This window comes from Ochotona curzoniae, unplaced genomic scaffold (assembly GCF_017591425.1).
Source record: "Ochotona curzoniae isolate NIBS_2020 unplaced genomic scaffold, NIBS_Ocur_1.0 scaffold_4506, whole genome shotgun sequence".
In the NCBI taxonomy this organism is placed as follows: domain Eukaryota; kingdom Metazoa; phylum Chordata; class Mammalia; order Lagomorpha; family Ochotonidae; genus Ochotona; species Ochotona curzoniae.
In genome coordinates this window covers 29,758,260-29,901,126 of record NW_024467119.1, presented here as the reverse complement: position 1 = coordinate 29,901,126, position 142,867 = coordinate 29,758,260, and the positions used below count along the sequence as shown (strand labels likewise).

The window sequence follows — 142,867 nt, the reverse complement described above, 5'->3', positions numbered from 1 at the left end:
TGCAAGGGCTTGAGCCCTTGCACCCACTGGGAGACCTGGAAGAAGGCCGAGCTATTTCTGTTGTAGCCGATGGGGGAGTGAACCAGCACACCAGTGGATAGATCTTCTCTCTGTCTCTCCCTCTCTCACTATAACTCTGTGTTACAAATAAATAAGATAAATAGTTTTTTAAGATTTTTTTTATATTGGAAAATCAGATTCACAGAGAGGAAGTGAGAAAGATCTTTCATCTGCTGGTTCACTCCCCAAATGGCTACAATGGCCAGAGCTGGGCGGATCTTAAGCCAGGAGCCAGGAACTTCTTCCAAGTCTCCCATACCAGTGCAGGGTCCCAAGACTTTGGGCCATCTTTGCTTTCCCAGGCCAAAAGCAAGGAGATAGATGGGAAATGGAGTAGCTGGGATACGAACTGGTGCCCATATGGTATCCTACTGCATGCAAGGTAAGGATTTTAGCCACTAGGCTACTGCACCAGCCCAAAATAAATATTTTTAAAAACTAGGTTTCTGGAAGATCCCCAATAAAACTGCTACTATACCTTAACAAAATACTAGATTCTCTGTCACTGCTTATATCCACAATGTATCATGACACTCGTAAAGAGTAGAATGTCAGAGTGGTGACTACAACTGAAAGACTGTATTATTCTAAAATGCAGGAGACATTGGGGAGGGAGAAGAGGGGAGGAAATGGGACAAACAGGGTAAGCCCTAAACCCTCAAAACTGTATAATCAAAAATAAGAATTTTAAAAAAAGGGTTTTGAAAAAAATGGTTTGATCTATAATTTTCACTCTTCTGAATTAACATTGGGCATATTTAATTGAAGTAAATAGTATCCTACAGATCTTTTCTCCCATCCAAGTACCAACCAGACCTGGCCCAGCTTAGCTTCTGAAATCAGATTGGGAGAATCCAGGGTGGTATGGCCATAGACATATACTATAGATATTTTTCAACACTGCCATGGTGTTCATAAAAATGGATATGCTGGCATTTATTTAATCAATTCCCCTAGTGCATATTTCAGTTATTTTCAGTTTTTCAGCATTGTGAACAATTGTACAAAATAGGAAATGCAATGAGTACAGCTAAATTTTTGCACTCCCTCTTGATTATTTTCTCCTGATAATTTTCTAAGCATGAAATTGCTAGGCTAAGAAATGCAGACTCTTAAGGACTTCCAGTTTGCCAAGCTTCCCTAGCACACACACACACACACACACACACACACACACACACACACGCACACACACACACGCACACACACCTATGCACACCACTGAAGTGACTTATGTTTGGCCCTTACATTAATCCTTCTAATTATTCCTTATTGTATTAATTTTGCAAATCCTCCTTAATTCTTCAACAAAATACATGGGTATAAGAAAAAAATAAAAAACATTCTTCTAGTAAACTAAAAAGCAATGTACACACGCCTATATGTTAACTTAACTAAAATGCTTTTAAATATTCAAATAAAAAATTATATGAATGCTAAAGACTTATTATTGGGATTGTTGGCCCCGTGTCAAAATTCTGCCCGATGTCATGTGTTTCCCTCAGTCCTCCCACTATGTACCAAAAATAAAGGTTCCAGAAAGAAAACTTTGTACAGATTCAAACTGTTGTTCATCATTTCATCCTCAGTACACATGCGCAAGCCAATAACAACGAGCTGATGGTTCTCCCAGTGCCATAGCAAAGTCAAGAGCAAAGTATCAACATTGTGTCATCGCCAACGGGACACTTAGCCAGAGAACGCACCTTGTCTGCCATTTCTCACAAAGCAAGTTTAGTGTCATTCCTCACAACACCTATTGTCCAATCGCTTTTGCCATCAATGCCTTGGTATGTGTCCCAAGGTTGTATGCCTCTTACAGAAAACCAACTTTACTGATCAACTGTGGGCTAGGCACATACTTTGAATTGTTTTATAAGCGTCCATGGTCTGACACTCTAGGTATCTTCCTAATGCACGTGTGAAATCCTAACCCCAGGCCATACTATTAGAAGGTAAGGCCTTTGAGAGGTGGTTAGCTCATAAGAACACCGCCCTCATAAGAGAACCCGGAGATCTAAACACCCCTTTCTATCACCGGAAAACACTGCTACAAGGTATCCTCTACGAGCTAGGAAACAGGTGCTCACGTGTCACCAAAGTTGCTAGCAATTTGAGTTCAGTCTTCCATGCCTCTGCAATGGTGAGAAACACACCATTTCACACCAATGCTGTGTCTGGGGTCTGGCGCGATGGAATTCCTTGCAAGAGCTGGAACTCTCTATGAGCATTGGTTCGTGTCCTGGCTGTTCCACTTCCCATCCAGCTCCTTGCTTGTGGCTTGGGAAAGTAGCAGAGGATAGCCTACAAGCCTTGGGACCCTGAACCCACGTGGGACACTCAGAGGAGGCTCCTGGTTCCTGGCTTTAGATCAGCTCAGCTCCGGTTTTTGTGTCCATTTAGGGATTGAAACAGTTGACAGAAGATCTTTCTCTCTGTCTCTCCTCTCTGTAAATCTGCCTTTCCAATAAAAATAAGTAAATCTTAAAAACAAAATGCCCTAAAAGATTTTGTGATAGGTTGACCCAGCCTTTAGAAGTGGAATTGTAGGGGTCTGGTGCAGTAGCCTAGTGACTAAAGTCCTCACCTTGAACGCGCTGTGATCCCATACTGGTATTGGTTCTAATCCTAGCAGCCCCACTTCCCATCCAGCTCCCTGCTTGTGGCCTGCGAAAGCAGCTGAGGAAGGTCCAAGGCCTTGGGACCCTGCACCTGTGTGGGAGCCCTGGAAGATGCTCCAGACTCCTGGCTTTGGATCAGCTCAGCTCCTGCTGCTGTGGTCGCTTAGGGAGTGAATCAATGGACAGAAGATCTTCCTCTCTATCTCCTCCTTTCTATATGTCTGACTTTGCAATAAAAAAAAATTCTTAAAAAAAAAAAAAAAAACAAAGAAGGGCCCGGCACAGTGGGCTAGTGGCTAAAGAGCTCGCCTTGAATGTGCCTGGATGCCAAATGAGCGCCGGTTCTAGTCCTGGCAGCTGCACTTCCCATCCAGCTCCCTGCTTGTGGCCTGGAAAAGCAGTTGAGGACAGCCCAGAGATTTGGGACCCTGCACCTGCGTAGGAGACCTGGAGGAAGTTCCTGGCTCCTGGCTTCAGATTGGCGCAACACTGCCTTTTGCAGCCACTTGGGGAGTGAATCATTGGACGGAGAATCTTCCTCACTGTCTCTCCTCCTCTCTGTATATCCACCTCTCCAATAAAAATAAAATAAATCTTAAAAAAAAAAGACATGGAACTGTACTATTTCTTTCAAGTCCTTCCCTCTCTTTTGGATTAATTGGGTAAAATTCCAAAGTAATTGCATTTGTCAGTTTTGTGTTACTATAAGAAAATATCATAGGCTGTGTAATTGACAAAGAACAAAAAGGTAGCAGCTCTGAGTTCTGGAGACTGGGATGCCCAGTGTCCAGGTGCCCACATCTGGACCCCCAGGGCCTTCTTGCTGCATCGTGTGAAACAAAGGCAAAGAGAGGAACTCTGCTCACACTGAGCAAGAGCCAAGAGCACAAGGTCTGACCCTGCCCTTTTTAAACAGCTTTAATCCCACTCTTGGTGCAAAACCCTTGGGGCCTTACCTACTCCAGTTAAGGGTCTCACCTCTTACTAGTGTTACAGAGGCAATTAAATTTCAATGCAAGTTTTAGTGGGGATAAACTCTCAAACCACAGCAGTAGGTACACCACTGTTAGCCAGTTCAAATGACTCACCCAGTACCTGGAATGGAACATGCAGCATGTGCCAATTTAGCACTGGGTGCTAATGAATGTTCCTGATGTTTCAGAAAGCAAACAGCTTAGAATGTGCAGTCAATGAAACAGCTGCCTGCCTTCCGATCTGGCTGTGCTAGGACTCTCTCAGTGTGAGCAGGTTTGGAAATGGGGTCCCTGTAATTGTGATCAATTCAGATAGCGGATGCCCCAGTAAGGCACAGGAAGCTAAGCTTCCTCCTTCCCCCAGGAAGCTCGGAGACAGGCAGGGAACACACTCTCCCTCAGAGGCCCCAGGGAATTCAGCGCTGCAGAAACCTTTGTCCCGGGCTCCCAGCCTCAGGTGCTGTGAGATAACGAATGTCCCATGTAAGCCACCAGATTTACAGTCCTCTGCCCAGCAAACCAGCATGGGTGGGAAAGAGGAGGCCCAAGCAGCACCTCCAGTAGCCTTCCCATAGTGCAGCTGTGGCATCTGATACCAGGTCAACTGCCTGAATCCAGAGCTGTCGCCCCACAAGAGCTCCATGTGCACTCTCTCCCACAGGTGTGAACATGATTGAAAAACTGCTCTTTCTGAACTGAGTGAGTCTGCTCTGAGTCAAGTAGATGGGGAGCTCTACTTCCCAGCTAGAGCTGTCCCACCAGCACCGACAGTCCTCTGCCAGCCAGTGAGGTTTGGCAAAGTGCCTCTCTCCACCGGACACTGTGTTATACTAGCAATCAAATCCTAGCTCCACATCAGTTCACTTCAAAAGCAGATGCATTCATGAGGTTAAATTCATGCAGGCCTCAACTCTGGTGAAAGTCTAGTCATGTCAAAGACAGGGTCATTGTGTTTTTTCTGGATTTTATGGCAGGGCATAATACCTGACTTCACTGTTACATTAGAAACATTTACCTTTATTCCACTTGTTGAAATGTCATGTATCCCATAAATCCAGACTCAGACTGTGAAGGAGAAACTTTGCGCTTACAGAGAAGATTCAGCAAAATCGATTACACCCATAAGAAACTCCATGGGGGGGGGGGCAGCGTTGGGGTAGAGCAGATCATCCTCCATGAGTACCAGTTGGTGTCCCGCTTACTCCACTTCCATCCAGCTCCATGCTGATGCTCCTGGGAAAGCGGAAGGCAAAAGGCTGAGGAACCTGGACCCCTGCGACCCACGTGGCACAACTCCCTGAGACTGAGTGACAGGTCCCTGCTTGCTTGAATTTATCTAGTGCTGTCCCCCCTCTGCTCACCACACCGCCCCCTTTCCCCAAGATCCAGCAGCCTTTCTGGGCCTCAGAGCTATCCCACCTGCTAATCCCCCTGTCATGGATGCTCTGTCCCTGCTTGGCAACTTCTCACAACCCAAAGGTTTTAAATTAAAGCTCCCCCTAAAAATGATGGAGACATTTCCCTGTGTGTGTCTGTGTATGTGTGTGTCCCCTCGTAATCTAGGCCTCTCAGAAATTTCTTTTGGTATTAATTTGAAAAAGCTCTTTGTCTAATACAAATATTTTCCCAATTGAATGCTGCCTTTTAATTTTGTTGAAGTTTAGTTTTCTGCTGTTTTAAGTGATAAAGTTCATTAATCTTTTTTCATGTTGTTTTAGTGCACCACACTTACCTTTAAACACACAGAATTTTTTGGAAAAAAAGAAAAATCATGTAGTCTCCTCCCACTTCCCTACCCAAATTACTGGCTCTGGTCATTTCTTCTCTCATCCAAGGAGGAGGAACGAAGTGGATAGGCACAGCTAAGAACACTAACTTGGACGTGCTTTCTCGGGGTACAGTTTTGTGGTAGAAGAGGCGTAAATAAGCTTGTAGTGGGTATCATAGCAGCAAGACCTAGATATGGATTTCAACTGGAGGGCAGAAATAGAGGAAATGGGCCCCTGTTTTGCTCCAAGATCCCTTAAGTTAATGAAGTTTAGGCAAAATATTTTCCCAAAATATAAGGCAGGTCCCCTATAGTCCTTCCTTGGTCCTTCTGTAGCAGTAGGTAGCTCATGTTGATTTCTTTTTCTGTGCATGTATTTCCCCTGTGGGCCTTAAGGGAAGTGGTTACTAACTTAGAACAGGGTGTGTCTGATCAAATGCAATAATAATTACACTTTCCCATTTTCAGCTTTAATTATACAGTTGTCTTTAAAGATTAGTTGAATTATACTATCCTCAATCTAATGGATAGCTAGCTACATAGTCATCATATATATGTGTGTGTGCACATATGCATACACTCACACACATACACACACACATATAGTTGTACTAAAACAAAAGATATTTTTATACTTATGTTTAGGTAAATTAGGATTGCAGTACCAAAGGTAATTCCCAATGATTACCAACCATTAATAGCTGCTGATTTAATTAGAGCTGATAATTTGGGTCCATTAATCCAAATTAGAAGTGGTAGTAGCTTGAGATCCGATGATGACTGCAGAGAGGAAGAGAAGTAGGTGGAGCCAGAGAGCAATTTTGAAGGTGAGAGAATGAAGTACCTAGATTAGTGAACTGGAAGATGGAAAAATCAAATGCCTTGGATTTCAGGCTTGAACGGCTGGTTAGAGTAGTGTGCTTTACTTAGGTGAATAAGACTGAAAGGGAACATGCTTAGAGTGTCCTCTAAACGGGGAGGGTCCTTGAAAGCATGTTTATTTCAATGCTACACCCAGCCTGCCTTACTGAGAGTGACTGTTGAATTAATGGACATAATCTGAACTGGTTTCATGACCATCCAGTCATATCTTGACCATCTAGCTCCTACAAAAAGGGATTCAGCCAATTTAAATGAACCATTTATTTCAGAAATAGGCACAGCATTCACATTTGGAGTTTATGCAGGAAGTGACAGTGAAAAGTTAACGTTTCCTGCATATATAAGCCTTAAGGGGACCACCGATCATATCTACAGAAAGTCTGATGTCAGGATTGCCTAATGCTATAAGCAAGTCCATCCAGAACAAAGAGGTTGTAAGAATTTCACCAGAGAGGAGGGTTTGGGTTGTTGCTTCATTGTGTCGCCAGCTGACTGTAACGGCAGCACAGTGTTGTCCCCCTGGCTTCCAGTAGCTAGGGGAGCGAACAAGAGAGTAAGTGCCATCAGCCCGTGCCAGCTGTTGATGCCCATTAGATTTGACAGGCTGGACAGGAGCTCTTGAATGACACTGAGACCAAAGCAGTAGGCAGCTGAGGGTCACATGAACATTCTATCTCAATGTCCCGATGCTACTAGATTATGTATTATTCACTGTATGAAGAGGAAAAACTCTATTCAAAACATACAAAAATGTGTATTCATTGATGTTCCACCAAACTATCAAAATGTAATGCTTTTTCAACAAATATAGCACCTTTATCAGTGCTATTTGTTATTTAAAAGCCACAAAATCACAATTGTCACTGCCCATCATGGAAAATTTTATTTAATCAGGGAAGCCTCAAACTCAGTTAAATATATTAAGCGCTGAATATTTATACATTGTTTAAATGCGGTTAAAATAATATCAATTCTAGGATAACTAAGTAAGACATTATAAAATATTCAGAAAATATTAAAATTATCATTCCATACAATCCAGCAATTCTACTTCTAGATATATGTGTCAAATAAAACACTGAAAGCAGTGACTGAAACAAGACCTACACCTGGCTTCAGCATTATTCACAAAAGCTAAAAGCTGGGAACAATCCAAGGGTCCTTGAACTTCTGAATGAAATTTCAAAAGTGTGATAACCACATAAATGAGACTGTATTCAGCCTTAATCAGACACAGGCCATCACATGGATGAACCTGGAGGGCATAACCTGAAGTGAAATAAGTCAGTCAGAAAAACAGACTATGATCCCATGTCTGTGAGGTTCTTAGAGTCGTCAAATTCATGGAGACAGAAAGTTGGATGGTGGTTTACAGGGGCTGGGAGAAGAGTGGAACAGAGAGTTGTATAATAAGCATAGTTTCAATTCTGCAAGATTAAAAAGTTCTAGTGGGATTTGGGCAGATATCTGCCTTATATATCATAGTGTCAGTTGAAGTCTCAGACCCACTGCTTCGGATCCAACCTCCTGCTAATGTTCCTAGGAAGCAGGAGATGGAGGCCCAAGCACTCGGGTGTCTGGCATCCACATGGGAGATGCAGCTGGAGTTCCAGGTTCCTGGCTTTGGGCTGGTCCAGGCCTCCCCGCTGTGGCCGTTTGGGAAGTAAATTAGCAGATGGAAGATCTCTCTCTTTTTTTTAGATGAAAGATAATTTATCTCTGTGTCTCCCTGTCCTTCTCTATCTCTGCCTTTCATAAAAAAATAAGTTTTAAAATAATTCTAGAGAATGATGATGGTGATGCCTTCCTAACAATATAAAGGGACTGAACTATATGCTGTAAAATAGTTAAAATGGAAAAAATGGTTAAAATGGTAAATTTTATGTCATGTGCATTTACCATAGCTTTATTAATGATAAAGAACTACTTATTAACTTTAAGTAGCACTTGATCTGTTACATGAAGAATATTATACTAATTCAATAGCACTTGACATTTAAGAATGGAATTGTAGGGACTGGCACAGTGGCATAGCAAACTAATCCTCTGCCCTGTGGTGCTGGCATTCCATATGAGAGCTGGATAGTGTCTCAGCTGCTCCACTTCTGATCTAACTCTCTAAATAAGGCCTGGGAAAGCAGCTGAAGATGGCTCAAGTCCTTAGGATCTTGTGCATAAATGAGAGACCTGAAAGAAAGCTCCTGGCTCCTAGCTTCAGATTATCTCAGCTCTGGGTATTGCAGCCATTTAGGGAGTGAACCATAGGATGGAAAAAAAATATTTTCTCTCTTCTCCCTCTATAAAATCTGTATTTCAAGTAAGAATAAATATATCTTCAGAGTAAATAACTAAATACATCTTTTTTTAAAAAAAAGTTGAATTGTAGAGCTCGGTGCAGTAGCCTAGTGGCTTGAAACCCAGAGGTATGTTCCAGTGCAGAGAGGGGCAGAGGAAGGCTTGGCTCAGTTGGGTATTTCAGATGTAGACTTAAAGCATTAGAATTAAAATCAGGCTCTAAGTAGTGAGTCCAGCACTAAAACCAGAATGCCCGCCTTGGTCAAAATATACTCTATACCTGCCTTAGGTTAAACGTAAAAAGAAGAAACTATCGTGCAATGAGAATGAATCAGAGACACAAACAACCAAACTAAGAAAGTGCCCTGGTAACTTATAACATATAGGGGTACGAGTGCATTTTTATAGTTTATTTAGTAAAACACCACCCATGGAGTTGTGGGACTAGATCATATTTGCCACTTCACTGTGGGCCCTGTGTTATCCTTCTGTGTTTGCATATCCTCAAATGTAAAATAGATGTAGGGACAATACCTCCCTCAGGGGAGGGTCTGAGACTCAATGAGATGGTGTGTTGTGCCACAGACAATGGTATGTGGTCAATAATACGCTCTCCATAAATACCAGCAGTTAACAGATCCATTTTGATCTGACATCGAGGCCATTTTTCCCTCTGCTGAATGATCTGTATTTCAATGATGTTTTTGGTTGTTTTCCTCACCTACCCACAGGGTCTCAGCTAAGAGTTTGGCCCCAAAGGACAATTTACATCCCCTGGAGACACTGCTGCTTGTGGCACTTGGGTGTGGAGGTGTCACCACCATCTAATGAGGACAGGACAGAGATGTGGGCAAACATCACATTACACTAATGCTAACCAACAAAGATTCATCCATCCCAACATTCTATGGTGCTGAGCTGGAGAGATCTTGACCTAGACCCACTTGCAGTAACTAACAGAACTGTATCTACTGCAACTCTGAAGGAAAAAGACAGTGTGTTCTCCTTCCTTCCCTTTCCAGTCCCCAAAAATTCCAAAAAAGATGGGGTGCACACAAAGCTGCCACTGCAGTGTAAACTGCCGCCAGGATTCCACCCACTCCTGTCCCTTCTCCTGTGGCCTGGAGTGCTGGCTGTGGTAGGATGTGTACATGTCACATACATGTACAAACGAGATCATCCTAGGGAGTTGCCATTCTCGGACGATGGTTGATGGATTTCAGGGTGGAGGGAGGTGGGGCTGGGGAAGCCTGTAGTCTGCTTCCGATGGCAGCGCCTGCACAGGCAAGGCATGGCAAAGACAGGCTGCAGGGTGTCCACAGTTACTTGCTATTCAGAAGGTCATTTCATTTCTGGCAGCTTAATTTGGGTAGGACAGTCAGTTATGTTCATTTTTCAAATGTGTTTTTGCTGCTTCATGGATAATGGAAGTGCTTTTCAGATTCTGGCAATAGACTAAAAACGAAAAACGTACCATTTTTGGAGAGGGAATTTGAAGTTTTCATTTTTTCTGGAACATCACAGGTCTTTTACTGACAGCGGGTCAGGGCTGTGAGCCAGATGCCACTTAAATTCATTACTTTCTCTTTACTCCTTCTGCTGATTTGTTTTAGAAAGGGCAGATTAAGGCATCAGAATTTCCTTTGGGACTTCCAGTGAATTGCAAGGAGGATTTCTCTTTCCTCAGACTCCTTCTCAGAGAAGTTTAGAATTCAAATTTAAACCAGGGGAAAGATAAGGGGGCAGCGGGCAGCTCTACACTCTTTGGGTCACCTTCCATCGTGCTACCCCGCAGTCAGAGGAGGCCAATGACCCCTGCTTCAAGGGTCCCTACGTCATTGCCAGCTAGCAGTGTGCATACATGGTTATCTGGTGCAAATTTCTCATGCAGATTTAGAATATTCAGCTAAAATGGCATCTAATCAAGAGACTGAGCTTAATAATGACTGAAAGCACGGCTGGATTCTGAAGCTGATGTGTGTTGTGCTCCATGTTCACATAAAGAATGTTTCCTAATAGCTGATGAGGAAGCTAAATTTTCATTTTCTTCTCCAAATGCCTCTGAATTCTTTTTCTTAGCAAACACTGATCTTGAATACACTCGGATGTTAAAACCCAGCTGTTTCTTTTTCTAAGCAAAGAGCAATCTGAATTAGTGTTTTACAACGTATACATGCCTTTCACTCTAGAAAACTGCAACACTCAACAAAAAAAAATCTTAATTAAAATTCAGTGAATGCTTTTTCCTGTTCTTTTCTCTACATATAGTCTTGTTCCATGATTTTTACATCTGAATCACAAGGGAATAATATTTCTAAAATACATTGCTTCAGGTTATGGAATCAGATGACTAACTTTACAATGAATTAGCAAATTCTGGGTTTAGGATAAAATTTCTCCTGAAATAACTTTAATTATAGGCTTCACAAAGGAAATGACCCAAATACTATCACTTTTTCATATTCATAAATAACATTGATTGGAAGATGACAAAAGACCAAATACATTTCATTAAGTGTCACCAACCAAAGGCTATGATTCTTAGTAATATTATAATGAATATTATCAGCAAAGTTATTTTGTCAAAATGGATTATTTTGCAGGGTTTCTTCTTTGGTACTATATTGTAGTATTTAAAATGAATAGCTCTAATTGGAAATTCATAACTCTTTCAGCACATATTTGGAAGCCAATTGCATTAATTTCCATGGCTTCCATAACAAAGTACCACAGTCCGAGCAGCTCAAATAATAGAAATGTATTTTCTTACAATTCTGGAGGCTGGAAGTCTAAGACCGAGGAGCCGGTAGGTTTTCCTCCTTCTGAGGTCCCTGTCTGGCATACAGACCGCATTGTCTCCTGAGGGTTTGCACAAGCTGCTATGGTTTGGATGTGGCTGAAGAGTTTTCTCCCACAGGTTCACTGGCTGACAATGTTGGGAGATGGGACCTGAACAAGAAGAGATCCTAGTGGGAGATCACTGGGTCACTGAAGAGTCCCTCTCAAGGGATTGTGGGATCTCCACTTCTCTCTGGCTTCCTATTTTTCAGATATGACCTCTTCCTTACACACATACTACTCTTGTTGCCAATTGACATGAGATGATACAGCCAAAGAAAGCCCTACAGCAGCCTGCACAATCCTGTGTATACCTCTGGTACCTCAAACTGCGAGCTAAGGAAATTACTGTGAAAATTAGCCTGCACCTAGTATTTAATTATAGTAATATGAACTGGATTAATACACATGGTCTTCCCCCTGATTGTACCTATATCCTCATTTATTCTTTATATAAGGATATCAGCCATATTGGATTAAGGCCCAAGTCTAATGATATTCTAATTCAAGTACTTCTTTCAAGGTGCCTATCTGCAAATATCACAGTCTGACGCTCCAGGGAGTTAGAATTTCAGCATAAGAATTTTAACAGAGCACAGTTCAGCCCATAAGCCCAACTTACAGATGTCCTATGTTTTTCATTTGGTGAAATAGATATTAATTTATCAAATATCCTGCTTTCTGGGCCTGGCATAGTGGCCTAGTGACAACACTCTCCGCCTTGAACATGCCAGGATCCCATATTGGTGCCAGTTCTAATCCTAGTGGCCCTGTTTCCCACCCGGCTCCCTGCTTGTGGCCTGGGAGGGCAGTCAAGGATAGCTCAAAGCTTTAGGACCCTGCACTCGTGTGGGAAACCTGGAGGAGGCTCTGGTTTCCTGGCTTTGGACTGGCATAGTTTTGACCATTGTGACCACTTGGGGAGTGAATAAATGGGCGGAGGATCTTCCTCTCTGTCTCTCCTCCTCTCTGTATATCTGCCTTTCCAATAAAAATAAAATAAATCTTTAAATAAATAAATCTTAATAGCAAACAAATAAATATCCAGGTTCCTATTGTGCTCCAGGTACTAATGGCACAAGTTACTAATCATCAATACAGGGCAAAAATCAATTAGAAAATGAAGACTTAAAATACCAAGTTCAGTCCTCATCTTAATATTATTATGACTGTAACATAGATTCTCTTAACAAGACCATCAAAATCACAGCAATCCTTCCTCACAGAAGCAGAAAAAGAAAGCCTAAAATTTGGAATCATAGAAGACCTCAAATAGGCAAAGCAATTCTGACATAGAAAAACAAAGTTAAAAAGTCACATATCTTGTTTCACAGTTGTATTACAAAGCTACAATAATCAAAACAAGATTGTACTCTCAAAAAAAAAAAAAGATACATAAGGCCATGGAGAAGAATTAAAAGCCAGAAGTACATCAAGATATGTAGAATCAGCTAATTTTTTTTAACAAGGGCCTCAAGAGAATACAGTGGGAAAAGCTTGTCTCATCAGTAAATGATGCTGGGAAAACTGAATTCCATACTCAAAACAATGAAACCAGACCTTTATTTTACACTCTACAGAGAGAACAACTCAAAATGGACAATGTACCTGAAATAAGGCTTGAATCCATAAACTCCATGAGGGAAACATGGTTGTGTGGGGGGAAGAAAATAACCCCAGATATGAAGACATTTTTGGAGTGCAGCATGAGAGCACAGATAGGATGAGTCATGGTTGATGTCAAGACAAGAAAGGAAGGACTTGTATCCTGAAAGTCCTTGCATGGTTTGTTAAAGAGTTGTGCTTTATTCTGAATATAAAGAATACATACAAAATGATTTTTAAGTCATTCAGTGAAATGACAGTGTGTTCAAAATATGTGTTGGTGGTGACATGTAAAGAATGAATTGCCACTGGAAAGAACTAAAACCAGTTATTGACAGAGATTTAGCAACACAGATGAGCCATGAGGATCTGAACTAACACTGTAACAGAAAGGAATAAAAATGTAGCAATGCATCAAAATTATATTTAGGATGCAGGATTTGACCGTACATATGACTATTTACTTGTGTATGTGATGACATAGTGAGGCATTGTGCTAACTACTCTGGATGTAAAATAGAAAGTAGCTCTTGGTCAGTGTGGTTGTGTATCCTGCTAAGCCTCTGCCTACAGTGCCAGCATTTCATATGGGTGCCAGTTTGAGTCCTGAGTATTTCCCCTCTGATCCGGCATCCTGCTTCCATTCTCCCTGGGAAAGTAACAGAGGGGCTCAAGCCCTTGGGTCCCTGCACCCACATGGGATATCTGAAAGAAGTTTCTGGCTCCTGGCTTCAGATTAGCTTAGCTCTGGCTGTTACAGCCATTTGGAGAGTGAACCCATGGATGGAAGATCTCTCTTTCCTCTCTGTCTCTCTTTCTCAGTCTCAGCTTTTCTCTGTAGATCTGCCTTTTAAATTAAAATAAAAAATTTAAAAAGAAAGTAGCTCTTTAGGTAACTTAATTTATGGATGCAAACAGTGAAATCAATTATAAATAAATGGTAATATTATCAGAAAATGGGTAGAATAGGGTGCCAAGGTTGCCCCAAGAAGAGGTGTTGAACTTAAGATGGGCAGAAACTGGGAAATAAGGAGAATAGTAGGGTAAGGAAGGGAGGGAAGGGCCGACCTTGTGAGGTGCAATCAATCTGCATGGGGATACAGAAAGGGAAGGGGTGAGGTACATTCAATTCTCAGAACTGCAAATGGCTTGCCTTGTGTGAACGTGTGGCAGTGAGAAAAAAGAGTGGAGAAACCAGAAGATCAAGAAAGGCCTTGTTCTAATCAGAAGAGTTTGAAATTTGTTCTAGGTCCTGGCATGTGTCGCAGTGGTTAAAGCACCCTGTGATGCCAGCATCTCTTACTGGTGTCAGTTTGAGTCTTGGCTGCTCCACTTCTGATCCAACTCCCTGTTAAAGGGCCTGAGAGAACAGCAGAGGATGGTCCAAATGCTAGGGCCTCTATACCCATATGGGAGACCCAGAGGAAGCTCCTGGCTCCTGCCTTTGGCCTGGCTCAGCTCTGAGGAGAAATCAGTGGATGGAAGAGCTCTCTCTGTCACTTTCCCCTTGTCTCTCTCTTTCTGTAACTTTTAAAATAAAAATAAATAAATAAATAAATAAATATTTTTAAAATTGGTTATAAAGCCAACAGGGGCCCACTGGAGAACTCTGGCAAGCATACAGCATGACCTAATTGGATCTGAGGCTGCAGTGGTGGGATGGATGAGGGAGAGAGATGACCAAACCAGAATGGTCAAGAGGCTGAATCCAGGCGAGGGAGTGTCTAACTCCATCTGAAGAGGAAGAATTTACAGGACTTGCAACTGATCCAAGGGGGAGAATTGCAAAAAGAATGCCTCTCCTACAGCTTCGCCGCAGTGATTATTTTCCCTAACAGCCACGTGTGAATGTTGGTGGAATGTAATTAGATGGCTTACTTCCTTTGAATTGGGTTTTCTCAACCGACTAATTCTTCCAAAATTAAAGCATTTGTTTCAGCTTATTCCTCCAGGATATGGTGTTAGAGCTAGTAGGGTTCACTACCAGTGCAATCCAGGATTGCAAATGTTTGCACAAAGCTCTTGATAGCTAAAGTGTTGCTAATATTCAAAAGAATGGCTTCTCACAATGACCTTTGCCATTTAGGAGTACCAGTGTAGCTCCCAAGGAATACAGTTGCCTCACTCCCATTACTTCATTTTCATCAAAAGATGTTGGAGACTGTCAAGATGTTGGGTAAGCCTGTCAAGATGTCAGCTGTGATGCCAAGAAGTAGTACGGAAAGCTCACGTCAGCAGAAAGAGATGAACCACAGCTCCTTCCCACTGTATGTGTAGCCTCCAACACCCTAATGTCAAAGCTCCTAGCGTCCAGTTGGGTCTTTTATTTCTTGTTCTGAACTCATCCTCCCAAACCTGACTCAATTATGCATACAGATTAGACTCCTGTTCATATTCACTATCTACTCTCATCTGCATAATCTTTCCAAGCAGTGAGAGTTCTTGTTAGAGCTTAATAAACCACCAATTTCCTGCAGAATGATATGCTCTACAATTCTCTTCTTATCATTCTCATCCAAACAAGCTTAACTAAGAAGTATAAAATCCTGCCCCTTCTCTGGTAATGATAGGATGTACCTGTCTCCTTAAGCAATCACCATCGTTCCTGAACAGTAGATAAATGTTTTTCAGTCTATACAGAAAATTCTTCAGATCTGTTCACAGTGTTTTAGTAAAAGAATAGGGTAACATCACTTTCCACAAACATACAAGATATATTTTTTCAAGAGCCAATTATATCAAACTAACATAATTAACATTAGTTAGTCAAATGAAAGTAAAAACCTGAATTCCAGAGTTCAAATTCCTACTTGTAGCATATCCAACGACCACTTGTGAATAAGATTTCTCCACATCTCAAATTTGCCTCATAATTACTTGTGTCTATATAAATATGAATGTTTAGTGATTTTGAAGAAGAAACCAATATTTAGGACTCAAACCTGTGTAACACAACGCAAAACCTCATGTTCTCACATTCCACTGTATTTAAGTCATTAGTTAATTAAACTGTTGAATCCACACTCCAAAAATATTGACTTGGTGCCCTATTATCTCTGTTGTTTACTTAGTTTCATTATAGATAGAATCCTATGCTTGGCTCTTATATGAGCTTGTAGAATTCCAGAAATTAGCAACTAGTTAAGAATCATCATCTGAGGGCCTGGTGCTGTGGCCTAGTGGCTAAAGTTCTCACCTTGAACGCCCTGTGATTCCATACTGGTGCTGGTTCTAATCCTAGCAGCCCCAGTTCCCATCCAGCTCCCTACTTGTGGCCTGGGAAAACAGCTGAGGACAGCCTAAAGTCTTGGGACCCTATACCCACGTGGGAGACTCAGAAGATGCTCTAGACTCCTGGCTTTGGATCAGCTCAGCTCCTGCCATTGCAGCCACTTGGGGAGTGAATCATTGGAGAGAAGATCTTCCTCCCTGTCTCTCCTCCTCTCTGTATATATGAATTTCTGATAAAAATAAAATAAATCTAAACAAAATCATCATCTGAAGTCAAAAAAGGCAGCAGCACATTTTAGTACCTTTGCTGTAATTAATAACATCTCATTAGTGGTCCAATAAGCAAAATATAAGCCCACATCTCATGATGATTCATTTTCTACTGTGGAGCTAGGCTTTATCTCTTTCCCGGTTTAATACAAATGTGCATTATTTACATCTTCACATACTCCTCCAACATGTTCAAAATTTCTCCCAATTTTGCCCTCAAGTATTTATCCATCTTCAGCATTTCCTGCCCTCCTTGAGTAAAGTCCTTTATTTGGGCAGCTGAGAGGGATGCCGCCAGGACGCCTGAACCACATATTAAAGTGGCTGGGTCAAGTTTCAGGTCCCTCACTTCTAATCCAGCCTCCTGCTGTGATTCTTGGACCACTACCATTACAGAAAACCCAGACTGAGTTCCAGACTCATGGCTTCAGCCTGCATCATGCCTGTTTTTTGTTTTTGTTTTGTTTTTTTATATATAGGCATTTAGGAAATGCAAGGTCTCTTCCTTGCTCTCTGTCTCAGTCTTACTCTATTAATGTCTTACTCTATTAATGTCTCTCCATCTTTCAAATAAAATTTTCAAAAATGAAAAACTATAGCCCAGACCTTAATGGTTCAGAAATATTAAATGGAAAGCATCACAGTTTAAAGACTAACTCTAAATAATTTCCATTATTCATTTCTCTACCTCACACTCACAGATGCTTTATTCTTCACTGGAGATCATGCACCTGTTACTGAGACCCAGCCTCTTGCTGCTGACATGATCTCGACAAGGTTTTATCAACACCCCACTTTAAACCCTTAGGGGAATATTGCCATCCACCAAGTTTCTTCCCAACTTAACTTTTGAGAGTTCATCCAGCACGATATTGTCATTTAAGCAATTCCATCATTACCACCTTACCCCCAAATTTCTTCTAAATAGGAATTAGTCAACACCAACTACACTTCTAACATCATAGGTTCCTTAAAGGCAGAGACCTTAAGGTTTTATTTTCTTGCACCATTATTACTATGATTTTTGTCCTTTACTGCCTCTAAAACAATTTTCATTGTCTTTCTTTTTAGATTTCCAAAAATTTGAAAAAAATTGAGCATCGATTGTGATGAGTGCCTTTGGTTATTTCATTTACTTACTGGCAACAACAACTTTTCAAGTCAGCACATGTGGAAAAGTGAGGAGACTAGGGTTTCATGCAGGTCCAAGAATCAGGGTTACACATTGGATTTGGATAAAGGTCCTTCTAGAAGCCCTTAGAAGCAGGAGGTCAAGAATTTCTTCCCAAAGACTCTGGTTAAATCACTCAGCTCTAGCCTGTGAACACACTTCTCTCTGTCCTGTTCTAATGAGCTGCTTCTGCATGTTTACAATTCCTCTTTCCCTCTAATTTTATCCTCACCCATGGTCTATTACACCTTCCCAGCCCTGACTCTGTCTCATACATTTTCTGCTAAAACTCCCACCAGTAACAGGAAAATTCTTTTTTTTTTTTTTATTGTTGTTCTGTTTTTTTCCAAACAAAAACATTTGTTTTTATTAGAAAGGTAAATCTACAGAGAGGAGAGACAGAAAGATTTTCCATTCACTGGTTCATTCCCCTAATGACCAAAACAGCTGAAGTTGAGCTGATACAAAGCCAGGTGTTAGGATCCTCCTCCAGCTCTCCCATCCGGACACAGGCTTCCAAAGCTTTGGGCCATCCTCTGCTGCTTTCCAAAGCAACAAGCAGAGAGCTGAATGAAATGTCTGGGCATTCAGAGGAACCAAAAGGATGTCTTAGAAAAAAAGAATAAAGATTCATCTTTTTAATTTCAAAACTTACTACACGGCTACACTAATGAAGACAGTGCGAGACAAGCATATATGTATAGATCTTTACCAATGAGACAAAATTGAGAACAAACTCTCACATTTACAGTTAACTGACTTCCAATTAGCATCTCAAAATGCTAGAGTAAACAGTCCTCTCAAAAAATACTGCTGGTACAACTTACATTCATACATAAAGAAATGAAACTGGATTTCCACCTTGCACTATATAAATTTTCACTGAAAACTGTTCCAAGACATAAATACAAGAATTAGAACTATGCAACTCAAAGAAAACATAGGTACAAATCCTTGTGAACTTGGATTATAACTTCTTAGCAATGATACAAAAGCGTAAAAAGCTAAAAAAAATTTTTGTGGTTCAAAGTATATCATCAAAAAAGTACAAAAGACACCCTATAGAGCAAGAGAAAATATTTACAAGTTGATCATTTCCTAGGAAACTTGTGTCCAAAATAAATGTAGTCCACTTATACTTCAATAATTAGATTTCAACATAGTTGAAGATGTGCAGACATTTCTCAAAAGAAGAAAAACAAGTGGCCAATGAACACATTAAAAGATGCTCAAAGCATTAGCTAGCCGAAAAATATGAGCCAAGACTACAAGAAGATTCCACATCACACCCGCTAAGATGATTGTCATCAAAGGCAGGCAATCACAAGCCCAGGAAAAAATGCAGAAAATTTAAGCCCGCATTCATTGCTGGTGGGTAAAATGATACAAGCACTTTGGAATACAAACTGGAAATTCTTTCTTTTTAAAGATTTATCTTTATTTATTTATTGAATAGTCAAGTCAGATTTATAGAGACAAAGAGAGACAGAGAGGAAAACCTTGCATCCAATGATTTACTCCCCAGGTGGCTACAATGGCCAAAGCTGAGGCAATCCAAAGCAAGGAGCCAGGAGCTTCTCTGAGTCTCCCATGCAGGTGCAGGGTCCCAAGGCTTTCGGTCATCCTCTACTGCTTTCCCAGGCCATAAGCAGGGTGCTGGATGGGAAGTGGAGCAGCCAGGATTAGAACCAATGCCATATGGGATCCCAGGTGTGCAAGGAGAGAACTTTAGCCACTAGGCTACTACCCTGGGCTCCACACTAGAAATTCTTAAAAACATCAAACATAGTTACCACTGGGCCCACCAATTAAACCCCAGCCTTAAGCTCCAGCAAGATAAAAGCATATATATGCATGTATAAAGATAAATATCATTCGTAATAGCCCAAAATCAGAAATACAACAAATGTCAGTCAACTGATGAATGGATAAATCAAATGTGGTATATCTGCATTGGAATGTAATTTGGCAATAAAATTTATGCAAAGCCTGGAAAAATATTAACATATATATATATATGTTATATATATATATGCTGTGGCTGCCATTGTGGTGTAGCTCATGTCCTAGCTGCTTCATTTCCAACGCAACTGCCTACAAATAGCCTGAAAAAGCAGAGGAAGATGGCCCACACCCACATGGAAGACCCAGATGAAGCTCCTGGATTCTGGCTTTGGCCTGGCCCCGTCCTGGATGCTGGAGCCATTTTGGGACAAAAACAACAGATTGAACTCTCTCTCTGTTGCTCTAGTCTGTGACTCTGACTTTCAATTACATCAATAATCTTTAATAAAAACTATGCTAAATAAAAGCAGTCAATCACAGCTGATGGTATACTGTATTATTCCATTTATAGTGAATATTCACAATAGGCAAATCTATGGAGCCAGAAAGCAAAAGAGTGATTATCTAGGGCTGGGGTGAGCTAGGATGGAGTTGGGGAAATGGGAAGAACTGATGATGGGTGTGAAATTTTTTTTTTGAGAAGGTGAAAATGTTCTGAAAATGATTTTGTTGATGATTGTGCAATTTAGTGACTATTTTAATAATCATTAAAGTATGTTTTAAGTGGCTGAAGGATATGGCATTTCCCAATAAAGCTGCTGCTAAAAAAAAATCTATAAGTATACATTCTTTTGATGCTTGCTACCATAATTCAATAGCTAGATACTTGTACTTTCTAAATAAACATCTTAAAGACAATTATCCTAGCACCACTCTAGTAAAGAATTAGATTTATATTAAGCTAATAATTGCTTACTGATTAATTAAATAACTAGCTTCACAAAGATGTCAGATTTTACATTATTAACATGAATACTGTACCAAGATGGAAAAAAGTAAAAAAGGAACCACTGAAACACGCTCTTGAGGCAGGTATGTGTCACAGTGGTTAAGACCCTGCTTAGGATGCCCGCAGCCTATTTCAGAGTACCGGCACTCAGGTCCTGGCTCTGCTTCCTCTGGGCTAATGCACACTCTGCAAGGTAGTGGATGACGGTTCAAGTACTCGGTTCCTTCCCAGCCAGGTACGAAAAACTAACAAGTTCTGGGCCTCAGCTTCAATGTGTCCAGTCCAAGGTTTTGTCAGGATTAGGCGAGTGAGACAACGAATCAAAGAACTCTTTCAAATAAGGTGAAAATTTAGAGATTTAAAGCAATTTAAAAATAAATATGAACAAAAAGAAGAAATATGGCTTTTCCATGGACTGAGAAATAGTTTGAAAAGATGGCCCTAGCATAGGAACTACAATACACGTGTTAGGAAAACATGGCACATTACTGAAGTAGTATTCAGGAAGCCTACCTAGCATTTTAATAACAGCAAGGCCGAAAAACTATTCCTGAAACTGCAACAATGCCAGTTGAAATAACATCAGCCTGATTTGCGATGAATACTGCACAGGCTATTTCAACTTAAATAATATACAAAACAATCATCTCCAAAATTTAGTCACATGGTTTATTGAAAACAGCTTAAGTAATGCAAGAAAGAACTATAAAAGCTAAAAAGAGAAAAAATTCATACTATTGAGTGGCACTGACAAAAACATTACTAAATTTGGTAGTTAGTAACATTGCAAGTTCTTTTGCCTGGCCCTGTTGAAATTAGACACAATTTTATCAACTTTTGGTTGGTAAAATTTGAATGCTGATTGACATGCACATAGTTTCTTGGCTTCCCTTCCTTCTGCCAGGGTGACTGGCAACATCCTAGCAGGTGGATTCTGTTAGACTGTACCCCCTCAGGAGAGACAACCTGCAGTGGAGATCCCAGTCAGCCTGTGACTGCATGGCCTACATGACTGGATATGAACTTGCTTTGGTAGTTCAGAAACTGTCAAATTCTAGAGCCTTTTATTGGAACTTAACAGCATGGACACAGAATAAACATGTTATTTTAAGCCACTGAGATTTGATAGTTCCTCCCATCTATCTTAATGAATTCTTTCCTGTAGGACAAGGAATTTCTTCTGAACTCTTTGGTCACGGTTTACACTGGTGTCAATCTTCAGGAAGGAAGCAACCAGAACACATACATGATTATATCTTTGCATTCAGAGAGCTTTATACTGGGTTTGGGCTTAGAATTTTTCTGAGAAAAAAATTTTTTTTAGTTCAAATTGTAAAATTTCTTTTTATTTCAAGCTAATTTCAAGCACATGAAAAGGGAAAACAGATACTTTCCTTAGAACCATCATCACTTTAAAACTGAGTATTTCTCATACATAATTCCCTAGTCACTAAGAACTCTACAAATGACTTACTTCTTTTCAATAATTTAACACATTTAAATATGTATGGCAATGTCTTCTAAGAGACTATAAAATGTGTGATACATCCTTTAAACTCCGTAGAGCTGATGCAATAACACAGAACTTTGTATATCAAGCCAACATTACTAGAAAAGCACAGTTGTGAACCAAACTGTCCATTTAAAATTGATATGTTGAAGTACTAATCCCACATTTTCAAAAAGCTTTTTAAGAAAAAAAATTGTCACCAAAATAAACTTATATTTTAATTCTACTTTCCACAAACTCTCTGGAGAGAGGACCTCTAAAGAGGAAAGCAAAATGAGGTCACATGCACAGACCCTGTTGCAGTAAGGTGGCTGTCTCTCTCCACAATAAGAGATTAGCATAGACACACACACACACACTGCATAGATGGTGTGAAGCAAGTGGAGGAAGATGACCATTGTAAGCCATGGAGAGAGACCTCGGAAGAAACTACACCTACTGACACATGATCTCAACTTCCAAAGCATTGGGAGATAGATATCCATTGTTTAAGCCATCAGATTGTAGCATCTTGTTAGGGCCACCCTGACAAATTGGTCCAAGTGGCCATCTTCATGTTGCAGAGTGTCATCCCAAGAGGCATCGCAACATGAGAAAGTCTAGTAAGGGAAAGATGTGTCGTTCTCTGGGCCACCAATTCCTTTCTGACGTAGAACCCCTTGGGAGAAGAGTTTAAGCACATCCTGCTTGGTGTGCTACATTTATAACTCCAGAAAATGAGTAAAACTGCATCGCCTCACCTGTACACTTTCAATATATTTCCCCCAGAGAGAATATGTGGGCAGAACAAAGAGACTGGAAGCCAGGAATCTTGGTTTTAACAACATCAGCCTGTTCTTTCGGCTGTAAAGTGTGACTAATAACACAGGACATTATCTTCCTGTCACAGACACTTTGCAGAGAGATCCGACAGCACACAGAGCATCAAAGAAACAGTTCTGCTGCTCTTGGGGCTCCCGGAAGAGCTGCTGGCGGCAGAACTCCCATTTACTTAAGCTTTTAATAGTCATCTCCATGGAATTCAGAGCCACATCTTGTTTTTGTAAATAACTTGGCAACTGAAGCACTGAAAATGTCAGAAGATCCCCACTTTAAACAATTTTCATCTCTAATTTTTATGGGTCATCTTTATAAAGGCCAAGTAACAAAGCTATAAACAATCAGATAAAATAAGAATACTTGTTTTCTTATTCACTTAACCTGAAATATAATCTTATCCCCAAATACTTATTAATTGGCAATAATATTCAGTAGAGACAATATGTAAATGCTCCATTCATATAATGATCAGAATTAGCATAACCAGGAATGGATCTTTGGAACATTGCACTGAGAAAGATATAATGTCACTTCTGTTGTATTCACAGCAAAATGCATAACAGGGTCTGAGACCCAGCTGCATTTGTTAAAGACACCAAAGCATCTGGACCAAGAAGTTCATGACCACCAGAGCACCTTAAAAGAATAAAAGTGTCATTGATGTGCTCCACCCTGTGAACAAACAGTACCCGAGCCAACCCTAGTACAAAATGTACAAGAGCACAGTCACCTTCACATTCAGTCTCAGACTCCTTTTTGCTGGTGGCAAGACAAGCAGCAACTGGCTTTGAGATGATTTATGATTTCTTGGATTTTGCAAAGAAAAGTAAATTTCAATGCAGATTTATAAGAAGAGGGATGTTTGAGAAGACAAAGACTCCAAGGAAATAGCAAAAGGAGTGCAAGACCAGAATGAAAAAAGATAGAAGGACTGCAAAGGCCAAGGTTATGCTGGCAGAAAGTGAGCTGGAAACGGGACACAGTAGGAGGAAAATTACTGCAATGACTTTGTCTGCAGTGACTATGCACATTTTTTTCAGGGAAGGATTAATAAACTATGAAAACAAATTTGGGAAAACAAAACACAACAGAGCATAACCTGTTTCTAATGATTAAGAAATAGCAGCTACCTCTAAGTCAAAGAAGAGACAGCTGTGAATTTCATTCAAAATTTCAAGGTCATGAAAGATCAAAAATGGCTTGTAAATTATTTCAGATTAAAAGGGATGAATGGCAAGTGACAATAAAATGTTATGCTGCATCCTGGGTTGGTTTCTGGGGCAAAAAATGTTTTCAATTTTGGTTTAAAATACACAAGTAGAGCAAATGACAAAATAAAATCTATAGATTCTACAATAATTGATATCGACATTGCTGTTTTTATTGTGACAACTGTATGTACTGATGTAAGACAATTTCTTTCGTTTGGGCTTTTGCTTGATTTGGGGGCATTTCAGTATAAAATGGACCTTGTATCTGCAACAGGGTTAAGCTGTTGCTTGGGACACCCACATCTTAAATCAGAATGCCAGTTCAAGACCCAGCTGCTCCCCCTTCAGACCCAGCTTCCTGCTAATCCTCCTGGAAGCAGGAGAAACTGGCCCAAGTGTTTCCTCACCACCCAGATGGGAAATGCAGATAAGTTATTGGCTCCTGATTTTGGTTTGGCCCAACCCTGGCTACCAGAGGCCACTTGGGGAGTGAATCAGCAGATCTCTCTCAATTTCTTCTTCTCTGTCACTTTGCCTTTCAAATAATCAAACTAACAAATCTGTTTTTTGAAGATGAATAATGGTTTGGATGGATAAAGAGAGGAAGCCTTGTGTAGCAAGTGAAATGACACGAGCAAAGGACTAGAGCTATAAAGCAATGTACAGTGTCAGGCGGGACAAACAGTGTAATATGGCTGAACTGAAGATGAGAAGTAGTCACAATAAGGAGGGATACTGACAGAAGGACTCAGGCCAACTCCTTAAGGGCCTCACAAGCCTTTATGCCAGCAACTTTTGCACAATCCTCTGGAAACAGTTTGGAGCCATTTGTCTCATCTGTGAATAACTAAGTTGTAAAGCCATCACATGCAAAACAAGATATATGGTGTTGGGTCATTCCAGTCTAGTGAGATGATCTATGTTGACCATAATAGGGGAATGGAACTCAGAACGAGATGTTCTCGGTTGCTTTTTTTTTTTTTTAAGACTTATTTATTTACTTGAAGGGCAGACTTAGAAAGAGGGAGAGAGACATAGAGACTGATCTTGCTTTCCTTAGTTCATTCCCCAAATGGCCAGGAGTGAGCCAGACCAAAGCCAGGAGCCAAAGGCTTCTTCTAGGTCTCACTTGGCTGTTTTCCACTGTTTTCCCAGCCCCTGTAACAGGGAGCTACATCAGAAAAGGGACAGCTGTGATCCGAACCAATACCTATAAGCGATGCCAGCATTCCAAGTGGAGGCCTACCATGAAATGTCCCCATCTTCACATTTTATACTTTAAGTTATGACATAAGAAATATTTGCAGCCTGACTACATCTTGAAGTCTCTATAAGAGATTGGAGGAAGTTTGAGTCTCAATGTGCCAAATGAGAAGTCCAAGGTGTAATAGAATGCTATTGTTGCCAATTATCTTGCAAATCACTGCAGAGAGAAAAGCAGTGGCCCTGTTAGGAGCACAGGGCTTGACCTCCGGGATGCTTCCAGCTTTGTTAGCTTCTCATAAATCAAGGGAAGCACAGTATAAAGCACCTCTGCTCAGGCCTACCAGGTGGCCAGGAATGAACAAGAGAAACCTTGCCACCAGAGGATGGACAAATGAGTTCAGCAACACTGATTACTTAAGATCATCTTGAGTAACAAAAAAAAGGTCTTTAATGAAAATGTCTCAGTACTCTAAACTGTATTTACATTAAATACAGAGAACGTCTTCCCTTGTTCAAGCTTTCACTCGCATGGCTTCAATTACCCACAATGTGGTCTGAAAGCATTAAATAAAAATTTTTATGGGCTTGGCACAGTAGCCTAGTGGCTAAAGCACTCTCCCTGCACATGCTGGAATCCTATATGGGCGCCAGTTCTAATCCCAACAAACCCACTTCCCATCCAGCTCCCTGCTTATAGCCTGGGAGAGCAGTAGAGGATGACCCAAAGTCCTGAGACCCTGCACCTGCGTGGGAGACCTAGAAGAAGCGCCAGGCTCCTGGTTTCAGATCAGCGCAACTCCAGCTGTTGCAGCTGCTTGGGGAGTGAATCACTGGGTGGAAGATCTTCCTCTCTGTCTCTCCTCCTCTCTGTATATCTGACATTTTAATAAGAATAAAAGAAATCTTGAAAAATTTTATAAATAGTGCAAAGTTTTAAATAGCTCTTATTGTCACATATTGTTATGACTGTTCTGTTTTATTATTTATTGCTACTGATATCTTACTATGCCTAATTTATAAATTAAATTTTATCATAGGTATGTGTACTTAGGAAAGAAAAATCTAGTATCCTTTTATAAAGAATTTAGTGCAGGAAGGTACATCCAGGGCTAGCATTCACAGAGAGCTAAGCTGCCACCTCGCTGCGGCTGCATCCCATATGGGTGTGGGTTTGTGTCCTGGCTGCTCTACTTCCAGCCCAGCTCCCTGCTAATGCGTGGGAAAAGCAGCAGAAGATGGCCCAAGAGCTTGTGCCCTAGCCACCCAAACGGGAGACTAGGTCACCCTGGTGATTGGGGCTATCTGGAAAGTGAACCAATGGATGGAAGATCTCTCTCTCTCCTTCCTTCTCTATCAGTAACTTTGCCTTTCAAATAATAAATAAATCTTTTAAAAAATAACAAAACGGAAAACAATTGAAGGAACTAGAATGGCAGAAGACTGGGTCTCTGGTGAAGTTACCTGTAAGATGTTAATGGTGTTTCTAAAAATAGGGTTTTGCCCTATTCTCATACTCTTCTGGAGGGGAATCAACATATCAATCCCCATCCCTTAGCCAGGAGACTGGTCCACTTTGGTCACTGTGGAGGAATGGCACTGCCTCAGTTTATCTTCAGGATGTCAGTTTCAGGATAGGGGCAGGAAGCTTCGGGTCTCATCTTTTGTTTCGGGGCAAGGTGGTAGAAATGACTGCCCATCACAAATCAGTTTTTTTCTTTCTGCCTTTGGGTTGATTCATGTGAACCGCCCCCGCCCCCGAGATGGTGCAGAAAAGACCCCATTTCCTCAAGTCTTTACTGCCTTGGAGCCCTCTCTTGTTACTAAGACAGGAACTCTTTCTCTCTTTCCTAAATAAATCATACTTGGTAAACTTAAGTGTGTCCGCATGAAAATTCTTCTTTTGTGTGAGATAAGAAACCAGGTTGCTGCTGTGTTCATGCTGAATACCATACAACAACATCCTACAACACAATGAGATACCACCACATTTCTACTAGAATAGTATGTGAATACCACAATGAGCAAAAGCAAGAGGGATCTAATATAGAAAGATCCAAAAATCTGATCCAAATGGAGTTTGCGAAGCACAATTTTGGGTAAAAACAAAACAACAAAACAAAACAAAAAAACCAACAAAACAAAACAGCAGTAGCTAACAATCAATGAGAAGGCAGAGACACAAAACTCAAGGGCCGGAATTCTGATCCTGTCTAGTTTGCTCAAAACCAAAAACCTCCAGAGGGTATGATTGGAAACTTCTTGCTTTCTCATGATAAGCAGAAAGCATACACTGCTTTATACCTGTGCTTTCTCATGGTAAAACTGAAAACTCAAAGAAATGGGGATTGAAATTTTGGTCTGGCTGATGGCAGCTTTTTGGGAGACAGGTACTTTGTATTTCCTTAAAAAAAGACGTCCTTGCTTCCTCGTTATTTTTGTGATAAAACCGGCAACCTAGGGGAGTGGGATTCATCTTCCAAAAAACTACCCATCAGCTGTTATCTGTGTAGTAAAACCAGCAACTCAGGGTGGCACTTTGATTTTACTAAATGCAGCATTTGGGGAGAAACAAGCATCTTGTACACTTTAAAAGAGACTCACCCATGTCTCACTTCAATAGTGACTTGATTCTAGCTAAACTATTCACCCATCGAACTCCTTCCAATATCTATTTTCCATAAACACTTTGAAGATCTGATAAAGATTCCTCTCGTACATTTCGTTTTTCACTCTTGACCATTTCTCTAATACAATCTGGAGAGTCACTGAAGGCACACACAAGGGTAACACCATCTTTGGACAATCATTTTGAAAATCACTTCTGTTGCATCCAGGACCCCACAAGGTACTAACCTAATCAAGCATAAAACAAGTTATCTGGGATTATACATTTCAAGGCTGTCAACTTGCTGCCTTAATTCTGTGTCCATTTCCCAAAACACAAGCTTTTAAAATCATGTTAATGCCATGGAAAATTCCATTCACAACTTTGCTTTAATTAATTGAGAAAGGATCTAATTCAAGGTTGGTAGACTTTTGAATAGAAAAAGTCATGCTGGTACAACAGAAAAATCCTTTCAGTCACAAGAACTGGCTAAGTAGAGGAAAAAGGACTGGAAGCAATTTCCTAGGAAGTATTTTCCAGGAAAAGCACTCTGTCATACTAATAGAAGACCCCACTGAGCACTGATGGAGTTCATGGTCATTCCAGACCAGAAAAGTTTCTCCTGCTTGCCATTATTGACCTTTTGAGTCAGATATTTGTTCCCCACGAGGGCCCATCTCAGGCCTAGTAAAATGCTTTCAGCGACCCTGGTCTCTACCAAGGAGCACCAGCTCATTGTATATATCAAAATCTCCCCCAGGGATCAGTGTTGTGGCATAGTGCAATATTGGGATTCTATTTGGGTGTTGGTTTAGTTCATGTCCCAGCCATTCCACATCTGATCCAGCCTCCTGTTAATATCCTGGGAAAAGCAGTGGAAAATGGTGCAAGTACTTGGGGTCCTGCTACCTACATGAAAGACCTGGAAGAAGCTCCAGGTTGCTGGCTTCCGCCTGGCTAGCCCTGACATTGCTTAGGGAGTGAACCAGTGGAAAATCTCTCTCTCTCTCCTTGCATCTCTTCCTCTCCTGTAACTCTTTCAAATAAACAAATATTTAAACAAAAGTCTCCACACTTTGCCAAATATGCCAGAGGGCAAAATCATCCTAGTTCATCCTGCTGCTAAAAACACAGAATTACACAAAAGCCTTTAAGAAAAAAGAATTTCAAGCCTCATACTGAGCCAGTGTGAATGTGAACCCAATCATATAAAATCACTAGTTGCATTTTAACAAGAATTTCAGGCGAGTCATTTGCACACACAAATTGGGGAAGTACTGCTCTAATCTGGATCTGTTCATCCATTAGCAGGAAGATAGTGGGAGAAGAAAGAAGTAAGAGAGTTAGAAAGGAAGTACATGAGAGAGAAACAAGAAACAGGTTTAACCTGAAGGCATGTAGAACTGAAACTAAAGACTAAGTAATTTTTCCTTTTGAGAAATTTTTGACAAAGTTGACAAAAATCACTGATGATTTCTGAAAAGTTTATGAGAGACAAGGGCCCAAAGAAACTCAGTAATTTATAAATTGAAACTCATTTTAACAAGGAATAACATGTTATTGACAATGATGTCCATAGCAACAGGCCATCAACATTAAATTTTTTTTAATTTATATTTATTTTTATTGGAAAGTCAGATTTATAGAGAGTAGGAGAGACATTGAGAAAGATCTTCCACCTGTTGTTTAACTCCCCAAGTAGCCACAACAGCCGGAGCTGAGCCATTCCAAAGCCAGGAGCCTGGAGACTCTTCCAGGTCTCCTACACGGGTGCAGGGTCCCAAAGATTTGCGCTGTCCTCAACTGCCTTCCCAAACCACGGGCAGGGAGCAGGATGGGAAGTAGAGCAGCCAGGACACAAAACCCATATGGGATCCCAACATATGCAAGGCAAGGATTTTAGGCACTAGGCTACCACGATGGACCCATCCACATCAATTATCAAAGAAAAAAAGTATTCTTGCTTATTTCCTAATTGAACAGGACCAGTAGTTATCAGCACAAGCAACAGCCAACACTGCAGACATCCCAGCTGGTTTAGCTCAACTCTGAGAAAATTAAAGCAAACTTTCTGCTTGAAGACAAACTACTGTATCCAGCTCAGCCACAGATGAGAACAGAGCTTTAAATGGAAATTTTGAAATCCTGAGGCATTTCTTGAAATACTTGGAACAGGAGATGAAACGTGACCTTAGCCAGTATGGATCTGAAGATAAAGCACAATCAAAACAGTGACTATGGAAAGAGCTGAAAGTGGCCCTGCCAGGCAGGCTGGTCAACAGCACAGGGTAGAGGCTTCAGAACTTTGGGATACTCAAAGCATTTTGCTCGTTGACTTTCTGGAGGGCCAAAGAATGAAAACATCTGTTCATCAAGGAAGTGTTTTGGGAAAGTGAGCCAAAGCTTTAGCAGAAGAAACTTGGATGCCCTTCCCTGCAAGACCATGGCTCTGCCCAGTCCTCCCATCAAACAGTGGCACTTCTGTGAGAATTTCAAGGGGATGCCATTTGCTTTCCACCTTGCAATCCTGGTTTGATTCCTTCTGAGTTCTTTTTGTTTCCTACCTAGTCTTAAAAAGTCTTTAAATGAAACCCATTTTTCTTCAGTAAATATGTGGGAAATAACAACAGCAAGAACCCATTACATCGATCTGTTAAATTCTTAGGATCTTCAGTTCCTTATGGATGGAATAACTGGGCAATTTTTTAAAATTTGGGTTTCATTCTGAATGGCAACAATTACAGCTAAGATTTAGGAGCTCTTACCATTAAAACTAGAAGGAAAAATAGATTCTGGGGGACAACTATCAATCTGGCAGACAGTTGTTTTGAAAGACAGGTCTATTCTCTGTAGTGAAAGCAACGATGGTAGAAGAAATGCACTAAAATGCAAACAAGAAAATGCTCCATAATCCCAGCTGAGAGGAATTCACAGCAGTTCACTCTGATGTCAACATTTGTGACAGACATTATGGTTGGCTTTAAAAAAAATTTTTTTATGACACTGTTTAATAAGCATTAGGGTCTTCCCTCCCCCTCTTAAGTTCCTTCCCCTCCCCACTCTCCTCCCCTCCAGTTTTACAACGGGTGTCTTTGTGAATTTTCACAAGTCCATCGTGCTGCCACTGAGGTGTCACCCAACAATGTAGGAGAGTATTAGCCGTATCACGTAAGTCCATCCTTGTACTGCATGCATGAGCTCACACTTTTCTCTGTTTCCACCGATGAACATAATTTCAGCTACACTTCCATTATGCACCCCCTTGAGGACAGTGCACCATGGGGAGAAAGACAACAACAACAAAAACTTAACAGAAAGAAACAGTGAACCTTCATTCACATGAGGTTGTTGAACATATAACAAAGGTGTCAATGTGACATGAGGGTGGTGAAAAAGAGTGCCCAGCATCTTCATGTAGGAATAAATGTCAGCGTGTGTCCTGTGTGGCACTGATGAGAGCAGACTAAGGACTAGCTCATCATTACTTATGGCAGTAACAGTGATAAAAGGGACAATGACAATCTCAGGTGATTTCAAGCAATCAGTCTCTTATGGATGATTGATTAATAGATTACATCACAAGGTCTTATTACAAAAGGCTCAAATAATTAGGAAGTGCAATAAGGTAGAATTCACAGGAAAAATTCTTAGTTTTGACATCATGTTATCCTATATTAGAGCAAACATGGTATCTGACCTTTTGGGATTGGCTCATTTCTCTTAGCATAATAGTCTCCAGTTCAGTCCATTTGGCTATAAACAATTGTATTTTTTAAAAAATAGCTGAGTAGTATTCCTTAGAGTAGATGAACTACAGTTTCTTTATCCAGTCCTTTGTTGATAAGCATCTAGGTTGCTTTCACGTTTTTGTGATTACTGATTGTGCTGCAATGAACATAGGGGTGCATGTTGCTTTCTCGTGTAACAGGTCTTTTGGACATATTCCTAGAAGTGGTATTGCTGGGTCATATGGTAGGTAGATTTTCAGTCGCCTAAGTATTCTCCATACTGATTTCCATAATAGTTGCACCAGCCTGCAATTCCACCAGCAGAGAAGTAGGGTTCCTTTCCCCAACCCCTCACCCCTCGGCAACCTCGCCAGCAAGTGTTGTTGATAGTTTTCTGTATGTGCACCATTCTTACTGGAGTTCAGTGAAACCTCAGTGTTGTCTTTATTTGAATTTCTCTTATTGCCAGGGAATTTGAACACTTTTCATATGCTTGTTAGCCATTTGGGTTTGTTATCTTTTAATTTCATTTTCCATGAACTTTTTGAAGTGGCTAATATTCATGCAGCTCCGCAAAAGTCACTCAAGTCTTATTCTACCCTGAGTTGCCATAGACTGCTGAAGATTCATTACATTCATATATACATTCACATATGTCCTGCAAACTTTCATGTCTATCTTGCAAAATTCACCTTTTGTTTTCATGGATTTAAAAAAATACATTAAAAGAGGCCTAGCACAGTAGCATAGTGGCTAAAGTCCTTGCCTTGCACAAGCAAGGATCCCATATGGGTGCTGGTTCTAATCCTGGCAGCACCAGCTCCCATCCAGCTCCCTGCCTGTGGCTTGGGAAAGCAGTCGAGTATGGCCCAAAGCTTGGGACCCTGCACCCGTGTGGGAGATCTGGAGGAAGTTCCTGGCTCCTGGCTTTGGATTGGCTTAGCTCTGGCTGTTGCAGCCACTTGGGATGTAAATCAATGGACATAAAATCTTCCTCTCTGTCTCTCTTCCTCTTTGTATATCTGACTTTCCAATAAAAATAAAATAAATTTTTTAAAAATACATTTAAAAAAAGATAAAATGGCTATCTCTTGGGGTTTCAATAAATAATTCCATGGTGCTATATGACCCATGCTAACACTTTTTAAACTACAAAATGGTGCATGCCTGCCACATAGTGGGCATTCAATATATAAATAAACAACTGACCAATTTTAAGAAAACTTTAAAAAATGTTACTGTTTTGATAGGTAAGGAATGAAGACATCTTTGATATTTGAAACCTGTAATACTTTACTATTGAAGATGAATATATTTGATTTTAACTGATTTTCCCTTACCAAATTTTTCCTACCAAATCTTTTGTCAATTGACTACTGGAACCTTAATTTTATCAAATTATTATAATTGCAGTTTATTAGTGATACTTTTGTTCCTAAAATAAATATTATTAAATGTAGGAAATAATTCTCAAAATGACTTGTAATGACAAAAAGGAAGAGATCAAATATTAAAGGATGCCACCTAGTGGGAAAATTTGCTTTGACTTATCTCTGCAGATTAAAGGTTCCCAAATTTTAGCACCCCAAACTGCTACTTGCATAATCAAGTCCCTCTTCTGCCCGGTGCCTGGGGACGAGCTGTGTGTGCATGTGACAGTCCATGAAGTATACCCTTACTGGAAACTACGAAAATTCCGTTCCAGTTCATTGTCAATTTAACAACCCAGAGGTACATTGTGTTTTCCGTTTTCCTCAGATTTTCATCATGTTTACCAACTTTGTTGCTGACAGCGTTCTTTAAATATAGGCTCACCATTTCATTTGTATTGTTGGATTTAATTTGCTCAGAACTATAACGTAGACACTATTACTATCCCCTTTTGCAGGTGAGAAGATTGAGAAGAGTTAACTAACTTCCCCAAAGTCACATAGTTAATATTGTCATTGAGCCTGGAACCTATCAAGCAGTTATGGTATGTATACCCAAGCCTCGGTGACAGGGTGGCAGCAGAAGTCATAGACACTTGGATAGCATAATGGCACTGACATTTGTCTGAAAGACCAATTTCAGCCCTGCAATCTACTGTAACCTCCTATTAGTCTACTATAGTACATGAAGGAATGAGTCTTACTCCTTAGCCAAGCAGGCTGATTAGGACATTTTGCAATGATACTCTACAACCTAACAGGCACACAGTTTGAACTATTCTGGTCACACATTCAGTTGTTCTTTACATGTTAGTTGTTGATTTCCGGTGTTATAAATTCAAGAATGTCTTCAACTCTTTGCTGTTATTTTTTGTTCTTTCCCCAAATACAAAGTAATCTGTCTGAAAGCTTCCACCTGGAACTAATTTATTTATAAGTGTTAGAAAATCCAGTTGATAGAGATCTGTCAAGCAGGCTGAGGCTAAGAAAATTCGCATAAAACCTGGGTGCCTGATCCTACCCCACCAGGCCAACACGGTATCTGCAGAAGTGAAAGCCTACTTCACTCTGCCTGAAACATAACCTGTAGTTCACCTTCTCCCGTAGGGCCAAACGATCAGGTAACTTCAAATAAAAAATTAATTCTTGCTACTTCTCTACCAGGAAATAGAGTGTAAGTAAGGTAGAAATATGCCTACCAACCAATCCATTCTCTAGTTCATTAGAACTTGAATGTTATGAATGGGAAAGATTTCTCTGTGGCAGAGGGAGGGCTTGGCAACCAGGGGCTTTCATTATCTCTTGGTGATTCACCTGCCCAGAGAAGTCTCCTGTTCTTTTTTAACAGGATGAAAAAACAATACAAACACTTTTACCTTGCTGAGGAGGAGAACACTGAAAACACAAGTTTGTATTTGTACCTGCATATCCCTCACGCTCTTGTTCCATTCCCCAGGAATGCAAGGTATGAGATGATTTTTTTTAAAGTAAATATGCAGAAAAACAATAGGAAAAAAAATCCACGGAATTGGGAAGAACAGATGAAACAAAAATAACAGTTGATAACACTAATTCGTACACTTTTTAAAATGCCATTTACATGGGGCCTGGCAGTGTGGCCTAGCAGCTAAAGTCCTCACCTTGAACGCGCCGGGATCCAATATGGGCGCCAGTTCTAATCCCAGCAGCTCCACTTCCCATTCAGCTCCCTGCTTGTGGCCTGGGAAAGCAGTTGAGGATGGCCCAATGCTTTGGGACCCTGCACCCGTGTGAGAGGCCCAGAAGAGGTTCCTGGATCCTGGGTTTGGATCGGTGCAGTACCGGCCGTTGCACGCACAGGGGAATGAACCATCGGACAGAAGATCTTCCTCTCTGTCTCTCCTCCTCTCTGAATATCTGACTTTGCAATAAACAAATAAATTTTTTAAAAAAATGCCATTTACATGATACTATTACTGTAACCTCTACCTTGAGAGGAATTCACGAAAGAGTTAGAATTATTAGTCTTGTCCATACAAAAGGAAACTGATCAGCTTAGCTACTACCTAGAATTATCCAGGTAGCAAACTGTGGACATGGAACCAAGCTGTTGGGTGCCAGGAGACCAAGTTCCCATCCATCGCACTATCAGAACACACTTCACTTCTTAGGAGAGTTAGAAGAGGTAAAACTGGGATCAAAAAGGCTAAACAGCATTTGCCTGACCACAGTTAGGTTCCTTGTGACCATGAACATCACTTAGAGAAGTAAGCTTTATAATTTTTAAGAAACTGAGTTCGCCACAATTGCATCACCCAGAGTAGCTCCAAGGTTTTTCCTTCTGACTCATTTTTACTTCAAAGCCCTGAAACTTCCAAAGCCCCTGATGCTTTCAAAGTTGTTTTCCCTCACATTCCAAGCCAGAGATGTAATCTGTGGCCTCCCTGAACTAGCCCAAACCATAGCATACAGTGACATCTGGCCACAGATGACTCAGGAGGTAGTTAATTTTAGAGGTAAGGCCTCCATCCCAGGGGGAACCTTGCGTACCATAAAAAGCTATCTACAGGACAGCATGCTTTCAAGTCGTGCAAGCATAGGCTCATACCTCTGTGTAACCACAAAATGTCCCCTCTTGCATGGTCCCTCCCCACCCAGATCAGAGGTACCTGCTTCCTGGTGCTTGGGGAGGACACGACTCCCTGGGATCTCCTTCGCTGCCAATAGCAACTCCTCTGCACGAATCCTCCTGGTGGAGCTTCTGATTTCCAGTCCAAGCTTGAACCCACTGTGCATAAAGTAGCAACTGGTCCCACTATGAAAAACTGAATGTCTTGGAGGGTGACAGTCCTAAGTATTTATTTTCAGGGTGTTTTTTTTTTTTATTAATTAATTGGTGAATTTCCCACTCTGTCAATCCTCCAATGCCAATAGACAGAATTGGGTCAGGTTGAAGCCTAGAGCCTGGAGCTACCTCCTACTGTCCATGTGCGTGGCCAGGACTCAAAAACTAGTGCCACAATCTGCTGCTTTTCAGGGTGTGCATTAGCAGGAAACTCGAGTTGGAAAATGAGGCGGGTCTTAAGCTGGAACCCTCAAACTCCAGCCCCCCCCACCCCTTTTTTTAAATTGGAAAGGCAGATCAGATTTTACAGAGTGGAGAGACAGAAAGAAAGATCTTCCATCTGCTGAGCTGATCCAAAACCAGGACCCAGGAGCTTCTTCCGGGTCTCCTACACGGGTAAAGGGTTCCAAGGCTTTGTACCATCTTCTACTGCTTTCCCACGCTGCAAGCTGGATGGGAAGTGGAACAGGCCAGACAAGAACCCGCACCCATATGGGATCCTGGCGTTTGAAGGCAGGCAATGGAGCCATTACGAAGGGCCCAGGCTTTCTATTTTTCTTAATAATAAAGAGAGGAGAGAGAGAGAGAGAGAGAGAGAGAGAGAGAGAGAGAGAGAGAGAGAGAGAGAGAGAGAGAGAGAGAGAGAGTTTAGGAGAACCAAACAGGTCACAGAAGTCATGTAAAGTGAAAGATTTGCATGCAATCAATGAACTGCTGACATACCCAACGTGAATGTGTCTGAAACCTCAGGTGGAGATAAAGTCCCAGTTTAAAAGCGTGTAACTCTGGGATCGGACCACTAGCTTCCTGGAGAGAAGCAGCCTCCTGAAGCACACTTCCTAGGCCTAGTGCCATGGTCTCCCAGACGCCTCGAGGACCAGGTGGCGCTCCTGAGCGGACCCGGAACCAAAGCGCCGACCTCCCCGGGTTCCGCGGGCAGCATTTGCTTGCGCGCCGGAGGCGGGTGTCTGGTCGCCGGGGCCTGAGGCCCGAGGACGCGCCGAGTCACACCATGCTGAGCGCGACTCGGGGCAGGCTGGCTTCCGCACTGTGGGCGTCCCGGCTCGCCCGCAGGTACCTGCACGCGACGCGGCCGCGGTCCTCGGCGGGTCAGGGCGGGAGGACCGGGCAGCCGCCCAGCGCCTTCGACCCGGCGCTGCTGGACTTCCTGGTGTGCCCGCTGTCCAAGAAGCCGCTGAGGTGAGGGTCGCCGCCGCGGGAGGCCCTGCGGGTCAGCCCGCGTTCTCCGCTGCCATTTTCTGGCCGAGGGGAGAGGGTCCCGCACCTGCCAGGTCGGGGTGGCCGGTCCCGCAGGCGGGTCGCGGGCGGGCCAGCACGGCTTGGCTGGGGACCAGGCCTGGACGCAGGTCCCCTGGACAAGGTCGAGGTGATGGAAAGCATGGTGAAAGGGCCAGTCCTCGGCCTGGGTGTGCGGGCTGCCCACCGCACTAGCCGTGGGCCAGCGGGTGTTTGCAAAGCCTCCTATTCTTTAACCGTTTGGGGAAACAGCTTTGCGGCTCCTGAATGTGAGGACCGATTGTTGCCGGCAACATGTGACGGAGTGTGGCTGGGGGCGTTGGTGCAGCGCTGAGGCCCCAGCCCATATTGGAAGTTTTTGTTGAATGAGTGCCAAGTTCAAGTTCTGACTGTACCCGGATTCCTGCTTCCTGCTAACGTGCTAACTTGGGAGGACAAAGATGAAGGAGAGCCGGAGGGAGCTCGGCTCCTGGCTTCAGCCCTGCCTAGTCCTGCTGGGTGGGACGTCCAAGGAGTAAATGGGTGAATGAAGATCTGTCTCTGCCTTTCAATTAATTTTTTAAAAAAAATTAATATAAGTTATCTGTTAGCAGTTTTACTTTCATATTTTCTAGGTTTTTTTCTGTAATAAACATTCCATTTTAACGCATTGAAATCCCCATTTGATTTGCCTTTCAGCTCATTGTCTAATTAGCTCAGTGCACACTCACTGTTTCTAGTTTCCTCTTTCTGCTCTCTCATCTCATACTTTTACTTTGCATATTTAAATTTTGTTCTGTAATTCTTTTCTAATAGATGGCTTAAGTTTATTTGATGTTTATTCTTAAGTTGAGAAAGTTGAATTTTTCTCTACTTTATGTTCTAGTAGTTAATTAAGGAGCTGGTATGGGAGTTCACCAAAATAATAAAGAATATTTAGGTAAAAGGAGATCTTTTGTTACTGGCATTAAAAAATATTTAAAGTCATAACTTGAGAATAAAGTAAAAAGTGAATTGACTAAAAAGGGCACAACCATAGGGCCTAAGAATCTTGTAGGAGAAATGCTTGGATTGGCTGTTGCTGCTCAGGATTGCTCTGGGATGAATGCTTTTCTAAGAATTGGGTATTTGATGTTACTGAGCATCAAGCTCTCCCAGATCCCACTTTTCACAGTTCATCTTGTTCTCTTTCCTCCCTCAGATATGAAGCATCAACGAATGAATTGATTAATGAAGAATTGGGAATAGCCTATCCAATCATTGATGGGATTCCTAACATGATTCCACAGGCAGCAAGGATGACACATCAAAATAAGAAGCCAGAAGAAACAAAGCAGCAGTAGAAGAACATTCTTACAAGCCACAGCGGCCACATGCTCTTGAACAGCATATCCCTTTTGAAACCTGGTGGCAGGTAGTCAGTGGGAGGAGACAATGTTCCTTTCTCTTCCTACGCTCACCGTCCTCATCCCGCTGATTTCTCTGGCAGGACTTTTCTACTCGGCCTCTGTGGAGGAAGACTTCCCGCAGGGCTGCACCAGCACGAGCAGCCTCTGCTTCTACAGCCTGCTCCTGCCCATTACTATCCCAGTGTACGTGTTCTTCCACCTTTGGACCTGGATGGGAATTAAACTCTTCAGGCACAACTAGGGCCACCAGAGCCATGCTGCGTTCTGGGTGCTCGTCTCTGAACGTTCAGCTAGGTGCAAATGCTGGAGACCCATTTCCTCGGCAGCCAAGCTGCTTCTCCCTTCTCAGGAAGGAGCCTGCCAGAGACTACAGCTGCGGAAGCTGCTTCCATGGTCCTAGAGCTGAGGGCCGTAACTGGTGTCAGAAGGAGCATCTCCCCTTGCCATCGTCTCCCATCTCCTGATCGGTTCTCCCTGCATTTATCTGAAAGTCATTTGTAATTTTGTTTGTTTAGCTTCTGGGTTGCTGGGAAAGTCACATGGTAGGCATGACTGAAATAATCCCAAAGGACCTGTGTTGGTTGTAGAAAAAGGCATTTGAACTAAAACTGTGTAATGGAAATTTCATGTACTGAACAAAAATTCTGAGCTTGTAAATCTTTTTGGTACCAAATGCTTATATAATTACTAATAAAATAAGATGCTAATTTACCATTAAACAGTTTGCTGGATTTCTTAAGAGAGAGAAAATGAACATTCTCTAAATATTTACTGTCCTCAGAGGCACTTAATACACCAAAAAGACTTATTTTCTGGAAAAGTAGGAGCTCTTGGCAAATAGCCAATTGTGTCTTGTTGAGTGTAGATCCATGTTTTGAGCCACATTTTTTTTCCACTAAAGATTTATTTATTTTACTTGAAAGAGTTACAGAGAGGGAGAGAGATCTTCTATTAGCTGGTTTATTCCTGAAATGGCTGCAATGGCCAGAGCTGGGCTGAACCAAAGCCAGGAAACTCCTCTGAGTTTCCCAAGTGAGTGCAAGGGCCCAAAGGTCTCTGACCATGCTCCACTGTTTTTCCAGGCCACTAGCAGGGAGCTGGGTCAGAACTGGAGCAGTCTAGGACTCGCACTGGCACTCATGTGGGATGCCAGCACCACAGGTGGAAGACAAGCTTACTGAGATTACATTGACATTTTTTTTCTGTCATAGAAGTTATTACTGAAATATTTATGCTATAGTTCTGAAATACTGTACCATGCTCAATCATCTTGGAAGTTCTGGAATATTAGGATCTGTGAATATTAAATGCTATTGCCTTGGGAATGCTAACTAAACATTAGTTGATTCCTATTAGAATCTTAAGAATTATTTGGGAGAGGTTTCAGACAGCAATTCTAACTCATTAACAGGAAATGTGATATTGATACATTTTTGTGGAATTATAACTATCAGTGGGTTTGTAATATGTAATAATAGCATAGAAAGTATAAAAGGAATAGAGACATATAAAAGAAATGTTTCAGTACCTCACTGGCACACTTATGAACATGCAGAGTTTTAGATCTCGTAGGTCTTGGTGAGAATATAAAATGCTGAAACTTCTTTGGGAAACAGCTGACAATCCCTAAAAGATTAAACATAGAGTTACCATATGATACCACTATTGCATTTCTAGGTATATACATCCAAGAGAAGTGAAAACACATCTCCACAAAAATTGAGATGCGAACATTCACAGAAGTATCAGCCATAGCAGTGAAAAAAATGGTGATGGAAAGTGGGAACAACACAGATGTTTGTTAACTGATGTGTATTAGATAAAATGTTATATGAACACCAATGAAATGTGGGAAAAACAAAAAAAAAGGAAAGGAGGGAGTGTTTATGCTGAACACAGATGAAATTTGGTGTTAGGCAAAGAAAGAAGCTGGCTTTCAAAGATTATATATTGTTTGATTTCATTTACATAGAATGTCCATGATAAGCAAATTTAAGAGAATTCATAGCAGATTAGTGGCTACCCAAGGCATGAGAATAGTTACGGCCGAAAGGTACAGAGTTCTGGGTGATGTGAATATTCTAAAACTGATTATAGTGATGATTGTGTAATTCTGTGCATATACTAACACCTGTCCAATTGTACAATGTGCTTGGCTGAGTGACAGTAACCTCCCCCTCATCTTTGGAACACATATTCCAAAACCCCTGGTGGATGCCTGAAACCACGGAGGGACCTGCAATGGGATAGATCAAGTCTGACTGTGTCATAGGAGCTTGGGTCTCAGGTAGCAATGAGGTGGAGCTATGGAGAAATGGGGCCCATTGGGAAGTCAGTGGTGGCACTGCCCTCGGAACGAATGGAAGTGGTTCTCATGGCACCCTAGTTAGACCTCCTGAGAAGGCTGTTAGGAGAGACCCTTCCCCTTCTCTGACTCTGGCAATGTCACTCTACTTGCTTCACAATCCATGCCATTGTGATGCTATCTGAGCTAAGCCAATGCTTACGCAGTGCTCTCTAATCTCAGAAACAGGCTTGATTGGTATGATGGCTCAATGGCTAAATCCTCACCTTGCAAGTGTCAGGATCCCATCTATGTGCCAGTTTGTGTAAGAGCAGCTCCACTTCCCATCCAGCTCCCTGCTTGTGGCCTGAGAAAGCAGTAGAGGATGGCCCAAAACCTTGGGACCATGCACCTGTGTGGGAGACCCAGAATAAGCTCCTGGCTTTGGAACAGCTCAGCTCTGGCAGTTGTGGCAACTTTGAGAGTGAACCAGCAGATGGAAGATGGTTTCTCTTAAACAAACAAAAAGCCTGGTAGTATATAAGCCCCTTTCCTTTACACATTTCCAGCATTAGGTATTTAGGTGTCACAACAGAAAACTAAGATTGTACGTACTAATGCCCTACATGCAGTTTTTTTCTATACGTACTTTGATGAAGTTTAATGACTGCCTAAGTCATAGTCAGAGATAAGCAACAGGAATAAAAAAAGATGATAACTATATTATAATGAGAGTTATATGAACATAATCTCTCTTGAAAGAGTTAAGACAAATACATTTTTGGTCTGAATTGACTGTGAGTGACTGAAACAGCAGATAGTAAAACCAAGAATAGAGGAAGGCTACTGTATATGCATGTGAATTACAACTCACTAAAGCTGCTCCCCAAACCCAACCCATTTATAACAAAAGCAATATGGGAGGGTCCAGGCTAAGTTCAAGCTGCTGCTGAAAGAGGAGTGCTTGTTTTAACCCTGTCTACCCCAGGGTGCTGCTTCTGTTAGTGACCCATTTTCATGGGAATTCTGAAACAGATTCCCAGCATTTATCTCTCAGATTTTTCACTAGAAAATCATCCAGACTTCCTGTCTGTTCACTGGTATTCTGCCTTTCCAACTTCCGCCTACAGAGCTCATGCTACGTGCCACACCACTGACCCCAGCCACCTCCAGCAACTACATTTATAACCCACCATGATGAACACTTTCTTTCTACTAAGTGGAACTCCTTCTGATGCCTCAGTAATCACTTCATCGGTGTCAGGGTCCTGCTTGCTTCTGTACAGTCTCCTACAGGATCACCTTCTTAAGTGTCCTCCACAGCATCACGCACAGGGATTGCTAGGACCAGCTCACTGGTAAGATTGTTCCAGAAGGGGTCTGTTATGCTCTCAGCTCCATCTTCATTCACACTCAGTTCTGCAGAGGGCTGCTTCAAGAGACTCCTCGGAACTTCAGACTCTGCATCTCCAAGATAAAAGAAATGATGAGCTACCTGCATAACTTGAGGGAGGGTTTTTGTTTGCTTGTTTGTTAAGAATGTGATTTCCAAGAATTTATTTGATCATACTTTCAGGAGGCTCTAAAAACCTGAGTATTCAACGAGGACCCCAAATTATTGTAGGGTTTGATTATATTTTGAGAATGCAGTTTTATTCTTCATTGTGTGTCAGATTACCTTAATCAAATTAAATTGTAAGTCATACACTTGAACAATCTTTATATTAACAGGTATCCAAGTGTTTTAAAATTTTATTTTATTTAATTTTAATTGGAGTCAAATATACAGAGAGGAGGAGAGAAAGAAAGATCTTTCATTTGTTGATTCACTCCCTAAGTGGCTGCAATGGCTAGAGCTGCATTGATCCGAAGCCATAAACCAGAAGCATCTTCCGGGTCTCCCACGGGGGTGCAGGGTCCCAAGGCTTTGGGCTGTCCTCGATTGCTTTCCCAGGCCAGAAGCAGGGAGCTGGATGGGAAGTGGTGTTGCCAGGACAAGAACTGGTGCCCATATGGGATCCCAGCATGTGCAAAGCGAGAACTTTAACAACTAGGCTACTGCACCAGGCCTATATATATATATTCTTATATATTGTGTATATATATAATATATATCATATGTATAAGAGTATATATATATATAATATATGTATAAGAGTATATATATGTATATATTATACATACATATATATAATTGCATTCATGAAGATGAGTATGTTAAGCCAAAAACACAACCAGGAGGAACATGAGCAGCAAATCCAATTACAAAGAAAGTTATTCCTCAGAATTCACATGTTGTATTGTGTAAACCCATCCATCCTTTAGCTCCATTTTTGTTATCTATACCACTAGATAGTACTTTTTACCTACACTGTTTCCATTGTTAATCCCTATGTAGCACGGAGAAATTTCTCTATGTTCCCAAACACAACCTAGCGTGTCGCTGTCCAGGTGAGAGTTAAAAGGCTGTAGAAAATATGAAATTGACTAGCACAGCCAAGAGCCATGTGGCCCATCACTAGCATGTGTAGTGCAGAAGTCTTTCCTAGCACACATCTCAGGAAATGCTCCCTTTGAAGGCCACTGCTGTTCTTTCTTAAGGCCACTAGATGGCGATTTTCAATAACATATGGGACACAGGCAGCCACCAGCTCAGAATCAGAAACTAAGGACTGCTCTTAGAAAATGCTGAATGTGTTAGCCACATGCCCATCTGTTTAGCATCAGAATCCTCATCAACACTGCACACAGAGCATCAGGGAGGTAAGGCTGGGGCTGCACAGGGGGCATATCTCATTAGGTCTTGTTACTGGGTTTATCTGCCCAGAACAACAAAAAACACAAACAATAACAAAGCCCAGAAACCCTCTAAACCATGTACACAATTACAAAAATACTACCTGATTGGTGCAACAGGTTCTCATATTTGCAATCTGGTAGCCATTGTGACATGTAGAGGCAGAGAGCATAGCTTGTGTGAACAAGAAAATGAAGTTAAAATATGTGTCCTTTTAAAAAATTATTGTTTTTATTTGAGAGGGATAACTATAGAGTGAAAGAGAGACATAAAGACGTCTTTGATCCACTACTTCACTCCTCACACAGCTGCAATGGCTGGAGCTGAGCTGACTGAAGCCAGGAGTCAAGAGTTTCTTCTGGGTCTTTCACATGCGTACAGCAGCCCAAGGCCTTAAGGCATCTTCCACTGGTTTCCCAGGCCATTAACAGAAAGTTGGATCTGAAGTGGAACAACCGGGACACAAACTGGTGCCCACATGGAATGCCAGCACTGTAGACATAGGATTAGCTTACTACTCCAGCCCCTGAATTTAAGATGTCTTTAAGAAGCTACCTATTAGACACCAACGTTGTAGACTCTTTCATTCATAGGTGCCATGAAAACTTCCTCTCCTTAAAATTCTCTGAAGAACTCTGAAGTCTTACCCTCGGGGTGGGGGCAGGTTAGCAGACGGGCAGCAGCAAGTGAATCCAGCCTCTCACAGTGCTATCAGACAGTATTCGTCAGTTGTGAGGTTACTGTGGTAATGGAAGAGAAGATGAAAGCTTGGACTCTTAAGGCATGGGCAGTGTGATAGAGAGCAATCAAGAAATAGAATCGTCAGGAGTTGATTGATCACAAAAGAAGAGAGAGATGAAGAAGAGAGAAGAATAGAAGATGGCTCTACTTTTAGTTACTGGCAGTACTCCTCCAAGCTGTGGAATACAGACAAAAACATACTGGGAGTAAGGAGCAGGTATGTGTGGACAGAAAAACGGCTCTGGTTCAGGTGAATGTACCAGTTGTTGTGGGTTAGATTATAAACCCGAGTCCCACCTCCATGATATGGTAACTAAGTTCTGTGATTACTAAGGAAGTCGTGTAGATACATAGGACAGAAGTCTAGCATTTTAATTTGGGAGTGTAAAAAGAAGGATAAATAGAAATGGCAGTTCAAGACAGTTTGAGGGGAAGAAGCAGAAGTAGTCAATAGTTGAAAACCCAGGAGAAATTTTTTTAAAGATGGAAATACAAAAATTTCCATCAAAATTTACAACAAAAATGTCATCAGTAGCTTTTGCCAGAGCAGTGGAGTGGGAACAGTGAGGGGGCCAGAGGGCAGAACACAGGGTTAAGGAAGGAAGAAAGCAGGAGGTAGGGACAGCAACTGAAGACTTTTATAGAAAAACATAGGAGCAAGGGAAGAGACAATACAAAGGGCTCCACAACAATTTTAAAAAAAATTGGGGGGGTCCGGTGCAGTGGCCTACTAGCTAAAGTCCTTACCTTGAACGCACCAGGATCCCACATGGGCAACAGTTCTAATCCTGGCAGCTCCACTTTCCCATCCAGCTCCATGCTTGTGGCCTGGGAAAGCAGTCGAGGACAGCCTAAAGCCTTGCAACCCTGCACCAACATGGGAGACCTGGAGGAAGTTCCTGGATCCTAGCTTTGGATCGGAGCAGCACTGGCCATTGCAGTCACTTGGGGCAGTGAATCATTGGATAGAAGATCTTCTTCTCTGTCTCTCCTGCTCTCTGTGTACCTGACTTTGCAATTAAAAAAAAAATGAATCTTTAAAAAAATTTTTTTGGCATAGAGGCTGGCATAGTAGTTAAGATGCTGCCTGTAACGCTGGCATCCCATAAAAGCACTAGGTTGAGTACCAGATGCTCCACTTTCGATCCAGCTCCCTGCTAATGTGCAGCAGCAGATGGCCCATGTGCCTGGGCTCCTGCACTCACATGGGAAACCTAGAAGTTTCTGTCTCCTGGCTTTAGATTTGTCCAGTTCCAGCCATTGCAGCCATCTGGGGAGTGAAGATCTCTCTCTGTCTCTCCTTCTGTAATTTTGCCTTTCAAAAAAGAGATAATATGTGTAAAAAATACAGTACATAACAATATTCAAAATTTAAATAATAAGCATAAAATATTCTATTATATGAGGTTCTTCAAAAAGCTTACGCAAAATGGAATTAAGAGATAAGTACATTTTTATATGAAAATGTTTTCAAAGATTCATTAACCTGAAAGTTGGTGAAAGAGAGAGATCGTGCATCCACTGCTTTGTTCTACATATGGGCAGAAATATGGGTTATGCAAGAGCCTGTGGAGAAGCAATGGAGGTTGAGAAGACACAGGGAAGACCAGGCAAGATGCAGGAGGAGGCAGACAGAATGAGAAGTAACTGGAACACAAGACACTGGGAGCAAAAAGCAAAGGATGGCAGAAGTGGTTCGTAGACCGTGATCACACAGGAAATCCCACAGCTGGACCTCACTGTTACCAAGGTAGACTTTACGGTGAACTTCACACCAGGTTCAGGAAGACTGAAAGACCTACAGAAACAGGGAAAGACAGAGAACGATCTTTCATCCTCTAGTTCACTCCTTATACAGTTGCAACCACCAGGGTTGGGTCAGGCTAAATCCAGGCATGTGGAACTTAATCCTGGTTTCCACAGGAGTACTGAAGCCCAGCTACATGGACCATGTTTTTCTGCTTTCCTGGGCTCATTAGCATGGAGCTGGATTGGAAGTGGAGCAGCCAGGATTCCAATTGGTTCCCATATGAGATGCAGGTGCTGCAGGCGTTAGCTTTGCTTACAACACCAGGATGCTTCCTGCCCTCCCTCTCCCAACACAAGTTTATTGTTCTCACTAATGTAATAATCAAGATTCTGAACACCTTTCAAAAATACAGCAGTGGGGCCCAGTGGCGTGGCCTAGAAGCTAAAGTCCTCGCCTTGAATACGCCGGGATCCCATATGGGCACCAGTTCTGATCCCAGCAGCTCCACTTCCCATCCAGCTCCCTGCTTGTGGCCCGGGAAAGCAGTCGAGGACAGCCCAAACCTTTGGGACCCTGCACCCATGTGGGCTACCCAGAAGTTCCTGGATCCTGGCTTCGGATCGGCATAGCATCGCCCGTTGCGCTCACTTGGGGAGTGAATCATCGGACGGAAGATCTTCCTCTCTATCTCTCCTTCCTCTCTGTATATCTGACTTTCCAATAAATAAATAAATCTTTAAAAAAAATACAGCAGTGGGTAGGCATTTGGCGCAGTGGCTAAGTTACCATTTTGGATGTCCAAATCCCCTTGGAGTACCTGGTTCAAGTCCCCACTGCTTCACTTTGGATCATCTTCCTGCAATTGTGCACATTCGTGGGCAGCAGGAAATGGCTCATGTCTCTGCAAAGCATATGGGAGACTTAGGTTTAGTTCTGAGCTCCTGGCTTCGGCATGACTCAGCCCTGCTTGTTGTAGGCATTCAAGGAGGAAACCAGTGGATGGAAGATCTGTTTCTGTCACTCTGTCCTCTGTCTTTTAAATAAAAGGAAAATAAATTTTTAGTATAAATACACATATTATATGTGTATATATATTATGAATATAAATGTGCGTGTGTGTGTGTGTCTGTGTATAAGCCTGTGTTTTCTCCTTATCCTGGAGGCTGGTAACTTAAGCTTTCCAGAAAACAATGCCTTTCTCAGAATTGCTCTAGTGGCACAGTCTTTGGTGTCAACAAGCATCAGATGCTCTCATATCCGGATAGCTTCAGGGGTGTCAGGATCCCTGGTCTCAACATATACATTTCCAGGGGGGAATCCCCAGTGCCTATAAAACTGTATCACATAATACAATGTTAATAACAATAAAAAATATATACATTTCCAGTAGTATTTCTCTATGGGCCTGTGTCTACCCACCCATGCCCGGAGCCCTGCCCACTCCCTCAAGGGAGGGCCTAGAGACCAGTAGTGGTGGTTCAGAAACTCACCTGTCAGTACAAGTCACTTGGAAAGCTGCTTAAAATGCAGATTCTCGGCCTGGGAAACATGCTTACACAATCTTTGGAATAGCTATGCACAAAAACATTAAGAAGGCTGTCACAGAATTTCAGGTTCAACAATACTTCAGACGCCAGAAGCTGTTGTTTCCACTGCTAGCACTGCCACTGGTCACAGCTACAGAAAACCCACATGTTGCCTGCACTCAAGTCTGCTGTCTCCTCTTCAGCTGCCCTCAGCTCACCTCCACAGTCATCTTCTGGCCCACTCCAAGTATTTGGATAACACAATGAACGCTGTCCTGTTCAAACAATCTGATCCACATACCAATTAAGAAGATCATAGTTTTTCTATCCTCTAACCTCTAACAAAAAGGTGAAAGATTGCCTTCCAAAAATGTAACTCAAAATGATTTTGAGACAATTTCACTGTTCCTTTTCTTCACCTGAATCAATTCTTTGGAAACTGTCATATTGACATACATATATAAAATGATTTACTCTATGAACATACCAAAGTACCTTTGAGTTGAGAATGTTCTTAAGCTCATGACCAGCAGCTAAGCTTAAAGACCCATCATGACTTTTCACAAAAGACACCATTGTTTCTGCTGACTATAGCAGCAGTCTTGCAGTGCAGATCATTCATAAAATCTACCCTTGCCCTTCAACATGATCTTATGTCCTTTGCCCTACTGGGTTTCTCAGAATCTTCAGCTTTTGGCCTTCTGTCACCTTCAGTTCCTCCTTCTCACTATACTTCATTTTTCAAAAAAACACTTTTATTTGAAAGGCAAAACTATAAAGAGGAAAAAAGAGAGTATCTTTATCTTTTAAGACTTATTTTTATTGAAAAGGAAGATTTAGAGAAAGGAGAGACAGAAAGACCTTCTGTTGACTACTTTACTCCCCAGATGACTGCAATGGCTGGAGCTGAGCACACTTGAAACCAGGAGCCAAGAGCTTCTTCCAGGTCTCTCACATGGGCACAAGGACCCAATACTTTGAGCCATTGTCTGCTGTTTTCCCAGGCCATAAGCAAGGAATTGGATCAGAAGTAGAGCACCTAGGTCACAGGTAGAGGATTAGTCAATCATGTCAAGGTGCCAGGCCCATGATAAAATATCTTCCATCTGCTGTTTCACCCCCAAATGGTCAGAGTAGTCTTAGCTGGGCTGGTTTAAAGCCAGTTGGTGCAGAGGCTGGAGAACTTGGGACATCCTATATTGCTTTTTCAGGCAACCAGCAGGGAGCTCGATCAAAAGAAGAGCAGCCGGGACTGAAACCCATGCCCAAACAGGATGCTGATGTCGCAGGTGGAAGATTGCTGATCCTTGTATTTCCACTTTAGTTCACTGTATTTGTATCAGTAAGAAATGTACTTGATTGTAACAGACTTTACTATAGGAGTCTAAAAACTGTTTTCCCTCCTATGGTAAGATTTTCAGATGTAGCCAGTATCTTATAATGAACTTAAAAATTTTGGAGACAAAGTACTTGACTTTTTGGACTTTTCCTAATGGGTCTGAAGACACACATGCTTAAGTTTTGCCTCTCAAGCCTGAATCCCAGGAAAACACAATGCGGAGAGCAGTGGTGTCTGCCCAAGGCCAGGGCCTCGCTTTCAGAAGGGTCTTGCAGAGACTTTCATAAACCATTACCATCTATCCCTTCCATAAAGGAGGGTTGAAAAAAATGTGTTTTAAATGAGGCACAATGCTACTCCCACCATTTATGGATATACACTTCAAGATCAGAAGCAGATATTAAACAATTTTAAAAAATTATAACCAAGCTGAGGATTTTCCTTCTGGCCACGTCAAATAAGTGTTAGAGAGCCTCACTGGTTTCATACTATCTCACAATTTCAAATGAATTAGTACACAGGCATCTGTTTGATTCTGCAAATTAAACTTTATTTAGAATAATATTTTCTCTAAGAGGTAAAGATAATAGTGCAGTATTAGCCAAACCCTCTGTTGTTGCTGATGGCAAACTGCAGTGCTTCCTCCACTCGTTCCATGGTGGAGTACTTAGGGAGGTAGAGAAGACAGAAAGACGTCTGCGCTTGCATGGGGTCTTTCTCATTCAAATGTTCAGGACAGAGAAATGTTATTTGCACGTTCTTCAAATTTTTTATTTGTGTTCTATCAGTTCCTGTAAGAAACACTAACAAGAAGAAATATCTCTTTAATAGCAAGAAAAATCTACCTATCAAAAAAACTTCACTGGATGGTTACTCTAGTTTTAATTATAATTTCATAACACAAGATTCAATTATAAATTTATGCTTAATACTGCAAATGGAATTTGTACTTTGGAAATAATCATATGAAAATTGCATAAAATTGACCTGTTAAATTTGTATATACTCTGACAATTAAAACTTTTAACATCCAAAAAATCCACCAAAAAACAAAAAGTCTCTGAGAGTGAAGGTAGAGTTCTACATTAGCGTATGTCACATAGCTGTTGCCTGTGCCAGCAGTCTGCGTGGGAACGTGATGGATACCCTGCACAAGTGGCACGCATGCCAGGACCCCTAGAGGATGACAAAAGTTCTGGAAAAGTACCAAACCCTATACATATCATGTCTTTTTTTTTAAAGTTTTTTAAAAAATTATATGAAAGGCAGTTACCGACTGAGACAGAGAAAGAAGGAGAGAGAGAGAGAAACTCAAACTCCCACCGATTAGTTAAAACCCAAATGGCTAAACAGCTGGGACTTGGCCAGGCCAAAACCAGGAGCCAGGAGTTTCTTCTGGTTCCCCTACATCGGTGTCTAGGCCCAAACATAACAGGGAGTGGGACTGGAAGTGAACTACTGGGTCTTGAACTGGTGCCCATATGGAACGCTGGCGCTATAGGTGGCAGTTTAACCTGAAGCACTGGACCCTGAGTTTTTTTCCTATACACATATATTTATGGCATACTTTTATCTTTTCATTTAAAGGAAGTAACTTAGAAGGTGAAAGAAAGAGAAAGAGAGGGAGTCAGAGTGCATTTCCATCCCCTAGTTTATTCCCCAAAATGGTCATAACAGCCAGGTACGGGCTAAGCCAAGAGCGAGGACTCCATCTTGGACTTCCACATGGGTGTCAGTGCTCAAAATACTTATGACATTCTCTGCTGCCCTCTCACATGCATCAGCAGGGAACCTGGACAAAGGGATGTCACACTCCAAGTGAGACAGAGCAGAAGAGTGAAAGTTTATATCATTCAGAATGGCATGCAGTTTTAAACTGATGAATTGTTTAGTTTCCAGAATCTTCCATATAATACATATGTAACAACTGCCTGAGCTAAGCCAGGTCAAAGCCAAGAATTAGGAATCTGCCCAGGTCTCCCAAGCGGGTGGCACAAACACAACTTGGGCCATTATCTGTTGCCTCCCAGGCATATGAGCAGGAAACTTGACTGGATGTGGAGCTGCGGGAGTTGAACCGACATTCTGCCATGGGGTGAGGGTTTCTGAAGTGGTGGCTTCCACACACATAAAAAGAAGAAAATACTAAAAGGAATAAGCAAGGATGAAGTCACAGGGGGAAGATCACCTTTATAAACTTTTATGACACGCAGATGGACTAGCAGTGGCTTAGTGTAATTTGTTTCACATGGCACCTTTCACAAACAAGATGCTTATACTGTAAGAAGAGATGCACAAGTAAAGATCCACCCTTTGTTCTAAGACTTACCAAGGAATTTCTTCTTTTCTTCTGGAGATAGTTTGTGTAAAGCCTCCCAAAACATCACAATGGTGGGGTGTGAACTGCTGTACCCTTGTTCATAACGTGCATTCTACAGAAAACACACACAAAAAAGTCAGTCATGGAACAGGGGGGGAAACTGAATTGATTCAACTTAGCCTTTATGAGGTACCTTTTCAAATGTTTCCCAGTCAAAGTCTGTATTTCCAACGATGGCATCCTTCAGTTCTCCAGGACGAAAACACTGAATAATCTCCTTATTGCACACTTTATAAAATCCCCTCTGAAATTCATCATACACTTCCTTTACAGAGATGTTGAAGATGTAATTGACACACTTAGAAATATAATCACTCCTTTAATGAAACAGAAAATTATTGCCACTTGCTGACAGAACCTGATCAAAATTAACACATTAAAACACAGTGCTTACTATGTGCCATGACTATGATTATCACTTTATATGTGTTACCTGCTTTATGTAACAACTACATGAAGACAACTTGTATTTTTTTTTTTTTTAAAAAAAGACAACCACTCAAAAGTCAGAGAAAGTACATGTGTGAGAGAGACAGGAAAAGGGAGAGAGATTGATCTCCTATCTGTTCATTCATTCCATACAAACACCCACAACAGACAGGGATACTCAGGCCAAAGCCAAGAGCCACAAACTGCACCCACATCTCCATGGGTGGCAGGAATCCAAGTACTTGGGCCATCATTTCCTGCCTCCCGGGTGCATTAGCAGGACACTTGAATCAGAAGCATGAAGTAGATACAGATTTGAACTTCACACTCCCATATGGGATCTGGGTTTCTGAAATAGTGCCTTAACCTGTTTGTATCACAACACCTATCCTGAAGACTTGATATTATGAAACAGAGAGTGAAGTGACTGTCTAAGACCACAGGGTTAGGAAAATCAACTGACAACAGCAAAAGTTTATACTAAAAGTAATGTTAAAAATGATTAATCTCTTGGGCCCGGCGCGGTGGCGCAAGTGGTTAAGTCCTCGCCTTGCACGCCCAGGATCCCATATGGGCGCCGGTTCTATCCTGGCAGCTCCGCTTCCCTTCCAGCTCCCTGCCTGTGGCCCGGGAAGGCAGTCGAGGATGGCCCAAAGCTTTGGGACCCTGCACCCGCGTGGGAGACCCGGAAGAGGCTCCTGGCTTCGGATCGGCATAGTATTGGCCGTTGGGCTCACTTGGGGAGTGAATCATCGGATGGAAGATCTTCCTCTCTGTATATCCGCCTTTCCAATAAAAAATAATAAAAATAAATCTTTAAATAAAAAAAATGATTAATCTCTGGAGAGATAATGGAGCTTAGGAGATCACACAAACTCCATATTATATTCATGAATTTTCTGCATTTATCACAAGTAACAACCAATACTTACAGCTAACCATAAAGCGAAGAGGGATTTCTACATCTGCACCTCATGGTAGAAAAATATTCTGAGAGGCACTAGAAAAGCCAAACAGAACAAAATGCCTCTGGCTCCAGTATCTCAGACACAGGTGAAGACCCAAGAGGCCAACACCGCAGAGAAGGGAAGCTCACTAGGGGAGCCCAATTTGCTTGCCTGTGAGGTTCTGGTTAATTATTTTAAAAATGGCAAAAAAAAAAAACAACAACAAAAAAAACCCAAACCCAGAGAGATGATTACAGAAAGCTTTATCAACTGGTTCACTTCCCAAATGGCCCCAAAAGTCTAGTATGGGCTAGACACAAATCAGGGGACAAGAACTCTGTCTGGGTCTCCTATGTGGGAGGCAGGGATCAAGTAGTTGGGCCATATGCCAGGTTCATTAGCAGGGGGCTGGATCAAAAGCAGAGCTGAAGGACCTGAACTGTGCTGCCTCAGTCTGATGTACCACAATGCCTTTCCCAAGAGTTAGTATTTTAAGGCATCAACTATCCTCAAATTGATATAGAGATTCAATTCAATCACAATTCAAAATGCCAGCATGGTTTTCTGTTTTTTTTTTTTTTTTAACTGGGAAGCTGATAGCAAAATTTATGTGGAAATGAAAAGAAATCAAAGTCAGGATAATCTAAAAGAACAAGGCTGGAAGACTTAACCAGATTTCAAAATGATTGTATCTATACATTTTGATACACTGAACAAATAGCCTGATGAAATAAATATAGAGCACTGTTAGAAAGAATATGATTACAGAAAAAAAAAAAGAAAGAAAGAAATGGTGGGAAACCATCAAGAAGGGTTGAGGTACCTTGAATAAATGATGCTGGATCAGCTCATGAACTTTGATCTTACACCTTATTAAGAAGTATATTAAAGGTGCATTTCAGATCTAACTGTGACATGTAACACAGTAACTTCTAGAAAATAAGGGGAATAAATTCACAACTTTGGGATATGGAAGGAGTTTCAAAACAGGACACAAGAAAACACTGAGAACTAGGGAAAACACTGATAAAGTGGGCTATGACATAACCCGAAATTTTAGCTCATCATGGGAAAAAAGACAAGCTACAAGAGAAAGTATCTGCAGTATACTTGTAATATTAAAAAATCACTTGTACCTAGAACTACAAACCAGTAAGAAAAAGAATTGAAACAAAAGAGGATATCCAAATGGCCAATAAGCATAAAAGTTGCTCAGTATTCATCATCACAGAGGCATAAATTAAAGCTGTAACAAATTGCTCCTATAACAATCACTACAATGGCTGATTTTAAAGACTAACAATCCTGAGGACACAGGGCAATTAGGATCTCACTCCCTGCTGAGCTGAGTCTGCTTCCAGTTTCCAGATCCCACCATTTGCCAACAGCTTTCAGATTTTACTCCTCCCCTTATCCCAACATCTGCACACAACTGGATAAAGAGTCCAGGTTTGCACTCTGTTTTGGCAGCACTGGGGAAGTCTAAATGGCAAGTTTTAGACTGCAGGAAAACTCATCCTCGGCCTAAGCTTAAAGCTCCTGCCTCTTCCTTCAAACAGAATAGCTTGGTTTCCTGTCTGGTTTTCTCCAGTAAACTTCCTTTGCATGAATAATACTTTCATACTCTGGTATATGTATGTCAATACACAGCCTTATTTTAGAGTGAAATGACTGATTTTGTCATGAATGAAACAACCGCAAGACAACAAACAATTCTCCCAGTTACATACAATGAAAACGCACACACATCAGCAATAACAACAAAAATATGTAAGAGAATGTGCACAGGAACACCATAATAAAACTGATAAAAATACACATTCAACAGTTAGAAATGTTCCGTCTTAGATCTTGTTGGTAAGTACACAGGTATGTTAATTCACTTTACTAAAATTCACTGGGCTGTTCCCTTAGGATATGTGCAATTTTCCGCATGTATATTACACTTCAACACAAAGGTTATTTTAGGACAAAAACCCCAAGATTATTTTAAAAAATCTGTTACAGGGCAAATCCCTGCACATTTCTTTTGTTCTTTGATCCACAATCAGGAGATCATCCTAGACGCCTGAACTGTATTTTTTTTTCTTTCTTTTTTAAGAAGTTTTATTTATTTTTATTGGAAAGGCATATGCATTGAGAAGGAAGCACAGAGAAAGAGCTTTTGTCTGATGATTCACTCCTGAAATGGCCGCAATGGCTGGAGCTAAGGCAATCCAAAGCCAGGAGCCAGGAATTTCTTCTAGGTCTCCCACGTGGGTGCAGGGTCCCAAAGCTTTGGGCCATCCTCGACTGCTTTCCCAGACCACAAGCAGGGAGCTGGATGGGAAGTGGAGCAGCTGGGACACAAACCAGTGCCCATATTGGTTCCTGGCACATGCAAGATGAGGATTTTAGCTACTAGGCTATCGCGCCAGACCATGAACTCTATGGTTTAAATGGCATCCAATAGGTGTTGGGAAGATGAAATAATACAGGAAGTTCTTCAACAAACAGTTCTAATGTGCCTGTTATGAACCAAACACTGCTGTAGTTAATTCTACACAGGACACAAAAGAGGTGAAGAATGCAGTGCCAGGTTCCTACAGCTTTCATTACCAGAGGTAATGAAAATACGCAAGTTCTATTCACCAAGTTCAAAGAATTTTTATTATGAAGAAAGCTATGGATGAACTTTAAATGTTTATGAATCAAAATAAACTTATTTTTAAAATTATATTTTCTATTTAATTTTTCTAAATCCTAAAGGTATGTAATGTGTGGTATGGAAAAGAAAAGTAAAGCAGAATAAATGGATAGAGGGTATACAATTTAGACAGGAGGGAAAAGGAGGGCCTAGGAGCCATCTGATAAATTCTATGATGTCCATGTTTCCACATATATATATATATATATACCAAACACACCAATTTCTGGAACCCAGTGGGGGGAAAAGGTGTATATATAAACCAAACATATCATTTTACACCTACTTGTTAGTCTGGTTGACAATTACACAACTTCCATTAGGAATCAAGTCTACGTCCTTGCTGTCCCAATGTATCTGTAACCACAATTGATGTCAGGTTTACATGCTAAATAACTGAACAATTTTTTATCCACAAAAACTTTTCCTAAAGAATTTAAGACATCTTTTTTTATAAAATCTTTCAAGAAATGTGTAAAATTATTATCCTGTCACACATGGTAAAAAGTAAATTTTTTTTACAAATCTTGAACTATTTTAACTGATCATATTAAACAAACTAGAAAACTGCCCTATAATAATATTCACTTTACACAATATTGATCCAGTGTGGTAATGTTTGTAAATAGCCAAATTCCTCCCATACTCGTTTTCATATTCTCTTTGCAACTTGACTTTGCAATGCTGCCCATCAAAAGGGAAAGGAGTGTGTCTCTTCAGCCCAAGAATCTGGGTGTGGCCACATGGATTGCTTTGGCCAATGGCATCTGGTAGAAATACCAGCCTACGTTTTGGAACTTCCCCCTCTCTTCCTACTCCTTGTCAGAGCACCTTGTGAAGAAGCCATGCTAGCCTGGTGGTGACTGGAGTTCCCACTAACATCCTATAAACCAACTGGCTCATCAACCACCAAGCATATAACATGCATGGGAGGCCATTGTAGATCATGTGGCCCAGGAACCTACACAACTGTGTTCGATGCTTGCAGTTACTGCATTTGGAGTTGGTTGTTGCAGGAAACCTATTTTTCTGCCAAGGGCTAGATAGATATTTATAATATCATTCATGGGTCACGCAGAATTATCAAATTAAAAATTAGCTTGCCATACATTTATGGAATTTCAAATCCTGCCGGCAACTGCCTTGGTGGAGTCAGAGCAAACAATTTCATAGGACTTCAATGGCCACGGGCAGGATGTTCCCCATCACAGGTCAGATGTATCAGCTCATAAAAAACTGAGGAGAAAACCTTTCTACCAGTTTAGAAGTGTGTTGTTCGGTTTTACCCTGTTTTAAGTAAAGGGTTAGGTGGACTAAAATGCATCTGCTATCTGTTTATCGTTACTCACATTAAAATGGATGTAAAATATTTCTTCAAAGTCACTGCTTTCATTATCTAGAAGGAACTGCAAACTCCTGAGGAACAGATAATTTTGTTTTTTAGGAGGATAATAATTAACAGATGCATCACCTAAAACAAATGTTAAGTGCACAGGTAGCTATTCTGCAAGCAAACTCAGGCAGAGTTCACAGAGACCTCAACTCAAGAGTGAGATTTAGGATACCTATTTGATTTACCCTGGTTTCCATCAGAAAATGAATGGGGCAGGCTTTAGTAGTTCAGACGACTGTTACGACACCCATACCTCCCACATCAGATTACTTGGATTGGATTCTTATTCCAGCTTCCTGCCACTGCAGACGCTGGCAGGCAATGGCAATAGCTCAAGTAACTGGCTTCCTTCCACCCATGCTGTGACCTGGACTGACCTCCCAGATTCTTGAGCCCTAGTGGGGAGCTGTTGCAGGTACTTGCACAGAGAACCAGTTAGGGATTCTGTCTTCTGACAGCATATTTACTGACACTGGTGTTACATTTATTGAAAATTGTTAACTTTATAAAACAAACAGGGGACTTATTAAATAGCAGATACCCCATGGGAAATTTGAGGAGTGGTTGGGTCACTGGACATTTTCTGTACCTCTTGTCCCAATCCATGCTATCAAGCTCCAGAAAGATCTGAAATTTAACAACCTTGATTTAAGGCATCTATGAGAATAGAAGTTTAATCAAATACACAGTAGCCACTTTTTATTTTCCTTTTGTGTCCTAAGATACTTTACACTCTTTAAAGCAGTATGTCTCACAGTGTATTGTTTGATCCTTCATGCATTTGTTCATTCAACAAGCATAAGCAACTCCTAATGTAGCAGGTATAGGGGACACGAATTTGAGATTAATACATTACAAATAACGAACCCTCCCAGTGGTAGGTGATATATTGTGATGAATGTCTTACCTACAGTACTGTCAGATGTGCTGCCTGAAAGCTGCAAGTGCTACTATAGGTACAGATTGTAAGAACTTGGCTAATACTTTGCATAGGGATCTACGTCACTGGCAAAGGCCTTTGGGAGAAGATGAAATCTAAGTGGAGTTTTTGCCAATTGACATACAATGCTATACTGTGATATAACAGATCATGTTTATACATTTTTAGGGGGAGGGAAATAAAATGCTCTCCAGTTGCAACCCTGTGAAATTAATTAAGCTACACATTTCCAAAACACAATGCTGGGAAAGGGGTTTAAAAGAAGGAGGGCTGGGAAAGGGGTTTAAAAGAAGGAGGGTGCCACTTAAGTAAAAAACAAAATAGGAGGTGGGCCTGGTGCAATGGCTCAATTGATTAATTCCCCTTCAAGTGTTGGGATTCTGTATGAGTGCAGGTTCATGTCACAGTTGCTTCACTTGAAAATGGCTTAAATTACTTAAAATATTACTACAGAACGTGAACATACTATTAGAGTGTTTGCTTTTAGTATTTCCACAAAATATAACTTGTAATCCTAAAAAGGCGACTACATTTACTTACTTTCCTAAAACAGGACTGAGTTCCTTCAAGTCTTCCAATGATGGATTTTGGCCCAAAAGTTTCTTAAACAGTGCTAGTGGGAAAGGGAGGTTGGCGACATTGCAATTGAAGAGAGAGAGTCCACAGAGCATCCCAAAGAAGTAGTACCTCTTTTCCTCAAACTTAGGCTGGAAATGGGAAAATAGAGCGGAGCTTTTTGAATTTTTATCAGAACAGTCAAACACTAGTAACACTTTCCTCCTTCTTCACAAAATCACATCTCAAATTAAAACCAGTGAAGTCCATGAGGATTTAGATTCTATATTAGTCATTAACCCAATCTGAAACTCAGTCGTTTAATTATTAAAGGTATAATAGGCATGCATACAAATGGATTAGTCTCGGTAATCCTTAAAACTTCGATTTTCACCATCTTTTCCCATGGCCTAAGTTCATCGGGAAACTAAACTGAAACAAAAATGTATGCCAGAGACAGGAAGAGTTCATTTATGCCCCTAATCTCTATAAACAGTGTAAGAGTATACTGCTTGAGTTCTGTGAGGGCAAAGAGGGCAACCCAAGCAAAGAGGGCCCATCTTAGAGAAAAATCACCAGTTTGTCCAATTCAAAGATCAATTTTATGATTGTCAGTGAGCTCCTCTCTCCTTCTAAGAAGATGCTCTAAATCCAATTTTCCATGGTGTCTAATCAGCTCTATTTCTGTCATAAAAATGGCTCCTGTGAAATGCAGAGAACTCACCTTGACAGGAAACCACATGCAGGAAGCCTCTTCAGGGTAGGTGAATAGCCCATATTCTGGCTGGGTCATCTCTTCAAACAGACAGTAGAAAAACTCTGTCATGACTCCTCTAAAGCCAAACCCAATCTCTCCAGTAAAGGAAACCTGAGGAAAGAGCAAACAAGGCCTCACTCCGGGGCTCCAAGCTGCCAGGTATTTACTAATTACCAACCCTGGTGGGTACTAACTAGCGACCCAAGTATTTTGTCACTAAGGGATGTGTTTTCCTTGTATTAGTACTCCAGCATTGAGTAGTAAGCCTTCAAGAAGTTAAGTATCTTTTTCGTGTTTATTCAACAGTGAGGTATTACAACCTGACTGAACTGTTAGACCTCAAAGCCTGTCTGAAGTCTAACTGCAATGACCACAATTGGAATCACTACTATACTTCCAGGTTCATTATTTATAATGAAAATAAACAAAAGGAAATAAAAACATTAGGACGTTCCTCAAATATGAAAAAGCTGAGTATGCATCAAGTATTTGTTGCTGTGGCTAGTCTGATTCCTGTACAGACAGCACCAGCTCCTTTCACTCTGGCAGCCAAACTTGTGAGAGAGCATACCAACTTTCAAACTTACGTACCCACTCCTCCAGAGATTCTCTCCAAGAGGAACAAGCTGTGAATTCCCACTTCCGGGGGCGTTTTCCTACTGCATCTCCCTGATTCCTTAACTTACTCCACACTCCTGCCTCAGGTTTATCGTTCTGCCTTTTTCATTTCCTGCATTCCAACCTGGCACTCATATCCCCTACTTCTTGTTTTTTCCCTGGATATCCCATCCCTTATAAGCATTCAGCCCTTCAACTCATTGTATTCTCCCTCCTGGTGGACAGATGCTCATTTCACAGCTTCCCAACACTTCTATCTGGATGTTTCACTAGCACCCCCAAAAGCTATTCTTACCAGCTTCTTTTTCGGATGATGCCTCCACATTCTCCAGAGAAGCAAGTTTCAAACCTCAGGGAAATATTTCACATCCTTCTGTTAAAACCCATTGTCAAATTCATACACTTCTCCTTCCTGTAAGATGCCTGATCTTGCAAAACCTCAGCTTTCCCACAAGATTATCAGCAAGAATAAGGCCTCATGCAGTCATGTAAATGGGAAATGCTCTATGAGTCAGACTTCAGTTTTTAAAAACGAACAGATGTGGAGCTAAAGTAACAGTGAATGGCTTGGTTAGCATACGTTGCTGTCATATAGTGAATTAATTAGGTATAAAATAATGTGTGTGCAAAAAATGTGGAAATGCTAATTCTAATCTCATACTCCAGTGAAACCATACTCCTCAAATAGCATTTGGAGCTTGACTATAGTCAGTCTTATTCTGCAGTACAAAGTTTAGTGCCTGACGTTTGGGCCCCAATTCTGGCTTGGATAGTCCATGGTTGTTTCCTAGGGCTAAGTTACCCAATAGATCTGTGTCTTACCTAACAAACATGTAACATAGGAAAAAACAGAACCTGCCACATACCATCACTGAGTTACATAAGTGCAGTCGATAAATCTACTAGTCAATACAATCCTATAACAAATACCTGTCAGATAAGACAAGTCATATCGCAACTATATAAAAAACTTAGAAATGCCCAGAGCACAATTTAATCTACAATTAACCACCAGAACAGAACAATCTCTACCAGAACAACTGTGTAGTCAAGAAATTGAATGCCTTTTCTTCTGCAAAGTAGTCAGGGTTCCTGCATGAGAGAAAAAGCAGCCTTGATTGCTTTCTGATGCCAAGCCTGACTTGCTGACCCGCACAAGGTGGTAACTAACCAGGCTAAGGAAAATCTTAGAAGGAACTGGACCTGCTCCCTGAGTAGGGCAGGAGAATCACCACTGACTCTAGAGCTCCTTAGTTCAAATTCACTGAGTGCCTATAACGCCGAACTCCAGGTGACCAGGGACAGAGCAGGCCTTGAGCCTAACCTGCATTCCACATGGCTGAGTTCAATCCCTAGGTCCAGATCCTGAGGCTAGTTTCCTCCCAAGTAGTCCCTGGCAGGCAATGATGGTGGCTGAAGTAACCGGGTTCCTGTCATCCAAATGAGAAACCTGGACTGCGTTCCTAGTTCCAGGCTCCACCCTGGCCCTGCCAAGCTCAGGCCATTTGGGAAGTGTGGAAGTAAGGATACACATGGGAGCTCTCAAGATCTCTCAAATTAATAAAATTACTTTTTGCTTTAGAATTAAAACATTTTATTTTGGTGCAACATAATTTTTAAATCCATATGTTGCTTTTTAATAGTAGTAGCAGTATTTTACAAAGTGGTTCCACAGGCTCTGGGGATTTTTATTTATTTATTTATTTATTTGAAAGAGCTACACAAAGAGAGGGAGACACAAAAGAGAAATTTCAATCCACTGGGTCTCCCCAGATGTCTACAATGGCAATCACTGGGTCAGGCAAGAGCCAGGAGCCTCGTCTAGGCCTCCCAGGAGGGTGGCAGGGCCCAAGCACTTGGGCCATCTTCTGCTGCTTTCCCCAGCCTATGCAGGGCTAGACTGAAAGTGAAACAGCCAGGACCTGAAACTGATGCCTACATAAGTTGCCCTGTGGACAGTGGCTTTAACCATTATACCACAGTGCTGGCCCCCTACATTTATTATTTTTTTTTTTAGGGGGAAAAAAAAAGCTAGTTAGGAAATTAGGGAAACTCCTGAGCAGACGCCTCTGGGACAAAGGGAGATTACTATGCTTCCCTGAAATTCTGCTACATTTTTAAAAAAATTTCTTTTTATTGATTTCTACAGAGGAGAGACTGAGAAAAAGATCTTCCATTTGCTATTTCACTCCCTACATGCCTGCAATGGCTAGAGCTAAGCCAATCTGAAGCCAGAAGCCAGGAGCTTCTTTTGGATCTCCCAAGTGGATGGATGGTTCCAAGACTGTGGGCCATCCTATACTGCTTTCCCACAAGCAGGGATATGAATTAGAAGTGGAGCAGCCTGGATAAGAGCCAATGCCCATATGGAATTCTGATGCTTGCAGGGGGAGGATTAGCCAACTGTGCCCTCTACTGTTGCATTTTTTTTCCTCAGCAGTGAAACAGGAAATGAGGCATATACTTTACCCACAACTCCCTCCTTAAGTCTTCATTCTCAAACTGAGTAAGCTGATTCAAAACATCCTCAATCAAGTGATTCCTTCTGACGGTTAGGTTAAAGGTGGGCAAGAAAGCCAGCTCCGAATCCTCCCCTTCCATAAAGCCCGCCAGCCGTATGCATGCTTGGATTCTCTTTTCCTAAAAAACAGAAATGTGTCTCTTATTTCTCGGTTTTTGCTCCCCAACAGAAACCTGGTAGATCAGAGTGAGCCAGCTCTATTTCTAAGCACATGTCACACAAGGGCAGACTCTTAGGAATGACTGGCTTGTTGGTACTGACTCTGTGAGCACAGGCCCAGAGACGGGACCTATGGAATGGAACGTAGTGTGTGGCTGCCTGGATGGGCAGCAAAGGATTCCCAGATCCCCGTCTCAGAAACAACCATGCCTCAGTGAGCAAACACAATTATCATCAACAGCTTAAGATACAGATTAAAATTCTCAGGTTTCCGGCTGCTGGTGGGTCTCATGCCTGCATGGGCATGAGGACGGGGCATCTCATGCCTGGATCCCAGACCACAGCCACCATGTGCACGTGGTGAGCTATCCCCGGGCCTGCCTGGGCTCCAGGGCCGGCTCCCTTCGGGGTGAGTACACCGAAGGGGGAGGTCTCCGTGACTGGGCAGGTCCAGGACCCACCCGCCGCCTTCACTGGATGGTGAATGGGATTGGGGAGAGGTGCGACCTTGGGCCTGGGAGTTTAAACTTCCAGCAGCCTCCCAGCTGTTGGAGGGTCTCAGGACAGGGAGTCTCATGCCTAGATCCCAGACAACAGTCACCATGTGCATGTGGTGAGCTGTCCCAGGGTGGCCAGTGCTCCATTTGGTGCCAGGCTCTGCCTGCTGGTCGCCTGGCTGGGGAGCTCTAGGGTTTTGGTTCTTTGAGTTGCTGCTCAGTTAGCTCCAGGTTGAACCTACTGTGCTTCTAGGATGTGAAGCATCTGTAAAGATTCCCATTGGCAGTATCTCTTCCTTTTTTAAACTTGTAATCACTGAACAATGCTGACCACCAAATACCAGCCCATGCTGAAGCTATGGCCTGGGGCTTGTCCTGCCAAATTATATCACGCTACCTAACATGATGATGGATCAGGAGAAGGGTCACATTAAGCAGGCCATTACATTAACTAGCACTCGAGAACCATAACCGGGGGTAAATTCTGTGAGGGATGTGTGGGCCACATCCTGTGAAAATTCTAGCCCCACTGGTTATCTCAAGAGTTGGGGTGGTGATGGACTAAGCCAGGTGTGACCAAGGAGCCTGCCATCAATCACAGGTGAAGGAACCCACAACAGTCTGGACAGGTCAGGGCAGCAGCACCTGATTGTGCATCATGATTAGGGTGTGGGGTGGGCTGGGCTGCAACATTCACCAGCTCATACAAGGCCAAATGGAAGGCCAGACTTCGCCAGAACCTGGCCTAAACCCAATGGCATATATGAAAACTGGGTCTGGGAGTGGATTAAGTGGAGGAACTTGGGAAACTCCCCTGGCGAGTCATAGCTCCAGCTGGTGAACATGTGGGCCAGACCTGGGGGTTGGACAAGCTGGTCAAAGTAGCTCCAACAGCTGGTAAATGTGTCAATTGGTAATGGAACAGGGTAGATCAGGCAGGACTGAGCAATCCTTAGCCCACAAGCAAAACTAGAGACCAGGAGGGAGCACAGGTCATGCCAAGCTAGGCTCTTGCACCTACTGGTCTGCGTGAGTCAGGAACGCTAAGCCACAGTATCTAAGGCAGAGGTCAGGACAGGTGAGGGGCTGTGCCAAGCTGAGTCAGAGCAACCACTGGCATGCATGTGATCTATGGCTGGGAACAGGCCTGGTTGGGGAGCTAAGGAGACAACCCTAGCTGGGTTGAGGTTCCCACCAAGGGGCGTGTGACCTGGAATGGGGGCTGTGTTCTGATCTGGAAACGGTTGTAGTCTCCCTTTGCACAAGTGTGGACTGGGATTGGATGCACCGAGCTGGGCCAGACTCCAACACACTTTGGTGTCCTGGAGGACCGGGATTACTAGGCAAGGTCTCAAAACCCTACTGAGCCATGTGTGAGCCATATGTGGCCAAACCATGGCTGGGCTGAAACATCCAACAGCAAGAACCAATTTGGGTTGAAGGCTAGTCAGGAAAAGCCACAGTTCCTGCTAGGACAGGAGGTAAACTGAGTAGGGCTGGCTCATGGACCCACTGGTAACCGTGAAACCTGGCACTGGGAGAGATTCTGATGGAGGAGCCTGGGCAAATCCTCTGGCAGGACACAGACCTGGCAGGTAAGCGCAAGAAACATGATAGGAAACAGCCCAGAACAGGCCATGGAAAGTTACCCAATGGCATACAATTGGCATGGGTTGGGGGAAGACCAGGTTGAATCTGTCCACGTCATCCACTGGCAAATCCAAGCACCAGAGCAGTGTGGGTCGAGCCAGGTTCGGTCGCAACAAAGACTTGTGCACAATAGGGAATGCCAAGGTGAGGTTGCCTGTACCGGAAGTGACCGCAGCACCCAACCAGCACACATGAGAACTAGGAAGGGAGGGGGTTAGAGCCGGCAGGGGAATAAGCTCCTTTGCTGGACAGCTACTCCCGCAGGAGAGCATGGGCTGGGATGGGGGCAGAACAGACTAAGCAGGGCTACAACACCTGTGCGCCTCTTGTGGACTAGATCAAGGAAAAGCCGGGCTGGGCTGATTATTCCCACTGGTGTAAACAAAATTAGAGTGGGTGAGGGTTGGTTGGGCCTAGCTACAGCATCAGCTGGCAGAAGCTGGCACTGGGGGCTAGTTCTGTCAAGTTAAACCACAGAACTATCTGGAGAGGGCATAATCTGGTAGTGGAAGAGGCCTGGGAGGGAAATAGTAGGCTCATCCCTCTTGGGTTACCACTTCCACGGGAGGGCATAAAACTAGGACAGGGGCTGGGGTGGAATGGGGTGTGGGACAGACTGGATTACTGCTACACATACTGGCAAACTAGGGTAGGGGGCGGGCCTGGTAGGGGTTGTTGCGGGTCACTCCACTAGGCTGCAGCTCCCACTGCTTTATGCGAGGGCCGAGTATGTGCTGGGCAGAACCAGGCTGGACTGTAACACCCATTGGTTCCAGTGGAAGTCGGGGCTGAAAACAGAACCAACCCAGGAATCACACCCACCAGCTGATCAGGGCGATGGACTGTGCTGGGCCCTGTACTTGCCAGAACACACAATAATCTGGTCTGAGAACACCTCAGACAAAGTTTCTTTGGAGATTTCCCCAATCAAAATGCTGGACTCAGAACCCTAACCAAGAAAAGAGAGAAGACAGAACAGGTCAACCAACCATCTCAGCTATGATGGACTATGTCAATCAGTGGATTCTTCAAGGACCTCATAGTGCTTGGAGTGGCAAGACTGGCAGCAATTCATAACTGTTGAAATATCAAAACCACTTGAGCAAGAACCTCAGAGCATACCCTACATCTGGGACCTGGGGAGGGTGGGAAATTGGGTGGGCCTTCTCCCTTAATACCCTCCTTTAAAGATGAAGGATACAATATGGAAAAATTGTAGTCTTACCCACTTTTGTAGCCCTTGAACCTTTTTACCCTGATTAACTATGTAAAGATTGTCAAAATTTTTTGAAAAAAAAATTCTCAGGTTTTCTTTGTTAACTATTTTTCAGGTGGTCCTACTTAGAATTATAAATACACCTTCTATTTTGTTTTGGATTGGTGAGTACACTATGTGAACTATGTACTTTAGGGATATGCATCTGGATATTACGCACTGGAAAACATTAATCTACATATATCAAAGTGGTAAGCTCAGACAATGCTTTGGTACTTTTGCATAAAGACTATTCCAAATGCTTCTCCTCATCAATGTTTAACCCTAATAAATATTAATGAGACAGGGATTATCAGATCCAGCTTCCTAGACATTTTTCAGTTGTCCCATGTAAAGATCAAAACCACTTGCCGGGCACACTGAATCCCTGAGCTGGTCATAGTAGTGACGGGGACTCAAGGTCCCTAGAAAGGAAAGAAAAAAATACATTATGTATAGAGTAACTTGATGTTGTTAAATCTGAAGCGTGGACCTCACTGAGCACTCTGTCTACTTCTACACAAAATAGTCTACTCCACTGTCAGTTCCCTGACTGGTTCATGAAGCATACCTCAGCAGCTAACACTTTCAGTTCCCTGAGTGGCTGTTATTTGGGTCTCCTGATTGGTTGTTATCTCTGCCCTGTTATTGGTTGCCTCTGACATCCCTCTGACTGGTTTAATCTGTACTTACTTCTCAGACTGGGGGCGGCTCACACAGGCTGGAGCAACTCTGTGTACTAAACAGGCAACACTGGTGAGCTTCTCTGGGAACTGCTTTCTTGGAGTTCTCCTGACTACTGTGACAGGAGGTTTCTTCCTTTCAATAAACTTTGCTTACTGTCTATATCAGTGTGGAAAATTCTCTGACATGAGGCAAGAACTGAAATCACCTTCACTGTCTTGCAATAACAGTACACTGAAGAGGGTGACATTTAATTATGGCACCACCATGACTGACTGTGGTCCTAACTTCAAGAATCCTCTGTCACCTTTATCCACGATGCTCTATCTTTTCATTTGACTGCACCTGCATAAATAATGGCCTTGTCCTAATCAAGTCTGAGTTTAATATTCCTCCCTAGTTACATTATTCAGAATTTGGGAGGCTGCTGTCAACAAATTTCAAGGACTAATCCTAGTTCTCAGCCTGCTGCCCAAGCTCCAGCCTGCACAACTAGAGCCCACTATGTCTCCAGTCTCACCTACAGTACCAACCCCAACAGGGACATCCACTTGGCCCACACTGAAGTCTAAACTCATAAATTCTACAATCACTGATTTCCCGAGTGGACAGCTTCCTTATCATCCCCAAATGCTGCATGTGTACAAAGGTACTTACTGTTTATGCTAATGAATGTAAGTTATACATACCTGAATTTTCAAAAGTGAGTCTGCATATAGTAGTTTAATTTTTGTCAAAGTATTAAAGAGAAATGAAAAGTTGCTGAATGACACAGAATTCTGTTCCTCTGCTGAAGTTTCCTAAAAATGGAAATGACAACTCTAACAAATTAAAAGGCAGAGAAATCTTACATCTTACCTCACAAACTTAAATCCCTGGTAGTTTAAGGACTTAGTACTTCCAGATAAAGCAATCTAAAATGTTGGTCAGCAATACTAGTAAAATAAAGTATGTTTAGTAAGTATAAGGTATATAAACCCAAATAAATAAGGCTTCTTGCTACCCCAGGCCCCGTTTCCTGGTGCTGTGCCCTCTGCTGCTAGATCCGGGCAAGCTACACTGCCTCCTAGTGACACCAGGAGTGCATGAAAGCTCACATTCATCTGAGCTGTTTCAGTGTCACCAGTCTTTCTCTGATGACAGTGTGAACAGAATTCTATCCTTTGCTTTTCACACATTTCTTACATTCCCTTAGCACTCTCCATGAGCTGCTTTCCTGGTTGATCCCTGGCTAACAATCACATTTTGCCAGAACTCTGACTACAAAATCACACATGTTTAAGGAGTCCTGCTTTTCCCACATGTCCTACTATTTCTATTAAGCAGTTCTGAAGAGTGCAAAGATTTTCAGATACCCATATTAATTCCTGAACTATCTATTTCTCTAGGTAAATGCAATGCTTACCATGTCTGCTTTCCTGCAGTGCTGTCTATAGGCTTCTCCATAAAAGTTGAGCCAGTCCAAGAGTTCATCCACCACAAACTCTTCCTCAGGCACTTGGCATGTAGTCTGATTTACCTGAAGTAAAATAGGACTTGTGATAAAGTTTCATATTTAAAGACAATTTTGTTCAATGGCTATTAAATTATCAGAGCAAGCAGTATATTGAACACTTTTTAAATGATCAGAATAAAATCCTATATAATGCCTCATGGCTGTAAAGAGTATCTAAAATTTAATAAGAGAGACTGATGATATAATGATAAATGTCTGCACATTTTCAATTCACATGAAAACTTCAAGGAATGCCCTGTGTTGTCTATGTAGTAAGAGAGAAAAATATTAGCATGTGTTAGGATAAGAAAAATCATTACAGAAAATTCAACAGGTAAATCACTAACTATGGCCTGAGAATTTGGTGAAATTGTTGGATACACAACTCAGTATTTCAAAATCAACACATGGGCCCGGCATAATGGTTCAATAGCTAAATCCTCACCTTGCATGCTCTAGGATCCCATGTGGGTGCCAGTTTGTGTCCTGGCTGCCCCACTTCCCATTCAGCTCCCTACTTTTGGCCTGGGAAAGCAGTAGAGGACAGCCCTTGGGACCTTGCACCCACATAGGACACCCCTAGGAGGCTCTTAACTTTTAGCTTCAGATTGGCTCAGCGCTCCTGCCACTGTGGCTACTTGGGGAGTAAATCAATGGAGAGAAGATCTTTCTCTCTTTAAATTTGCCCTTTCAATAAAAATAAAATATACCAGTGCCACCGGGTGGACGCAGCCAAAGCTGAGAAACCAAACGAGGGTCTGGGCGTGGTGGGCAGCCGTGTCCTCTTAAAAAAAAATCTTTTAAAAAATCTTTTTCTTTTTGTAAAGACTTATTTATTTTACTGGAGTGGCCAGTGTAAAGCCAGGATCCAGGATCTTCCTCCAGGGAAGATCTTCCTTTCCATGTGAATGCAGTGTCCCAAGGACTTGGACTGCCCTTTGGTATTTTCCCACGCCATAATCAGAGTCCTAAACACAAAGTGGAGCAACAGCGGCAAGAAACAGCACCCATATGGGAAGCTGGCACCATAGGGCAGAGGATTAGCATTCTGTCCAAGGTGCAAGCCTCCAATAACGTGATTTTTAAAATACCATTTACAATAAACTAAAAATGTGAAATATCTTGGGATAAGTTTGACTAAATTTATATGACTTCTACAGTAAAGTAACAAAACCTTGTGAAAACCTAACAAATGGAGACACAGTAATTTTAAATTCACAACTGTCAAGATGTTGGTTCCCCCAAAAGTGAAATTCAGATTCAATGCAATTCCAATCAAACTCCTTGTGTGCATGTGTCTGTGAGCGCATATATGTATAACTTGAAAACATTCTGGTATTTATCGAGACAAGCCAAATGCCCAAATCAGCCAGGACACATTTAAAAAGCAAGATGTAGACTTTTGTTCCCAGACAAAACAATAAACCTAGAGCTGTCCATGTGACCAGTGCACAAAAGACAGCCCACAATAACTCTAACCACGGGAACCTGACTTAGGAGATTCACACTGACTACACTGAGGAAAATGCAGTGTGTCAGTTATTGGTACAAGGGTCACTTCTTCACATGAAATACAAATTTCTCATTAGATTAAATACCAGCTTGTGAAACAAAAGCTAAAATTTCCCACCAGCACTACGACTTACTTTACAGTCATAGTTGTAGCTCTCCTCCACAACGTCCTTCCCTTTGTCCCAGGACCCCATCACTAACAGAACACAGAACCCTGCAGGACTAGCCTCTGAACACTCAAGATCCCGAGCTTCCTTAGCAAATTCTCCAGCTTCCATAATTTGGTAGCACTTCATATTGAAAACACTTCTGGAATTTCAAATCAGACAGAGTAACAGAAATTCCCATCACCTCCCAGAGGGGACTATATCTGTCCCAGCCACTTCGGCAGAGAGACTGGCACACAACAAGGAACACACACACATAGCCTCAACCTGAAATTACAGAACTGGGTCTAAAAACCAAAACCTGAGGACCAGCATTGTTGTATGGTGGGTTGGGTCACCTTGCAACATCAACATCAGATGTAAAGAGTGCTGATTTGCATCCTGGCTGCTCTGCTTTCAATATAGCTCCCTGTTCAGGCTCTGGGGAAGGTAGCAGAAGATGGCTCAATTGCCTGGGCTCCTAGCATTCACATGGAAGAGCCAAAGGGAGTCCCAGATTCCTGGCCTTGGATTGGCCCAGACCTGGCTGTTACAACTATTCAAGAAGTCAACCAGCAGACAAATTTGTGTCTCTCACACTGCTTTTTTAATCAAACAGAAAACCATCCGTGATACTGGCACCCCATACTGGTGTCAACTTGTGTCACGTCTGACCCACTTTCAGACCAGCTCACCACTGATGGCTTGAGAAAAGCAGTGGAAGACATACCATGTTTGAGCCCTTGTATCCACATGGGAGACCTAGATAAAGCTTCTGGCTCTTGGCATGGCTGGCCATTGTAGCCATTTTGGAAGTGAACCACCAGATGAAGTTTCTATTTCTCCCTCTCTGTAACTCTTTCCAAACTAGCAAATAAAATGTTAATGTAAACTTCTGTGGTTTCTCTAAGTCTGTCGTCAGAAACTGAGGGATATTTACTGCCAAATAACCAAGATGCAGAGGTTGCTGGATGCACCCTTACCCTGTGCAGCTTTTTTAGCACCTCCAGAAGAACTTTGACCTGATGGTTACTCTCAGCGCTCTCAGTCCAGTAACGCAGCCGAGAGGCAACGGCGCTTCTGACCATCTGCACTACCCGGCTGAAAGCAGCTTCTGGCAGAGTTGTCCAATACTCCTCTGGGAAAGATCATAAGATAAATTTAATTGTGCACTTTTAGTCTTGGAATATTAAAGGTAAAAAATGGTTAATATTTCCCCATACACTACAGCACAGTGTAATATTTATCACCAATGCAAAACATGTAATAATAACAACCCTTTCAGTGAATAAATATAATTGTAATAAAAAGTTTAGGTTTTAACCACCTGTAAAAGTTCCTTGCCAGTAACAGAACCAGCTGTGACCTAATTCATCAGTGAAAATCAGACAAAATCAAACTAATCCACATTCCTTCCCTGAATTAAACAGTATAATATGTTAAAAACTATGTTAAGAATGCTTATGACTGTATAACTTGGTTTTTAACTTTTTTTTAAAAAAAAGATGCATTTATTTATTTGAAATGCAGAATGATACAGATAGAAAAGGAAGAAGAAAAGGAGTTGGGGATAGAGATCTTCTTTTCTTTTTAATTATGAAAATTACTCTTTTAAAAGGAGTTAAAAACTAACTGGGGGTAAACATTAAATCTAGCAGGAATATTGGAATGCCTGGGTTGGATTCCAGACTCCAGCTCACGACTCCAACTTTCTGCTAATGCATACCCTGGCAGGCATCAGTGATGGTCAGTAACTGGGCTCCTGCCACCTCCAAGGCAGACTTGGACTGCTATTCTAGCTCTTGGCTCTGCTCCCATTTTGCCCCACATATTTCGAGAGTAAATTAGTGGATGGAAACTTTCTCTGCCTCTCAAATAAGTAATAATTTAAAGAAACTTTAAGGTAGCATTACATCCTTTAAAAAGTTATTTAGATTTCATAAAACAAAGAATGGACCTCCCTGGGTTTAATATATTATGAATGTTAAAAATTCCATCAAAATCTATTCATATCCTTATAATCTGTAGCAGACTGTAAATATACAGAGGAAAAAATAATCTGGATGTGGGATAACCTATAACAAATTTACCTGAATACTTTTAAAAAAGAAGAAGAGGAGTGTGGTGGAGCATTTAAACCCTAGTGGCTAATGCCTGCATTCCCCGTCATCCCCTCAGGGTGCATGGGCTTAATTCCTGGCCCTAGGTTGTAACTGTTTCCCATCAATGTAGACCCTGGAAGCTACGGCTCAGATAAACGGCTCAGATAAACGGGTTCCTGCCACCCATTTGGGAGGTGTGATTTTGCCACTGTGGGGAATGCATCAATGTATGATTTTCCTCTGCTTCTCAAATTAAAAAAGAAGTCCTTTTAATTTGTAAAATATGTATTTTAGGAAAAGTGGAGAAATTAGAATATGGTTTCAACATTAGATTATGGACTTCTGACCAATGTTAAATATGGAAGATGCCATATTCTAAGGTGAGAGACCAAACACTATGAGTGGAATGTTACGTCCTTAACTCACTTTCAAGTAATTCATAAGAGTGAAATAAAATTCACACATGAAGAAAGCATGACAAGTTTATTGGTGCTGTAAAGAGAACATGGGTAATTACTGTACTGTTCTTTCAACTTCTGTGTGAAACTTTTCATAATGAGAAACTGGAGACAAAGGATCTCATGGCCAACATTCCGAGAACTCTAAATAACACACTAGAATAATATAATTTAAATTATCACAGTAAATATCACAGCATCTTTGGAGCAGGCTAAAGCTGCAAGTATAATAGAATACATTCATAATTATATCAACATTACTCTAACTCTGCTAGATGCAGCTTTCCATTGATTAGATGGACACAATCCTTGCAAAAGTGAATCCTCAATCTTACCTAGAACCATTGATGACTGGTCACTCAACTTATAAATAGCATCTGCAAATGGAATCACCAGACTCTCCCAGTTGTTACAAGCATGCATCACAGGGCATTCTGGGAGAATGAAGAAAATTTCCAGGGCTTCTTTGTGTGGAGAATGAACTGGAAGGTTCTTGAGCAAATTATCGCGGAGACAGGTAGTAATCTGTGGTGAGGAAGGATCAGAAACAGGCATTTGAAACTCAGCTGGAAATGGGTGCAACAAGGCACAGAACCAACTGTTTCATTGTACTATGAAATCAGAAGCACCAGTTTTTCAAAAAAACCATGGTGACATCTCATCTGACCTCTTAAATATGAGAAATGTAGACATGTGATAATTCAGTTCCACTGCTAAGACTGAGAAGGAATCCATGTGCAAGAATCACACTGGATGATAGATACAGAATTAATAGGCAGTCCTCTCCATTAATTAGGTGCTATACTCTATCCTCTAGGTCATATTAGCACCACATATTTTTATACCAATAATATGCCACAACCCCTCAAAAGCTAAAAAAAAGTAAAAACCAAAAAACCCAACAAAAAAGCAACAACCCCAATAACACAACACAACACAACACAACACAACGTGGTTTTCTGAGATCCTCTAATAGAGCCACCTGTTTCCACACCAAATTGTCATTTCTAATTCTTCTAATCTTCTAGTTTCCCCAATTCAGAAACAACTATTCAGGTAAAGTTCCAACTGAATTCTGAATTTTGATAATGCCTGTTCAGATATCAGTAACCAACATGTTTAAAAATCAACTATGAAGATAAGCTAGTATTTATAGAGTACTTAGTATTTGCCAGATAATATGCTAGATGATTTACACGTATTGCAAATGTTATTAACAATCTAATTTTACAGATTAAAAAATCTGAACCACTGAGAAATTAAGTTAACTTGCTCAGGGTCACACATCTAAGTGGTGATCTCTTCTGAATGGCTATTAAACCATGATGCCAGCCTCCTCCTATGTGGTTCGGTCCACAGAGTTACACACCACCCTGACAACAGTACTTAGTAAACACCATGGGTCACATCCTGAACCCCACCCCACTCACTACAAACCCCGCAGCAAGAGAGCTGTCCTCCCTGCACTTTCCTGGCCCCCGGGGAATTTCCCTCCACTGCTGGCAGCTGGTGGACTTCACTTGGCTGCATGTGTTCAGCATCCTGAGGCTGTTTCATTGCCCTAATGACAACAATTCATGTAAACCCACCTGCTGTGCACTCAGTGCAAGCCAAGCTCAACAAGAAGGGACATAGTGGGGGCTGAGACACACAGGTCTTTTCACTTACACCTGCACATCTGTGTCTGCACCCAAATAAATCATGAACTTCCAAAGGACAGGGGGTACAACTGTCACCTCTAGTCCTCATTTCAGGACCCACAAGACATGTGCTAAAATGTTTGCCAAATTAAATGAACAAGTACTGAGCGCACACCATGGACTCAGGAGAGAAACAGCACAGGTCTGACCCTGCAAAGTAGCAGAGGGGAAGGAAGGAAGGAGTGCCCCGTGGCTCCATCAGTTGTACACCACGGATTATTTTTCTGATCCAACTAAGGTATAATTAACCAACAGGAGGGCCTGTAGTGATGAACTGATTCTTGCCCTTCCCTTCACAGATTTCAAAACGAATGCGAGTTTTACACAGAGCTAAACTCATCAATGGAAGGATTTCAAAGGAAAATAAGCAGGAACAAATGTTGATGGGAGAGTCCACAGCACAGGTCTTTGCCTAGCATTCCTCAATGTTCAAAAATGTGTCACAAACACATCAATAGGGAGCAGTTTTGTTCTGGGACCCCTCAATAGGCTACAACTCTGCCAGAGTTAGCAGAATTCCCCTCTCCCTTTAAGAGAATAATATATGAGAGATAGAGAGAGAATACTGGAGTGAATATAAAGAATGCTGACTGTAGCAGAGCAACCCTGCAGGCTAAGAAGCTGAGAAGAGGAGGAAGGAGGGTAAGAGCACAGGAGAGGAACAGAGGGTGAGACAGATGAGGGGGGAGCTCTGTGCAAGAAGAGGGAAGATGAAAGAAGGAACCAGAGAGAAAAGAACTGCAAGAAGAACTCAGCCAAGTACTGCCACCCCTAGACAAGTCAGCACATCAGAAAAGGGTAATTTTAACTAGTAAAGGCTGAATCAAGAAGGCTGAAGTGATAAAGAAGGCATCTTTGGGGTATCTGCAAGTGTGGAAAACCTAAAGACTAACAAATTATTAAGACAGGAAGCAACAGTCCCATAAAGAATATTCTAAATCCAGAGCAGAGAAAGATGCCTGACAGAAAAAAACAGAGAGGAAAAATGCAAATTGTCCTTGCTGAAGGGAATGCTCAAATCCTCATTTTTATAATTATATTTAACCACACATGAAGCGTTCTTATTTCAGATCCATAACCATCTACCAAAGCTCTAAGTTGAATATATATCCCCTCCAGAAATACATATGCATATTAGTGTTTTTATGTACAGACCTACTACTCAGATATTTGCAACCAGTGTTATCATTATACCAATTTTTTCACTCTAATCTGGCATATCCTTGAATGTTATGTTTACTTAACCTAGATACACTACAGTCTCAAATTCCCTTAAAACAAAATATTTCTTCTGAAATTTTTGGTTCTTGTAAGAAACGTTCTGGTGTATTTTCTTCTTCAAATAGCAATCTGAGGGCTACCACCGTGTTAGTGATCCAGTCCTTTTGGGTTAGCTCCTTAAAGGCACTTCTTGCTATATTTAAGTCCAAGTGAACAGACGTGGGTTCTACAGCTAGTCTGTAAAATAAAGAGAAATAAAATGGGTAAGCAAACTCAAACAGACACTTGAAGGTGAAGTACCTAATTGTATTATCTACCTAGATGCAACTTTTTTTTCTAGTGTAGTCCCATTTCAGTAAAAGTACCTTGCTTCAACTTTCTAACTCTGGGCCAGCCCCAGCTATAGTAGATAGCTGGGGAATGAACCAGTAGTTAGATCTCTGGCTGGCTGTCCATTTTAGAGTTTAAAACTTTAAAAATTAGCTGTGATAGTTCGTTTAACTATAAATACAACTGAAGATGGAGGAGGAAACATACAGTTATATCTAAGATGTCAAAAACTATCAAGGCTGCACCAACTACAACACTGTAAGATTTTTATTCAGATTTTTTTTTAAATCTAAAATGGACAATCATTAAGTATCTATTTTCCTGTAGAGAAAACATTCACAGAAAAATTATAAAAGTTTATTTTGTTTCTGAAAGAATGTGACTATTTCTTTCAGTTACATAAACTAAAAAAGTGGAGACTAAAAAAGGACTTCAGAATGGTAAATTCTTAGCTCTCCAACAGAAAACTATTAGTGATAAAGGTAAGTATCTTCATGCATGAATGACATTAATGCTGAGATTAATACATTCACTGAATATCTTTATAAAATACTATTTAAAAACAGGAAAAAATGCTTTAAAGAAATATACAAATATTTAAGTAGGATGAAATCAGCTTTTAGCTAATAAAAATGTTAACAACTGTGTTACTTAGCATTAACCGAGTAAGTAAATTGTGCTGGGGGAGCAAGCCTTTGTTCAGCCAGCAGTTAAGACACCCTTACCCCACACCAGTGTGCCTGGGTCCACCCCTGGCTCCGGCCCCTGACTGTAGCTTCCTGCTACAGCAGACCTTGGGAGGCAGCAGAAATGGCTCAAGTAACTGGGTATCTTCTATCCATGGGGAGACCCAGGCTAGCTCCCACCTCTGGACCCAATGAAGCTAGTTCGTGTTCCTCCTCTCAAACAAACGCGTTAAAAACTAGCAAACAGCACAGTGGCACATTAGGTTGCTCTGCGTGAAGTGCCAGCATCCCATATGGGAAGCGGGCTAAGCCCTGGCTGTCCAACTTCCAATCCAGCTCCATGCTGGCCTGGGAAAGCAGCAAAGGATGCTTCAAGGCCTTGGGCCCCTACACCCATGTAGGAGATGTGGAAGCAGCTCTTGAAGCCCAGTTTTGGAATGGCCCAATTCTGGCTGTTGCTATTTGGGGAGTGAACCAGCAGATGTAAGTAAGACCTCTGTCTCCTCTTTCAAGTAAAACGAATAAACTTTTTAAAAAATAATAACAATGACCTTGCCATGGACTCCCCTCAGCTATTAAAATGATGTTGCAGAAAAATTTGAATATAAGATACTAATTAAATAGAAAATAGCGTAAACAACATTTAAAACAGTAAGATCATTCTTTGGTAAAAGAATGCAGAGAAAAACAATATATACTCAAGTGGTTTACTGGGGTCATTTCATTTTTGTTTCGTTTATGTCTGTAGCTTTGACAGAAATTTTCTACAGAAATCACATATTTGCTTTTGTTAAAATACTGATTTCAAAAAGATTAAGCACTTATTCTGCCCTCGAAATTTTTGTTACACTCTTTCACACTATGTGCCACAGATTTTTTATGTATTTTACCTTTGTCTTAAAAAACTTCCAGTCAGGCAAGCAGAAGATGTAAATATCTCTCGAATTTCCCTACATTAGGAATAAGACAGTGGTTAAACCTACTTGTACACTTTAACTCCTTACAGCATGAGATACGATAATAAAACACTTTAAACTTGCCCTCAAAATTGTGCCTTCTGTTTCTTTGCACTAGCTTCTCATCTAAGGTTGCTGTATTTGTCAAATTACTAAATTCTAGTGTCAAACATGAGAAGTAAAGAGACATATGCTTTGAGAAGCCTCAGTGAAATAGGAAAATTCTTGGTCTAGGATATTTTCTTGAACAATCAAAATGTTCTCATGCCACCAACAGTCCCATGCCTTATTTATTTCTGTTCCACTGAAGTAGAAACAAAAATAAATTATCAGAAATTAAACGGGGGATACGCTCAGCTTTATAACTGCATATTATGCATGCAACTGTTTTGTACAACTGTTTTTCCAAAATTAGAGGTTCCTTGTACCCATCTGGGAGACCTGGATGAAGTTGTTGGCTCCTAGTTTCAGATCACTCTAGCTCTAGCCATTATTGCCATGTGGGGAGTGAACCAGTGACTGAAAGTGCATTCTCTAATCACTGTCTCTAGAAATCAGCTGTTCAAATAAAAAAAAAATTAAAAGAAAATTGTCTGAAGGATGTTCCTTGTATGAATGAGTATGCTGTTTATATAGGGTAGAAACCACATGGCTTAAAGTAGAGATGATCCAAAAAAAAAAAAAGTAGGGATTGTCCACCTGTTCGACTGTGAACAGGAAGGACACAAACAAGCAGCTCCAGGTCAAACAGACTGGGAGATGCTGCAGACCACAATTTACCTACACGTACTAAAGGTGAAGGAAGTCTGGCAGTCAAGAACACTGTCCTCATGGAGCCTGCATGCCAGCTGTGACATACATTTCACATGTCAACATGGCTGGGCCACAGTACCCCACATTTGGCCTAACACGAGTAAAGGTGTTTTTGTGCAGCTCTTCTTACAGACTCAACAATGAGAACAGTAGAGATTGAATCAGGCATACAACCCTCTATTCAGGGTAGACTGGGCCACATTCAACCAGTTGAAGGCCTTATGGGGAAAAAGTCAGTTGCCCAAGAAACGCTACTGTGCATGTAAGCACTCTTCCACCCTGCCGGCCAGATGGGCACACTTCAGACTTGCCAACAACCACATCACTGGAACCAAGGCATTACAATAAACAATGTCTCCTTCAGCTGATCTTTCAACTGATTGCAGGCAGAAACATACGCCTCCTGTTCATTCTCTTTCTCTAAAAAATCTTAACAATGGGTGAACATTTGGACACAAAAATCTCCCAGCTCTGTTCTGCAGAATTAGTTTCTGGAAATATTTAAGCACTGTCAGACAAGTGGGATTCACGTACCTTTTTGTATTCTGCCACTGCTTAGTCCCCACATCAGCAATCCATCTCTTTATTGTGCTTTCATTCATTGTAGGAATTTTCCTTCGCAAATTAACATAGGAATTCTGTGAACAAACACAAAGTAAAAAACGGTATTTTAGACACATAAAAATGGATGCCCAGTCAGAAAAGTTATCCTTCAAAAACAAATCATAGACATTCCCAGACAATTACAAGCTGAATTTGGGGGCCCAGTAGCGTGGCCTAGCGGCTAAAGTCCTCATCTTGAATGCGCCAGGATACCATATGGGTGCCGGTTCTAATCCCAGTAACTGCACTTTCCATTCAGCTCCCTGCTTGTGGCCTAGGAAAGCAGGTGAGGACAGCCTTGGGACTCTGCACCTGTGTGGGAGACCTGGAAGAAGTTCCTGGCTCCTGGCTTCAGATCAGCATAGCATCGGCCATTGCGCTCACTTGGGAAGTTAATCATTGGAAGGAAGATCTTCCTCTCTGTCTCTCCTCCTCTCTATAATCTGATTTTCCAATAAATATAAATGAATCTTTAAAAAAAAAACAGTTGAATTTGGGCCCTGCGCCGTGGCCTAGCGGCTGGGGTCCTCGCCTTGGACGCGCCGGGATACCATGTGGGTGCTGGTTCTGGTCCCAGCTGCTCTGCTTCCCATTCAGCTCCCTGCTTATTGCCTGGGAAGGCAGTTGAGGACGGCCCAATGCCTTGGGGCCCTGCACCCACATAGGAAACCCGGAGGAACTCCTGGCCCCTGCACAGCAGCGCAGCGCCAGCCATTGAGGCCACTTGGGGAGTGAAATTTGGACGAAGGATCTTCCTGTCTGTCTCTCCTCCTCTCTGTGTGTCTGACTCTGCAATAAAAACAGGGTAAGTCTTAAAAAAAAAAATAAAAGCTGAATTTATTACCATGAGATATTATCTATGAGATGTGCCAAGAAATTTTTCAAACTGAAGAGATGCTGATAAGTAAAAAAGGAAATACCAGAAGGTACTGAGCTCACTGAGCAGAGAGTAAACTCACACGTCAACTGCCAAATGATATTTGACAAACGTGCTAAGAACACACTCTGGAGAAATGATAGTCTGTTCAATAACTGGTGGCAGGAAATTTTGATATTCACATGTCAAGCAATGAAACTGGGCCCCTATCTTTTTATATATATATATAGTCAAAATGGATTAAAGACCAAAATGTGTAGCACAAATCTACTAAAAGAAAACAAAGCACTTCAGGACACTGCAATGGACAAGAACACTATAGTAAGACTAAAGTGTAAGAAACAAAACCAAAAAAAGGCACTGGGACTTTATCAAACTAAAAAGGTTTAGCTCAGGAAAGGAACCAAATAAACATAATCAGACAACCCAGACAATGGAGGAAAATATTCACAAACTACACAGCAATTGTTGATAATCAGACTACTTAAGAAACTTAACTCATTAGTACAGGAACAAAGAACCCAATCAACAAATGACCACTAGAGATGAACAGACCAGCAGGTACATACAGTTCAAGGCCACAATGAAGCATGGATGCGCTCCAGTTGTTAACCAAGTGAATCACTCATTCACCAGGAACAAGTCTACTGATTCTGGAGTGAAATGTGTAGTTTTGATAATAAAGGGTTAATAATGCCTAGTTAATTCAAAAAAGTCAGGCTCGTGACCTGATTTTGGAATTGGATTCTGGAATCCTTTGGCCTAACATTTAAAATGCTGGTTTGGCGTTGGCTTGATGCCCTCCAATTCCTGACTCCTGCAGATTGCACTTGCAAACCTGGGAAGAGAATGGAAGTCTGAAGAGACTCCTGCCACCCATGTGCGAGACCTGACTGAACTCTTTACTCCTGGGTTTGGTACAGCCCAGTCCCAAATCCTTGTGTGCATTTGGGAGGTAAACCAGTAGACAGAAACTCTCCTTGTCTCTCAAATATGAGAATATCATATTACAGAAAATTCAGATATCTAGATTTACCTTTTTGTCCATCCAGAGCAAAATGCTTTGATTCCCTCCAGCAATCATTATTAATTCCTTTTCTGAGGTTCTACTTTCTGAAAGAATGAAAGTTTAGAAAGCCATTTGGCACAAGCGTACATACTCTGTTTAAACTTCAAGATCCTCTTAAACAGCCATGTCATATTTTTTAGAACAGATTCAGCAAATTTCCCACCAATAAAACACAGCCATATATACTTCATTGTGAAGTCTCGTTGGAAAACACAGGTGGTGATAAAGTTGACATGTGACATCAGCTTAATTCACATAGTTAACATCAATGCCTGTATAAAAAGCACACATACTTAACTGGCTAACTCTTGTTTAGTTTAATTTGGCCTCCATCACTAAAAATCATAATAAAAAGATTTATTCCATGACTATTGGCCATAAAAATATATGTAACTTATGATAAGAACTTAAAGAATAATATATGAATTGCTTAAGGAAATGATTTCTACTGCTGCTTTCTCCAGAAGTGAAAGAATTGTTAGGGTCACTACTATGCTTTCAGAAACATTCAGTGAAAATACCCCACCGCGCTTCTACAGTAGTATTTGAAGGCCTCCAGGCTGAGGTTACATGGGGCACAGTCAAGGGGCTGGCACTGTAGCACACTAAGCTTGTTTCCTGTGATGGAGGCATCCCTTATAGGTGCCGGTTTGGGTCCTAGCTCCTCCACTTCTGCCCCAAGTTACTTGGGCCGCTGCATACACACGGGAGACCTAGCAGAAGCTCCTGGTTCTTGGCTTCTGCCTGACCCAGTGCTGGCCACTGTAGCCATGTGGGGAGTGAGCCAGCAGATGAAAGATTTTTCTCTCTTTGCCGCTCCTTCTCCCCTTCTGTAACAGTGCCTTTAAAACAAATAAATCAATCTTTAAACTACATCCCTCTCTCTAGCTCGACTGCACAATCCCAAAACTGTAACAAAGATAGGTAAGCAAACACAGTAAGTGCTGAACAGTTACAGGACCTGATATGTGCCAGTTGCCCCTCATTCTAAGAATTTTACACACCATGGACCAATTTATCCACAGAAAACCAGTCACCATGGAATTACTGAATTCCCTGCAAACTGCAATCAAAGCTGCATGTGCTTCTGAATCCAGTCTATTTTCTTTTATTGCCACTCAAATACACAATAATTCTATTCTGAAGGAGTAACACCAAACTAATAGTTATTTTGACTTGAGAGGCTATCTCCAATCTTTTACACTGCTTACAGGTTAGAAAAAATGAAACCAATGTTTAGACAAGCTCCCTTCACAGTCATCAAGGCTTTCCTTGACAGATTATTACATGTAATTGCTTTCTCTAACAAGGTGTTATGTCAAATCCTTTGTGCCTATGAAAATTACCAAATTTGAGTTCTCCATTGGGTGACAGTTTCATGGGGCGTGGTATCAGCTGATTCTGTGTCCCACGGCTTCCCAGTTGTCCTTCTTTTCCAGAACCAAAGGAAAAGACCTTTCCCAAACCAGCAGCATAGGCAAGTGTGTGCCATCTATGAAATACAAGCACATGCAGTCGTTCACTAATTATCTTTGGTGGGGAAAGTATCCTGGACCGCCCAGTAAGAATGAACCTTGTGATCCAGCTCTCTTCTATAAGCTGCTTCCCATCTGGAAAACCAAGACACCACTGTGTGGCTACAAGATTTTCGAACGCCACCCCCCCATCCCTTCCCCAAGTCTACTACTGCAGATCCCGAAGACACACTTTAATAAGCAGTGTCCCATCTGTTGAGAATAAACACCTCCCCTTGGCTCCTACCATTTTCTCATGCGTCAGCTTGAGCCACCTCTTCTTGGCAGTCATTAAGTCAGTCCACCACTCACTTCCCCTCTCCGTCTGCACTGGTGTGCAGCAGAGAAACCCGCCTTGTCCAAATAGAAGTCTGGCCTTTGACCCCAGGAACTGGACAGTTATTGCCAAACCCTTGGAATTTCCCACGTGCCAAAAGAGCTCTTGACAACTCACCTCCCACATACTATCTGGGTCACTCTCTTCCCAACAAGCTCAGTCACCAATCGGGGTTTTAGTTCATTCCGCTTTGAGTTGTGACCAAGTTGTCCACATTTTCCAGCGCCAAAAGTAAATAGCTTCCCATCCTAAGGAGAGGGAACTTCATGTCAGATGCTGAAGAAATTCAAATCCAGGGACTGGCATGATGGCTCAGCTGGCTAATCCTCAAAAAGTGCCAGCATCCCCTATGGGTGCTGGTTCATGGCCCACTGCTCCACCATTCATCTCCCTGCTTATGGCCTGTGAAGGCAATGGAGGATGGTCAAGTTATTGGGCCCCTAAACCCACGTGAGAGACCTGAAGAAGCTCCTGGTTTCGGACTGGTTCAGCTCCAGCCATTGTGGGCATTTAGGGAGTGAACCAGTAGAGGCAAGAACTTTCTATTTCTCTTTCTCCCTGTAAATCTGCCTTTCCAATAAAAATAAATAAATCTTAAAAGAAAAAAAAAATAAAAGAAATCCAATCCAAGGTTCTGTGTCACCTAGTAACAGTTTCAAACAAGAGCCAAGGGCAACACTCCGACTGCCAGGGGTCAGCACTCATGGGTAAGGGATGGCCTTTCTCTCCTGGGAAGCACAAACTGCCCACCCACACCAGGTGTTCTCACAGTTGCAGGGTCACACAAAGCCAATAACACACCCACCTGTGTGAGCAGGACAGTGTGGGAACCTCCACAAGCCACAAACTCAATTTTCTGGTTGTCCAGTGCTTCAATGAGGCAAGGGGAATCTTCATCTATACAAGGGAAAAACAGCTGCAATGACAGTTGTCTCAGGGAGACTAGAAAAGCTCAAGGTCTTTAGGCCCAACTTGTAGGCCAAAAGATGGGCATGTGGTAACAACCAAGAGGGTCACTTTGAGAGGTATCCCCTGTGAAAAGCCCAGGCTGTTTCATAGAGCCTGGGCTTCTCTTTCCAACCTGGCCTGATTTCACATTAAGTGCACCTCCCCTGCTATACGCAATTCCAGCTGGAATGAGAGCTAACCAAGTTTCTTTCCTTTTAAACACCACAGTATCCTTTGCTCACACTTCTTTTTATGGTTACTTTTCAGTTCAAGCACTTTCACTTTTCCCTATTCAGAATATCTTTCTAACACTGAGTTATAGGTTATCCCCGCATAATCAACGTGGGCCCGTGTCAAGGAGACATGCAGGGTTGGGTCAATGACCCAGGGTGACACAGACTGAGTTATCATAGCTGGAGAAAAGCAGCAGAGGGGGCTGTACCTATGAACCCTTGTATATACTGTCTGGGGCCATGAGAAATGCTGCCATCTGCTCTGAAGTGGTGGAGTTCAATAATGGGAACCACAAGTTAATGTGTTTTATAGATATAACACCTTTGAGAAAAGGATCAGGGCAGGTGAGATTTCTAAGTAAGAATGGTTTACTCTCCTTTTCTAAGAACAAAATTACAATATGCTTTAAATGCAAAGGCACTTGGAGGTCACCTCATTCAAACTTGTCACTTTCCAAAACAAGAAACTATGGTCTAGGAACAATTTAAGAGACTGGCAGGGGCCTGAAGTTATTTAACTGAGAAGTGTGAAATGGGAGCCAACATTCTGATATAACAAGCTAAACTGCTACTTGTGATACTAGCATTCCATACTGGAGACCTGGTTCAAGTTCCAGTTGCTTCACTTCAGATAAAGTTCCTTGTTAGTGCACCTAGGAAGACAGTGTATGCTGGCCGGAAAACTCGGGCCCCTGCCACCCACATGGGAAATCTAGATGGAATTCCTGGCCCCTGGTTTAGCTTGACCCAGACCTGGCTAGGGAGTGAACCAACAGAAGCAAAATATCTCTATCCATCTCTGCTGCTCTGCCTTCCAATTAAATCAACCTTAAAAACAAAGAAAAACAAAAATCAAAAAACAAAACAAAACAAAAAATCAGAAAGTGGGTGTCAGCAGCCAGGTGTTGTGATGCTTTCCCACCTTCTGCACTGTCTTGAAACAGGTCTCACCCACAGCAACAACATCCACACTGCCCTCAGCCCTGGACTGACTGCTCCGAGCATGGACATGATCAAGAACAGCAGTGACTGTCCAGGGAAGACGGAACCATTTTCCCCTTTGACAAGAAGGTCTATATTAAATCATTTCTTATTGAACAAACATATTTGCTGAGAAATCAAATTTAAAAACATGTTCCATACTCTGAGTGTGGCCCAAGCCTAGTTGCCCCATATCATTTTTTCCCCAGGAGTAGGTATTTCCGGCCATGGATAAGGCCATGCTGTGGGCTTCTCCCGCAGAGATCTGAAGCAGGGGGACTCCAGCGAGGTGCTCCACAATCTGTGGGACAGGGACTGAGGGACACATCTCTCCAATTCCGAGCTGGCCATGCAAGTTCTGTCCCCAGGCAAAAAGCTCCCCACCTTGACATAAACAAAGAAAATGCAGCATTAGTCACTGTAAACGGCAACAGACATTACCCAGGGCATGCTGCACTAGGCCCAGCATAATGCTACAGCATCTCACAAGCTCGCCAACGACACTCTTAGATCCCACTTTTTTTTTTTTGGTTTGGCTCAAAAAATATACAGAATCTGTGCTGTAGCTACACGTTTTTATTTTCTTTCACCTCAAGAAGTAGAATGAAGCTACTTAAACATTTCAGAGTCAGGAAATTCTCACCTTATGAAATCCACAGGACGAGTCTATGCAAAACAGAAATCTCTTGAAAAACAAAACCTAAAACTATATGCCTGAAGATCCCAAGTAAACACCTTATAATTCACTTGGGGGAATTGAACTTTCTGACATTTAAATGTATCATGATGTGGTAAGCATGGCATATGTAGAAAATCTAGTATTTATCTTTTTTCCTCCTTCCAATAAACTTAAGGTTAACAGTAAAAAAAAATTTACTTGGGGGGCAGCTATTGTGGGTCCCTGTCACCCTCAAGAAAGACCTGAATTGAATTCCTGGTCCCCAGCTTGGGTGAGCCTCATCCCTAGAGGCTGCCAGGAAGTGCCCCAGCTGCTAAGAAGTCTCTCTGTTGCTGTCTTTTCAAAATAAAAAAAACAACAACAAAAAAAATACAAAAACCATTAAAGCACAATTGGGAGACTTTGAGCTACTACCACAGGAGTGAGAAGTATGCTAAGCAAAAGGGAAAATGTTCTGTGAAAATGCTGGCGGAGGCCTGGACCAAATTAGAAGCAGAACTGCTTTGGTTTTCCAGGAAAATCTGTTTATCTCCTATTTGCAAAATAAAAACATGGAATGAAACACAGAAAAGATGATTTTTGGAAAACTAAAGATTTCACAGATCCAAAAATTTTCTCCCTTATTTTGTGTCACCTATGAACTGTGTGCTCTGACCACGTCAAATTCCATACAGTATTTCTACCCAGTTACAAGTGAAGCACATAAATTCCTACTGTTCTACACATATATATGCTTACCACATATTAAAGGCAATTAATATAGCAGAAAAGTACCTTTTGATAGTGCAAGAGAATGATAATCTCCACATGTGATCTGAATTATAATTTTTTCTTGTAAAATACTTTGAAACCTGATAAAACAAAATATATTTTATCTCAATCACCATAATGAAAGCCACAATACAGACGCCAGAATCACTAACCGCATTTAATTAGGAATGGACCTCAAGAAAAAGCTTCAAGTGTGTTGTTCACCTTCAATGCATCTAGAAGTATAAAAATACTGTAATATCCTGAATAGCAAGCATAACATAATTGCAATAAGATACCTCTGAAAGATTCTTACACAATTTCACAGTACAGGAATAAATACAAGGCTAAAATAAGCTCTAACTCACATGCTCTACAGGGTAAAAAAAGTCTTACAAACTGTTCCATGACAATGCATTTTCTTTTCTAGGTTGAAAATTTTTCATTTCTGGAACTTCACTCTTCAGGATCATTGTGAGGAACAAGCAAGTTATTGTTGTGCAACCCTAATTTGGAGCTCGGAGGACCAGTGAAGGATTTTTTTCAAATACCAAAATAACACACAAGATAACTGCCCTAGGGCACACAATGGTTTGTGGCACACTGTTGGACTTCACTGGTCAGTTCTAAATTCAGCATTAGCAAAGACGCTGATTATACTGTATTAACGGTGAGACAAGAACCATAGAAAGCAGCATTTTCCTACAAAAGTTACTCCTACTCTTTGTGTGAAATTACAACCATTTTTAACCAGAGAAAAAGCAATTCCCTACCTTGCATGTTCTATGCTGTAGTTGTACTCAAATGGCTTTCCATCTGAGGATAGAATCAGCAGGTGCTCAGCGCCTTGGTCCATGGAATGGATCTTCATTTTTCTTCCTAACTTAATGCACTCTGTGGAGCAAATCCAACCAGGAACCATTATCTCTTTACTGATCACCCCCTATTATTAGTGGCTTTGTTAGAACACTAGATACCATCCATAAGCAGACAACCTTTGAGTTAACACAAACTTCCCTTTTAAGAAATCCAAATATGCAAAGCAAAGAGGGAATGACATTTGTCTTGCCAATAAATTTTCTTTTTACATTTGAAAAGCACAGATTCATACTTTGATATAAAGGCAACATTCTTGAAATAACCAGATACACATTTATTTTTTGGCTTCTGTTTAGTGAGTTAAGACAGAGAAACCAAATTCGAAAGAAATGAATGGTCTATAGGATCTCCAAAGGTAAGTAAGGCTTTAGCACAACTAATTCATTTCAAAACACTGGATATATCTGAGACACCTTAACCTATTTAACTCTTCCTGCAAATTAAGAAGCTGAAACAAAAACAGCCTGGTAATGCTAAATGGTCACACAAAATAATGCTTATTGAAATAGTATTTCATAGTGGTTGCAAAGATGAGTAACTCGAGAAATGATATTGGGACACCTAGCTAGCACCTTGGGAAAAACAAATCTAAATCCACTCATCTCCTTAAACCAGAGTGAGCTCCATACATGCTCCAAATCCCAAGTATCATAGAAGATCTCTCCCTCTCTACCTCTCTTTTCAGATGATTTTTTTTAAAAAAATATATTACTGTCTTTAGAAATTAACATGAAGAAAAAGTCAGAGTGTAGATGGTTTAACAACACAACAGCAACAACAAAACCCAACACTCCTGAAAGTAAAAATTTGATTAACTATATAAAGAAGGCTTAAATTGTGCACAATGAAAAATTGCACCTATGAAAGGCAAGTTGAAAAAAAAAATGACAACACACGACGGGCAAGGGCAATTGTTATTCTATATTCAAATATTCAAAGATGAACGACTCACACTTTACGAAGCTAAGCATAACTAAGAAGAGGCAGTTTACCACACAGTCCAAAGAGCCACCAGAGGAGCGCAAAGATCCCCGACTCCACTCCAGTTAAACGCCAACCATGAAATACCCACTTCTGTGCCCCTCAGATGGGCAGCATTAGAAAGATGTGTGAATGTACCGCGGGCTCCCCTCCATAAAATACTCCCCCGCAGATCCTAAGTACACGCCGAGATTCGCTTCTGGAAAGTGAACCCCAAGGCCAACCAAGCCGGGAGGAAGGGACAAGAGGAGAGTAGCCCTACAAAACAATGGCGGGAAACTCAACTGGGAACAGCAGCTGACCGTCGGGGCGGGGGTGATGGGGTGAGGGTGGGGGAGGGGTGTGGGGGGGCACCGCCTCGCCCCTCGCCGCAGGCACCGGAGAACCCCGTGCTCAGGAGGAGCGCTCAGGTGCGCGGCCCCGCGAAACTACCCGAGCCCGGAGCTCCCCTGCCCGTGGCGACCACCGACGGGCCCCGCTCCCCGAGAGCCCCCCGGGGCTCCTCTGCCCGTGTGGCCCAACACTAGGACCTCGGCGTCCAGGGTCCACGCCCCGAGCGGCCCTCGGAACTCTCCCCTGCCCGTTCGGGGCCCTCGGTGCCAGGCCGCCTCTGGGGTCGGCACCTCACGAAGCCTTCGGAACTCTCCCCTGCCCGTGGGACCACCGCCCCGGCCCCAGTGCCCGTCGAGTCCAGGGTTATCGCCCTGAGGAGCCGTCGGGCTCTCCCCTGCCCGTGGGACCACCGCCCCGGCCCCGGGGACCCCACCCCGCTCGCCTCTCCCGGGGCCCTACTCACTGGGCTTCCTGGCGCCGTCGCGGTCCGCAGGCAACGGGTGGACCTCGACGCCGGCCCCGCCGCGCTCCAGCACCACCAGGCGCCCCAGCCTGCAGCACACCTGGCGCGTCGTCTCCAGCCTCCGGAGCAGCGCGCTGCGGAGGCCCGCGGCGCCGGGGAAGAGCCAGAGCGGCCAACCCGACGACTCTTTGAAGCGGGACTCGGCGGGTCGGGTCGGGACCGGACCGGGCGACGGACGCGCGTGGCCCCGCGACTTTCTCGAAGTCTTCGGCTCCATGGCCGCCGGGACTGGAGGTGACGAGAAAACGTCGGACGCCCTGAGGCGCTGCGTGGCGAAACCCGAGCGCGGCGGCGTCGAGGAGCCGCAGTTTGCGCTCCTCCGACCCTGCACACCACGCCGGGGCTCCCCGCGTGCCGCTCGAGGGGCGGGGCCGGCGGGACCCCTGAGTAGCGAAACTGAGGGGGAAAAAAAGACACAGAAAGGCCTCGGGGAGGGAAAGAGGCTCGGAGGATGAGGGAGCGGCGTGGAGGGCGGTCGCGAGGCGCGGAGGAGGCCGCGGGGGGCCGGCGGAACTGGCGGTCGCGGGCGGCCTTTTGAGGAGAGGCGGCGTTTCCGCTAGGTGGCGCGCCGACGCGGGGCGACGGCGGGAGATTTCTAGGGAACCCCGGGATGGGAACTTGGAATCCGACGTGTGCGTGCGCAGCGTTCCGTGGCGGGCTGGAGGCCCGAGCCACGGAGAAACTGAGGAGATCCCGCAGGGTCCTCCCCTTCGACGCCGCTGCCGCCGCCACACGCCCGCCTGAGTGTCCGAGAGACGGTGCTGCTCAGCCGCGTCCTCTTACCTCGGCCTTTTCGAGAACTTCTAGCTCCATAGCCTTCGACCCCGCCCCCACCTTAGCGTAGAGCTTTGAGGTTTTCCTGCCGACGTTCCCTGTTAGTGTTCCATTGTATGCATCCGCCACAGTTGATTGCTCTTTTCACCAGTTTGTGGGCTTTGTTTGTCCTCTCCGGAGGCTTTTGTCTACCAAGAATAAAGCTGCTGTGAAAATTAATTCCTGTGTCCTGGACAGGAATTTTTGTTTGTCGGTAGAAGTAGAATTGCTGGGTCTGGGAGACCCAACACCTTTATCGGAAACTGCCAAGCGTTTCCAAAGTGCTGTACCTCCTTGCATTCCCTCCAGTCACGTAGAAGAGCTTGGGTCACTCACTTTTTTTGAGCACGGTTGCCTTTGGCTTTTTTTTTAGTTTAGCGATTCTAGTAGTGGTATTATTTAGATTTTAACTTATTTTTTATGACTAATGATGTTTAGAATTTTTGTAAAATGCATATTGGCAGTATCTGCCCATTAATTTGATGGCTTGACTTATTATGTTGTGGTTGATTACCTGTTTCAGTTATTTATTCTATATCATGTCCTTTATTAGAGATATGATTTTTTTCTGAAGATCACGGACTTGTACATTTATTTTGAATGTCAGAGTTACAGAGAGAGGGGAAGAAACAGTCTTCCATGTGCTTTTTCAGTCCCCAGGTGGCTGGACTGTCAGGCAGCAGCCAGGAGCCAGGAGCTCCTTTCAGGTCTCCCACGTGGGTGTGGGCACAGGAACTAGGGCCATCTTCTGCTGCTTTCCCAGGGACATTAGCAGGAGCTGGATTAGAAGCGGAGCAACCAGGGCACAATTTGGTGTCTATACGGGGCTGTCAGAGTCCCAGGCAGCAGTGTTGCATGCTATGCCACAACAAAGGCCCTTAGATATTAAAAAGTCTGTGGCTTGCTTTTTCATCTTACGTGCCTTTGGAGAACTAGAAGTTTTCGTTTTGCTGCAGTGAATGCATTTTTTTTTTTCTTTTGTGAAGCTCTTGCCTTTATGTCTCAGTCCTCTTTAAAAAATCTTCCCTGAACATGAGGTTACACAATATTTTTTGTTTAGAAATTTCATAGTTTTAGGACTTTGTTGTGTTTCAATTGAATTATTCTTCCTAGTGTGAGGTAGGTGTGTAGAGGTTCATATTTTTTTTCCTGTTGGATTTCCGGTGATTCCTGGTTGCCTTTCTTCATTGAATTGCCTTGGTGCCTGTCAAAATTCAGTTGCATACACGCTTGGATTTCTTTCTGGATTTTTACTTCTGTCCATTTATTTATATGTCTATTTTTTACCTGAATACCACCACTGTCTTATTTCATGTAGATTCAAAGCCAGTTCCAAAAATCAGTTCATAAGTTATTCTAACATTTTTTAAAACAGTATTGCTTGGGTTATTCTTGATCCTTTGCTTCTGCTTGTATATGTTTGGATCATTTCTTGATTTCTATAAAAAAAACTGCTGATATTTTGTTTGCGATTGCATTCAATTAGGTCAGCTTAAGAAGAAATTACTCTTTTTTTTTGTCCATGAGCATGGTATATTAATTTAAAGCATATTTAGTTTCTTTCAGCACTGTTACTTTTCAGTGTATAAATGTATTTTGCTAAATTTACCCTCACTTTTGAATATTGCAAATGTTATCAAATTCGTGATATTTTCAGTATGTAGAAACAATTTTTATATAATGATGATCTTGAATCCTAAGACCTTTCTATATTTACTTACTATTTCTGGTAGCTTTTCTGAGATTCATCTATGTAACTGATATTGTAGTTCACCAATAAGTTCACCTCTTCCTGTGCTACCTATATTCCTCTTCTCCTTTTCCTTGTTCTAATCTATACCCTGAAACCTCTGGTAAAATGTTGAATAACGGTGATGAGTGAGAGTCATACTTATTTTCTATTGCCAGTGAGTACAAGGGTACTTGAGTCCTTCTAGTCCTGGTTTACTAAGCATATGTCCTCATGAGTCAGTGTCCAGTTTCGTCCATTTTCTTTGCCGCCTATACTGAAGTAAAGCAGTAACTTTCCTTTTCTATTCAGAGATGAAATACAGCTGATTTCAGATGTCTTTATGGCCTCTACTTTGGTCCTGAGACATTGGCCTTTCTAAGTTTTGTCAGATATTTTTGATATGTTAAGCGTTTTTTGATATGTAAATGATTTTTTGTGTCCATGTACATGAAAATTTGTAGTTATTCATCCTTTGTAGTATCTTTCCCTAATTTGGATATTAGGATAATGCTGGTATCATAGAACTAACTGGCAGATGTTGCCCCTTCCCCTGTAAGAACGGGACCTGGGGCAGGCATTTGGAGCAGCAGTTTGTGTGTTGCTCGGGATTTCTGCAGCAGAGTGCCCACTCGTGCGTGCCCTGGGAAGCAGCACATCTCCGTGCGGGAGATCTGGATTGAGCTGAGATCATTGTCTCAACCTGGTCCACCTCTGGCTTTTATGGGCACTAAGGGGTGAACCAGTAGATGGAATCAATCAATCAATCAATCGATATGTCTCCTCCTTTGGCTTTCAAATAAAATATAAATAAATACATACATAAATAAATACGTCCTAGTTCTTCCTTTGTGGGAGATCTTCCCTGAATCTCTGCCTGCTTAGCCTATCTGGGAGGTGGTGGGCACGCAACACACCATGTCCCCAGGGGAATCCCCTGATAGTGGTTTCAGCTAACCGAGACCTCAACCTGGTCTGTTCACTTGGCATGAAGCGAGAGCAGTGGGCTGCACTCCCAGCCTGTCTTTCTCTGGCCTTGGATGAACTGTGCTGGGACTTCCTTAATAAGCCACTCTAAGTCAAATGCAACCCACAGATTATTTGCCAGCCACACATAGTGAATGTAACGTGAGGTATAGCTTCCAGCCTGAATGTGACCTGTGTGTGGAATGTGACCGTGACTTGGTTGGAGGATCTAGAGAGACAGACATACCTTTTAGCCAGTTATAGTGTCATTGTTGGGTATGAGGACTGTGTGGGACCTCCGTCAGCCTTCTCATTTTCTAGCCTATATAAGATATGTTTGCTTAACAATAAATGGACATACCTGATTAGACTGTCCCCAGTGGTTCTTGCAGCCAAAGAACACTGTCACCATACCCCGTTAGTGGTCTCAGGAGCCTGCCCACAGGAAAACCCCCTGAGATTCCTTACCTTTAGTATGATGCACCCATTTCATTTTTGTTTTAAAAAGTAATAGTAGGGCCCGGCGCGGTGGTGCAAGTGGTTAAGGTCCTCGCCTTGCACGCCCGGGATCCCATATGGGCGCCAGTTCTGATCCCGGCAGCCCCACTTGCCATCCAGCTCCCTGCCTGTGGCCCGGGAAAGCAGTCAAGGATGGCCCAAAGCTTTGGGACCCTGCACCCGTGTGGGAGACCTGGAAGAGGCTCCTGGCTTCAGATCGGCATAGCATCAGCCGTTGTGTTCACTTGGGGAGTGAATCATCGGACGGAAGATCTTCCTCTCTGTCTCTCCTCTCTGTATATCTGCCTTTCCAATAAAAATAAAATAAATCTTTAAAAAAAAAAGTAATAGTGGATGAAAGATCATAACCCAAAAGTCATGCCCCAAGATTTATGGATTACATGTCCCTTTATAAAATTCCACTAGAATAAATGTTGCCCTTTATTTCATTTATTGCGGGAACCAGACAGATCCAAAACAACTCTGAAGATTTAGGGGGGGCATCCCTTCTCCCAGCCACCTCAGACCCAGCGTCCCTGCTGCTTTCCCTCTGCGTTTTGCCTCTGGTCGGTAGCAACTGCCCTCTTTCCACATCAGTGCCCCCATGTGGACTTCACATTCTAGTCTTCCATCTCCCAGAGGATCACCAATACAGGGGCAGGGGGCTGAGATCAGAAGAACTTACAGCTTCTTTTGGATGGTTAAAAAATAAGCAGATGATCAAAGAGCCATTTCATGCAGCCCATGATTTATTGCCACACAGTTCAATGATAGATTTTTTTTCAATGCTTAAGGAAGGGAGAAGAATAAGAGCAAATTCACAGGGAAGACATTTGATAGAAGAGGCACACTGACCATAGAAGGAGCAAGGGATGGTTACTCAGGATGGAAGCAAGCCTCGGTGGTACTATTAAAATTAGAGGGATGCCTTTCTTCAGGAAAGACTGGCTTGGTCACCCAGTGGAGCTCAGGGGCTAGTACTGGCTGGAAAGACCGGAGCCTACAGCCTAGGCTCTCAGTGCAGCTGTCTGAGTATTTTGGTGTCCAGCAGTTGAAGCCAATACCTTACACAGTCTTGTCTGAGAAGGCACAATAGGACATACGCACTGGCAGGAGCATTACACTCCCAAGCTCTTATCACAGGAAAATACTTTACTCACATTGCTAATAATGTACTGTATTAAAGCTGTATGTACTGTTAAAATAAAAAGTGGTCCACAAAGTCAGTTGCAATTTCCCACTGTATTTACATCTCTCCATTAGTTCACTCCATTTGGTACAGGGACATAGTTCGTCCTCCTCAACATCTCCATTTGGGAGAGAAAGTCAACATATGGAAGATCTTCCTTTTATTTTTTTTTCAGATTTCAGTTTACTTTTCAGTTTCACTGTTTATGAGCTATATATTTTTTAAAATGTGAGGTTTTAGTAATCAGCTTTTTTCTTGATATTTTCTTCAGGAAGTAATTTAGTAAAATGAAGGATTGTGTGTTGCTTCATGAACACTAGTCTTGATTCACCACATTGTTTCTCCCCATTTTTGAATCAATCCTAACAAAAGTCATCCCATTCTTGTGCTGAATAGATAGCAGAAAACAGAATCCCAGGGAGAGAAGGCTTGGACATCTGAGGGGCCCTGGCGGAGGTGACTGCAGTGTGATCTCAGAGGCTGGTGAACCCATGGCGGTATTTGATGGCGACTTGGAGTGCCTCCTCCATCCTCTGCATCGTCTTGTAGTTAGGGAGGTACAGAGTGCTGCGACATGTCGTTGCTCTCAGGTTGTCTGTTTCACTCAGAGTTCCAGAAAAGCAGAATATTATCCCCATTTTCTGTAGGCCCTTTACGTGAAATCTGTCACGTGCTGTAACGAAAACTAGAAAGGATAAATTTTGATTAAGAAATTTCCATGCAAAGAGAAACACTGACAGCAAAAAGGAAGACATGAAGGACTGTATCCTGGAAGTGTTTTGTGAGTGTTGTATTGAGACAACTAGCTACAGAGGTTATGCAGAGCATAGAAAACTCATGGTAGGCAGTCTGTCCTCCATGAGTCATTGTCTAGTTGGGAGAAAATTACATACGTGAAAAAATAGTAGTAAGGTGCACAGAAGCTTAATTTAGGTTCAGTTGAGAAGTGTGAAGGTCAGAGTTTAAAGGAGGCATAGATCCTGGAGGCAGGAAGAGACACCAGGCTGAGGTGGTCGGGCAGATGACACGAGGAGGGGGCTGGGGAATTTGGAAGGTCCTGGGAAAATCCCAAGAAAAAGTCAGGGGTGGGAAGCAGTGCATGGGCTCTACAGACACACAGGCAATGAACTGCTGGGCTGAAACAAGAGTTTTCTATCAAGAGAGATCAGAAAGGTTGAGTTTGTAGAGAAGTTGGAATTGTCCCCCAATAAGCAATGAAAATAGCAAAAAGAAAGATGTGTATGTCAATCAGGAAAAGGAGTTGAGGAGAGAGAATGAATCGAAGAAAGTCCATCCAGAAAAACCGTAGGGTTCCCACCAACAGCAGCCTCAGAGTCACAGGACTTAACTGTCCAAACGTGGATAAACCACGTAACTGTCCCTATCCTTTCTGCCTCATTTCTCCAAAAGGAAGAAAAATAACAGCACCATCTTAAGGGGCTGCTATTAGGGCAATCGGATATAACAGAAACAAAGTGAGCAGTGCAGTGGCTGACACACAGTAAGCACACAATAAATGCCATTGCTATTATTATTATCATCATTGGTGGTCACTGTTATTATTGTTTCTAAAAGGGCATATGAATACAAAATAGGGTCACTTTACAACATCCTCATAGGAATCGGACAATAAAATGGTTACAGCAATGTAAGACAGAAGGCTGAAGAACCAGCTAAAGTAAGGAAAGAACATAATCTAAAAGCCAGAGGTGGGATTAGAACCTCTAGAAAAGTTAGTAAAATCTGGAAAAACTTGTGGTACAAAGGGCTAAGCTGCAGCTTGGGGAGGCCACATCTCCTAGCAGAGAGCCCAGCTCTGGTCCCAGCTATTCTATTTCTTATCCTGGTTTCCTGCTGGTGTGCCTGGGATGAAGGATGTGACGTCTGTGTGCTCCAACCACTGCCACCCACATGGGAGACCCAGGTGGAGGTCTAGGCTCTTGGCGCAGCCTTAGGGGAACGATCTAGCAGCTGGAAGACAGGTGTTTATCTCTTTCTCTTTCTCCCTGTCTGTGTGATATCACTCTCTGTTTTGCTCTGCCTTTCAAATAAATAAAAATAAATGGTGGTGATTTTTGTTTCTTGTTGTTGCTTTGTTTTTTTTTAAAGGTAGTGCCCCCCAAAAAGGCGGGAGGGGGTGGATAGGCTTGTAACAGAATACTGGCTTTAAAGGCAGGGATCCTGGCATCTAATCCCTGCTGTATCATTTATACCTACCATTAAGAAGAAATTCACTGAAATCAAGTTATTTAACTGTGTGTTAAATATACAAGTGCCTCAATACTTACAGAGGAATTTTTTCTTTTCATCCAACGTCAGTTTGTGGAACGCCTTCCAAAATATCTGTATGGTGTGATGTGACTTGTGGTATCCATTCAAATATTGCGAATTCTTGAGAGAAAAAATAAAAAAGGTTTTTCTTTTCTTTCTTTCTTTCTTTCTTTCTTTCTTTCTTTCTTTCTTTCTTTCTTTCTTTTTTTTTTTTTTTGGTGGGAGGATGGAAGGGGAAAGGAATATTTAGAAGTTGTTTAGAAAAATTCAGGACTCTTTATTTACCCCCCTACCTCTTCAAATTGTTTCCAGTCATAATCAGGATTTCCAGTCATTGCCATCATGAGTTCTTCAGGGTGGAATTTCTCGATGAGCTCCCAGTCACAGACTTTATAAAATCCTAGCTGAAATTTCTCATACACTTCCTTTACAGAGACATTGAACACATAGTCCACACATCGAGAGACATAATCTTTCCTTTTGGAAAAAGAAAAAAAAATGCCTATCACATACTTAACCAGCGACTGCAACAGTCTCTACCTCGTTCTTTTCTGTTGAGAAAGAAAACAGAATCACATCCACACAGCACACAAGCCTGCATCAAAGAACACAAGAGCCCGGCACAGGGCCCGGTGCAATAGCCTAGCAGTTAAAGTCCCTGCCTCACAAGTGCCAGGATCCCATATGGGCGTTGTTTCTAATCGTGACAGCCCTGCTCCCCAACCAGCTCCATGCTTGTGGCCTGAGAAAGCAGTCGAGGTCGGCCCAACGCCTTGGGACCCTGCACCTGTGCGGGAGACCTGGAAGAGGCTCCTGGCTTCGGATTGGCCAGCTCCAGCTGTTGTGGCAGCTTGGGGAGTGAATTAACGGATGGAGGATGTCCATGGATATACAATGGGGATTATAACTTCATAAACCTATCTCATATTCAAAACGTGCATGACCTGGTGAACATGTCAGCCCAGCCACACAGCACTCTGTAGGCAGCAGAGTGCAGGGTCTTTCTTGTGGTGACTGTGGGGCAGATGAACAGCTGTGGCTGCTGTGGCTGCTGCTGCCCAGCGTAACAAGAAAGGATTCTACTACCACGCACAAGCCCCAGGAAAGGCCAAGCAGAGTGCAGGTCATACGTGGCTTTCATCCCATTGAAAAATCAAAAAATTAGGCCAGCTACACCCCAAAAATTATCTGTTTGTCATTCTCCTGCTTAAAATCTTGCACAGGCTTTGTGTTGTCTGGAGGGCAAATTGCAAACCTCCTGGGCTGGAATCAAAAAGCAATCCAGGGCCTGGTGCGCTGACCTAGCAGCTAAAGACCTCACCTTGAATACGCCCATTTGGGCACCAGTTCTAATCCTGGAGGACCTGCTTCCCACCCAGCTCCCTGCTTGTGGTCTGGGAAAACAGTCAAGGATGGCGCAAAACCTTGGGACCCTGCACTGTGTGGGAGATTTGGAAGAGGCTCCTGGTTCCTGGCTTCTGACTGGCTCAGTTTCAGCCGTTGCGGCCCCTTGGGGAGTGAATCATTGGATGGAAGATCTTCCTTTCTGTCTTTCTTCCTCTCTGTATCTGACTTCGCAATAAAAATAAATAAATCTTTAAAAAAAAAAAAAGCAATCCAACGTATGACTCCTGGGAGTCTTTTTCCACTCCTATTTTCATTTTGTCCCCACAGCCTTCAGCTCAGCTGCTCTGCCATTTCTCTCTTATAAGCAGCCAGGGGTATAGTACTCCCTCTTCACCTGGCAACTTGAGACACTCCTCATAAGAACACAATCATCTCGGGATTGGTCCTCCTGTCTCTCCCTCACTCACTAAGGTTTGCACATGGTTTAAATGGCTCCCCAAGACTTCATGTGTGGAAAATTAATCCTCATTGGGAGATAATAGTGGCCACCTTAGGGACAACCAGCAGATGGAAGATCCTTCTCTATGTCTCTACTCTGTAAAATCTGACTTTCCAATAAAAATAAATAAATCTTTTTTAGGAAAAGACTTACTTATTGGTTTGGTTCAGAGGTATGGAAATCCCATTTGGAATTAAGTCAACATCATTTTGATCCCAGTATATCTGTAAGCAGAATATATTCTGTTACCAAATGTGAAGATCAGCCACCCATAATACCTCTATTGCCAGTATATTTTTCCCTGTTGAATTTAAAATAACTGGATATATAATATTTTTATTTCTCAATCTTTTACATACACAGGAAAATTAAAAACTCATCCTTGTACATGTTATATGTTGCTTTCATGCACAAAATCATTGGTTGTTTACAGTAGTGGATTAATAATTTTACTTTCAACTTTGAGGAAACATGTAAAAATTGTCCAACAAGGAGTAGGGAGGGGGAAATTCTTGCAGTACAGTGGAAAATATCTTTTAAAAATGGGATCATGGGGCCCGGCGCTGTGGCGCAAGTGGTTAAGGTCCTCGCCTTGCACGCCCGGGATCCCATATGGGCGCCAGTTCTAATCCCTGCAGCTCTACTTCCCATCCAGCTTCCTGCCTGTGGCCCGGGAAAGCAGTCAAGGATGGCCCAAAGCTTTGGGACCCTGCATCCGCGCGGGAGACCTGGAAGAGGCTCCTGGCTCTGGATCGGCATAGCATCGGCCGTTGTGTTCACTTGGGGAGTGAATCATCGGACAGAAGATCTTCCTCTCTGTCTCTCCTCTCTGTATATCTGCCTTTCCAATAAAAACAAAATAAATCTTTAAAAATAATGGGATCATGGGGCCAGGATTGTGTTATAGCAGTGAAAGCTGCCACATGCGATCCTGGCATCCCATTTGAGCACTGGTTTGTGTCCTATCTGCTCCACTTCTAATCCAGCTCCCTAAGAATGCCTGAGAAAGCAGGAGAAGATGGTCCAATGCTTGCACTCCAGCTACCCATGTGGGAGACCCAGATGAAGCTTCTGGATTTGGCCTGGCCCAGCACTGGCCTTTGCCACATTCTGGAGATTAAATCAGCAAATGGAAGAGCTTTCTCTGTTTCTCCCCCTCTCTCTAACTCTTTCAAAAGAAATAAACCTTTTTTAAAGGTGGTATTTCTTCTTTAACATACTGTAATAAAAGTATTCTTTAAAAACCAATTTAAAGCTAACTATAATCTGGATTTTGTTAGTACTTACAGAAAAATTCATGTCGAGTTTTCTAAAGTCATCAGCTTTGCTGTTTAGAATTCGTTGCAAACTCCTAATGAAAATGTCAGTTTAAAAGTTATATTTGTTGATCTTATCAAACTTCCACATCATACATTTTCAGTGGAAAAAATATAAAAATGTCCCCAGTGCAAATGGTCTTTTCTGTACCTTTTCACTCCCTTTTAGGAGTAAGCGTCTCTTCACTTTTGACATGTACTGTGGCTACCCCAGACACTACTATCCTTGAGAAAAACACATGAAGGAGCTCATTTCTCTAGACCAGGGATTCTCAGTCAGGGGTACTGTCAGAATTAGAAGGTAAAGACACTAAACCCAGGCTAAACATCCAACACAGAATTAAACAGCCCCACATGTCACTGCAGCCAAGGCTGGGAGAGCCTGCTCTCGTGTGCACACGTGACCAGTTTATGTTTCCAGTGATAACAGAAACCTTTTCCCAAACTGTCTGTCAATATTATAAGTCAAGCTTAATAGATACTTAACAGCTATCAACCTGTAAGTAGGAAAACACTATCTTTACTTTCAAGTTAAATATTTTTGTTTTGTTGTGGTTGCTTCAAAAAGTTTATGGAAAGTAAAAAGATGTTTATTTTGATGCAAAAAATATCTTGAAATCCATGCACATGGGGATCATCATAAAGTTTATGGGAGGGGTAGGCATTGGGCAGTAGTGCCTCCCATATCGGAGCACCAGTTTAAAGGCTGACTGCTGCCATTTCCCACACAGTTTCCTGTTAACATGCCTGGGAAGGCATAAGATGGCTCGAGCACTTGAGCACTTGCCACTGATGCAGCGAAGGATGGATACATCTCGGGCTCCAGGAGCACGTGACTCCTGGCTGTGACCTGGCCCAGGCCTTCCTGTTGTGGCCATTTGGGAAGGGAACCAATGTATCAGGGATCTCTCTCCTTCCCTACCCCCATTCTCTCTCACACAGATTACCTTTATATACATATATTTAATTCATGGAAAACTCATATCATATCTTCATTTCATTTTTACTTGAAATTTTTATATCAACTGGTGTGTGTATGTGTGCTGACATATACATTTTGTGTTATACAAAGTAATTCTTTTCTGGGTACAGTTAATAGCCTGGGTTGTAGCTGTGTTTATGACACTAAATAATTAGAGGAGCACTTTGCTCTTCTCCGTTTTGAATTACATTCAGTTAGCAGTCATGGTAAAATTAAAGTTCACCAAATGAATGTGCAGTATGGAGACTGAAGGCCTTATCTGTGTGCCTAGTGTGACATTATGCCTAAACAATGGAGACGTACTAGGTACAGTCTTGAGAAAGCAATCGTATTTACTCACTTCCCCCAGACAGGACTGAGATCTTTTAAATCTTCCAACGTGGGCTTCTGGTCCAGAAGTTTCTTATACAATGCCAGTGGGAAGGGAAGGTTAGCAATGTTAGAATGGAAGAGGGCCAGTCCGCAGAGTAGTCCAAAGAGGAAGTAGTTCTTCTCAGGTTGAGGCTGGAAAGAGAGGCATTACAAATAATCAACAAATGGAGGGTAGAGGGAAAAAAAATGTTGGTCCCTTTTTGTAAAAGTCAAAGTAGAAACAAAATAGGCGTTAGGAAATTAAAATTGGAGATTTTTTCATAAATTTGGATATAATTTAAATCCTTTCCATAATGGTAAATAGAAATGAATGGTTCAGAATATTAAATAAATGAACTTATTGTCAATCACAGCCTATATGGAGCACAAACAGTGGGTTCAGATAACCTAATAAAGCTTTCACAGTTTAATTTTATAGTCTGCCTTCAGATTCATCTAAAAAAATGACACTGGGAGAGGAAGTGTACACTTTCTCTGCACTTGCAGTGGGTATCAGGCCTGTCAGACCAGTGTGCATCAGCGCTGTCCCCTGCTGTCATACAGTCCATAGCCTGGGTATGCTCAAAGGAAGGTGGGTAACTGATGCTACCACCATACAGGTGCAGGGGAAGAAGTCCTGGAGTCCTGACAAAATGGGCTTTGTAGTCCTGGAGGAGATAAGACCCCACCTCTCTCTGCCCAGGCTGTCACTGGAGCCCACAAATGCCAAGATTTTAATTTCAGTGCCAGCCTTGCTCTTTGTTAGCAGGTACATGACCTTGGGTCACTCAAAGTACATTCTGTGTCTGAATCTACTTTCCTCATTTATTTCTAAAACAGTAGTTAGTTGTAAGAAAAAGTAATATGAATTATTTTTATTTAATTTTTTAAAATTGGACAAAAGTGCACTAATCTCCAAATGGCCTCCCTTCACCTCATTGATCTCTTTTCCCATAATCTGTGCACTAACCCATGTACAAGTTAGTTCAGGTTTTTTTTGTTTAATATTTTGGTCTCTGTGGTTTCTATCTGGTAATAAAGTAATGTTTAAGGATAAGGACTTAGGGGGTTGGCATTGTGACACTGCATGTTAAGCTGCCACTTCCAATGCTGACATACCATATCAGAGTGCCAGATCAAGTGTCAGCTGCCCTACTTCTGATCCAGCTCCCTGTTAATGCACTTGGGAAAAGCAGAACATGGCCCAAGTCCCAGGGTCCTGGGCTCATGTGGGAGACCTAGATGGAGTTCCAGAATCCTGCGTTTGGCCTGGCCCAGCCCCAGCCCTGGTGGCTATTTGGGGACAGATGGAAGGTCCCTCTCATTGCTTTTTCAGTCACTCCGCCTTTTGAGTAATCCTAATAATCCTAAGAAGAAGGAAGAAGAGGAGGAGGAGATGGAGAATATTGGCGTCAGACCTGAACTGATATCATAGTTCAGTTACTTGGGAAATATATCCTTGGACAATGCTTTTCTCTTTCTGAGACTCGACTTCTTCATTTGTAAAATATGTGTATAAACCATATACAGCATAATGTAAGACTCTATTTTCCATTTTTTTCTTTTTTTCTATTTTTAAAATTTATTTTTTATATCATTTTATGACACAATGTCATAGGCTCTGGGATTCCCTCAAACCTTCCCCAAACCCTCCCCTCATATTGAATTTCTCCACATTGTTACAGTAGAACATTTCATAACCAGTCATGATTTTTTCATTGCGGGCATGGACCATGCAGGGAGTCCAGCATCTTACTCTCCAGATAAATTCAACAGTTTCATTGGGAGACCATCCTTGGTCTGAAAGTAGAACTGGCAGAATATCATCCCCTCCAATGAGATGTCACTACATAACTTCAACAATAGGAGGAAACATTGAAATTAACAACGTCATGAAGTTACTTAACATGATATTGAGTAACCAACATGTTAGAAAATGCAAGTTCTTAATCATATCCTGTAACTACTTCCTTGACATCTCAATTTTAGTATATTTTTTTCCCAAGCTAACATGTTTTTGAGTTTAACCTAAATCAGAGTGGCACAGGAACAGTGAAAGGATCAATATTAACATTCATCACGGGGCCTGGCACGGTGGCCTAGTGGTTAAGTCCTTGCCTTGAATTTGTCGGGATCCCATATGGATGCAGGTTCTAATCCCCGCTGCTTTATTTCCCATTCAGCTCCATGCTCGTGACCTGGGAAAGCAGTGGAGGATGGCCCAAAGCCTTGGGACCCTGCACTTGTGTGGGAGACTCGGAGGAAGTACCTAGCTCCTGGCTCCAGATAGACACAGCATTGGCCGTTGTGCTCACTTGGGGAGTGAATCATTAATGGAAGATCTTCCTCTCTGTCTCTCCTCCTCTCTGTATATCAGACTTTGTAATAAAAATAAATAAATCTTTAAAAACAACAACAAAAAACCCCATCATGTATAACAGCTGAGTACAAGCTTAACATCAAAGTTTCCATGCAGTTACATCTTGTTTAGCATTAACAGTTATAAACTGATAAAGTTTTTTGGGGAGAATCTTAAGCCACAATTTAAACTTTGCAGCCCATAATCGCTCAGCCCATACTTACTGGTCAGGCTCCCTATTTACTTCTCCTAGTCTTTACTAGGTAGATGTAGAGTTAAATTCTCCCTCACTCACTCGATTGTTGGGGATTTCCCTGCTCAACTGCCTAAAACTTTTCTATTCTTCAATTGTTAAAATGCAAAGTTCTGTAAAATTGTGCTTAATCATTTTCTATTTTTTTTAAAAAGATTTAATTGAAAAGCTGAGTTACAGAAAAAGAAAGGGAGAGTAAAAGAGAGGTCTTCCGCCTGCTGGCTCACTCTCTAAATTGTTACACCAGCCTGGGCTGGGACAGCCGAAGTCAGGAAACAGGTCTCCCACATGGGTGGCGGCGGTCCAACTATTTGAACCGTGTTCTACTGCTTTTCCCAAGTCATTAGCTGGGAGCTGGATCAAAAGTAGAGCAGTCGGGACTCAAATCGGTGTCTACATGCTTTGCTGATATTATAGGCAGCAGCTCAACCTGACATGTCACAATGCTGGCCCTCTTTTTAAGGCTTGTTTTTTAAAATAATTGTTTATTTGAAATGCAGACTGACAGAAATATCTCCTGTTTACTGGTTCACTCTCCCAAACGCCTACAACAGCAAGAGCTAGGCCAGGTCAGGTCAGGTGAGAGAGAGAAAAATAGGGAGAGAGAGAGATGAGATTGTCTGCTCCTTCACACCCCAGATCGCTGCAGCAGTCAGCACTGGGCTAGGCCAAGCCAGAGCCAGGAGCTTGTTTTGGTTTTCCTTGTGGACAGCAGGGGCCTAAATACTTGAGCTGGCTTCCATTGTTTTTCCAAAGCCATCAGCAGAGAGCAAGATGGAAAGAGAAGCATCATGTAAAGTAGAGCAGCCAGGAATTGAAATGGTACTCCTATAGGATACTAGTGTCACAGCAGCAGCTTTAGCCACTATGCCACAATACCAACCCCCCACTCATCTTTTGGGAGCTCCTTTATTCTCCAAAAGCTACAAAGCACCTTCAGTATACTTTTACAGCGTTTCATTTTTGTTTTCGTCTTCTCTGTCTTTTCTGGATTTCAAACTCCTGCCATATCGTTTGGAAGAACAACTTGAAAGCTGACAAGAAAGTGGATCATTAAATGGGAGCTCAGTGTGTGATTCCTTTTATAACTACTAGGCCCTCTAGTTCTAATTCAAAAATAAAAGACAAATTTTATAGTCATTGTTACTGTTTTTATTTTCCTTTAGGAAAACGTTTACACTTTGAGGAATGCGATGGCTAATTGTAGATGTCAACTTCACTAGATAGGAATACCTCAAAGCCTGAAAAGTGTTCCTTGGGGGGCTGTCTGAGGGTGTCTTCTCACTGAGACCAGCATGGGAGTCTTAAGTGGACAACGTGAGAAGATCTGGCCTAAACACTAGCAGGCACCAGCACAAATAAAGAGGGCAGCTTGTCTGGGCCGAGGGCTGGGACCTGCCCATTTCCTGTCTCAGATGTAAGACTCCTCAGCTTGCTAGCCTGTGGCCTCCAGGACTTTGTCCCATAGTCTCCCTGGCTGGCACTCAGGCATTTGTAGTGAGAATTATTCCCCTAGCTCCCCTGAGACCCTTAAACATGCACAGAGCCAGGCTATCAACATCTGAGGAGGGTCTCCGGTGTGCAGACCATGTGTTGTAGGACTTGTTCACTCCCGTAATCCCTTGTGTATTCCTCACTGCCATAAATCATTCCAAGCTGTTCTCTGACCTGTCAGATCTGAATATGCTAAGCTTGGGCCCAAAGCCCCAGGCATACAACGAATCACCTGGCTCACGTTCTGATTCAGCAGGTTTAGGGTATAGCTTCAGATTCTACTTTTCTAATAGCTCCCAGGTGGTAATACTGCAGATGCTACTCCTGGGCCATATAAAACACGGTTCTAAATGTGAGTAATAAGGCTCACTATAACCTAATTTGATATTATTTTCTGTGGTTTCATGTGGCTCTAGATGTTTTATATATATATATATATATATATATTTTTTTTTTTTTTTCTGTCCTGAAAAACCCTAAGAAAGAAATAAAAGACTCACTGTGACAGGAAACCACATTAAGGAATCCTTTTCTGGGTACATGAACATTCCATATTCTGGTTTGGTCATCTCTTCAAACATACAATGGAAGAATTCGGAACGGACCCCAGCAGCCTCAGGACGAATTTCTTTGATGAATTCAACCTAAGATAAAACAAGATATTACTGATCCAAATTCAAAATGTAGTGTTTCAATCTTCATGGAAAACTGTTAGGCCTCTAATGTCCACTCCCGTATCACCAGTATAACCAACTCACATATTATCCTTCTTCTTTGCAATCTGTGCTCCTCCACTTTGCTCCTGATCAGAAGAGGCTATGAACCTACTTACACGGGATTGCCACAGAGTAAATGCATGGATCCTTCAGACTAACACAAGTGCCAAGGGAAAGTGGAAATGGGCATTTCTAATCATGTTTACTAATATATTTATATTTTTTATTTATTTATTTTTTAATTTAACAGAAAGAGCTATCCCCCATATACTGATTCATTCCTCAAATGCTTCAGAAATGCCACACAACAGAAACCCTATCTGTTACAGATTTTTAAAGAGAAACTGGCTTCCTAAACTCATGCAGCTTTGAAACTATGCTGTCTTAATGTGATCTAATTAAGGTATCTGAGAGGTCTTCAGGTCATTGGGGATGTGTTCATGGTGATAGCTCTCTTGCTGGGGTTGGTTGCCTGGATTTGAAGATTAGCTTATTTCCTGATTCACCATGTGATCATTCCTGCATACCTACTCCACCACAACCAGCCTCCGCAAAACACCAAACTATGGTGCCACTTAGTTTAGGCTATGGTGCATCATTTTCGAAGCCCAAAGTAATTAATAGTTAACTGATAACTTACCATGAAATGAAACAGTTTGGACCTGCTGTGATGGCTCAATGGCTAAATCCTCACCTTGCAAGCACCGAGACCCCAAATGGCTGCCCATTTGTGTCCCAGATGATGGTCTGGAGAAAAAAGTAGAGGGATGACCCAAAACTTTGGGACCCTGTACCTATGAAGGAGACCTGGAAAAAGCTACTGGCTTTGGCTTCAGATTGGCTCAACTGGCCGGAGAGGACATTTGAGGAGTGAACCAACAGATGGAAGATCTTTCTCACTGTCTCTCCTTTCTGTAAATCTGATTTGCCTTTCCAATTAAAATAAATAAATCTTTTTTAAAAAGAAAGAGAAATGGAACATTCTGTTACCATTCATTGTAGGGTGAGAAGGGACTTCTGCAAACAACAAGAGTGATGACCATAGCTTCAATGCAGGCTCTTTGAAATAGCTTTTAGTGTTTCCATTTCATACCACTAAAAATGTTCAAAGGCACTTTCTAACATACCACCAAATCTTTATGAAGTTCATGGCGTTCAGCTGCACGTAACTGACGCAGAGCATCTTCAACCAAGTGAGTTCGTCTTACTCTAAGTTTAAAAATGGGTGATTCATGATATAGTAGTAGAGAATTCATTTGAATCATCTAGAAAAAAGAAAGATTTTAGTTGGCTGTTTCTTTTGACCTCACTGGAATCCAGAGATTAATACTTCTACTAAACATACTTTGTATACAGGCATTTATTCCTCCCATTGCTAGATACATTCACTCATATGGTAATTATACAAATGAACATCATATCTATACTACAAATGATAAAGCAATCACAGGATCAGAATCAGACAAACCATGACACCCAGGAATTATGTACAGAGGATCAGTTACTGTAGGTGGGCAACCAAGTAATGAAAAGTTATCTTAGGTCACTTATAGTAATAAAAATGGTTCTCAAGGGAAATACTGGTTTTTAACATGCTGAAATATCCATCTGACATCAGATTAAAGAAACAGAGTGTTGGTGCCATAATCCTAATAAGACAAAGGGAGTTCAGAAGCTCAGGGATATTGTGAACCACAGGAAAAGGGCCAGAGGAAAGACAAAAGGTCACTTCTCTATCAGATTATCAGGATGCAGCCACTTGATCTTCAAACTGCATCAGAACCCTCTCAAAACAGACCCCCTGGTGACCTCATTTCCTATCCAGCAAGGCTTGTGTACATCCTGATACTGCTCTTTGGATTTTCTGATTTCTCAATATTCCCTCATACTTTAGTCCCTGATCTTGTTTCTTTGGAATTTTTTTCAGATTAGAAATCTAGTACTGAACTTGGCTTCGTTTGCTTGGACCTTCAGCACTACTACAGGGGTCTGATATATCACCAGGACAATAGACATTTTATGACTCCTAAACCAGTGTGGCACACTGGGAACCTGATAGGTAGTAGTTGCAGCAAGGCCAGTGAAATCAGGGATATTGGCCCAGATTTTTATGGTGGAATGTGTTTGTCCATGATAGTTATCTAATTTCCTCTGAAAGGTACATGTGATTCAGGACTTGAAAAACCCCTGTCCTGCATTTCTGCTACTCCTCTACACTGAGAAATGTGTAAATGAACTCATTTCCTTGGGTTTATCTTAAGGCGATTTCCTTCCTCCCCTTTTTCCTCTCTCACTTCCAAAAGAAGCCCCAGGTTCAGGTTGACAGGAAAATGAAACAGGTACTATCTCTGGTCTTTGGTGGTGCATCATCTCTGTGGCTCAGGAGTCTACATCTCTCGGATATTTTGGCAAAATGAGGGTGCTTCAAAATGTTCACAGAAGATGTAATTTAAAGATAAGTTTATTTTGGGCTTGATGAGGTAGCCTAGTGACTGCAGTCCTTGCCTTGCACATTCCAGGGTCCCAATCTGTGCACCAATTCTTTTTTTTTTTTTTTATTGTTGTTGTTAACATTGTATTATGTGATACAGTTTTATAGGCACTGGGGATTCCCCCCACCCCTCCCATACCTCTCCCCCCGTGGTGGATTCTTCCACCTTGTTGCATAACCACAGTTCAAGTTCAGTTGAGATTCGTTCCTTGCAAACACATATCTAGCATAAAGTCCAGCGTCCATCTGTGCACCAATTCTTGTTCTAGATGCTCCGTTTCCCATCCAGCTCCCTGCCTGTAACCTGGGAGAGCAGTTGAGTAGGCCCAAGGCCTTGGGACCTGCACCCACATGGAAGACCCAGAGGAAGCTACTGGCTCCTGGCTTCAGATTGGCTTAGCTCCCTCCGTTGTGGCCACTTGGGGAGTGACCCAGCAGATGGAGGGGTCTTTCTCTCTGTATCTCCCTCTCTGTTTATCTGTCTTTCTAATAAAAATAAATCTTGAAAAAAGATAAGTTTATTTTGATGCAAAATGAATCTGAATTCTTATACATGGGGTAGATGTTCAACCTACTGAGTAAGATGCTCACTGGAACACTGTAACCCACATCAGTGTGCCCGGGTTTGAAGCCTGACTTCTGAGTCCAGCCTCCTGCTAATGTATATTGTTGGAGGTAGCAATGATAGTTTGAGTAACTGGGTTCCTGCCACCCACATGAGAGACCTAGTCTGAATTCACACCGTCCAGTCTTGGCCCGGCCTGGTCCATCCCAGGCACTGTAACTGGGAAGTGAAATAGCAGTGGGGCCCTTTCTCTCTTTCTCTCCCTAATAATTAAATTTTAAAAATATTGCCTTCACTAAGAAGAACACATGCATGAAGAGTCTTCAAAGAGTTCATGGAAATGTGTATTGTGAAAAAACAGAGTTTACATTTTTAATTATTTGAAAGGCAGAGTGACATAGAAAGAGACTGTATAGTATATATGTATGATATATATGTATATCTATATGTATGATATATAGATAGATGTTATATACCAGTCTGAGTTTCCCAAGTAGGTGGTGGGATTTGACCCATTATCTGCTGCCTCTCAGGGTTTATATTAGCAGAAAGCCAGATCTAAACATCCTGATTTGGGATGTTGGTATCCCAAGCTGCAGCTTAACCTGCTAGACAACAATGCCTAGTCCACATGGAGTTCAAATAATGCTTGCACCAAAGTCAGTTTATCTTTTAATTCCATTTTTTCTGTAATTTCTGACATACCATTCTACTGACTATCAAGCAGTATGTCCTAAGGACTTGGCTGGCACATAGTGTTTAACAATGTCTACCACTGACTATAACAGGAGAGATTTTTGTACCTTCTCTGTCCTAGCAAAGAGCTTGGTTGGAAAGCTGTGTAGTATCTTATTCTGCTTCTCTACTCCTTTTGTCTATAAATTAGATTTTCCTTTCTATACAGACATATGTGCATTGGTAACCCAGTTTGGAACTTATGATAATGAATCCTGTTCTTGAGAGAACAGGATTTTGAAGTCAGCTTTCCATTTTCACCCAGTTTCTTCTCCAGAGTTCCAGAATGTATGGCCTACCTGGGTCCACTATTCATTCAGGCTTAAATTTCTCACTAACAGATGAGACAGGTTCAACAGAAAGAAGAAACATTGTATGAAAGAACACAAGAGGGGTGAAAGGACTTGTTTAAGGGAAACTATGTGGCAATTAGGTTTGGGGAAGAAAGGCTTAATCTATCTCCTCCACTTCCCAAGGAGGATAGGAAAGTAAAAAGAGATGATTCAGAAACAAGAGATGACCTGACAAAAATCAACCTATAAACATACTGTTACCAGACACTGTTAACAATACCTAGAGGAACAGTCTTTATCTATTCAGGCTGTCAATGGGATTTACCTGCTTTTTAAGTTGTTTACATGGAGTATGGTACATGGAAAATGTTTTACACACTCTGCAATTAATAGAGTATGAAAAGAAATGTTTCCTAAATCAAAATGGTGCCTTTTGTGCATATGGTATCTTAGACTTCTCTGTTTCCTCCAGATGGCCTATGTCCTTTGAATAGTTAACAAAAGTCAGTGATGAGTAGGATTTCTGAGTCCTATCTTTAAAGAATACAATCCAAGCATCCTTGGTCAGTGAAATTGGCAGCATTTCATAACTATCCATACCACTTGCACAGAACCCTTGGAATATGTACACATTGGGACTCTGGGTTGATACGAGGTGGTGGTTCCTTTTTTTTATTTTTAAGTACAATGTGAGATATACAGAGAGGAGGAGAGGGAGGAAGATAGTCCATCTGGTCTCCCACATGGGTGCAGGGTCCCAAGGCTTTGGGCCTTCCTGGACTGCTTTCCCAGGCCACAAGCAAGGAGCTGAATGGGAAGTAGAGCTGCCGGGATAAGAACCAGCGCCCGTATGGGATCCTGGTACGTTCAAGGCGAGGACTTTAGCCGCTAGGCCTCCATGCCGGGCCAAAGTGGTAGCTCCTCATTCCTGGGTACTGGGACATGTGGAAAGTCATGAGTAGTTTTTCCCTTTGTTTTTCCCCTTCCCCTAGGAACAACAAAAAGAAATAGCAAAATTGGAAGCAATGAATTCACCCAATTTTCCCTAAACCTTGATCCTTCCCACCTTGATCAACCATGTAATCATTATTTAAAAAAAATAAAATCATAGATAGATATAATCATTCACTGAGACATCACCAGAAAGTATGCTTCAGCAATAAAAAAAATTGAAAATCTTCAGCACAACATCTGGAAGATGAACAGTATGTAAACCAGGGGATGAAGGCTGATGGAAAGAAACAAGATAGTATGGAAATGTCATGTGGGAATGAGACAACTACCAGAAAGGACAGGAAGGATAACAGCAGGTGGGAAACACAACTAAGTTGTTGACTAATAGGCATTATCTGGGAATCAAAGCATATCAGTTGAAGCTTATAAATCAAGCTACAAGAACCTTAAAGAGATTAAAATCCAAAGACTGGCACTAAGCACAAAGTAGTGTCAATATTGAAATTGGTTAGAGGAGGAGAGGAAAGCAGGAAAGATCAGCTTACTAGTGTCAGCACTGCTCATAATAGGGAAACAATAGGTAGGCTCTAAAGAAAGGACAGTAATAAGAAATGCAGAGTAAAATAAACTGGGCAGCAGATCTCTGGCCTAATGTGTAAGACACTAGCAAAATTGCTCAAGTTGCATATAAGACTGTCAGGGTTCCATGCCTGTCTCAGGTTCTGATTCCAGCTTCCCACTTAGATACATCCTGGGAAGCAGCAGCAATGGCTCAAATAACTGAGTTCCTGCCACCTACATGGAAGACCTGCAATGAGTTTCTGGCTCCCAGCTCTCCCCAGCTAGGGGTCAGTTCGGTGCATTTGGGGAATGAAGCTGCAATTGAAGCTCTTTGTCTTTGTCTCTCTACCTCTCAGATAAATAGATTTTTTTCCAGTTAAGTTGAATTATGATTAAATCATCACATTGGGAAAGATCACAAAATTTGGTAACACCGCATTGGTGGCAACATGTGGAAGAGGCATTTCATGCACTATGGTAAGAAACTTAGGTAGTATAAACTGTACCAGGCAATTTGACAACACTTAATAATTACAGGGAAAGTACTAACCATTATAAAAAAAAAATTGGGACAAGCAAACATCCCAGACTGATGAGGAAAAGTTTCCAACTAATGACTTTGAAGAGAAAGATAAGATTAGAAACATCATAATATGGGTGGGGCTTCTCCCTTTATTCTCCCCTTATCCCAGATCTAGAAGTAATAATAATATGGAAACAATGGTCACACCCATTTTCCTGTAGTCTTTGACCCTTTGTGCCCTAATCAACTATGTAAAGATTATCAAAATAAAATAATAAAAAAAGAAACATCACTATAAGGCAAACTTAACGAGAAAAACAATGTACAAAATGATTAAATAAGCACTTTTGTATGTATAAAACTGACAGAAGTATTGCAATAGAAGACTTCCTATTGCCACCTGAATCCACTGATGAAACTGCATAAACAAGACTGAGACAACCAGAACGAATGCACTGGAGCCCAGAGAGGTGGAGAGAAATGGAGGCTGCCACTTGCTTTACAATAATCTAGCAAAAACAGTCACAATAAAATCAGTAGATGAAGAAATCATGGCAAAATACCAAAGTGGTGTATCTTGCCGATGAATTTCATTAGACTACATCTCTGTATATTGTGTAGGTTTGAAAATTTTATATATGAAACAAAACAAGCTCAGGAAACAGCTGATGGTTTGAGTGTGTATGCCCATTATCCAGTGTGGTAGTGCTGGGATGGTGAAATCTTTAAGAGGTGGTGGTCTGATGGGAGATGATTACATCATGGAGGTACTGGCCTCAGAAGGGATTGATGTTGGTCTAGGAATGAGACCAATTTGGTTTTCCTGAGAGGAGGTGACAAGGCTTGGCTGCCTCACGTAGTTGGCCTCTTCAGCAGATGGTCTATTCCCTTTCTGCTCTACCATGCTGGGATGCAACAGGGTACAGAGAGCGTCCTTGTCAGGATGCTGGCACCATGTTCACCACAGACCTCTGGAATCATAAGTTAAATGCACTTCTTTGCTTTATAAAGTCCCCTGCCCAGGGGATTTCACTATAACAACACAAAATATATGAATAAAACATATAACAAACCCGCTTTATGGCCGATGAATTTCTTTGCAGTATTCTAACTTTGGAAAGCAAATCGAAGATAAATGGGAAATCCTTGAAAATGAGACTGAAAGCGATTTCAGTTTCCTAAAAAAATAGAGAGAATTGTTTTTATAATGAAAAGAAAAACAATCATTTCCATATCACCTTGAATTTTGTAGAAAACAGATTGGAGATATAGGTGAAAGATCTTTTTAAGCTTTTAAATATCATCTAATTTGGGGACTTCACTATTACAATGAAGAAATTTCCAAATTCCATTTGTTAGAGGCTACTACATACTAGTGATCTGCCCCACTTCCAAGAACATTTTAATAAGCACAAATGTTATTCTAACCATAGAGCATGTTGCGAGCGGCCATCTATTTACCTCTGTATCAAGGAAGTTGGAGAGCTCAAGTATGTGGAAAGCATTTTCTGGCAGTCGGCAGAGAGTTTTGTTCACCTAAAGAGAACAGAACCACATGCATTCCATTTTGTATCAATAAGTGATTTAAGCTAGTTATTGATATTATACAAAGGATGATTTTTATCAATACCTAGAACAGATAATGACAGAGCTCTATATCATTTCCATTTTTTGCCTATAATTTTTCTAATTTTAATTTCAAAATATTGTCAAAGATACAAGATGTTGGCAGTGAGGATTAGTCAACTAATTCTTAGAGCTTGGGTTTACTGGAAACTTTTTCTAGAGCTTCAGACTAAAAACACCAAGAAAAGCCAACAAACTTTTGGCAAATTTAGCACTTTCTCATTTGTTACTGCAAATACACTTGGCATACACTATTTTGTTAGACATAGTACAAACTATCAGAAAAATGATCTCAACCTTTATTGCATATTAACATTAATATAAAGATACAGTAACTAGGATAGCGTTAAACTGGCACAAAAACAGGGGTTACATTTGTGGCGCAGTGGATTAAACCACTGCTTGTAACCAGAGCACCAGTTTAAATCCTGGTTGCTCTACTTTTGATTCATTTCCCAATAAATGTATCCCGGAAAGCAGCAGATGAAGACCGTGTGCTTGGGCCCGGCGGCGTGGCCTAGTAGCTAAAGTTCTCACCTTGAACGTGCCAGGATCCCATATGGGTGCTGGTTCTAATCCCTGCCACTCCACTTCCCATCCAGCTCCCTGCTTGTGGCCTGGGAAGGCAGTCAAGGATGGCCTAAAGCTTTGGGACCCTGCACCCGTGTGGGGGACCTGGAGGAGGTTCCTGGCTCCTGGCTTCGGATTGGCACAGCACCGGCTGTAGGGCTCACTTGGGGAATGAATCATCGGACGGAAGATCTTCCTCTCTGTCTCTCCTCCTCTCTGTATATCTGAGTTTGTAATAAAAATAAATAATTCTAAAAAAAAAAAAAAAGACTGCATGCTTAGGCTCCTGCCATATTCATGGAAGACCTAAATGAAGTTCCAGGCTCCTAACAAAAACTTGGCTCAACCTTGGCCATTGCAGTCACTTGGGAAGTTAGCCAGCTTTCTCTCTGTAACTCTTCCTTTCAAATGAATAACTAAATCTTTAGAAAAAAAGAAAAAGAAATCTCACATCTGTAATGAAGCAGTGTATATACCGCTTTTCTTGCCATAATTTCCTAAACAACATAATATAACAACTATTTACATGTAGTTTATATTGTAGCCTAAAGGTAATTTAAGGTGTTAAGGAGATGATAACAGGTTATATGTAAATATTATACGGTGCTTAAACATCCATGGATTTTGGTTCTAGAATCAGTTCCCTGCATATATTGAGAGCAGATTACATTTTAAAGAATGTTTATCTGCTCATGATTTTTTATTTTTGTTTTTGTTTCCTAAGACTGCAGTTAACAGGCTACTGCTTATGATGGCCTTATACTATTTTGGAATTCCAGTTTGAATCCCTGTTTTTCCACTTTTGACCCAGCTCCTTGCTAGTGCACTTGGCAAACAGATAAATATTTAAAGAAGAAAGACTTTAGCTAGCTGAGACCAAGGAGATTGCAATTTAATAAAGCAGTATATACATTTCTTTAGATGAGCCCTTACCGTATGCACCTTTTTCAATGTTTCTAGAAGAGCTTTCAGGTTTTTATCAGTTTTATCATGTTTAATGGATTTAATCTGAGTGACGACAGCTGTTTTAAGCATCTGGACCAGTGTGTTCAGAGAAGATTCTTTCAAGGTTCCACAACACTTTTCTGAGAAGTAAATACAGTTGTGATAAATATAGTCCTCCCATGCCCCAGCCACTCCTCCCATCCATCTGTCAACATCTGGAAAACACTTACTTCTCATAGATGTGGGGGGAAATGTTTTCCCTGTTTAACTGTTATCAGAATTGAAAGCTCAAATTCTCAATTGGATGAACTTTGTCCATGGGTTGAAATGTGAAATTTGTGATTTTAAAACAACATTATATGGTATCTGTAAAGTCTGACAATGAACACAGAAACTGCCAGTGGAACCAGTGGATGGAAGAGCTCTCTCTTAATGTCTGTTCCTCTGCATTTCCAATAACATGAAAGTTAATAAATGTGTGTTTATCTTAAAATGTGTAGGATCAATCAGAAACTGATCCAAAAAAAAAAAGTATAATAGATGCATGAGAATTCTTTAAAATTTCAAGGTGAGGTGAACTGCCATGATGGCTCAGTGACTAAATCCTTGCCTTATACATGCTGGGATCCCATATGGATTTTGGTTCATGTCCCAGCTGCTCTACTTCCTGTCAGATCTCTGCTTGTGGCCTGGGAAAGCAAAAAAGGACTGCCCAAAGCCTTGGTATCCTGCACCCGTGCAGGAGAAATGGAAGAAGCTCCTGGCTTCTGGCTTCAGAATCGTTTGGTTTGGGTCATTGTGATCATTTGGGTAATGAGCCAGTAGGCAGAAGATTTTTTTCTTTGTCATTCCTTCTCTCTGTAAATCTGCCTTTCCAATAAAAACAAATAAACCTTAGGGCCTGGCACAATAGCCTAGTGGCTAAAGTCCTCGCCTTGCACGTGCCTGGATCCCATATAAGCGCTAATTCTAATGCTGGTGGCCCTGTTTCTCATCCAGCTCCCTGCTTGTGGCCGGGGAAAGCAGCAGAGGATGGCCCAATGCCTTGGGATGTTACATCTGTGTGGGAGACCCGAAAGAAGTTCCTGCTTCTGGCTTCCGATCGGCTCAACTCTGACTGTTGTGGCCATTTGGGGAGTGAATCATTAGAAGATCATCTTCTCTGTATCTCCTCTTTTCTGTATATCTAACTATCCAACAAAAATAAATAAATCATAAATAAATAAACCTTAAAAAAAGTTCAGGGTCAGACAGGTGCTTGGAAGAATGCTTTTCAAACCTAGAAACAATAAAAAAGTAGTAAAGTAGGCTGCATACAATTTTTTAAACATAAATTTGCTATTTAAAAAGTTATTTAGGGCCCGGCACGGTGGCACAAGTGGTTAAGGTCCTTGCCTTGCACGCCCAGGATCCCATATGGGCGCCAGTTCTATCCCGGCAGCCTCACTTCCCATCCAGCTCCCTGCCTGTGGCCCGGGAAAGCAGTCGAGGACGGCCCAAAGCTTTGGGACCCTGCACCCGCGTGGGAGACCCGGAAGAGGCTCCAGGCTTCGGATCGGCATAGCATCCTCCATTGCGCTCACTTGGGGAGTGAATCATTGGACGGAAGATTTTCCTCTCTGTCTCTCCTCCTCTCTGTATATCCGCCTTTCCAATAAAAAAAAATAATAAAAATAAGATCTTTTTTTAAAAAAAAGTTATTTAAAGGGCTCTGCGCGGTGGCACAGTGGTTAAGGTCCTCGCCTTGCATGCCTGGGATCCCATATGGGCGCTGGTTCTAATCCCGGCGGCCCCACTTCCCTTCCAGCTCCCTGACTGTGGCCCGGGAAAGCAGTCAAGGAGGCCCAAAGCTTTGGGACTCTGCACCCACGTGGGAGACCCGGAAGAGGCTCCTGGCTTCGGATCGGCATAGCATGGGGCTGTTGTGCTCACTTGGGGAGTGAATCATTGGACGGAAGATCTTCCTCTCTGTCTCTCCTCTCTGTATGTCCACCTTTCCAATAAAAATAAAATAAATCTTTAAAAAAATAGTTATTTAAAAAAAAACCTGAATGCTTTGGGCCTTGTACCTAGATATGAGACCCAGAAGAAATTCCTAGATCCTGGCTTTGGCTTGGCCTGGCCTGGCCTTGCCCCGACAGTTGCCATGTCATGTGTCCTGAGTCAATTTCTAGGTCCACATCAATGGAACCAGCAGATAAAAGATCTTTGTCTGTCATACTCTGTAATTCTGCCTTTCAAATAAATAACCTTCTTTTTAAACAACACATTTTTGTAAGTTTCTATATAGTGAATACCTTTTTAAGTTTATGCAAGAAACCAGAATTTGTAACCATTCAGGACAGGAACTTGTTGCCTTATAATTTTACTGTACATGTCTTCTTTACCTTTTAAGCTTTGGATCTTCATCACTGGCTTAAGATAATAAAATGTAGTTCAGAGTACTGAATAAAGTAAATAATAATGTTTAACGTTTGTTTTTTATCACCTGTTTTAAACAGCTAAAGTTTTAAAATAATGCAAGCAAAAATTTTTAAAGTACACAGTGATCTTCACTGAAAAGTGTATAATTATTAAGTTGATGTCAAAGCCATGTCTAAGAACCTTCCATGTCCACCATACCTGCTCTGTGCAACAGTAATAATGGTTTTCATAGCATTCGGTAAATCCTTGCAGTGTTTTTATACCATGTATACTTGGGTATGTGCATATTTGTGTACTTTTGGCATCTCCTATATAGCATTTGTGATCCTTCTACTTCAGACTACAACTCTACAAAAATAATATAACAGGGCCTGGCACAGTAGCCTAGTAGCTGAAGTCCTGTCTTGAATGCGCCAGGATCCCATATGGGCGCTGCTTCTAATACCAGTGGCCCCTCTTCCCAACCAGCTCCCTCTTGTGGCCTGGGAAAGTAGCTGAGGACGGCCAAAGTCTCGGGACCTGTACCTGTGTAGGAGACCCAGAAGATGCTCTGGGCTCCTGGCTTCAGATTGGCTCAGCTCTAGCTGTTGCAACTGCTTGGGGAGTGAATCATTGGACGGAAGATCTTCCTCTCTGTCTCTCCTCCTCTCTATATATCTGACTTTGCAATAAAAATAAATACATTTTTTTTTAAAAAAAGATAATATGACATGAAACTTACTCAGGATTTTTAAAGACTTGTTATTCATTTCACAAACAGCCTCTGCGAACGGAACCACCAGCTCATTTGAATTGTTAGGGTCCCACATCACAGGACACTCTGGGAGCAGAAGGAAAATTAACAAAGCTTCTTGGTGTGGAGAACGGTAAGGGAGAGCTCTGAGGAGATCTTCCTGAAGACATGTTGTTATCTGTCATGGGAACAGGATCAGAATAAAAAAAATTCCACATGGAACATAGTCTGAGAAACAAGCTCTGAGAGCACAGGTTTCACTTGACCATTTCCAAGGGAAGTCATCAGTTGGTCTTTCTGAAACCTACTGGTGAAACGCCACACCTTAGTGCATCCCAGATGCCCTGAGCTGGTGTGTGAGAGCCACCCACCCCATTGTACACCAGCATGCATGGAGACAAAAGAGCGAAATCACATGCACAAGAACTCTCTCTATGAGTGAACCCGGGATAGGGGTCCCAACTAACAGAGCTCTAACAGGGACAGTCCTGTAACCATGACCTGAGTACAAGGGAGCTCCCAAGAGATCATGGAAAACAAAATGAAAACACAAACTTGGGCAAGTATTTAGTATAGTGCTTAAGATGCCTGTGTCTCATTTCAGAGTGTCCATGGTGCAGACACAACTCCAGACTCCAGCTTCATGCTAACACAGACTGGAAGCAGTGATGATGGCTCGAGTAGTTGAGTGCCTGGCACCCATGTGGGAGACACAATGTCTAGAACATAGAAACCTCATGATGAACACTAGACCCCCTCTTCTAGCCTGAGCAGAAAGACTACAGTCATGGCACCTCTCATAAAGAAGTTATTTTCTTTCTCATTATTGGCTATTTACCATAGACGAAATCCATTTCTGTCCTGTTAACTTCCTGAAGATGTCTCCTGCCATTTCTAGGTCCACATCAATGGAAAAGTTTTTTTGCATTTCCCTGTGACAAGAAATGTAAAAAAAAAAAAATCATATAAACAGATGGAAGGGAATATTTATAAATGAGGAAATTTGTTGCTTTATTTTATTATATAAAAGATGGAATTTCTAAAAGCTTGCTTCATTTCAAAATCATGAACTCACTTGACACAGTAAAACTTATAAATTTTATATTTTCATGGTTAAGAGAGAACAATTATTATCTCAGTATTAGTAAAATCAAGTTTGGGATGAAATATTAGCACAGTTGTATTTGCTAACTCTTATCATTGAAGAAGCCATCTACTCTTACACATGCCTGGTATACTAAGAATTGAAACTACCAACCACATCCACTATTTACATTGATCTAACTTTGCAGTTCCACTGTTTTCATTAGCATGACTTTACTCTTTCAGAAGCCCTTGTGCGTTCATTATATGAACTTTCTGAAAGATTCATTGACTCTTCAATAGATACAGCAATAGAGAGTTTGGGCCCAAAGATTCTTTAAGGAATCCCATTCCTTCAAGTCCTTACTTTGGTGTTTCCACCCATTCTGGATTGCTGAATATTTACCCAAAACCCATCAAGTTCCCAGTCTCCCTCTCCAACAAGGCAGCACTGCCTAGGTATGGTGATCTCACTGAGCGTCTTATCCACAGGCTATTTTGAGTGATATTTAAAAAGTCCAATAATATTTAAAATAATAGATCATCAAGAAAAAGTACCGGGGCTAAAATGTTTGTGCATGTAGTCAAAGATTTGTAAGTTTCTCCTTAAAATGTATTCTTCTTTACAGCTTTTGGCATCTTAAGAATTCATCACTCCTGGGAAACATGCATGAATACTTTGTTTTGAAAGATAATATTATTTTTAAAATATTTGTTTATTTGAAAAACAGAGTTACAGAGAAACAGGGTAAGATAGAACTCTTCCATCCACTGGTTCACTTTCCAAATGGTGGCCGGCAGGAGCCAGGAACTCCATTCTGGTCTCCCAAACATGTGTTAGGGCCCAAGCACTTGGGTCATCTTTGCTGCTTTCCCAGGCACTTTAGCAGGGAGCTGGATTGCAGCTGGAGCACTACTGGATGGTGGCTTAACCTGTTGTGCCACAGTGCTGGACCACCAAATGTATAAAGTGTTTCCTGCTGTTGGTGTGGGGAAGAAATATAATCCATTATCTAGAACTGTCTCCCCTTTCCAGTGTATGAGAGTAACAAAGAGAGGACAGTAAATGGAAGATGAGAAGGCCCCAAGAAGAGGCAAGCAGTGTTCTGGTTTTGAAACCAGAGTTCTCTTTAACTGGGTTTCCTCTTGACACCCCAGAAACCCAAAAACCTCCTGTTTCTGCCAACCTACTATTTCTGGACTGTGCTTGAAGAATAGGTTTCAGCCATGAAGGTCTGATGATACCTTACAAAGTTTCTATTTTAAAGGGAGCCACTTGGGACATGGTTGTTCATGTGCAGAAGAACATGGGTACACACAGAAAACAAAACCAAACAGACATAAGTAGGACCAGAACTTACATGTACCAGAGCCCTTTCAGAGCCAGGAGTCTGATGAATTAGCAAATCCCATGTCTGAACCCATCTTATTAAATTTTACCATAAATGGCCTGATTCCAAGCCCACCAGGTCAGAGCCTCCCTTGCCAGCATTTCTAACCAAATCCATGAAACTTTCTTTCAGACCACTATTAGGAGGCAGGCCACACCACTTGTCTCCTTTTCCTGGCCAGCAATGAAAGAGAACCCAAAGCCTGTGTCACCACTTGACTTCTGTAGCCATCAAATAGCTGACCTGCTTCTCTCAGTAACATATTTTCCTGTCTTTGGCTGGATCAACATAGGTAAACAGGGATTCCATTTTGGATTCTATAAAGATAATATGTAAAGAAGCTGCTACTGAGAAGCTGTGGCAGTTAGCTTTCCTGGGCTTTTCAGATGAAGCTGTTAGGCCCCAACCATTCAGCCAGGCCCCCAAGCTGACTTGAACTGTCCCTGGATTAAGAACCAATTACACTAACGAAAGTTTTGTGGGCACAAGAGATGGTAGGATCAACTGAGTACCATTCAGTGGCCAGCAGGAAGCACAACATGCAGAACCTTTTAATGCCAAGCTACCAGAAGTAAAATTATATTTTCCTCTATAGTAAAACAAGACCCATTCTCCTTATCGTTCTCACAGACAGAATGATACATAATGATGTTCACTGTTGGCATCTAAGTAACTAAAGCAATATCAGATTAAATGAATCCATTGTGAATACACAAATTCTGAAAAAACATCATTCAGGACTTTGGGACATCTACATTGGGGTCCAAGGGGTTAAGCTGCCTTTCTGACACCAGGATTCCATATGAGTGCTGGTTTGAGTCCTGACTGTTCCAGTTCCCCAGCTACTTCCATCCAGCTCCCTGCTAAAGTGCCTAGGAAAGCAGCAGAAGACGGACCAAGTGCCTATCCTTGCCCTTATGTGGGGTGGGGAGATCCAGACACAATTTCTGGCTCCTGGCTTTGGATTGGTCTGCTCCCTCCCTTTGCCATTAGAGGAGTAAATGCAGAGACTCTCTCTCCCTCCCTCCCCCTCTCACTGTAGCTCTGCCTTTCAAATAAATAAAATCATTTTTTTAAATGTCATTTGATCTAGTCAGATAACAGCAGAAGAGAGTTCAGAGGAAATACAAGATGTTTATTAGTAATCACAGCTTGTGGTGGTCTCAGCAAATCCCATCATAAAGTGATTATTAACAATCTCTAGGCAGGACTTTTTGCATATAGATAACAAAATTCACAAAAGCAACTAGAAACATTAGGAACTATCCATTTTAAATATTCCCATGATTTTAAACATAGGATAATTTCATATAAATAATACCTTTTCTTTAAAAAACTTGCAGTTAGACAAGCAGGTGATGAAAAGATCATTCTAATTTCCCTGAAAAAGTAATGGCAATAGTTAAGTCAAAATTCTCTAAATCATGTCTTCTTTAATCTCATGTCTGAATAAATACTATGGAAACATTACTAATGAAGATAATTATTGTTTAAATAGTCTTCTAAATTCCAATTACACATTGTACAAATAACTGCTAAATTTCACAAAAGCTCTTTATAAAGAAAATTCATAATTTTGGAGGTCAGAACTCCGAAAACTTCAGAGAGCAAACTACAACGATATGAAAACAACCCACATTACTGCAGTTTTGGGAGTTTTTTTATTCTCTCCAACTCCTCTCACCTTAATAAAGTACCTGTGCTATCATATGTATGCAGTATATATTTTTTATTTGTTAAATAAAAAGTACATGGCTGCATACATCAACGATCTATTGAACCTAAGAGATGTTGGAAGAGAATCATGGTTAAAGTGCAAACGCCCCTTTCTTAGTCTACAGTAAAATGATCAAGGCTTCAGGAACAGATAAGAGGGATTTCTGATTGATCAGGGAGAGTCACCTTTTAGCCTCTTGTTCATCGCTTCTTCTTTTCACTTCTGTGCATTTTCTTATCAGAGCTTGATTAATTCGGCTTATTTCTGGAAGGTTTTTCCTGGGAACAGTTGTGGAAGCAACATCCTTCAAGGAAGAAAAAAACAGAAATGACCATACACACACACACACACACACACACACACACACACACACGCTGAGTAAGAGATGAAATGGCAAATCATTTGGTACTGCCACTCAGGTGGGTGTTTGCTGGAGGCAGCCTGGCATAGATTGTTTTGGCTGTTCTACTTCCTGACCTGGGTTACATTGCTTAGTCTGAACCTCAGTTTATCATTAAAAAAAAAAAAAAAGATAACACAAAACAATTGAAACCAGGGCCTCAAAAGCTAATTCTTGATCAATACTCATGAAAGCATTATCCACAACAAGATGATGATGGGGCAGAAACTTGACGCAGTGGTTAAGATGCTGCTCAAGACCCGAGTCCCATTGGTCTGATATCTGGTTTGAGTCCTGTGTTGTCCTCCCATTTTTTTGTAATCATGACACAATATCTAGGTCATTCCCCTTCATTCACTGAAAACTGTAGATAGCACTTCAGGGTTGGCATTGTGGTGCAGCAGGTAAAGCTGTTCTGAGATGATGGCATTCCATATTGGCACCTGTCTGAGTCCTGCCTGCTCCATTTTCAATCTAGCTCCCTCTCATGGGCTGGGGAAGCATCAGAAGATGGCCAGAGTCCTTGGGCCCCTGGCACACACATGGGAGACCATCATGGATTCTTGGTTCTGGTCTTCATTTTGATCCAGCCTTGGCTGATATGACCATTTGGGGAGTAAAGTAGCACATGAAAGACCACACACACAAACACACACACAGGAAACCACTCAGGGCTCATCCCAAGAGGGAACTGCACAGCTGTGCTGACTGGCGTCATCTTAAGTTAATGCACACAGATCTGAAACGAGCCTCATTCTTTTCAAGAACATCTGCTTTCTCACTCGCATGCAGCTTTTTTCTCCTTTCACTTCTGCTGCACTCCTCTGCCTCTCTGACACTCAGGTGGGGACCCTACCTCATGTTTCACCGAGAATATCCCAGTAATCTCCTCCCACCATCCACCTTTCCTCACTGGTGTTGTTCCTCTGATCAGTGGGAGGGAGATTTCTGCTCAAAGCCATCAGTTTTGCACTGGAGTTAGCCTCCTCATGCCTTTTCAGGATACTGCTTCCTCCACTGTTCACTTTCCCAAGTACCATGAGAGACGCCGCTCTGGTTCTTTATTTTCCATCCCTTTCCAGTTTTCAGAGTTGGCCCAGATATCCTTTCCACTCACTAGCTTCCTCTCTGTGCATCTCCCTCTGGTCTGCAAGTCTTCATCCTCTCTCTGCTAAAGCAACACAAGCTTAGTAAGACAGAAACCAACTCTCTGTACTACCCTTGCCTGATTTCTCAATTGTGTCTCATGTCTTCTGAACTTTCCTCCTCCTGGCAGGAGTAGGGAGCCTCTGTTTGCCCAAGAGCTGTTTGGATGCTGAGAACCCCATTTGCCGGCCACACAGATTTAGCAAATTATAAATCAGCCTGCTTAGAGATTTTATGAATTTCAAGTCCTGCCTGCAGGTGCCATGACAGAGCCAGACCCAATGATTCCACAGCCCTCACAGGGTCCATAGGCTGCAGGCTCCCCGCTCATTTCTTCTGTCAACCTGATGAGCCAACCCTCCCTGGGTTACCCTCTAGGAGTTCCTTCCTGGTTCCTTCTCCAGCACCTGACTTCTCATGCAGAAATCTGATAGTGCTTGATTCTGCCCCATCCTTTCCGCATATTTACCTTACTTAGCTTTAAGTACCTTGGCTGAAAATACCTACATAGCAAAGCCAATCTCCACTTTAGCTTCTAGATCGTCTCTCCAGGGACATTTCAACCTGGCCCCATCCCACATGGCTGGCCCGATCCAACTGAAACACTTTGGTGCCTGATACATGGTTATTGCAGTTAATGTTAATCATTAATGCTATTATCATCATTACCTTTATAACTATTATTACTTACTAGAAAGATGCTAGTACAGAAGCAATGAATTTGCATTTGGGTTCATATCTGAAAGAAGTTTAACAAATGAGAAAGCAGAAATTGCTCATATATTTTGAAAAGCATTGTAACAGAGTACCTTATTCTTTTTAGTAAAAAAATCTAAATGCAGACAAATAATGTTTGAAATAATGCTCTGAAACTATAGAGAAATGCAGTTTTAAAAATAAACAGTGTATTAGGTACCTGACAGGTTGTTACAAAATTAGCATATGTTCCAGCAAAAATGTGTTTGACTTGAACATCCACCAGGTCTAAAAGAAAGTTATAAATCCAAGTTTAGAGTTTTTAAAAGTAAGAAATAAATGATTCATTACCAAGTCAAATTTGTTTATTAGCAATTTATACTTTCCTAACATGAATTTTGGCTACAAGTATCACAAAAGATTAATTTTTATCTGATCACATCATATATCCATTTAATTGGAATCTCAGTTTTCCATAAAGTTGCATAATGAGGACAGCCTGATGTGCATTAGAAGAGGTTTGCTTAAATTTATACGAGTATACATTGAGAGGCAGGAATCTGGCTTAGCAGTTAAGACAAGGGTTAAAAGGCCAAGATCAGAGTACCTATGTTCAAACCCCAGCTCCAGCTCCTTATGCCAGCTTTCTGTTCTATTTATGATGAGACATTGTAAGTGATGGCTAAAGAAACCGGGTTCCTCCCACACATGTAAAAGACTTGAACTGAGTTCCCAGTTATTGGCCATTCCTGGCCATTACTGACGTTGGGACCACGAACTAGCAGAAAAAACTGCAAGTCTATCTTCTTTGTATGCCTTTCAAATTAAAAACGAAAAATTTTAAGTGAGTTATCATGGTGCTTAAGTCACTATTTAAGATCTTTAGTATCACTTCAATCTTTACAAATGATTACCAAATACATGAGAAATTACTGCATATGAAAAAAAGGCAAGGTGGAAGTTGAAAAAAAGGAAGTCCTTGAAGGACTCTGGCTCTAGGTGTTCCTTTGAAAGGAAGTGACTTGGGAGCAGGCATTTGACAGACAGGTTAGGATGCTTCTTGGGACATTTGTGTCCCATGTTGAGTCCTGGCTCTGCTTTTGATTAAGCTTCCTAGGGCCAGGCTTTTGGGGAGTGGGCCAGTAGAGGAAAGATTTTGCTCTGCCTTTGTCTCTCTACTTTTCAAACACATAAAAATTTAAAAAGTAATTTTGTAACAGAGAAAGAAAGTAGATTAATGTTTCTTCTCCAAAGACAACAAGGAACACAAAATCATGAAAACGTGGGACAGCTCATACCGTCAGCAGAAATCAGGCACCTAATACTAAAGTCTTCTGTTATGTCCTCTGCAGGAGCCGGGTTGCTTGTGTCACTTGTTACACGACCAAAACAGACCACCTGACCGCTGGTGTAGACAAATGCCAGAGTGTGATAACTGTAGGAGAAAGGATATGCTATAATGAGACCAGGATACTCATGGGTTTTGAGAAAGACATTGTCATTTATCATCAAATGTGGCACATTTACTAAGAACTCAGTTACCCATCACAGCATCAATATCAGAGGGCACCAAATGATGTGGCTAAACAGATGGTGAATGAATATAAATTCAGTGTTCATCTTAAAGACAGAACATTATTGGTAGGCATGTTCATGGTTTCTGTCATTTGCATTTTAGATCCAATATTTTTCTTAATGCACTGGATAAACTCAAATAGTCCAAGTGCCCCCACAAATAGGTTACACAGCACTCTATGTAGGCAAATATTCAATCATCTTTCCTCATGATGAGATGAACTTTGTCTTATCTACTCAAGCAGGGCAAGCATCATTATTTTTGTTACCAACCAACCCCTACTCTCCAGAACTTAGTAGGGTGACCTTTCAGCAATAGAGTTCAAAAAATTTCTCATAGAAAGGTCAAGAAGAAAAACAGGAGGAAGTGAACTGTATTTGAAACAAGTAATTTTTTCAAAATAAAAAAGAAAAGACATGGGGCAAGTATTTAGTTTAGTGGTTAAGATGACAGTTAAGAGAGAATCAAGATGGCAGAATAGGGTAAGGACATGTTTAAACAGATGGAGCAATACTGGCCAGGGTGAAGCAGAGAGGGCACATTCCAGGAAATAGGAGAGGACAGAACAACAGCAAAGGGGTACCTGGAGACTGACAGACACAGGGAAGCAGTGGACACAATGGTGTGGTGTTCCAGTGACTGATACACCAGCAGCATTCAGCTAACAGCAATCTGAACTCCACCAGCAACCGGAAGTCCACCAACAACAAGGCGGGAAGGGACTTTCACTGGAAGCTTGGAAGGTAAACCCAGACAAAGAACTGTCCTTCCTGCTGGTCTGTTTGATTTGACCAGGAGAAGAGACAGAGCAGCAGATCCCAGAAGGGCAGTGCGAGAACAGAGTGGATTTCATAGCCCAGTCAGCCCCCTAGAGCCGAACTGGGAACCTTTTTGCCTAAGGAGGCAAAGGCAAGGGAAAGGACTGAGCATACCCTGAGCTGGGAGTGAACTCATTCTGACTCAGCAAACTGCAACAACAGGTTCCGCCCAAGAGAGGACTGGGTAGCTCTCAGATCTGATAGCCAGCAGATCAAGAACTCTAGTAATGGCACATCAGGCGCCATTTTGTACAGTGTTGCAAAGAATTAAAGACTGCAAGGACAACAGTGAGCTATGTATGTGCTGAGCTCGGCGAAAACTCACTAAGGTCAGAGCAATTGTACTGGTTCCACTGGAAAATACCGACTATGGCATCATATGGGTCAAAATAGGTCCATGTGGCCCTCAGACCTAATGGCCAACAGGTTCTGGCAAGAGCAGCACCACCAACAACCTAGCTATATAGGGCATCTGGTGTCTCCTTAATCCTGGGATCTTCTCCAACCAAAAGTGAGAGAAAGGTTGTACAGACAACGCTGCAGCCTCAGCACGGTATCACAGGAGGTGGAGACTGGTAAGCCAGGAACTGGGGCTAAGGAGACCATGGTGGAAATCTAACATAAGACCCCAGACTTGGAACTTGCTGGAGGAAGTGGTACAAACAAAGAGCCATGTACCAACTGCAATAAAATAGAACTGTAGACGTGTTAGTGACACAGCTTAGAAACCTGCCCCAAGGAGAAAAATCTGATAACCGGAAGTATAATGACCAAGAGCAAAGGAAGAGACAAAGGCACAATGAACATTACTGAAGGGGATGTATAGTAACTGTGTAACAGAGACTATCATATCCAGATGTGAGGATACAATGCAGTATATATCTCTACTTTCAGACAAAAATGAACTCCCAGTGAAACTTTTTACTATATCCTGACAATAGGATGCTGGACTCCGCTATTGTCCATGCCCTCAATGATGGACATGTGACTGTGTATGGGAATTGTACCATGGTAATGATATAGGGGAGCTCAGGAAGTGGGGAGGGAATTAGGGATGGGATAAGGGAAATCCCTGGGCCTATGGAACTGTATTATAAAATAATAATAATAAAAAGAAGTAAAAAAAAAAAATGTCAGTTAAGATAGCCATACCTACACCAAAGTTCCTGAATCCAATTCCCATCCCATATTCTGGATTTGGTTTCCTGCTGATGCAGACCCAAGGAGACGGTAGTGATAGCTCAAGTGATTGGGTTTCTGACATTTACAAGAGAGACCTGGATTGGATTCCTGGTTCCAATCTTTGGTCTAGACCAGCACTGAACATCACAGTTATTTTGGGGGAATGAACCATCAAAGGAGAGATATCTCTTTCTCTCTCTCTCTCTCCCTCCCTTCCTCCTTTCCTTTCTTCCTTTTTCTCCATTTCTGTCTCTGTCATTGTCCTGGTGTCCCTATGCCTCTTAAATAATCAAAGAGATACCACATAATTTTTTGTATTTTCAGGCTTGACTACTTTCTACATGAGTTGTTCTTTTTTTTTAAGATTTATTTTTATTATTATTTTTTTTTATTGGAAAGGCGGATATACAGAGAGGAGAGACAGAGAGGAAGATCTTCCGTCCAATGATTCACTCCCCAAGTGAGTGCAACGGCCCATGCTATGCTGATCCGAAGCCAGGAGCCTCTTCTGGGTCTCCCACACGGGTGCAGGGTCCCAAAGCTTTGGGCTGTCCTCGACTGCTTTCCTGGGCCACAGGCAGGGAGCTGGATGGGAAGTGGGGCCACCGGGATTAGAACCGGCACCCATATGGGATCCTGGGCGTGCAAGGCGAGGACCTTAACCACTTGCGCCACCACGCCGGGCCCAGATTTATTTATTTTTATTACAAAGTCAGATATACAGAGAGGAGGAGAGACAGAGGAAGATCTTCCGTCCGATGAATCACTCCCCAAGTGAGTGCAATGGCCGGTACTGCGCTGATCCGAAGCTGGGAACCAGGAACCTCTTCCAGGTTTCCCACGGGGGGAGGGGCGGGGGGGCGGGGGGGCGGGGGGAAGGGTCCCAAAGCTTTGGGCCATCCTCAACTGCTTTCCCGGGCCACAAGCAGGGAGCTGGATGGGAAGTAGGGCTGCCGGGATTAGAACCAGCGCCCATATGGGATCCTGGGGTGTTCAAGGTGAGGACTTTAGCCACTGGGACATGCCGCCGGGCCCTATATGAGTCATTCTTAAGTAACAAAACATGTCACTTTTAAAGCAGCTTCAGAAGTAAATAAAGGCTGTTACCTTCCACAATCTATTTGTGAAACCTGCCCAGCGATTCCTTCCACGAGTTGTGGACCCTTCTTCTCAGCAGTGGAGCTGTATCCCAGCTGTCCAAAACTATTGTCTCCAAATGTGAACACTTTCCCATCCTGTTTTGAAAATAAGGACTCAAATTAGTTTTTGGATTAAAAAAAGGCCACTGAAGTTTATATGTCAAGTTTCATGTACTAGTTAATACTGGAGAAATAAATAAGATGATTCTTTATAATTTCTACTAGCAAATATAGGGTTAACATATCAAACATGTAAAATCCTTGGCATTCCCTTTAAAAACCAGGAACTCTTAGGGTCAGCATTGTGAAATAGCATGTAAAACCACCATCTGCTATGCCAGCAACCCATATATGTGCTGATTTGATACCCAGATGCTTGACTGCCAATCCGGCTTACTGCTAATGAGCCTGGGGAAACAGCAAAAGATCACCCAAGAACTCTGGCCCCTGCATCCACACGAAGTTCCTGGCTTCAGCTTGGCCCAATTCCAGCTGTTGCATTCATTTATGGGAGTAAGCCAGTGATTGGAAGATCTCTCTCTCTCACTCCCTGTCTCTCTTTCTCTCTTTATAACTAAGCCTTACAACTAAAATTAAAAAAAAAAAATAGGAACTCTGAAGATACACTCTATAGCATGGTGAACTATGGATAATCATAATATTAATAACATTTGAAAATTGCTAAGAGTAGATCCTAAAGATTCTCACTACACATGAAGGGATTATTAGGTGAGGTGATACAATGCTATCAGTTCACAATTTGTCTGTGTGTGTGTGTAACCATCACGATACATACTATAAATACATACAATCTTGTATTTGCCATTATACCACAATAAAACCAGGGTTTGGGGAAGAACATGACACAGAGCAAATGCTTGGTGAGTGAATAGATGGAAAAATGAATTGATTCAAGGTAGCACCAATATTTATGCATAAAAGATGATTCAATGACCAAAAACAATTTTTTTCTCCTACCAACTGAAAACAATAAAATCCAGACAACTGCAGTTTTCCTAACTTAAAACATACAACAGAAGTGGAAGCATATATTTTCAAGTCAAACATTTCAACTATACAAGTGGTTCTTAAGTCTGCTTTTTAGGGTTATGTAGAGTTTATCCCCTTGGAACATGGGCAAGAAGGGTAAGAAAATATTAGGAACCCGAGAAATGATTATGCCAAGTACGAAATGGAAGGAAGCATGTTCTAGTCTCTAAAAATGGTTATGAAAAGATGCAAAAATGGTTTTGCTGCTTCTGTGATCATGTTTATCTGCAGAAGTACATTATCCATGAACTAAGAGCACTAGCTCCTACAGTCATCTCATTTAGAAGATAACTAAAACTATTATCAAAGCTGAAAGTAGCTTTGGTGATAAGATCTTGAAAACTCTCATGGTTTAAATTTGATTCATTTCTCATTTTTAGATATTCACAAGATGAACTGATTTACATCTTATGCTTCAGTCTCAATGTTTATGCCCAGCCAAAGTCCATATGGAAACCCTAGCCCTCAGTGTGGTGACATCTGGAGATGAGGCAGTGTGAGTCCCAGGGAAACTCCTCACCCCTTCCTTGAGACGAGGACACAATCAAAAACACCGTGGTTTAGGAATCAGAAAGCTGGGTCTCACAGATACTGAATTTGCTCACAACCTGCCAGCCTCCACAACTATGTGAAACACATTTTTACGTTTATAGGCTACTGTTTGTAGCATGCTGGGTAAAAGAGTCTGACCAGATGTCTTTCTTTCCACCATAATTGGCACCTTAAGTACCTTGTCAATAATGCTTTGGGATTCTAAAAAAAAAAAAAAAAAATAGCAACGCAGGCATATTACCTGAGTGAGCACTGCCGTATGCTCAGAACCACAGCTGATGAAAACCACTCCAAGTGTCTGCAGGGCGCCAATGGAACGAGGCTTGGGGCTTTGTGCTGGCAGAAGAAAGCACAAGAACTGACTCAGACTGCCTGTTTATACTTTTATACTTTCGATACAATTTTAAAGGGCAAGATTGAAGGATAATACAGACAGAACACTGTGCTTCGAAAAAGATCAAAAGCAAGCACCCTTCAGCATCTATTTCCGGAAGTTCTTCTGGAGTGTTTTGGAATAGCTGAGGCTACTGACCTAATAAACTAAGCCTCAAGACCTTCAGCCCTCAGAGTACTGACACTGTGGTGTGTCTTTATTACAAAGTAGGAGCTCTGAAAATAGGGAATAAAAAGTGAGTTCACAGGAGAATCTACCTGTCCATGAGAGGGTTCAATGAAATAAGTGCTCCAATAGGTATAGGCACATATTAGGTGCCAAGTGCATGCTGGGTGAACATACACAATCAAACTGAGGAGGATGGGCTTTTCTGGGAGACTGTCCCGTGGTGAGTCTTGTCTTTAGAGGAACCAAGGTTAGCAATGTTGTTCCTAAACTCTCCTGCACTTGGGATCACCTGTGACATCCTGACTATCCACTGATGCCTTCCCCCAGACATTTTGGTTTAAGTGGCATGGAAACCAACCATCTGAGCTTTTAACGGATCCTGTGGTAGACACCATAATAACCTCCCATCTCGGGCCCAGCGCGGTGGCGCAGTGGTTAAGGTCCTCGCCTTGCACGCCCAGGATAGCCCAAGGCCCTGGGACCCTGCACTCGCATGGGAGACCCAGAAGAGGCTCCTGGCTTCGGATTGGCACAGCACCGGCCTTTGCGCTCACTTGGGGAGTGAATCATTGGACGGAAGATCTTCCTCTCTGTCTCTCCTCTCTGTATATCTGCCTTTCCAAATAAAATAAAATAAAATACATCTTTGAAAAAAAATAACCTCTCACCTTTTAACCCTGGAGCCTGTGCATGTGTTAGGGAATAGGGCAGAGGGGCAATAAAGAGGCATATGGAATAAAAATTACTAGCTAGCTGGCTTTAAAACAGAGAGATTAATCTGGCATAAGCAGGTGGTTCCAGTGTAATCCCAAGGATCCCTTAAGTGAGGAAAAGGAAGCTGGAAAACTCAACATCAGACTAAGTTAATTCTTGAGCAAGAGTTGAGCAAGACTAAGTCAGGAATCACTAGCCTTGAGGAAGGAAGGGCTGTGAATAAGGGAAATATCCAGAAGTTGAAAAGGCAAGAAAACAAAAAGGAATTGGGCTTGTTTCCTAACACTGAGTTTGGGAAAAGTTGTGTCAGCTAGAGGGACCCAGCCTAACACCCCAGAATATTCTCACATGCCATACAGCTTGGGAGCTACTATTTTATCTTGAAGATGGCCCTCTGCTGGGTTTGTGCTTCACTTGGAAAGAAATTATGATTGACTGCAAGAGTGAGGCCAACTCCTTACCAAGGACATGACTCCCGCTGAGGGCCAGCTGACCTGCATTGTTGCTTCCCCAGCCAAATGAAGTCCCAGAGACAGATAGGGCAAAGCTGTGAGCACCTCCGGCTGCCACCTGAGCCATGGGGATCCCCTGCAGGGACTTCACCCTCTGTGGGCTGACTTGCCAGCAGAGCTCCCCGTTCAGGCCCAGCTGACCATGGCTGTTTTTCCCCCAGGAAAACACTTGACTATCTATAAAAAGGAAGAAGAGAATTTCAGAATTGCACACATATGTGAATTTCAAATTCAAGTTGGAACAATCACCCTAACTCCATGTTTTTTTTTTTTTTGGTATGACTATATTAAGGTATAACTGACAGAAATTTAAGGTATTAAATGTGAGGCTGTAGGATACATATACACTGTGAAATGAAGGCCACAGTCAGGTAATCAACATATCTATTACCTTCCATAGTTATCTTGTGTGGTAAAATACTTAACCCCTACTCTCTTGGCAAATTTTGAGTATAGGCAGGGATAACTGTGACACCACTGAAGTATCTTACATAACCAGAACTTGTTTGTCCTATAACTGAAAGTCTGTCCCCTTTGATCAACACCTTCCCAATACCCACACACCTCAGACCCTGGAAACCACGATTCTGTGCTGTTTCTCTAGCTTGGGTGTCTTAGATTCTATGATTAAGTGATATCATGCAATGTTAATGTTTCTCTGTGTCTCACTTCTTTCACCTGTTCCTCCAAGGTCATATTTATCTCAAAGGACAGGATCTCCTACATATCTTTATTTGTGTCTAATTCTACTCATCTTCAAAAAAAAAATAAATAAAAGAGGGACAAAGGCAGAACTGGGATGACTATTCTGAAGAAAGGCCAGGGGATAGGTAGGGTCATCTTCACACTATGTCCCCTCCTCTTTCCTCCAGCTGAGCACAAAGGCTCTTTCAGTTGCCAAGAATGAGAATCTGGGAGCCAGTCTTAACCCTTCTCTTTTACACACTGCCACCCAGCAAGGCCAAAACCTCTACCTTCAAAATTCAGAACCCTATCATTTCTCACCAGTGCACAGATGCCATCTTAGGCAAGTCATCAGCTTTTTCTCTCCAGGAAAACGACAAAAGCCTGTGTCACTGGTCTTTCAGATTCCACCTTTGCCCAAGAATTTCATTCTCCAAAGAGCAGCTAGAGTGACCTTTTAGACAATTCAGGCCCAGGGCTGATACAGTATGTTAAGCTACCACCTGAGATTCCTGGATCCCATATCTGAACCCTTGTTTCAGACCTAGCCACTCTGTTTCCAATCCAGATCTCCACTAATATGCCTAGGAAGACAGTAGTACTCAGGCTCCCGCCAATCACATGAGAGACCAGATGGAAATCCAGCCTGCTGGCTTCCAACTGCCCCAGCCCTGAACTTGGCCAGTTGGGGAGTAAACCAGAGGATAGATCTCTACCCGTTTCTCCCTCTTTCAGTCACCCTGTCTTTCAAATAAATAAAGTTGTAAAACGTAAAATAATAAATAAATAAAGATATCAGCACAGCTCACAAATCCCAATTCCCATTACTCTGATCTTTATTTCCGGATCTCTTTTCCTCCTAGTTCATGCCTCTCCAGATCTTATCCATCCCCAGAACACACTGCTGAGCTTGCCCCAAGCTCAGGGGCTTTGTGCCTGTATTGTTCTCCCTTAATTAATATCAGGTCTCCCTCCCTCCCTTCCTTTGGCTCTATTCATGTGTTATCTCATATGAGTACTCCCACTATTTGCTGTAACTTCTATAGGTATGATTTGTGCCTGCTCTCACTCAACTTTCTCAACAGCTGGGGGCAGGTATTTGGCACAGTGATTAAGGATGCTGTTTGGAATGACTGCATCTCTTATCAGAGTGCCTGGCTTTGAATCCTGGTTCTGTTTCCAATTTTAGCTTCCTGTAATGCACACACTGGAAAGCAGTAAGTGATACCAAACTATTTGAGTCTCTGTCATCCATATGGGAGACCCAGATTGATCCAGGCTCCTGGCTTCAGCCTGGCTAAACCACAGCTGTTGCAGGCATTTGGGAAACGAACCCATAAATGGGAGATCTTTTCCTCTCTCTTTCCTCTCTCCTTCTCTCTGTTTGTCTCTTTGTCTAAAAAACAAATAAAGGAAAAAAAGGGAAGAAAACTAAGCAACCTATAAGTCAGGCATTAACATCCTGCAAAGAGAAAAGACTCAATGAAGTTTAGTTGTCAACAAATAGCTAGAAATGGAAAATGGAAGGATTCATATGAGCCATGAACCAAGCAAGTCCTTTACCTAAGGTGTGAGAACCATGCTATGATTCTTATAGTCTATGGGGTCTGGTGGTTAAACACTTAGAGTGGAACACAGCAAGAAAGGTTAAAATTCTACTTCCTATTTCTTAGTGTTTAAGCTTGGTCAAGTTGTTTTAAGTCTGAGTCCAAACTTTCTCATGTCTGAGACGAATTTGCAAGTAATATTTAGCTTCTGTCCTTGTTAGGCAATTATACAAAACAAATAAAACCACACAATAAAGATCACACAGAAGAAGGTGGCCAGTAAATGTTGGCTCTCCATAACTCCTTTGCATAACTACAATGATGCATAGGACATCACCTGGGGAATACACAAAAGTTTCATGTCCTTTGAAGAGGACCAAAGTATGTTACCCCCAATATGACCCATTGTCATAAGGTTTATGGTGAGCTGAAAGCAACCAAGAAACAGATGCAGGGAGAGTTCTCTGCAGGTCTCTTACTATCTTACCTCTTCTTCCCTTCATTTGTGGAGGCATCCACTCTCTCAATTCAGGGAGAGGAGAATGAATATTACTGTAGGAAAGAGTCAGCACTGGGTTGAGTCTGCATAAACAACCCTAACTAAAACAACCTTCCTTTCCCTTGGTTTTCCTAAGCATTTCCTAGTCACTTCCTCCACAGCTCATCATCTCCTGAAGTCCAAATGCCCTTTCTTTGGTTAAAATAGAAGATGAAGTCCAAATGCCCTTTCTTTGGTTAAAATAGAAGACCCCAAGTCAAACGACTTCTTTGATTTCTTTTCTGTGACCTCCTATACTAAAAAACATTTCTAAAAATTGATTGTCTTTCTTCTTGATAGCTTGTCTGTCACGCATTTAATTCATTGCACATAAGAGGGTGTATGAATTGTTGTTTCTTGCTGACATTCTACACTGAGAAATGTGAATGAGGAATTTTAGCATTATATAAATAAATTGTAGAGTTATGAGTTTGACAGTTTGATTTTACCTTCTTTGATTTAAATTTAAAATGACAAATAGTCTGGATTTGCCAGTTGTAGTCAAGTTATTTGGCATAAAGAATGGAAGGCCTGGATATAAAGCCACTACTAAGTTCAGAGTAAACTGCCAGAAGTAGCTGCTTATGGGTGTATAATATGGATTAAGCTCTATTTATAGTATAATAACAACAAAGGGATTTTAAAAATTAAAAACATACATGTCATGAAATCTAGAGAGTTAAAAATATCTAAATGCATTAAAATGAATTCTAATATGTTAGAAATCAATAGTTATCATTTATATTAAACAACATTAATTCTTAATGAGATTCCAAGATTCAAAATGTGTTCTTTACCTGCTGACAATGCCAGGGAATGGTGGTGTCCACAGGAAACTTGTATTATTTTTATTTCACTCAGAGCTTTTATTTTCCTACAATAAAAAGGATTTTAAAAGTTAATTAACCCTTATTTAGGATAAGTTGCCAAACAGAACAGATATTTAAAAGAATCCTGGGAAAGGGTTTCTGGTTTAATAGTTAAGCGGTTAGCATTCCATGTCAGAGAACCTGGGTTTGATACCTACCTCTGGCTCTGACTCTAGCTTTTTGCTAATACAGACCACTGGAGGCAGTAGGTGATGACTGAGTATTTGGGTCCCTGCATGTGGGAAACCTTGACTGAGTTGCCCACTCCTAGCTTTGGTGTAACCCAGTCCCAGGGCACTGGACATTTGGCAAGTAAAGCAGCAAGTAGGAATTCTCTTTCTTTCTCCTTCTCTTTTTTTCTTCTCAAATAAATTTAAAAACAAAAATATTCCAAATAACACATCTGGTATAGGAAAACAACTTTATTTTCTTGTGTTTGTATAGTATCTTTAATTTAGGTCCTTCAAACTGCTTTAAACTATGATATCAACACGTGCAATGCTATAAGGTGACATCTAGTAAATAACACAGAAGTAATTCTTACTGGATATTAAGATGTTACATAAAATACTAACTTTTATCTTATATTTATTGGTCCAGAAGAAAAATTAAAATCTGGATAGCTACATTTCACAAAGTTTTAGAATTCCTCGAACACCAATATCTTTATCACTTAATTTTAAGGGCTGTGAGATAAAGCATCAGGTTGAACAATACAACATTGCCTTTTTCATGAAGTAAAACCAGGCTAATCTGAGTTTGCTATAGCTGAACCCAGTGGAGCTCACAGATGTCAAACAGGTACCATGTTGCACAACTGGATTCTAACCTTGGTCTTTGCATTTCAACTGCCATGCTCATGCTCCCAAGTCACCACGATCTTTCATATGTACTAACGACCAAAAAAATAACAAGAGGCAACTTTCTAGGCTTAAAAGTCCATTCAAGGGCCCTGCGCCGTGGTGCAAGTGGTTAAGGTCCTCACCTTGCACGCCCGGGATCCCATATGGGCGCCGGTTCTATCCCGGCACCCCCGCTTCCCTTCCAGCTCCCTGCCTGTGGCCCGGGAAAGCAGTCGAGGACGGCCCAAAGCTTTGGGACCCTGCGCCCACACGGGAGACCCGGAAGAGGCTCCTGGCTTCAGATTGGCATAGTATCGGCCATTGTGCTCACTTGGGGAGTGAATCATTGGACGGAAGATCTTCCTCTCTGTCTCTCCTCTCTGCATATCCGCCTTTCCAATAAAAAAATAATAAAAATAAATCTTTAAAAAAAAAAAGTCCATTCAAAATGAAGCAATTCATGACCAAACAATCCAGTGCTGACTGCTTCTCATGCCACTTGCCTTGGGTAGCTGTGGATGAGGAATTGTGATGTGGCCCTCACTTTTGCTAAGTGAAATAGCAGGACCTGGTAACCTATAATAAGTCAGTGATGCTGAAAGGAAAATATTTGAAAATATTTCCTCTCCCAACTTGGGTCCCACGTTTAGCAGACTGCAAACTAATTGCCACCAGACACAGTCCCAGGAAAAATGATTACGATTATTCACATGTACAACTCTGGCAGACTAGGCTAGTGTAAAGACTTATACAGAGGGTATTTTGAAAAGTTCACAGAAAATGGAATGCAAAGATGGTAATTTTGATGCACAATATATTTAAAGCCATGTATGTCTTCTTCATAATGTGCATATTCTATGAGATCTTCTCACAATCTGTCTCACATCAATTTGATAGGGAGTTTTGAGGATTTCACTGGCAGATTCTGGAAAGTTTTATTGGTGTTTTTGAAGTAAGAAATGATCAATTGATTTGTAAGAGACACCATAGAGGCTAGATTTTGTCAACTGTATTCTTGGGAGGCTCTGCTTTAATCAGATACAAGAAGTCCAGTCAAGATTTCTTTTTATATCTTCTGTCACTCCAGTGTTTCCCCTAAACATAAGTTTTTCAAGGGCCACAGTTGAACTTCCATGGCTAAGACTAAGCTGCCAGGGCCACACCATCTCATTTCACTAAACTTTCTTTCTTTCCAAGACTCCCACAAAATAGTAAATGGTGCACCTGTTCTCATGCCATCAGCCCTCACCACCCCATAATCCTCAAGTTTAGGGAGTACACTTGTCATTGTCACTTTGTTTCCCGGCATCCTCCATGGTGCCTGGTACCAGAAACTCAAAAACCATGCAGAAAGGAATGAAGGAATGCAAATACTTACAACGGTGTAAATACGGTTTCCTTCAATTCTCCAAGGCCCAGCTGTCCTTCAGAACCTGCTCCCCATGCGAAGACCCTTCCTTTGTGACAGACCGCCAGGGAGTGCTCCTTCCCACAGCTCACCGAGTTGATGTGTAGAGTCTCCAATGCCTGGATTTGTTCTTTGGGAACAAAAACAAAACAGAACAACCCACCCACCCACCACCACAGTAGATTGTTAATTTAGCTACAAGTTAGACAGTACTTTCCTTCTAAAATATGAGTCACCCAGATTCCTTGTCTCCTCCAGGAAGTCTGTCAATTCAGGCCCAACAGTCAAGCCAAATTTCAGTATTTGGAAAAAGCACATGCATGTTATACTCTGTTCACTGGTAATCCAATCCGAAACTGCCAACTAGCTTCTAACTAGAGACTTTGTAATTGAATCCATCAAATATTCTCAACCTCTTGTGTCCTCAGGCATTTCGTACAAGTTTCCCCTTTCCATCCTTTCTCTCTCCTTCTGGTGGAGGTCAGCTTGTAAAGTGTAGTGTGGCCCAGTCAAGCCCTGCCAAGTGTGCTAATAAAGTCTTTAGAATGCTCAAGTACTGGAGGTGACCTTGCATCAGCTGTTATTTAAAAGGACAGGCATTGTGGAAGCAGGGCATCTCTAGGAATTTTTTTTTTCAAGAATTTTTTTTTTAAGATTTATTTTTATTATTTTTTTATTGGAAAGGCGGATATACAGAGAGGAGAGACAGAGAGGAAGATCTTCCGTCCGATGATTCACTCCCCAAGTGAGCGCAACGGCCGATACTATGCCAGTCCGAAGCCAGGAGCCTCTTCCGGGTCTCCCACGCGGGGGTGCAGGGTCCCAAAGCTTTGGGCTGTCCTCGACTGCTTTCCCGGGCCACAGGCAGGGAGCTGGAAGGGAATCGGGGCTGCTGGGATTAGAACCGGCGCCCATATGGGATCCCGGGCGTGCAAGGTGAGGACCTTAACCACTTGCGCCACGGCGCAGGGCCCAGGGCATCTCTAGGGATTTGGAGGCTGGGCCACATGTTTCTTTATGTTGGTAGAGGCAAAACCCAGAGGGGGCAGTGTCCCTTGCTTGGGAGGAAGTTGGCACCATGTCTGCCTCACAGGTGTGACAGGTAGATGTTAGATGCTCTTATAAAGAAGAGTGAAGAAGTATGCATTTCCAGGGTCCAGGAATGTGCCTGCATTATTTTTTATGGTTTTATAATACTTACAGACTCTGATTTTGGTTTGATTTTCATGATTTTACCCTTTTTAGCTACTTACTTTCATACACTTTTAAAGGCAGACAGACCTTTCCTCTATGGTTTATTCCCGAGATGCCCAGAGCATCCCAGGGCTGGGGCAAGCGGAAACCCAGAACTAAGGACTTCAATCAAGTCTCCCACATGGGTAGCAGGAGCCCAGGTTAGCTGAACCATCACCTGTTGTCTCTGAGAGGATGCTTAAGCAGAAAGCTGGGATTGGAAGCAGAGGTAGTAGTCAAACCCAGGCACTCCAAAATGGTACCCAGACATGCCTAGCAGGGTCTTAAGTGTTCCAAGCACCTGTTTGACTATTTCCCTTTAATCTATGCAATGTCAAAATCTTCTCCAAAGGTCCCTACACTCCCAAAAGTAGAACCTGACACAACCTTCCTGGAGAGCAATCAGGAAGCAAATGTTTTGCTGCCTGTCATTTCCACATGGCAGCGATCAAGATATGCACCTGAAGACAGGCCACTTAGATATAGGGATTATTTTGAGCTCAAGGCAATTGGGACTCAATGGGAAGAAGGGTTCTCTGTCCTGTAGCATCAGCTTAAACACAGGTTTTAACATCTCTTTGAGGAAGGTGCCCCCTCTTTTCTGTGCCAGGAAGAGAACATCTTATTTCCCAAGACAAGAAAGCAGCAGCAAGAAGAGCTTACATAAACAACCCTTACAACACAACCTTTATATCTAGTAGGTTCTCCCATGGATTTCTCACTCATTTATCATCATCCCTGGATGCCCAGACCCCTCTTTCCTCTGTTAAACACTTAGGCACCTGAACCTAAGCATCCAGTTGGGTTTCACTCATTTGTTGTGAATTTCCAGTCTGGAAACCCCCTCCTTGTATCCAGCAAAACACTAATAAAACTGTGCGCTTTAGTTTCTGTTCATCTATCTTTTATCAGTTGATTTGCAGGCCCTAGACACAGAACCTAAGATTAGGTTCTTCTTCCACACACCTTGTGAAATTATTTTAAGTTAAATTTTAAAAATTAGCCAAATGTTTGCCTACATGAATGTACTTCAGTCTTATTTACAAAAGTCTCCAGTGAGTAATGACTTAATTTTCACAAACAGAAAAACTGTGATGCTTAGGTTAAGCTACTGCTTTTAATGTTGACATCCCAGATCAGAGCCGTCAGTTCAAGTTCGGGCTATTCTATGTTATCCAGTTCCTTGCTAATGTGCTTGGGAAAGCAGCAGAGAATGGCCCAAGTATTTGGGTCCCAGTTTCCCATATGGCAGACAAGAATGGGATTCTGGGCTCTTGATCCCAGCTTTAGCTCTTTGTGGCCATTTGGGCTGTAAGCCAGGAATGGCAAGCTCTTTCTAATTCTATCCTCTGTCTCTGCCGCTCAGTCCTTTAAATATAATTTAAAATAACATAAAAATTAAATTGTGCTATGAGAGCCTGACATTTATATGAAAATTTAAAATACATTTTTTGCAAAAATTCCATTATATTGAAATTATATTTGCTGAGAATACTACTTGCTGCAAGTGCCAAACTGCTACGATGACATCACTGTCAAAGTTTCAGTACAGAGGCAGGTGAAAGCTAGAAACACCTTCAACATCCAAAGGTAACGTCCAAATGCTGGGCACTGTCTGGGTGCTGAATGTAGGGGCTGCTTCTTTTTTTCCCCGTTCCTGCAATAATCAGTGTTTGAGGGGAGAGAATACTATATCTAAGTGCGTTCAGAAAGATGACTACTGAGGTAGTCAGTCACAGGTGGCCCGGAAGAGCTCGCCTCCTCCAGCTCGTCCTGCCGGCCCGGGGGAGCCAGGTCCCAATCAGTTTCCCTTCTCAGGGTCGTTTTGAAGAGAAAACGGAAACCGAAAAAAAAAATACGTTCTCAGGGTTGCTTGGAAGAGGAAATGGAAACCGAAACAAATACAAGGCGCGGGCAGAAACGAAAGTGAAGACCAGCTTGCTCGGAGCATCCTAGCCAGCCTCCGCAGCGCTCCCGCACACCTGCGGTCCCAGCACTCTTCAGCTCCACCCATAGCGCCCTCGCCCCCAACACCCAAGCCTGGGGGCTCACCTGGCTGCTTGGCGTGCTTGACACCCTTCCTGCCTAGCTGGCCCCGGCCGTTGTCTCCGCAGGACCACACAGTACCGTCGGTCAGCAGCAGCAAGGAGTGGCGCTCCCCGCTGGCCGCCAGGTGCAGCCTGGAGCCTCTCACCACCCGCCGCTGAGGCTGCTCTCCTGCGCCCCAGTAGAAGTACATCCCTCGCGCGCTCGCAAATGCCCGAGGATCCTGGCGATCAGGTTTCCTGGAAATCTGGAAGTTGCGTGCCGGGGAACTCTCTCTGGACTCCATCTAGCTTCTAACCAGCTCCAGAGCACAGAACCTCACTGGATGACCCTGCCCACTTCTAAGTGCTCAAATGCAGATAGGGCTGGAGGGGCGGAGCACTTCCATCCTAACTAACCAAGTCACTCCGGAGCTGTGCCGCTTTGGGGGAAACAACCCAACAAATCAATGGCTCAGCTAAGTCTGGTATGAGAAATGGGTAACCGGACCTGGCCTTGACTTAACCCATGCTGGCCCCAGCATCCTATATCCCAAAGCTGGTAGGCATACCTGACTGCACTTCAGATCCAGCTCCACGCTCCTGCCTCTGGGAAAGCAGCAGGAGGTAGCCCAAGAGACCAAGAGATCTAGCTCCTTTTGCCTTTAGCCTGATTCAGCTCTGATCTTTCTGGCCATTTGGGAAGTGAACCAGCAGCTGCGGAAGCTCCCACTCCTTCTCCCTCCCCATCTCCCTCCCTTTTTTCTCTGTCTCCCTTTCTTCTTCTACTCCTTTTCCCTCTCTCCCTCTTTATCTCCTTCTCCCTGCCTCTCTTCCTCTCTCCTCCTTTCCCACTCTCCTTCTCCCTCTGCCTTTCAAATAAATCTTTTAAAAAAGGGAGGGGGTGGGGTGTAGCAGAGGAAGGAGGTCTCAGAAAAGCAATCTGATTAGAAAAAAAGGAAGAGAAATTGGGCAGTGAGACAGTAAATCAAATCAGTTAAAATGAGTCAAACATTACTATTTAAAGACTTAGAATAATGCCTATTAGGGTTATCTGCGCATGAAACGCATAAGTTGAAAGAAAATAAAATCCTCACGATATATTTACTTCCTTCTGGAGTAGACAGAACATAAACAGATGAATATACAGTATTAATAGCAGATGGAAACAAGAAGAAAAAGTTTTTTAAAAGCAGCTGTTAGAAGTAGAAGGATTTGATACCTTTGAGAAGCTGTCATAGAAGATTTCTCAGATGAAGTCATTTGAGCAGGGAGTTAGGGGAACACAGGAATCTCTGATTTAACAGCAATTTCACCTTATACTACCATAAATTCTATTTCTGATTAATATTATCTATCAATTAGTGATTGATTGATTGATACAGCCAAAAAACACATAGGAATAGTCCCCATTCACTGCTTCACTCCCCAAATGGCTGGGTGGGATTAGGACAGAGCTG

General features: G+C 42.1%; 4 protein-coding genes across 5 annotated transcripts; 2 read left to right on the top strand and 2 right to left on the bottom strand.

Moving 5' to 3' along the window:
- The first annotated feature begins 36,815 nt into the window (after window positions 1-36,815).
- Window positions 36,816-39,206, top strand: PYURF (PIGY upstream open reading frame). The gene is made up of 2 exons (XM_040966601.1): window positions 36,816-37,042; window positions 38,280-39,206. The coding sequence occupies exons 1-2, from the start codon at window positions 36,855-36,857 to the stop codon at window positions 38,419-38,421; spliced, it is 330 nt and encodes a 109-aa protein (XP_040822535.1). The 5' UTR covers window positions 36,816-36,854; the 3' UTR covers window positions 38,422-39,206.
- PIGY (phosphatidylinositol glycan anchor biosynthesis class Y) lies at window positions 38,290-39,206 on the top strand. The gene has a single exon (XM_040966602.1). It carries the CDS (start codon window positions 38,513-38,515, stop codon window positions 38,726-38,728), a length of 216 nt encoding a protein of 71 aa, XP_040822536.1. The 5' UTR covers window positions 38,290-38,512; the 3' UTR covers window positions 38,729-39,206.
- A 10,242-nt stretch (window positions 39,207-49,448) lies between these two features.
- HERC5 (HECT and RLD domain containing E3 ubiquitin protein ligase 5) lies at window positions 49,449-88,738 on the bottom strand. The gene is made up of 23 exons (XM_040967163.1): window positions 88,462-88,738; window positions 86,579-86,699; window positions 85,830-85,906; window positions 84,539-84,760; window positions 83,020-83,111; window positions 82,332-82,462; window positions 81,710-81,855; window positions 80,331-80,407; window positions 78,349-78,452; window positions 76,936-76,995; window positions 75,173-75,266; window positions 72,444-72,633; window positions 70,532-70,686; window positions 67,801-67,914; window positions 67,085-67,195; window positions 62,099-62,269; window positions 58,979-59,122; window positions 58,240-58,406; window positions 56,716-56,782; window positions 55,653-55,723; window positions 51,438-51,621; window positions 51,254-51,356; window positions 49,449-49,727 (listed from the first exon to the last, which is right to left on the bottom strand). The coding sequence occupies exons 1-23, from the start codon at window positions 88,736-88,738 to the stop codon at window positions 49,522-49,524; spliced, it is 3,084 nt and encodes a 1,027-aa protein (XP_040823097.1). The 3' UTR covers window positions 49,449-49,521.
- A 4,520-nt stretch (window positions 88,739-93,258) lies between these two features.
- On the bottom strand, window positions 93,259-142,068 carry HERC6 (HECT and RLD domain containing E3 ubiquitin protein ligase family member 6). 2 transcript variants are annotated; one of them, XM_040966990.1, is made up of 23 exons: window positions 141,436-142,068; window positions 138,121-138,280; window positions 135,829-135,905; window positions 132,212-132,439; window positions 130,716-130,810; window positions 128,841-128,968; window positions 125,456-125,592; window positions 124,367-124,445; window positions 122,101-122,214; window positions 121,520-121,579; window positions 118,563-118,656; window positions 117,713-117,902; window positions 114,565-114,707; window positions 112,888-112,962; window positions 112,512-112,604; window positions 106,432-106,569; window positions 105,089-105,232; window positions 100,472-100,635; window positions 99,121-99,184; window positions 97,987-98,057; window positions 96,281-96,464; window positions 96,005-96,107; window positions 93,259-94,401 (listed from the first exon to the last, which is right to left on the bottom strand). In XM_040966990.1, the coding sequence occupies exons 1-23, from the start codon at window positions 141,713-141,715 to the stop codon at window positions 94,190-94,192; spliced, it is 3,033 nt and encodes a 1,010-aa protein (XP_040822924.1). In that variant the 5' UTR covers window positions 141,716-142,068; the 3' UTR covers window positions 93,259-94,189. The 2 variants fall into 2 exon arrangements, with proteins under 2 accessions (XP_040822924.1, XP_040822923.1); XM_040966989.1 differs by having other exon boundaries at window positions 112,500-112,604; window positions 114,556-114,707; window positions 122,101-122,219; window positions 124,378-124,445; window positions 141,436-142,067.
- Window positions 142,069-142,867: the final 799 nt, after the last annotated feature.

What these genes read in the sequence shown, in the direction of transcription:
- PYURF (XM_040966601.1), top strand. Translation starts at nt 36,855, where the DNA reads ATGCTGAGCGCGACTCGGGGCAGGCTGGCTTCCGCACTGTGGGCGTCC. An exon ending in CTGTCCAAGAAGCCGCTGAG is followed by an intron (nt 37,043 to 38,279) that starts GTGAGGGTCGCC and finishes TTCCTCCCTCAG; the next exon opens with ATATGAAGCATCAACGAATG.
- PIGY (XM_040966602.1), top strand. Translation starts at nt 38,513, where the DNA reads ATGTTCCTTTCTCTTCCTACGCTCACCGTCCTCATCCCGCTGATTTCT.
- HERC5 (XM_040967163.1), bottom strand. Translation starts at nt 88,738, where the DNA reads ATGGAGCCGAAGACTTCGAGAAAGTCGCGGGGCCACGCGCGTCCGTCG. An exon ending in AGGACTGGATCACTAACACG is followed by an intron (nt 72,634 to 75,172) that starts GTGGTAGCCCTC and finishes TCCTCACCACAG; the next exon opens with ATTACTACCTGTCTCCGCGA. An exon ending in ACTGCAGGAAAGCAGACATG is followed by an intron (nt 67,196 to 67,800) that starts GTAAGCATTGCA and finishes TTCCATTTTTAG; the next exon opens with GAAACTTCAGCAGAGGAACA.
- HERC6 (XM_040966989.1), bottom strand. Translation starts at nt 141,715, where the DNA reads ATGGAGTCCAGAGAGAGTTCCCCGGCACGCAACTTCCAGATTTCCAGG. An exon ending in GCAAGTTTTTTAAAGAAAAG is followed by an intron (nt 118,657 to 121,519) that starts GTATTATTTATA and finishes TTCTTGTCACAG; the next exon opens with GGAAATGCAAAAAAACTTTT. An exon ending in CATTGAAAAAGGTGCATACG is followed by an intron (nt 112,963 to 114,555) that starts GTAAGGGCTCAT and finishes TGTTCTCTTTAG; the next exon opens with GTGAACAAAACTCTCTGCCG.